This window comes from Chenopodium album, chromosome 13 (assembly GCF_948465745.1).
Source record: "Chenopodium album chromosome 13, dcCheAlbu1.1, whole genome shotgun sequence".
NCBI lineage: Eukaryota > Viridiplantae > Streptophyta > Magnoliopsida > Caryophyllales > Amaranthaceae > Chenopodium > Chenopodium album.
In genome coordinates this window covers 14,787,166-14,931,344 of record NC_137846.1, presented here as the reverse complement: position 1 = coordinate 14,931,344, position 144,179 = coordinate 14,787,166, and the positions used below count along the sequence as shown (strand labels likewise).

Sequence of the window (144,179 nt, the reverse complement as noted above, 5' to 3'; positions counted from 1 at the left end):
AATATTTACATATCATTTGTGTTGAGCCCAAAAACTAACAGCAAAAAACCATTAAAACATCATACTTATGTGAAAATTAAATTTTCATTTGCATCTACATGTATCATACTCATTGATTTTCAATGACCAACTCTAAAGTTTAAATCGAAGAGTAGTACTAGTTGAAATCTCTTTGCTAAAAAGTTAGGTAATATAGTAAAAATATGTTGTTGGAATTTGCAATTAGCAAAAATTCATGCAAAGTAAAGTAATTTTTTAACCTTACTTACACAAACTTCTATATGCATGTAATAGACATAACACCAACAAATCTTTCTTTGAAACTTGATGTACATAATTTTTAAGAACAACAAAATCCGAATTAATAAAATATATTCCAATAACATAAACCATGCACCCTTCTTCACAACCAAAATAATATATATTAACAATAATTATCATAAAATTCATAATAAAATACAACTAAATGAATACTTGAAAATATGGGCATTTCTCAAAGTTAATCAAAATAAAATAATATATAATAAGTCGTTGTTTAGTCATCAATAGAAGGCTTGGTTTTGAGGCGATAAAGAAGTCTTTTCTTCTTAGAGGAGGAATTATCAATGGTTAAAACAATTTTGCCAGGCTCACTAGTCTTGAAGCTGTTGCTAATTATGGTTTCTTCAGTGGGTCCCACTTTCCTCATCTTTTGAATAATTACAGTGTAATTATCTTTAGCATTGGGCACAAATTCAGCACCATAGCTTACTTCCCATCCAAGCACTCTCACTTCCCATGTTAGATGGCATGCCTGCATAATATATAGATCATATGAAAAATTAATATTAAACTCTACGATTTTATCGAAATGGAGGTTAAGTTTCTATCTCTAAATTAAAAGATCACGCGTTGAACACTATATCATCTTTAAGATTTGGTATATTTAATTTAACGTATAGGACTTTAACATGAGAAAATATAATGGTTCACTGAAAACACAATGAACTATGAAAATGGTTGTCCCAAAATAAGACTTTTCTCTCATTTTGAGTTCATTTCTCATAAGATGGTTGTCCCAAAATAAAACTTTTCTCTCATTTTCAGTTCATTTCAATAAATATTATGTTAATTAAACTAATAAAAATGTAATATACATGCTTTCTCTTACACTAGCTTCTACTATTCAAGCTTTCTTTTACACTAAAACTTTAATAAACTTGCTTTCTCTTACAGTATGTACTTTATTTCTTATCTTAAATTTAAGTGACATTCCTCATATATCTGATGAACATGAATTTTCACCTTTTTATGATTTTTAAGTTACACTTTTACTTTTATCTTTTTTTTTTTTTTTTTTTTTTTCAATCAAACGAAGGCCTAAGCCAGCAATAGTGGGGTCTTGTCCACCCACCAAAGGAAGAGCTTTGACCCACAAAGAGTACCCTAAACTAAAACATAATCAGTACGTACAAGAATCCAATGACATTTTACACCACTTACACTCAAAATTTTGTTCATGCTCACATCTTTGTTTTACACTATATCTCCACAGAATTAACTCGTGCCCTAAATCGATGTTTATTCTTTTGTTGTAGTTGATTATGGAGGCCATAACTTGACGGATGACGAGTAATTATTGACATAAAATTATTAAGCATAAGACTAACCTCAGTAACAGCAAATTCCACAGTTTCCTTGCATGTTGGCTTGACAATAATTTGTGTTGCACCATCTTTGCTTCCAAATTCTCCATCTTTACTAAATCCACCATATTGAACTGGTACTTGCTCCGGAGCAATGTAACTAAGATTATAATCAATTTATAACAAAAACAAATGATTAATTTAGTTGTAATATCTATAATATAAGCTAAATTAATCCTATATATAAACACTATTGACGTGCAATCTATAGAATCATTAAAACATTATGGTTATCATATTTCAAACGACTACTGTAAAATACGGAGTAATAGATCGATTATAAAATTTAAATGGTGATCTGATAAGTTTATTACAAAGTACAATGACTTAAACATTAATAGCCCAACACTTTCCTCTCTTATCATTTTGGATTATTTTATTTAATTTATCCGTTTAATTTATCTAATTTATTCATCAAATTACGCGCCAATAAGAATATAAATATATGATGCAATAAAAAACAGAGAAAGTTAGTCTTTTGAAATAAAGCAAATTAAAATAAGGCTAAACCTGAAAAGAGTTTCAGCAGATTTAGAAGGTCCAGCAACAACAAACTTGCTCTTTGTTCTCTGAGTCAAAAAGGGACTTATCATCTTGTTGACTGCCACATACCACCATGGCACATTGATAAACACCTATCATATAAACAATTACATAAATAAATCACCAAAAAAAAGTATTTCATTATTTTCATAAAGTAGCTAGCATAAATGAAAACAAGAAAAACTTTTTCTCTTAATTCAACACAAATGATATTATTAAGAAAAAAACAAATTAAATTAGCTAATATTTGCAACTAATATCATGTTTATCAGATTTTTCATCTTGATAGTATTTTTTAAAAGTTATAACAAGTAATGTGACAACTAAATTCGAACATAATCAAGGGATGTAAAATACTTAATTAGCATATAAAGAGTTGTTAACTGACCTGTTTGGCAACAAATTCGGGGTAATTATCCTGCAGCAATTGTAAAGCTTGTTTGGTAGCTTGCCTAAGCTCCCATTTACCAGGTCCAGGAGAATTCTTAAGATCATTGACTTGAACCATTGTTGAAATACCTCCATGACTAAAATCCAACTTTCTGATACTTTTCTCCAAGAATTGAATCCTCCATTTCAGAAATTTCTGTCTTTTTTCTTCATCAGAGAATGTTTTCTGATACAATTCCTTGTTTTGGAATGCACCATAAACATTGTAACATACAGGGTGACCTTCTTTGCTAAACCCGTGCATGAACACCGCCTTCTCTAGATCATTTCCCAAGTCTTCCTCGAGCAACTCATCGATTTTGAACTCTTTTCTCCACTTAATGGTGGATTTGATCATGGCGAAGGCTTCGACCACTTTGAAGTCCCTGGCACGTAGGAACTTCCAGAGGATGGTGTCTGTCCGGTCATCCTTGAGGAGGGGTATGCCCCATATGGATACCTCCTCCGGAGGCAATAAAGGAAGTTGCGCAACTTCCTTTATTGCCTCCGCTGGTGTCTTCACCTCTTGCTCAGCATCAACAAGAGGTGAAGACACCGCAGCAGATGACTCCTGAGTCGAGCCATCAGGAGTCGTCTGCTGCTCTTCAAAAGTCACTGTCTCCTCAATAGCCTCCACAGTCTTTGTCCCATCCTCGTTTACACTAACCTTAGCCAATGTCTCCTTGGTGGCCGCCGCCTCCTTAACCTCTTCTTCATCAACCGCCTTCTTCTCAACCTCTTCATCAACCACAATAGAACCCTCCTCTACATTCGATTGCGGTGGTGGTTGTGGTACAGTAGCATCACTAAATTCATGGTTATTTAGAGCGTTTTGGATAAGCTTCTTAAGCTCATCCAATGCCTTCTTCTCATTCTCGGGAAATAACCCAATATCATCCTTACTTATCTCATCATTAACATTACTATCAGCAATAACAACATCAGCAACCTTCACATCAGTAGTAGTTACCTCCTCCTTCTCCTTCTCATTCGAGGCGGTAACATCCTCAGCAACAGCCTTAGTTTCAGTACCTACCTCCTCCTTCTCCTTCTCCTTCTCATCCTTATCCTCGTACTTCGCTACGACATCGTTAATTGAATCCTCTGTTACTACAAAAACTTCTTGCTCATTTGGAGTTGGTGTAACGGTGGTTTGATTAGCTGTTTCTTCAGCCATGATTATTAGTTTAACTGGATTACAGAAACAAAAGAGAAAGAAAGACAAATGAATAAAGAATGTGAAAGAGAAGAGGGAAAGAAGGTGGTTTAAATAAAAAGAGGGATGAAAAGAAATGATGAAGAAGAATGTGGGAATGAAGAGTGGGAGAAAGTGGGTTTGAGGTGGATAAAAAATAACTACTCTAACATAGAATGATAGAAAACAGACTGTCTAATGTTTTAAAGGTTTCAGACAACCAAGATTATGTGTATTTTTGTAGGGTATGCTATCCTGCTATTTTGATTTCTTTCCGTTTACAATCTGTCATCCAAATTCATAAAGCAAATTCATTGTTGGATAAAAGAATTAACAGTATAAATTTAATACTTGAATAAAAAAATTAATTAACAATGTATTAGTGTACTGAATTTATTTTCATTGAGATGATATTTAGAGAATTTAATTAAGGTATGTTATTGTTAGGTCCCTCCATACTTAAATACTTGCTCCACTTTTTACTTTCGGCTATTTTTAAATACTTGTTCCATTTTCTTATTTGGAAAGTTTTTACAATATTTAATTCATACTCCGTATTACTCAACTAGTGGACCCAACATAACCATATTATATTAATTTCATATCCTCTCTCCTCCCATTCTCTCAACTACTTTGTCTTTTATATTTTTTTTATTCCTTCACTTACCCCACTACCTCCATATTTTACTATTTTCTCCAATTTCTCCTAAAACTCCGTACATAGAGAAATGGAGCGAGTATGTAAAAACAGAGGGAGTAATTTTACCTTTATTATTGTTATTAAAGAAACAACTCAACCAATTAACATAAATAAACATAAGTATATTATTCTACTAATAAGATCAATACGGAAGTTATATCACACATATATTTTCCGATATTGTATATCTCTAACAATTGATTTTCTTTTTCTAAATATTGAGTTTCCTTTAAATTAAGGATAAATAAAAGGTGTGTCTTGAAAACAAGATCTGCTTGATTATTTGACAATATGAGACTAATTAATCAAAATTGGATAAAAGCTTCTATATGTGATTAAAAAAAAATCCTCTACTATATAAAAATACTTAATGGCTCTTTATAGTTCATACTTAGGGCATGTTTTCTTCAACTTAATTTCAATTCAGTTTAGTTTAGTTTAGTTCAGTTCAGCTCCAATCAGTTCAGTTCAGCTCATTAAATCAGAACATGCCCTTATTATGCATAAATTATATTTCTATCGAACTAATAACTAAAACTCTAAATGTTTGATATAAGATGTCAAAGATTCATGGGAAATATTAATAGAACTTGATTTCAAAACCAAAGAATTGAAAGGAAGACAACGAGAAGCTAATCACAGGGCTAATTTCGCTATCATTCAAACTTAGGGATCGATTTCCGACCTTTGCTCAACCTACTAAATCAACTAATAACGTTCATACTATAAAAACTTGTTTAGCTTGGTGATCGATATGAAGGGAACAAATATAAAAGTAAAATGACTTACATGTAAAATATAGTTATCCAGAAATCCATTCTTTTGAGAGGTAAAAGTGCAAAGAATGTACAAAATCTTGATGACATACCCGTTAAAATCGGTAAGAGTGGCAATAGCTTTAGAAGGATACATGATTAAAATGAGAGACCCCACGACCAAGTTTAAGTTATGAGTGTGCATGTTCTAAGACTTGTAACATCTTTATATTGCTAAAAAGTAAGGGAAAGAGTTGGACCAACGCAACAACTATACAAGATACAACTGGCTTAATTCATTACCTTAACTAAAGAAGAAGGATATTGCACTTAACTCATTGATTTGCTTTCTCTGCCTTCCCGACCGTTGCGGAGTGATTTCTGTTATGCCTGTCAATCTTCCATGCTTTTTCTCTTCTATTCTTTCATATTTTCATGTTGGACAATACTAGTTGAAATGAGTATCGATCTATTATTCAAAAAAATATATATATGCATATCGATTTAAAGGCACTAGTAAAGATTGGGTATAAGTTTAAATTCGGACTGGATAGGATTGAAATCGGTTGGACTAGAAGACTGGAATTTCTCATTTTTCATGGTCCTCGCTTACCACGGCCAACATGTGCTTCAATTATACTATATTTATGTTAGCCTATAAAACTAAATATATAAAGGTTGGATGACTTTTGAGTCGTTACAATAAAATTGTAGTTATTGTATTAAATCAAATCACAATTGTTTATTTTTTATTGACTAACATGAACCGTTGATATTGTTGGGTATGACCCAAATTTTATAAACCCGTTATTTTGGAGTATTGTGCATATTCTAGAGACTTCCGGAATAATCAAGCAAGTTCATTACTTGCTCTTGATTTCTCTAGAACAATATCCTACTTGAATATTCTATAGCATTATTGACATTGGAAGCTATTAGAATATAATACATGATTCGTGAATATTATGGATACAAGAATGATGGAGGAATTTCTTAGAATATTCCGGCCATTTCTTCCAAGCTCCATTTACACCTATAAATACAGGTTATGGGCATTCATCAATCATTGAATACAACACAAGAAGAAGCCAAATACACAAAGAGCCACACACAAATACATAAACCCTACTTGTAATTCTCTGCCAAATTTATATTCCCTAATCCACTATTCTTACTTTGTAATACTCTTTAGCGAGTAATATAGAGAGAGTCATATTGTAATATAAACCTTAAAGCATACTTGTACTTTCCTATTTTCAAATAGTGGAATAAATAGCTCGTCGTTAAATAGTGTACTGTGTGTCTAATTTTACTATTTAATTATCTTGCCTTTACCTATCTCCTACTTATCTCTTCAATCAATACATCTTTAATTTGCTTTTGTTGCGCACTCACCAACCCTAACAGATATGGGTTACCTTTTATTTTATTTTTGAAGATTTTAACAAAAAAAAAAAAAAAAAGAATTACTAATACTCCAGATTCTGCATCATACTATACAATCAACGAAATCATAGATCATTCAAAAATCAATTGCATTGAAAATACTCCAGATTCTTCATCATACAATACAATCGGGTTCAAATTGACCAGAATAAGAAATAAGCATCTCTATTATCCAAAGAGGAAATTCAAGTTGATCAGCCTGATTTACATGGGAAGTAAATCAGGGGGTCTTTTCGTCTTTTCCTTGTTATAGTCAAGGGTAGATATGTAACTTTATCGTCATGTTGCTGAAACAGTAAATTGTCATGGTTATAGTTGACTTATGTAGATGTTAGTCAGAGTCGTTACCCTTTCCTGGGTTTCATTCGTTTTCCCAATTGTAAATCACTTTCCCAAACTAGCTTAAATTGCTTCAACCCAGCCGAATAACTTTGCTTCGGTTTCAGACGCCGGTTGCACCAAAGCTGCTACCGAATTGCTTGGAGAAATAATTCATGAATTGATGATTTCGCAATGTAGTTTGAATTAGGGTTTACAGTTTGGAAAGGGAACAAATAATTCATCCAAAGCGGAGTGTTTCTTCAAATTAGTTTTCTACAGAATTGGTCGGAGAAGATCCATAATTGCCCCAGAATTGATCGGAGGAGATGTTCCAGCATTAAATTACCTGGAAATACGAGAAAAACAGTGATGTCGAAGTTTTCTTACTCGATCATCTTCGTCTATGTCATCTTCCGAAATGAGTAGGATCGAAAAGGAGTTCTAGAAGAAGATTGAGATGAAGATGGCTATCCAGAAGAAGGGGCAGGTGTAAAGGCTTGTTGTTGTTGTTTTTTTTTTTTCAAATGTTCGATTAGATTAAATTTGAGGAAACGTCGTTACTTACCATCGTCACTAACGGCCATTTTCTTTCCGTCAGTTTGTTAAACAACAGCCCGTACAAAGCAATATAATACTACTATCAAGGACACACCATGGCCCACAAAAGGGGCTGATTGACAAAAATTCGTCAATCAGGCTGATTGCCTGGGGCTCCCTCATGATCCAAACCAATTTGCCACCATTGATTCCTTTGGATTAGACTAGCAATAAATCGAATTCGGCCAAATCTTCGAAACAATCAGATTTTTCCAATTCTCCAACAATTTTCTTAAGTGTGGAGTAATATTAATCAACCTCTCACAACCCAAAAATAATTAATAAACACAGTCACAAATGAATGCAAGAAAGCTCAAAATCATAAAATTATTCACATATTTCAATAAAAATAACCCAAGAAACGGGTGAAAAAAGATCGAAGAAGTGAAGGGAAAAAAATATTGAGTAAACAATGAAAAAACGAAAGAGAAACCGATAAGAACGTGGATTTTTCTGTCATTTTTTTTTAAATAAAATGAAATAAATCAACGGCTTACATTAGTCAATAAAAATATAGGGACATGATTAGATTTTATACAATGGCCACAATTTTATTGTGGCCATTTGAAAAATATCCTATAAAGGTATAGTCGATTTATAAAAAAAAAAGAAAAAAGAATAAAAAAAATAAAAATGAAAAAAATTTCTATGTAAATTGGGCTATGATAATAGTAAATGAATTTGTTTTAAAAATATAAAATTAAATGAATTATAAGGAATGTTTATTACTTCCTCCATTTTAAATTCGATGACACGTTTTAACTCTTCACACTTTTCATTAACTTTGCTTTGACTAACATTTGTGTCTTGTAAGTATAAAAAAAGTAGTAATTTGGGATCTTGTTAGATTCATTTAATGTGTACTTGATTTAAATTCAATTTTTAGTATTTTTTTTTTTTACAATAATATAATTAAAAATATATTCAATTAAACTTTTGCATTGGCAAACATGATTGTAAAAACCTAAAAATGTCTCCCAAAAAACCAAATCCGATGATGAATAACCTTTAACCGCCATTATTAGTCGGTTTAAGTATTTAATCTCGGGAGAGCATACAATCCTTGTTCGGTCAAACATGTTCCGTCCACAAGTCTGTCCAAATGTTTATTCAAGCATAGTCCAACCCATATTTCAACCCAAACCATTTTAATCCATTTCATTTTATTTATTAATTAAGCCCGATTAATAGATAATAAAACCCTAATCCTGAAATTAAATATGTCCGGAATAACTGAAACGACGCCTAATTATCACATGCTTAATGCTTAAGAAAAAGATAAAATAAATTTACACCAAATTCCGGAAAACTTATTTGCCGTGCCGCACTGCGTCACGACAAGCTGTACCGTGCCACGACAATTTGCGTTGTGACACGGCAATTTTAGGTTTAATTTCTTCGCGGTGCTCCAATTCTAGGGTTTCATGCTTCACCCCTCATATTTTCTCTATAAACATGAAGCTGTTTTCACCAGTTTTGGGACACCAAATAATTCTCTCTTTCTTTCTTATTCACCAACACACATTTTAATTTGTATCTCTCATATTCTAAGCCTTAAACCTATTACACCATTCCTTCCCTAAGCACTCTCCGGAGTCCATGCAACACTCGAAATTCTATAATTAAACCAATGCGTGAAAGATAGAACCGATTGAGGGTTTGGACCAAATCAAATCTACTTTTATTTAATTTAATTTCAATTTGATTTATATATTTATTGAAGTTACTAACAATCTATTCATGATGTAGCAATTTAAAGAAGCGCAGAACGTTAGTGATTTATTACTTAATTACTCTTATTTTTATCCTTATTGCTAGTATCATAATTGAAGTTATTGTTATGATTTGATTTGACTAACGTTGTTATGGCTAAATTGCTTCCAATGTTATTGTTTATTCTATTGTTATTGTTGATCACCATATTGCATGTTAAAGGGAATATGTAATTGAATATAATGCTTAATAAGATAAATTGAATGACTGATGCAGGTTCTTTTTAATCTTATTGTGCTAATCAAGTGATCACGATATTTAGAATTATATGTTGCATTTACATTCAACCAATTTAGCTTAATAATAGTTTGGAGCAAATTGAATCTTTGTTTGTATGCCTTTGAGATCGTAGGAATACTTTTCGTTATAAGAATTGAGTAGAGCCCAATACGGGCAAATGTGACTCCATGATTCACTTTGTACCATCATGCCCGATCCTCCTTTCGTTGTTCTGAACCATATGGACTTAGTAATCTCATGGGGTATGAATGGGGTGTAACCTTCACGGGTCAATCGTTGTTGCCTATCGTTGTCCCTGATCCTCTTAAGCTTGATATAAGTAAAGCGTACGATAGGGTAGAGTGGAGTTTTTTTAAGATGGTGATGGGAAAGATGGGTTTTTTTGAGAGTTGGATTCGAAGGGTGATGGAATGTATTTCTAGCGTCTCATTTTCCTTTAAGGTGAACAATGAGATTTTTGGGGCAGTTTCCCCATACGCGGGGGCTCAGACAGGGTGATCTTATATCTCCGCATCTGTTTTAACTCTGCGCGGATGCGTTCTCCTGTTTACTGTCTAAGGCGGCTAGTGAAAAAAGATTGAGTGGCGCTAGAATTTGTAACTCTGCTCCTAGGATGTCTCACTTGTTTTTTTGGTGATGATATATAGTATACTATTTGCTAAAGCTACTCTGAAGGAATGTTAAAAAATAGCTAAAATTATCAGTTCATACGAAAGAGCATCTGGTCAGAAAGTCAACTTAGATAAGACAGAGGTTGCTTTTAATTAGTAAATGTGTGCCGATGGACAGACGACAAGCTATTGTTGACACTCTAGGGGTTCGGGAGGTGGACAAACATGAGAAGTATTTGGGTTTACCAATGATAATTGGTAAATCGAAGAAAGCCATCTTTGCGTTTTTAAAGAAGAGAATGTGGAAAAAATTGAATGGGTGGAAGGAGTAATTGCTTTCTAAGCCGGGTAAAGAGACTTTAATTAAATTGGTAGCACAAGCTATTCCTACATACATGATGAGCATATTTAAAATTCCGGAGGGCCTCATTGATGAGATTCATATTTTGTTATGCCGATTTTGGTGGGGCTCATCGGTTGATCAAAGGAAAATGCATTGGCAAAGTTGGGAAAAGCTGTCTTCCGAAGGCTAAAGGGGGAATGGGGTTTCATGACCTTAAGTGTTTTAACCAAGCACTTCTCGTGAAACAAGTATGGCGCTTGCAACAAAATCCGAATGAACACCCTATTGTTTAAAATTCTCAAGGCCCGATACTTTAAAAATTCAAACGTGATGGAAGCATTGCGTGGGTATGATCGAAGTTTTACTTGGAGAAGTGTTTGGGGAGAAAAGGGGCTTCTTCGGGATGGTCTTGTGTGGAGGGTTGGGGATGGCCGTGATATTAAGGCGTGGAAGAGTGCTTGGTTGGTGAAGGATGGCAAGCAGCTTACCACAGCACTATTGTAAGGATAGCTTGTATTGGTGTAGGGCGAAGAACGGTATCTTCACTGTTAAGTCTTGCTATTGGTTGGCAAGGGATGTTAATGATAATACAACAGTTGGGGTAATGTCTGAGGAGATTTGGAGGTCGGTTTGGGGTCTGTGTGGTCCTCCGAAGCTCAAACATTTTATTTGGGGGGCGGTTAAAGGCAACCTAGCTGTGAAGGCTCGTCTAATGCAGCGTCACATAACTGCGGATGCTACGTGCCAAGTTTGTGGGGCACAAAGTGAGACCATCATACATTCTCTTTTTGAATGTACTCCAGTAAGGGAGATATGGTGCCATAATGATCTCAAGGATTATTTATTTGATGCTCCAACTGACTCTTTTGTAGAAAGATGGGAGTGGCTGCTTCGTAAGGTTGATCGAGGGAGTTTAAGACGTATGGCGGCTTTAATGTGGGATGCTTGGCGTTGATGTAATTTGTTTATACATGAGAATGAATGGCCTGACGTAGTGATGTTAGCGGCTACCTATAGCAGACTGGTGAATAAGTATGATGATTATGCGATAAAAGTCTTCACTACCCCATTTCAGCAACCTCAAAGCAGCAACATTAGGTGGTTATCCCCACCTGCAGGATGTATCAAGGCCAATGTGGATGCTGGCCACGCTGGGCTAGGTGTGGTATTCAGAAATGAGCATGGTGGTCTGATACTTACAGCCATGAAGAAGACCGAGATTTCTACCCCTGAAATAATTGAAGCTCAAGCTGTCAGGTATGCTATTACTCTTGCGCGGCGGTTTGGGTATGCCAATATTTGGATTGAATCAGATGGCATAAATATGATCAAGGCCATTTCCTCGACTGATGTTGGCTTCTCTCCCATCCATGTCATTTATGATGATATTAGATTAGATAGAGCTTGGTTTAATGTATGCTTATTTTCACATGCTAAGAGGAATTGTAATACCCTGGCTCACCTTGTTGCAAGGGGTGATACAAACAGTAATGTGGAGTATGTTAGGTTTGATAGTTTTTCACAAGCTATTGTAACTCTTGCAGGGATGGATCTTTCCTCTTAATACATATGCTCTATCTTTTCTTCAAAAAAAAAAAAAAAATACTTACACACCTTTTTGATATATTGTTGAAGTAATTAAAAAGATAAGCATGCAGACGAATTCTGGTCTTCACAAGAATTGAAAATAAGTTTACTTATGTTTCATTAAACAAACCCTTTTGCATGCACCCGGTGTACAGTATTTTTATTGTACATCGGGCTGTTTGCACGTGCCAACCATTTACTAGTTTTTTTTTTTTTTTTTTAAAAAAAAAAAATTCAAAATCGCGGAATTTCATACCTCAAAATCAAAAAAACGCAGAACAACAATGGAGGAGAGAGAAAGTGAGAAAACGTAGCTCTCGATCATCAATTGAGGAGGAAAAAAGGTGAGAAAACGCAAAAATTGCAGAAATCGATCATCAATTGAGGAGAAAAAAGGTGAGAAAACGCACAAATTAAAGAATTCGATCATCAATTAAGGACAGAGAAAGTGAGAAAAGTTACAAATTGCAAAATTCGATCATCAATTGAGGAGAGAGAAAGTGAGAAAACGCACAAATTGGAGAATTCGATCATCAATGGAAAATTCGACTTTCGATACCACAAATTGTAGCAATCTCATCCACGAATTGCTACAAAAACAGAGGCAAATTGAAACTGAATTTGAAATCGATTTAAATCGATCGATTATAGAAGAAGAAGAAACTAAGAGTTTTGGAGATGAATTCGTACCAATATTCAACAATCCAAACAATGGAGATGATGCAGAAGAAGCAATTGAAAATGCAGAAGAAGCAATTGACAATGCAGAAAATCAAGTGGTTCCCGGCAAATCAATTGATTCAAATTCAGAACAAACAACCAAATCAAATGCAACTGAAGGTAATTTTTATAAACTTTTCAGATTGTATGCAAAAAGTAACCCTTTGAATGCTTAAATGTTACCCTTTTCATACATAAAAGTGACCCTATTTATGCACAAATGTTACCCTCATATTGTATGCAGAAAATTTAGATTGTATGCAAAAAGTAACCCTTTGAATGCCAAATGTTACCATTTTAATGCATAAATGTGGCCCTATTTATGCACAAAAGTTACCCTCAGATTGTATGCAGAAAATTCAGATTGTATGCAAACAGTAACCCTTTGAAAGCCTAAATGTTACCTTTTTCATGCATAAAAGTGACCCTATTTTCACACGAATGTTACCCTTTATTTGCCTCCAATTTTAATGATATGTTGCCTCTAGTTATTATCTGATATGTCTGTATTAAATTACAGATACAAATCCAATTGATGCTTCTGGTTTAGATCTTAGAGGATCATTTCTTGGTGTGGTAAGAGAAACTTTTGAAGAAATTTTGGAATTGTATGTAAAACATGCTGCTATACTGGGGTTTTCAATAAGAAAACATACAACTAGATTCAAACAACAAACAAAAATAGTAACTGAGAAAAATTATGTTTGTTCTGCTGAAGGAAAGAGAAATTCAGGTCAAAAGAAAACAAAGTTAGTTGAAATGGTTGATGAAGATGATGTAAATGTAAAAACAAGAAAGCCAAGACAAGTAGCCATTACAAGATCGAATTGCAAGGCATGCATAAGAGCAAAAGTGAATAAAGAAGGACAGTTTGAGGTAGTGGCTCATGTTATTGAGCATAACCACGAGCTAACAAGGTCACAATGGCATTATTTGCATCGTTCTAAATGAAAAATGACCGAGGAAAAAGCTGAAGCAATCAAAACAATGAAATCTTCAGGTCTAACTACAATGGACACTTACAATTACATGGCTACAGAGGCTGCAGGAGAACAGAATGTAGGTCATAGTGTTGTAGATCACCTGAATTTCTGCTCAAGGATAAGAATGGAACAAATTGAGGCTGGAGATGCTCAAACTTTAGTGAACATTTTAAATCAGGAACAATCAGAAGATCCAAACTTCTTTTTAGAGTGAAGTTTGACAATGAAGGGAGAATTTCCAATATCTTTTGGAGAGATTCAATGATGTTAGAAGACTATAGAATATATGGAGATGTTCTTGTCTTTGATACAACATACAGAACCAACAGATACAATCTTATATGTGCTTCATTTGTTGGCATAAATAATCACTGGCATAATTGTATGTTTGCATGTGCTTTTATTGGGGATGAAAAAACAGATTCATTTGTGTGGCTACTAGAAACCTTCTTGAAAGCTATGGAGAATAGAAGACCAACTTCAATATTCACTAACCATGGCCAAGCAATGACAAATGCAATTGAGCAGGTAAAAGATTTATATTGACATTTTACAGATTTTAAGCTCTGAAAATAATGTTTTTCTTTTTCCCATAACCCTTTTAACTGCATAAAGTGACCCTTTTAATAGCATAAAGTGACCCCTTTATTTTCAATGTAGGTGCTTCCTAATACAAGGCATAGACTTTATATCTGGCATTTGGAACAAAATGCCATAACCAGATTTGGGGATCTCAAAAAAGACAAAGAATTCAAGTATGCATTCAACCAGTGCTTAAAGATGTGTGACAGAACAAGAATTTGAAGCAAAGTGGCAGGCAATGATGCAAAAATATGACTTGACAGCACACTCTTGGTACCAAAGAGTGTTTGAGTTGAAAGAAAAATGGTGTCCTGCCCTTAGTAGATATTTCTTTTTAGCAGGAATCCTATCGTCACAAAGGAGTGAAAGCACTAATCATGCTATAGGATTCAAAGCAAGTAAAGCAACTACATTGACATAATTTTATACCATATTTAAGAAGACAACCAATCGTTGGAGAAGCACAGAGAAATATGATGAGTTTACCTGTAGCAAGTCAATAGCATTCACTTCATTGCCACTGTCCGGAATGCTAAAGCATGCTGCACAGGTAAAAAGTTTACTGAAAAGTACTTAAATTACACATAATATATAAAAATTTAAATGTAGATACATGATTTTGGTGAACAGGTTTTCACTTTATCACTCTTTAGAGATTTTGAAGAGGAGTTTGGATACTCTATGGAAACAACTGTTCAGATGATAGGGAGAAATAAAGAATGCCTAGTTTATGAAGTAACCCTAGAAGACAAGTCATGGTCTGCACATCAAGTAAACTATATACATGAGACCCAGAGTGTATGGTGTACTTGCAAAAATTTTGAAGCATCTGCATGGTTATGTTATCATTGCATTAGAATTCTACATTTGCATTCAGTAACAAGAATACCAGACAAGTATGTTTCAAAAAGATGGACTAAGTTTGCAAAAACAGAGGCATGGGATAGGTTGAAGAATCAGGATCCTACACAGCCATATATTCCTTGGAGGCAAACAATGATGAGGAAATACTACAATTTAATCTTAAAAAGTCAAGAAACTGAAGAGACAAGAGCATTTATGGAAGAAATCTTCAAAAACAGTCTTAAAATGGTGGAAAACTTACTTGCTAGTGCTGCTCAGAGAGAAAGTGCAGAAGCTGCTTCTAACATTCCTGATGTGGCAAACAACACTCAAAGCAATAATGATGTTTCTTCGACATCGAGTACAAGCAAAAGTGTACCAACAATACTTGATCCTAAAAGAGCTGTAACAAAAGGAAGAAGCAAGAGAGCAAAAGGAGGACTTGAAAAAAACAAGAGAAAAAGAAAACCAGCACTGCCACCTCCACATTCAGAATTTGGATCAAAGACACCTAACTTACGACTCTTTTAGGAACTTTGTTTGAACATTTTTTTTTCAAAATTAATATACATTGTATTGTAAGACTATTTTTTCTTTTTTTACTCTATTGTTAAACTATTTTGATGAAAATATCATTTACACTATTATTAGCAAATGTTTAATTATTGGAAACATAAACTTATTTTTTGACAGGACAGGAAAAACATGAACTTATGTTACCCTTTTCCTGAATAAAAGTGACCCTTTTCATGCATAAAAGTGACCCTTTTCATGCGTAAAAGTTACCCTTTTATGCTACAAAGTTACCCTTTTCATGAATAAAAGCGACCCTTTTCATGCATAAAAATTACCCTTTTCATGCATAAAAGTTACCCTATCTACCCACAAAACTATCCCTTATCATGTATAAACTAATTCTTTCTACCCAAAAAAGTAACCCTTTTTATGCTACAAAATTCACCATTTTATGCATAAAAGTGACCCATAAAAAACATACAAAAGAACCTTTCAAATTACTTAATGTATGCACATACATCAGTATTCCAAATGAACAACCAAAAACTATACAATAAGTTTAATTACATCATTGAACTTGATGTATATGCAAATACATGAAGTTTTTTCATTGTTAAAAAAATACTACTAGACCTAAGTTTTTTCATTGTGCAAACAGTCATTTCACTGTTTAGAAGGAGTGTACTTTTTTGTCTGCTTTTTGGTCCTTTTTCCTTTGGGCTGTTCTTCATCTGCCTCTGCCTTTGCTGCTGCTTCTGCTGCCATTTTTCTATCTTCATTTTCTTTCTTCTTCTTCTCAGCAATTGCAGCCTTTCTTCTTGCTTCAATTCCCTGGACATAAGCAGGATCTTTCTTCTTCTCGTTGAACTTGGCTAATTCTAACAACACATCATTCCTAGATTCATTCATATCACACAGCACCAGTGTGGTACAGATCTCTCCTCGCAGAAATTTTCTTCCAACAATCTCACAACAGGAAAAAAAAATTATCAATATGTATTTAATAAAAGCATTAGAAAGGAAAAAACTATAGACAAAATATATGAATAATTACTATTTTGAGTTCATTTAATTTGAACGATTCGCCAACAAAATGGAGCATGTGATACATGACAAAGATCCCACAATCCAAATTGTCAACTTTATCTTTTCTCCATTCGAGATCAACAATTTGAAACCCATAAGAAGGTAGCTGAGAACTCTTTGGATGATTTCTTTTGGCAAGAAAAGCACCCATTTGATCACACTGAGATAAAATATAAAAGTTTAGCATACATTAAAAAAAAAAAGTTTAAATGGAAACAATGAATCAACATAAACATAACAATAAATCAACAGAAACATACCAATTGTTTAGACAAATCTTTACAATATTCCACAGTAGAATCACGCCAGATATTGTTGTCAAGATAATATACAACCTCTTTTGTATGATCAATAACAAACAAAATGTAGTGATTATCATAAAGAACAGGATAATAGATCTGAAATAGCAAAATTAAAAGTGATTTAGACAGAGCATATCGTAAACAGAACTCTTTTAAAGTTATGATAGTGATACCAGTTCAGCATCCATTATATCACATTCAGGATTCTCATAGCACAACCAACCTTCCCATAGATCGTGAAAGTCCTTCACAGCACTAGAAATATCACCTTGGCCAATGTGATCACAAACATGCAAGAATGCAAACTATTAAAGTATAAGAACTCATTAATATATATATATATATATATATATATATATATATATATATAAAGTAAATGTGTTTAAATATATAAAAAAAAAAATCAAACTACTTACACTTTGCCTCACACCAAAGAAGAATTTTCGAGGACCAGAACCCTCAAAACATGCTTTCTCATTCAGATACAGACAGTAGCAATCAATAATGCACCATCGAATCCTAAGTAGAGCAGCAAGGGACACCATGTCTTCTCTTGGAATTAAAAAATTCATACAAAAAGTAAAAAGGTTCTCACTGGAACAATAAAAAATAAGATCAACATTAAAAAAATAGAGGAAAAAAAACAGATAAAAAATAATTATCATAACAAATGACACTTAACTTCCTCTGCAATGAATCATCTTTCAACAAACAATAATCGAGAATTTCCAAATGTAACTGAGGCATACTCTTGTAAATCTGAGCATTAGCCTTCAAAAACAGAGTCACAAAAAACACATCCACACCTACTGGCCCACAGTCCAGAGAGCATTGAGATTTGTTGGATCTGATGATATGTCCAGGAACAACTTCTGTAGAAGGTCCAGCACCATTACCACCATTACCACTATTACCACCTTCATTAACAACTTCTTTAGCAGGCCCAGTAGGAACAACTTCATTGTCATAATTTAAACCTTGTGCATGTTCATCTTCAGGAACATCTCTTTATGACCTTCTGCAGGTTCATCTTCAGGAACATCTTCTGTACGACCTTGTTCAGGTTCATAAAAACCACGAAATATCTCATGTACAAACTTCATCTTATTACACTCATCAATTAAACCATCTAAAAGCTTCAGATAATGAGGATCAGAGAATAGCTGTTGAGTTTGAGAAACTGCAACAGCATTATCAGAAGATAATGAAACAGTACTGAGAGAAGCAATCATCTCACTCAAGGTTTCAAAACCCTGTGTTTAAACCAACAATAAAAACATCCATATTTCTTTTTACCAAAAGAAATGTCTCATGAACAGCCTACAAACATATGAACAAAGAAGAAAATAAACAAATGTGACAAATAAAAAAGTAAAAATTCAGGATATATGCATAAAGTGACCCTTTTAAATGCATAAAGTGACCCTTTTATATGCATATAGTCACCCTTTTAAATGCACAAAGTAACCCTTGTAACTGAATATTTAGGGTAACTTTAGTGCACATAAAGAGATAATAACTAAATATAAAAAAAAATAAAACAGAACACTTACATCAGTTGAAATTTCTTTAATTTCATCATCAGTCATCACACCTTCCGGAAGATCAAATGCAAGAATGCGGCCAGTTCTACCACTTGTAGAAGCACCATAATCATATCCCAAAGTGCGAGGTTGCTCAACAACAGTTTGCTTAATCACAGGCTGTGACACAGGATATGTTAGGGTATCCAATGGTCCCTGTCCAAAACCTCCAGCATTGATCTCTAAATTAATCCGCTTCTTAATCTTAGCATCTGTCCAATGCTGAATCAAAGGAACAGTGCTACTTTCCTTTTCTCCTTGAAAATTTAAATGATGAAAATACATAATTTGCAAAGCCAGCAAACAACCACTAACATTTTGAGCTTTTTCATCATTCTTATACTTCTCAACAGCCTTCTTTAACTTTTTCAAAACATATGAACACCAATCAAAATTTTTGATTTCATCAACTTCTTCAACAGCCTTCAGCAACTTCAATGAAACAGTCCTATTAGTAGTAGGAGCTAAAAAGCTAGACATAACATGAAGAACAAAACACCTCTTAAACTCTTCCCCTCCATCAACCAAATCAACCATCCGAGACTCCAACTTTGACAAATGAAGAGCTTACTTATCAGAAAGACCATAATCAGATCTCCATGCCTGATGATACATTTATCTACACTTTCATCTTCAGCATTTTTCTTAAGTTCAGGAACAGAAATATCACTCATGGACAAGCAAACACACATCGCATATATCGTTTCTAGTAACTACGAATTCTTTACCAGTAGCAATGGTAAACATGCAGCTACCACCATTAAAGTGTTCAACAAGCCAAGGTAGCATTTGACGATTTAGTGTTTTCAATTTCAAATGTAATAAACCACCAAAACCAATTTCTTCAACAGCTTGATTTTGGTTAGAACAAAAGGTCTGCATCATAAATTCCAAAGTATGTGGTCTACACCTTGCAATCAAGCGTCTTTGTTCCCTAAAAAATAATAATAAAAAAAAATAACTTAAACAATATAAACTAAAAACAACATATAATTAAAAAAATGCAGATCAAATAACATGTATACTTACACAACAGTCTGAGAATCAGAATCGGAAACCATTTCGAATTCAGAAACAGAATTAGGCACTGTTTTAGCCTTCTTAGGTACAATTTTGGCCTTCTTAGGAATTGGTTTAGCCTGCTTAGGAACTGTCTTGTCCTTCTTAGGAGATGTTTTAGCCTTCTCAGACTCTGGTTTGGCCTTCTCAGAAACTGCCTTAGTCTTTTTAGGAACTGTTTTAGCCTTCTCAGACTCTGGTTTAGCCTTCTCAGCAACTGTCTTGGTCTTTTTAGGTACTGTTTTGCCCTTAGCAGGCTCTTTAGGCATTGTTTTTGCCTTTGAAGGCAATTTATAACGATATCCACCTATTGAAGCACCTGTATCTAATTAATACAGAGAAATAGCCATAAATTACAAATTCACAAAGTACTCATGGAAAAATTCAGAATATATGCATAATGACCCTTTTAAATGCATAAAGTGACCCATTTAAATGCATAAAGTGACCCTTTTAACAGCATAAAGTGACCCTTTTAACCACAACAAGTAACCCTTTTAACAGCATAAAGTGGCCCTTTTAACATCATAAAGTGACCCATTTAATAGCATAAAGTGACCCTTTTAACCACAGCAAGTAACCCTTTAAATACCATAAAGTAACCCTTTAAATACCATAAAGTGACCCTTTTAACAGCATAAAGTGACCCTTTTAACAGCATTTAAATGACACAAATGTCTATTACTCAAACACAATGCACATATTCCTGTTACTCATACACAGATGCACAAACACAATGCAGATATGCCTACTATACTCATAATTTAACTAAAACATAAAATCTAAACCTAAAATCAGTTTAATTAGCATTCTCCACCTAAAACCTAACATACAAAATTTGAAGAATAATAAGCAATGAATAAAAATTCTGAAAACAAACATGCACTATTAAAAAAACAAACAAACATTATAACAAATTTTGAACCAATTATAAACAATGAACAATAAAATAAAGCAAAATTAAACATAATAACTTCAAAATTCAAATTCAATTATCATAATATGCATAAAAAAAATCAACTGAAAACTATAAAAAATAACATGCACTACTAATTCGACATAAATAAGCAAAAAATAAATTGAAAAATCTGAAAAAATGATGAAAAATTAAAGTAAGCACACCTTCTTCAGCATCTACAGATGTATAACAACACCACAACACACGTACAAAAAATTTTGAACCAATTATATACAATGAACAATTAAATAAAGCAAAATTAAACATAATAACTTCAAAATTCAAATTCAATTATCATAATCTGCATAAAAAATCAAGTGAAAACAATAAAAAATAACATGCACTACTAATTCGACATATATAAGCGAAAATTCAATTGAAAAATTTGAAAAAATAATGAAAAAATTAAGTAAACACACCTTCTTCAGCATTTACAGACTTCTTTGTACTCTTCTTCTTCACCATTGCAAAATCAAAGACTACGAAAATCGAAAACAAAATCAAAATAAAAAAACCTAAAAATCGAAGAATCAAAACAACTTAAACTAACAAAAATCGCAAAAAAAAAAAAAGTAAACGAACCTGAATTGAGCAAATAACAACTTCACAAGTGAAAGGAGCCAATGATGTTCGTTTCAAACTATATTTAACTATTGTATGCATCATTTAAGTATGAAGGGAATACCTTAATAAATTAATATTAATACCTTTTTTCTTTTTTTTTTTCCTTAACTAAAGATGCACCATATTTTTGTCACCAAAGCCATTGAAAAAGAGTACCTTGAACATTATTTATTTTTAGAAGACTTTCTACATATGATGATACCAGTTAGGAATTTAGGATATTCGATATCCGAAATAAGAAAATTACTTTGAACAAACTACTATTCTACAATTACTATAAAGTGGAGTTTGTAACACTTCAATGTGACAGTATCCACAAGACCAAATGAAACAGAGAGTACACTTCAAATATTCAACAGAAATAACAGGGTAAAAAAATAGTGCCAGTTTTTAGTGCTCCTATACTTATACAAACTAACAGTACCAAGTTACAGGCTTACAACCATAACCATTATCTTAAATCTTTTCAAATTTTGGAGCACTAGCTTATGCCGCCTATGCACACTTCGATAAACATAAACTTTATAAAACATATAGACTACAATGGCAATGCTGCCAACTTAACTGATGATGAACTCTCCGCTTGCATGAACCTGTTTCACTGTCTTATCGTACTCGTCCTCTTCATCTTCTTCTTCTACTTCCTCTGCATCTTCATCGTTATCGTCTTCATTCTCATCCTCCCATCCTGGGACAGGCCTTGATACAGGAGCAGGGTTCCTGGCCTCCCCCACAATCTTCATGATCTCTTCCACGCTTTGCAGAGATGCGAAGCTTGGGTTATCTCTTTGGTAGTAGGCGGCTTGAGCTTGTTCGGTTAGTTCTTTTGGGAGATTCTTTAAGAACCATGGATGGCTTCTGATTTCCTTGAGGGTAATTCTCTGCAAGAAAAAAGAAATGATGACTAAAACAAATCAACACAAGTTTGGTCTATAAAACCAAATATTTGCAATTATGCAGTGAATTGGACAGACAATCATCTACTTATAATTACATTATTACATGTACATAGCTTTAATCAATGTAAATGCATTTCAAGTATACAATTCATTTTCTTATTTACTCAAGATACACCAATATTTTACAGCCATTGAAAAAGAGTTTGATTATTCAACGCCATTGATATAGGAGATAAATTTAGTCTTATTCTAACTTTTGCGTATTACGTAGAGAATCCTCTTGTATAATGCTCAACACAAAACACATTAAGAAGCAGTTGATACTACATATTAATGTGTTTACAACAGAAAGTAGTTAGCGTAATTCGGACATCAAGTATCATTAAATATTCCGGCAAGTCAAATGCTCTCTTGAACTTGTAGAATCTAAACAGTCTCAAAGGAAGAGTCTTAACAAATGGTAAATTCAGCATGCTGTCAGCAGAAAATTGGCCATTAATTTATTACACACATTGAAAGAGTTTTAGATGGTTGTAGACACGTGGAGTGGGTTGGGGGTGGGGGGTGGGGGGCGGGGGGGGGAGGGGTGATAGGGCTAGTGTTAGTGTTCTAATTGTGGGAAGATGTATTGAATCGATGCTTATGCTGAGAAGACGACCAGAAAAATGAAGATGAGCAGGCAGCAGTTATTGTGCATACTGATCTCCCAATCTCCATCCGGAATGGCTGATGAGATTTCTTTGGCTATTTTTTCAAACTGAAAACCCTTATGTAGTACCACCTCTGTTTTTTTTTTCAGTTGACACGTTTTGACTTTAGCACTATTCACACACTCCCCTTTGACCATGTTTTGTGCTTTATGTGTAATGAAAAATATAGTCATGTGCGATCTTGTTAAATTCCTTACGATATGTATTTTCAAAATATCAACTTTTTATAATTTTTGTTTCTCGGTAATTAAAGATATTAATGGTTGAATTAGTGCATTGACAAATGTGACTAAAGAAACTTGTCAACTAAAAAGAAACGGATAAAGTATTATTTTATGCAGTGATTTGAACCTGACAAGATAAGAAGTTGAACTTGGCAGACCTTATCTAGAACTTGTTGGCACTAGTCTTTACTTATTTTTGGTGGAAATTTGAGGATGGTGGCAAAGTTCTTTTTTAATATATTAAAACCCATATTTTTAAAACTTATCATTATAAAAACAATTTTTTAAGACGAATAAAATCCCTTAGTATATGTAGATGAGCATATTATTGCTTCAGCGCTACATTACTGCTATATGCCAATGTTATAGTATTTCATATTATATAAAAGTGTGACAACAAAAGAAGAGTAATGGATATGATCAAAGAAAAATCAGGTAATTCATAGAAACATGTAGATTCACAAGACAAACATGAAACATATTACATTAGCAGCCAAACATTAGGGATCCACCATGCAACATGCAACAACATTCAGACTATTACAATTGTATTGGGAGCCAGAAAAGGAGCATTGTCAACCAAAGACAGACAATGAGACAAATATAGGAAACTTCAGCAACAAACATACCCTTGTTGGATTGGTAGTGAAAATACGAGAAAGCAAATGCTTGCAATCTTGTGATATATGAACATATTCGGGAATTTTGTACTGGACAGCCATAATCCTCTGCAAAAGAAAACATTAATGAAACATTTAATTAATTAGTATACTGAAACAAAATAATACAATAAGAACCTCTACAAACTAATTATGAGAAGTTAAAAAGAGAGATTACTGTAATGGTCTTTCTGAAATTTTTTGGATCCTGCGGGTCTTCAAAGGGATATGCTCCGACCAGCATAACATATAGAGTTACTCCACAGGACCACACATCTGCCAACTGAACATGAACAAGAACTTAAGAAAAATTGAAATATACATAATAGGATTTATGAGGCTGATCAATTACAAAGTCACAATATTCAACCATTATATTTAAATTTTCAGAGGATTTTATCACCAAAATCATGTTGGTGGAGGCTAACAAGAAAATTACAAAACAATCAACTACATATAACACAGAAATTTCGACCATAATCAAGCAGAAGATTATCGTCTGTTGATGTGACTATTGAGAAAAGGACAAGATAAGTAAACTTCCTGAATCTTGAGATTCTTGACTAGAACTATCTTTGATCGGCACCATTATAATTTCAGGTCTTTGCAGTCCAATCTGTGAACCATAGACAATTACACAGCTCCGGCAAAAGAACTAATTTCATGTGACTTATGTAGTCAAAGCTTGCTAACTCCTAGTCGGTGTGAAAAGTTATTCTTATTAATAAAACTCAATATGTAATAATTATTGCATGTTAAATTAATAAACATTTAATTTATCTAAATTGGCAAATTATAGAGTGAAATGTTAAATGTGGGATTTTACTTGAAATTTTGTTCTAAGCTTCTTGAAAACATTGTGTTCACAATGTTGAATAGAGGAATAAAATAACCAAATAATAGGGGAAAAAAAATTGTTGTAAAGACAGACAATTATTTGCAATAGCAGAGCCATGAATGTAAACTATACAAAAACTTACTTAAGTTCAAATAATAAAATAAGTAAATAAACAATTACCTAAGAAGCTTAACAAGTAGGGGTTTATAATTAAAATTCAAATACAGACCCGTTTTATTTTTTATTCAAGAAAAATTTATCAAGTTACTCGATCACATATGCGATCAACAAAATCCCATAAAGCAGTAGATGAAAAGCAAATCGGATAAGTTGGCCTTTCCTTTAGCAACATCAATATATAATACTAGCAGAATCGTTATCAATATAAGCCAATAAAAAAAAGCTAAAGCTAATACCATCTTCTTATTTTAGAAGGAAGGATAAATATAAAAAAAATGTGGTACCAAGCTAAGGTTGCTTTATATGTTTTTTAAAGCTTCCCCACAATATACACAGGTGCCAGGTAGCGCAATCTTGACAATGACCAAAGATATTATCTAGATGCATAACTAATCTCCACTAAGGTACTTTAATAATGTTTCACAATTAACATAGCAATCTTTTGGTTCAGATAAACTTTATTACTATTATGCCTTAGTTAGGGAGTTTCGAGTTATGACTTCTATACCCATACGCAGCCATACATCCTGCATCGTTCAGTCAGACTCAAGATTTCAGATAATCAGAGCATAGATAGAGATATGAGAGTCATTGTCTTTAGCCCATTAACATAACAATTCAATCTTAACAACTGATGAGGAGTTAATCAGAGGCCCCAAAGTTTGACCTTTCAATGGATAGACATAAATAATTGATGTAATAAATGTAACATGGACCAATCAACTTAGAAATGAAACCATCTTGCATCAAGTCTGCAGTAACACTAAACTTTGAAACATGTGGTCACATGGGTGCTAAAGACAAGGTAAGGCATCCATTCAGCAAAGCGAGTGCATTTATTTTCTCTCGCGACTCATTATATGCAATTTTATGTACACATGTCCCAAATCCTTCAAAAGAAATAAATGATGACCCTTTCCTCACAAAAAGGGAATAAGAAAATGAAAGCAATGTATCACTTCGGAATAACTTCGAGTACGGTTTAACTTTGTATACATCTGCGCTCTAACCTTGGCATGATAATATTTTTTTTTTCAAACATGCAAAAGAATATACTACTATTTGGAAAAACAGTTGGTTTTATTGGAAAAGGTTCGCCTTGACAGTTAATTTCTCAAAGTGTACGTTGAGTCAACACATTTCAGAAGTATGATATTACCGTGTGATTAATTTATCATGATATAAGATCTAACCATAAGGTCAAATGTGATCTATTATTTTAGATTAGAAGAAATACAAATCATCAGGTCATTGATCTTAAATTCGGGTCCACCAGTTATGTTAATCAATTCTGACATCACACACACACACACTTGTATACTATAATTTGCACAATGCAAGCCTGTAATTACCAGGCATATTTTCGCCCCTTCAATTACGGAGCACTCTCCAAAGACTCACCTTGCCATCATATTCTCGCCTCGAAAGTACTTCAGGTGCTATGTATGCTGGAGTTCCTACCGTGGATTTCGGCCTTGAATGCAAAAGAGATGACTACAAGTTGCAGTTTTAACAATAAACAAATTAGTGAATAAACTAATCATGGTACTTGATTATAAACAACTTAGCAAGTCAAGCAAACACATGATACAGAATAAATTATACTATGCTGAGCTTCATGGAAAACATAAATACGGTAAGATTCATCCGAACCTTGGAATAACCAAAGTCACATATCTTCAGGCGGGGAGCTGCATTTCCATCTAACAATGTGTTCTCCAATTTCAAATCTCTATGACAAATTTGCTGCAACCCAAACAATAATAAAATAAATTGACATATTAGCTTAAGCTTTAACATAATATTAATACAAATACACAATGAAGAACTAAACTAAGATAGCAAGAATTGGTATTTTACCATAGAATGGCAAAAGCTAACACCTGAGATCAACTGCTGGAAGAAATATCTTGCCTGGAAAATTATTCAAACATAAATTTTATTAACTATTGGAAAATGTTTAACACAGCCCTTAGGCCATTAACGAGTACGACTACATATAAGAAGCTAAAAGTAGAAATAATCTAACACTAATAGGGGAAAAAGACGTGATTTAGTCATAAATTTAACTTAAAATGGAAATGATTATTAAAAAAAATGATAAAGATTATCATGAGATTATACAACATGTCATTGATTGCTACTTTCAAAGTTTCAATCCTAAGTGGACCCCACATTCAACCCCAAAAAACGATGCAAAACGAGTAGCTAGCCATGCAAATTAGTACAAGTAATTTAAAACTCCTAGTAATTAATTAATACGGAGTATTATTTGTAACTGTAACATAAACCACTACAAATCAAATGAATACACAATAATTCAGCTCAAAAATCAATGAAAAAAATAAATAGAAAAAAGCATGAACCCAAAAAAAAAAAGGTGAGGATATACCTCATCCTCGCTAAAACGACCAGCAGTGCAAATTCGGTCAAAGAGTTCACCACCGGCCGCGTATTCCATCACAATTCCAAGATGGGTTGGTGTCAATACCACCTATAATTATCCACAGGACCTCGGATCAAATCCCGTCTATACGACTTTTTGTCGATTATAAAAATAAAAAAAATAAAAAAAAAATTGATAAGAAAAACAAAAGACCCAAATTACCTCCTTAAATCGAATAATGTTAGGGTGACGAAGCGACCTGTGATTGACGATTTCTCTTGCTACATTCTCATCAATCTGAAAATAAATAAATAAATAAAATTCACAAAATTAGCATTTGGGTATTTTATGAAACCTTATTTCAAATAAAACCCAGAAATTAAAATTAAAAAATTCAAGGAAAAAAAAAAAAAAAACCTTTTGACCACGTTCGATGTATTTCATGGCAACAAGTTCTTTGGTTTCTTTATGACGCATTAATCTGGCAACTCCGAAATTCCCAGCTCCCAATTGCTTCATTACCTCGTACTTTTCCATTTTTGTTCAAATTATTTTTTGTCCAATTTAATTGGGAATGATTTTGTTTTTATGAATTTTTGTGAATTGTAAAGGAAGGAGAAATTAGGAAGAAAAAGGGGAGAGAGAAGAAAGCATGATAAATAAGCTAAATAGAGGAGAGGAGGAGGAGAGAGTGAAGGTACTATAAATAGAAAGAGGGAAAAAGTGGTGTGGTGAGTAGTGGAGTACTCCTGGTAATTAAGAGAGGAGAGAGAAAATAAGAGAATGAGGAAGTGAAGGAGAAAGCACGTGGGGTGAAAACTAGAGAAGAGTAGTTTATGGGATTACATGCTAACTCCACTTTTCCCATCACCGCCCATATTCCTTAACTCCAATTATAATCAATCTAGTCACACGGGGTAACACTATCGTCAATTCGGGTTCAGGGTTCGGTTTCGGTTCGGGTTGAATCGAGATTATTTGGTTGTTGGATTGGGTTGAGTTGGATTGTTCTAATAATTAATGGGTTAAATCGGTTATGATAATAAGTGAGTTAATTTAGTTTAGTTCGATTCAGTTTGATAATTTGGTATGGTTCTTATCAAGATTCCAATTATAATTGGTTTTGATCATATAGTAGGCTGGTTTAAAAGGGTTTAGGCTGTAAGTGGGTTTACTCGGTTTAATGCGGTTTGGGTTCATATTAGTCCGAGTTATTAGGTCGGGGATTAGACGGGTAAGGGTATTTGAGTATCAGATCAAATTGGGTCGAGTTGAAATGAGTTCATTTGGTTGGCAGACATTTTTTTTAGGAGAAATTGTCAAAAATAATACAAAATTTGCGCTGTCCGCTAAAAACAAGTCAATCTTTTGATTATTTCTGAATAATACAAACTTTTAGGGGCATCCGCTTTAAACAAGTTATGACTTATTGTTGACTTGATTAATAGGTATATGGACACGTGTCAATGTTTGATTGGGTAAAAAAATTAATTTGTTTTTTTATTTAATACGGAGTATTTTAATTTTTAATAGGTAATAATATTAATTATTATTATTATTTTTGTAAAAAATAAAAAATAATAATAACCCCCTCCCCCACCAGCCACCCCTTCCCCTCCGTGCTAAGATTGCCAGCACCTCATCCCAGCCCTCTAGCGACCACCTGCCCGGCGCCACAGTCTCCTCCTCGCGCCGAAAAAGCCGACCCCATCATCCCGCCCTTTCCATTACCCACCCGACTCCCGCAACCCCTTGAAAACCGCTATATACACCCTCTCCTACCATCAAACCCCAATTAATCGCCCTCTTCTTACCCCTAAAAACTTAGCGGGTAGGGTATTCGAGGGTGGAGGGAAGGGCGGTTGGGTTTTCGGAGGTGAGGGAGGGAGTTTCGTGGGAAGAGAAGGGTTTTGGAAAAGTTGTTTTGGGGAGGAAAGGGAGGAGCGACGACCGACAACAGGGGTAGGGGGAAGGGCGTCAGTCCAGCGAGAGAGGGGATGGGCGCCGTTAGGAGTAGGGTTGGGAGGGAGTTCGGTGGTTTCGCGGGGAAGAAGGAGTTCGATGGTTTGCGGAGAAGAGGGAGTTTGGTGGTTTGCAAGGAAAGGGAATTCGGTGATTCAGCCAATGCCGGGAAGAGGGATGGGGTGACGTGTGGGGGAAGGGAGGTCGGCGCCGGCACCGGGGAGTGGGATGACTGGGATCTGGGCGCAGCCGGCGCCGAGGGTTGGGAGGGAGTTTGCACCGATGGTGGAGTGGTGGGGATGATTTTTTTTTTAATATTTTATTTTTAAAGAAAATTTTTATAAATATTTTAATTATTTTTTTCTTTTGAAAGATAAAAATATTTTAATTGTTAATTAACAATCATTAAAGTTATTATTAAGAGTTAATTACATTATCAAAGGAAGTTATTTTAAAAAGAAAATTAAACCGGTCATTCAAGTTGCAGGTTAAACAACTTGTTTAAAGCGAACACCCACAAAGTTTATATTATTTAGAAATAATAAAAAGTTTGACTTATTTTTAGTGGACCACTCAAATTTTGTATTATTTTTGACAAATTTTCCTTTTTATATAAGGTCAAAATTTAAGCAAATCAGAAAATTAGATCAAATATGAAAATATATATGTTTAAATCAGATTTTAAAAAATAAGTTTAACAATTCGGATAAGCAAAACTAAGGCGAAATAAACGTAGCCTCCGTTCAACTTTTTAATTCAACTTGGTATAAGCTTATTACAAATATAAGCAGATTAGATTAAATTAGATAAGATCATATCAAATCTTGTAATATTCCATTTGATATGTTTTTGTTTTATGAATTAGGATACAAATAATGTCAATTTGAAAATCAGATTTGGTAAAAAAAAAAATAAAAAAATAAAAAAAATAAAAAAAAAAATAAAAAAAGATCAGACTAGATTAAATAATGTGAACGGGACCAAATAATTATGTATAATTCGTAAATTGCATGCTTCAAATTATTTGTTCAATTAGCATGTAATCTTAATTAGTTAGTTCACATATATGTTATTTAAGGCCCTGCTCTTAGGGATGTAAACAAATCGAGCTATCAATAAACTACTTGAGTTCAAGCTCGATTGAAGCTCATTCATGTTTGTAAATGAGCTTGTACACGAACATAGATAAGTTGTTTCAAATAAGTTCATGAACAACTCGTTTATATATATTCATCAGCTACTCGTTTATTATTGCTCATGAATTTCTCATTTATTTATGTTCATGAGAGTTGATAGGATGTGATATCTCGAAGACGCAAAGTGCTTTTATGTGAAATATAACTTTGATATAAATTGTTCTTTAACTTTATATAAATTATTGACTTATATACCATTGAGTAATTATTATGCTATTTTGAGATATTCAAATGTCAAAAGTGCAAAACTCATTTATTAGAGAAGCTCATTTATAATTAAACTCGTTCATAAAAAACTCTCGCTTATCAACTCGTTTAATAAAATCAACCGTTCACAAACTGATTGAGAATACTATAGTGTACTAAATGAACTGAGCTTGAACAAATTTTTGAGCTCGCATGAAAGCTCGAGATCATGCTCAGACTTGATTAAGTTAAATGGACTTAAACATGAACAAAGTGGTACTTTGCTCGGCATATTATTGTTGAATTGAAATTATTTTGTTGAGCTATTATTATTTTATTGAATATAAACTAATTTTAAAGAGCTGAAAAATTCTATATTATTTTTCTTTTTTTTCATGATATTTTTTTTACTAATTAATTTTTTTTTTTACTAAACTTATTTTTACTTAATTTAAATTTTAATTGGATATTATTTTTAAAGGTAAGAGAACAAAGTATAATTCTAGACCTTTTCAAAGGTTTTCAATAAGAGAAATATACAAGTACTGAATAAATAGCATTCCCTCTATTTCTTCTTGTTCTTTGCTTTCATAACCACTATACTAAGCAAGATAGACAGTCCATTCACAATAATATACCAAAAAAACCCATAGTATAACTAATTTACTACAAACTGTAGTTTGTAACACTTCAATTTGACAGTGTCAACATGACCACATCAAGCATATGATACACTTCATACTTCAAGTATCCATCAATCATAATAAGGGGTAAAAAAAAAAACAGGTGACATTTTCTAGTGCTCCTACCTTTATACAAACTAACAGTACCAAGTCACAGGCTTACAGCCTCAAACATCTTAAATTTTTTCAAATTTTGGGAGCACTAATTATGCCACACGCCCACACCTATGCACACTTTGATAACCATAAAATTTATGCAACATATTGACTACAATGGCAACAACACCAACTTAACTAAGAGCAAACTCTCCACTTGCATGTACTTGTTTCACGGTTTTATCATACTCGTCCTCTTCATCCTCTTCTTCTACTTCTTCTGCATCTTCATCATTATCGTCTTCATTCTCATCCTCCCATCCTGGGACAGGCCTTGCTGCAGGAGCAGGTTTCCTTGCCTCCCCCACAATTTTCATGATCTCTTCCACGCTTTGCAGTGTAGCAAAGCTTGGGTTATCTTTTTGGTAGTAGACGGCTTGAGCTTGTGGAGTTAGTTCCTTAGGAAGATTCTTTAGGAACCATGGATGGCTTCTGATTTCCTTAAGGGTAATTCTCTGCAGAAACATGGGAATGTTAATAACACAGAATAATTTTAGTCTATATAACCCCATATTTGCAATAATTTGGACAAATAACCATCTATAATATTGGATTCATGTACATAGATTAGATCAATATAAATGCAGTTCAAATTCGCAAATTTTCTTATCTACTCAAGGTACACCAATCTTTTGTCTTCAAAGACATTTAAAATGGGAATATTTAGCCATCAAAATAGTATATAAATTCAGCGTCTTAATCTAACATTTGCAGGACGATATATGTAGAAAAAAACCATGTATAAAGCTCAATGCAAAACACTTTAGGAAGCAATTAGTTCTATACACTATTCCATAAACACCAGAAAAGATCCTGAAAAACTAGGATACCAAGTACCATAACATATACCAGCAAGTCAACAACTCCTCATAACAATGGGTAAAATTGTGTTGTTTGCAGAGAATAGACCATTAACTAATTTGACACGTTACATAGACAATGGCTGAGAGAGAGAGGGGGGGGGGGGGGGGGGGGGGCGAGGGAAGCTTATGGCTGAGAAGAAGTTGAGAAAAAATAAAGATGAGCAGGCAAAGGTTACACTGTATGCTGATCAACTCACTCCATGCAGAATGGATGAGAATTCCAAGGCTTTATTTTCAAAACCAAATAATCCTCATCTGAATTTATATTTAGTAATGATTTGAAACTTTTTTTAAAGCGAAGAGATACAGTTGTGAGTTGAACTTGGTACCTTGTAGACCTAGTCAAAGCAATTTGACCTTATTTTTAGTGTGAATTGAGCTTGATAACCCGAAACCTTTTTTATGATACCATTCGTCATTGAGAATGACCTCAACCCCACCAATTTTTTTGATTTTTTCTAAAGTTTGTATCTTTATTTTGGAATTTAAGGTGAAAAAAGGGTGGCAATAAAAGGCTATAGTATTTATAAAAAAGATACAGCACAACATGCCATTTGCCAAAGTCAACTTATGAGCCAAAAAAAGAGGTAATGGAGAATGGAGTCTTGGAGACTGGTAAAGAACAAATCAGGTAATTCTTAGACAATGTAGATTAACATTAGGGTTCTACCAACCATGATTTATAACATAAAAGATAAAAATTAAATGCAACAATATTTAGACCACTTTATATATTTCAGCAGCTAATGGCAGCCAGAAAAGAAACATTGTCAACCAAAGAACAGACACATAGAGGAAACTTCAGCAACATACATACCCTGGTTGGATTGGTAGTAAAAATTCGAGAAAGCAAATGCTTGCAGTCTTGTGATATGTGAACATATTCTGGAATTTTGTATTGAACAGCCATAATCCTCTGCAGAACATATCATCAATAAAACAGTTAAAAACTGAATTAAAAAATACAATTAAAACCTCTACAAACTCATTATGAGAAGTGAAAAAGAGAGATTACTGTAATTGTCTTCCTGAAGTTCTTTGGATCCTGAGGGTCTTCAAAGGGATATGCTCCAACCAGCATTACATATAGGGTCACTCCACACGACCACACATCAGCTAACTGAACATGAACACTAGCGTCAGAAAGTTTGAAATATAGGCTGATCAAGTACAGAGTTACATTTAAATTTTCAGCAAAGATAATGTTAATTAAAAAGAATGGGTACAGACTACAGAGAGTTTTTTTTTTAATCATTACCCACCAGAAAAACATGTCGGTTGAGGCTACAACAACAATAACGACAAAGACTTAGTCCTAAAATGATTTGGGGTCAGCTAACATGAATTGTCATGAGAAACTGCCCAAAATTTTTGAAAAAGTGATGCAATGATAGTGGATGAAAAATGAGAAAGAACATAATGAGCAAAAAATATAGGGGCAGTGTAATGTGAAAAGCTGAAAACCCAAAAGGAGGATATAAAAATAAGATTTGGGAGTTTAATAAAGGGGGGCTAAGGGGAGATTACAAGGGAGCAAAAGCGGCGAGTAAAAACCCCAAAAAAAGGTTTTTAAAAAAACCTTAAAAAATGAAGTAAATAGAGTTTGCAAAACACAATGAGTTTAGGCACACACACACACACAACAACAAAAAAAAAAAAAAAAAAAAAAAAAAAAAAAAAAAGGAGAAGAAGAAGTTATATATACTTAAATTCATGCAGGTCCTCATGTAGGTATTTTCCCTCCACCCTGCCCTATCCAACAACATATTTTCCTCTATCCCCAAAACACTCATATCACTCTCTACCACCCTCCTCCAAGTTTTCTTAGGTCATTCCCAACCCCTCGCAATCCCATCCATTTGCCACTTTTCAGGCCTCCTAACCAAAGAGCCTCACTCAATCTCCATCTTACATGGCCAAATCACCTTAGGTGGTTCTCCCTCATCTTATTCTCAATATATGTAACCCCTATCCTCTTCCAAATTATCTCATCCCTCAATTGATCTTTTCTTGTATAACTATACATCCAATGCAGTGTACACATCTCCGCCACATCTCTACCATATCATCTTATGAGCATGACAATGCTTCATACCCAACATTTTGTACCATATAATAAAGCAGGCCTAACAAAAAAAATTACAAAACTATACAAGTAATACAGAGATCTCGACCATTATCAAGCGTAAAATAAATCACTTCTTGATGATGAGACTACTGAGAAAAGACATGAAAATTGCCTGAATCTTGCCTAGAGTTTTATTTGAAGAGCACCCTGTTACTTCTGCACAGTCCAATATGTGAACCATAGACAGCCCCAGAAAAAAGGACTAAATTCATCTCAAATAATAAATTACATTTGACTTGGGTAGTCAAAGCTTGCTAACTATGGCTATAATTTCTTAGTTGGAGTGAAAAAGTACCTTTGTAGGCTTTTTTATATTACTTGGTGTCTTATAATTATTACATGTTTTATTGATAGACATTTTTTTTTAAATATCTAAATGGCAAATTCTAGTGTGAAATGTCAAATTGAGGCTGTTGTTTTAAGCTTCCTGAAAACATTGTGTTTCCGATGGTTTTATCGAGGAATAAAATGACCATATAAAAAAAAAAAATGTTGCTACAACTGACAGTTATTTGCAATAATGGCCATGAACGTAAATAGTCAAAAACTCTATAATAACATGTACAGAGGTTCAAATAATAAAATGAATAAACAATTAATACCTCCATTCCTATCCATTCTTGACATTCACTATTCTCACGGATTTTTAGGCAATAAGCGAGGGTGTTGATGTGATGAGTGGGTATAAGAAATAAAATGGATGAAGTAAGAGAGGGAGTGTATAAAGGTAGGTAGGTACATTATAAGACAAAGGTAGAAAAGCGTAAATAATGTTGGATAAAGTAGTAAATGAAGTTTGCAAATAAAAAGGTAAAAAGATTTAAGGAACGAACACATTGGTAAAGTGCTAAGAATGTTTAGGATGCAATCAACATAATGTTTTTAAGCAACAAATCTAACCAAAAAGTCAAATGTGACCTATTATACAGAATTGGAGGAAACACAAATTATCACATCTTTTATCTTAATCATGGGTCAACCAGTTAAGCTGACCAAGAGATCTGACACCAAAAACACACTACATTTCTATATCATATGAAATTATCAGACACAGTATTTCCCAACCAGGCAACCACGGAGACTCACCTTGCCATCATATTCTTGCCTCGAAAGTACTTCAGGTGCTATGTATGCTGGAGTACCTACAGTGGATTTAGGCCTTGAATGCAGAAGAGATGACTGCAAGTTGCATTTACAACAATAAACACATCAGTAAACTGACTAATTATTAAAGTACTTAAATTATAAACTTAAAAAGTCAAATAAACATGCGAAGCCATCAAAAATACACATGTCATGACTTCACGGAAAATATAAATATGGTAAAATTCATTCGAACCTTGGAATAACCAAAGTCACATATCTTTAGGCGGGGAGCTGGATTTCCATCTAATAAAGTGTTCTCCAGTTTCAAATCTCGATGACAAATTTGCTGCAACAAAAAAAAAATAAAAAATAAAAAAGCATGTCAGCTAAGCTCTGACATAAAATTAATAATAAAAATACATCAAAAACTAAGATAGCAAGGATATGGTACTGTACCATGGAATGGCAGAAGCTAACACCTGAGATCAGTTGCTGGAAGAAATATCTTGCCTGGAAAGAAATTCAAACACAAATCTCATTAACTATAAGAGAATGCTAAACGTAGCCTAACGACAACAAGTACATAATATGATGTAGAATCAAAGGCACACTTTGAAGAAGCTATCACTTTTCGTAGACACCCTTCGCTTAAATTTGTATGCATCTAAGCAAGAATTACACAATTTTGCTTTTTTCGTTATCAATTTTAACTTGTTGTATCAGTTAATAAACTCGTAGTTTTACCATTACCCTTAAAGTGGGAGTTTTACATTGTGTAGGGTGTAAATAGGGCTTGTTATAAGTCCAAAAGAGATTATCAGATATTCCTATTCATAACAAGTTTATCATTAACTATTTGTATAAATAAAATATTTCTATCCACAATTTAGGATTAGAGAGTTGATATAAAAAATATAAAAAAATTTATTTAAAAACATCTTAGTGAATTTTAATCGAGGGTTAGAAGTAACATTGAAGCCTCTAATTTTAATTCAGGATTGAATTAGGATTATAGCCTGATTGCTTAGATTACGAGTATGGAGTCAAAACCCTAATGGAATATTTAGAACTGAAGTTTGACCTAAACATACTTAATAAGAGGAAATCGTAATTATCAAGATGATTTGATAAAATAGTCAAATAACTTTATAACCTTTAATCGAAAAATAGCGGTTTTAAACTAAACTAACGGTACTAGCCAAAATTTGTCGTTAATGGTGATAGTTATTCTAACATTTATCTTGAATGAGTTAGTGGAATGAAAAGGGTATTAAATAACAAAGAATTTGATGAGCAAAATAAATACAAGATTGCTATTCTAAAAATGACTAGATATGCTTCTATATGGTTAGATAACATGAAACCTCAAAGAAGTGGGAAAGAGAAGATCTATACATGGGAAAAATTCAAAGAAAAAACAATCCCAAGAATATGAGCAGGAACTATACATTAAACTAACCCTCTTATGCAGGAAGATGAATACACAAAATAATTTATATAGTGTGATATTCAAGAAAGTGGGACTTTAAGATTGTGGGCTAATTAAAAGGGTTGTAGAAAAAGATCTCCGTCAAAGTTGATCTCAAGAACACCCTCTAGTAGTTATAAAAGTAATGCAACCAACTACAAAAGTGGATCTCACGATTGTCAAATCTAGTCCAGCGTCAAGTAACCACAAGTCTTTTACAAGTGGATACAACAATGATCCTAAGAAGACTATAAAAACAAGAAGGTGATCATTAGAGAAAAGTAGCAGCAAAAACAGATATGCTTTGAGAGTCACGACATAAAACAAGGGAGTGTCCTAATGCTAAAGCTCGTGGAGTTCTTACAATTATTTACCTTCAGTTTTAGATATAAGGAATGGAAGAGGAATGTTGGTTTTGATGCTCCTTCACGAATGATTCATTTACTTTGAAGTCACAATATACAATTGATCCTGAATTCGCATTAACTTGAAAACCCTACTCAATCATATATTGTGCAAGATGGTTTTTTGTTTAAGGGTAATAGGTTGTGCATTCCTCATTATAGGGTACAAGAATTACTTCTTTAAGAGGTGCATGGTAGTGTATTGGCGAGTAATTTTGGAGCGAAGAGTACTTCTAAGGGCCCTTACACTCCACTTCTAGTTCCTAGGAAAGTGTGAGTATGGATTTTAAAATTAGACTTCCTAGGAACTCAATGTGGTAAGGGTATCCTTATGGTTGTTGTTAATTCTTTAAGATGGCACATTTTATTTGCCATAAAACAGATATGCTTCTTATGTTATTGATCTCTACTGCAATTAGATAGTGAAGTTACATGTCATTCATAGAAGTACTCTCTCTGATTGTAACAATAAGTTTCTTAGTCACATTTTTATGGAAGTTTGTAGGTACTAAATTGTTTAGAACTTCCCACCATCTAGGTCCAAGGTCACTAATCAGCAAAAAGATGAGTTTGCTTACAAGAGATTTCACTCTACTATTACATATCATTCTTCATTTTGAGGTGGTGTATGGCATTAATCCATTTCTTCCAGTGAAATCGACTCCTTTTAAAAAGTGAGATTGAACATATAGCATCAAAGAAGAAACTTGAATCTTCTAAAAAAACTTGTGCGAAAGTGAAAGCTCGGAAGATAATAAGCAATATCAAACTTCAAACTTGAGCTATTAAGAGACATTCTCTCAAGCTAGAGATTTGGTTTCAATACATTTGAGGAAGGAACATTTCCCCTGGTAGAGAAAGAACTTAACGTCAAGCTGATAGTCATTGGAGATATGGAGATAGTGCATACAAGATTGAGCTACCTAGTGATGTTGAAGGCATGAGCGTTAACTTTAATGTCAAGAACTTACCTTTAATGTAATGTTCGACAAATTATTTTGAAGAGGGAGGAGATGATGTAGAATCAAAGACACCCAATGAAGAAGCTATCACTTTAAAATTTGACACACTTGGGTCTTGGATTTAATTTATTTGCACATAGGCAAGAGTTTTTATGTTGTATTACTTGGCATATTGAATACTTACGTGTTAGCCTTCTATCGATTCCCAAAATGCAAGTTGTAAGTTGGGCATGTTCGATATTATGCTTTCATATTAATTGCAGGTGTTGTCATTTACTACATAAATAAATGATGTATAACCTTTTGATTAAAAAAAATATACTATGTATATATTCTTTGTGAATTTTATAGTGTTAGAAGCAATAGGATTAAATTGGAATTATTGTTTGATTACTTAGATTAGGAGAATTTAAGGTGTCAAAGCCCTACTCAAGGTAGATGTAAAAGTCCTAGGAGACCGAAACACTAAGAGCGAACAAAGCGTAACTTTTTCATGGATTAAACTTAGGGTGGGAATGATTACTAAAAATACAGTGATTTTTTTATTTTTTATTTTATTTTTTTTATTAGACAACATGCTATTGAATATCAGTTGTTACAATAATCCCAAACAAGAACGCAAATGCAAATAAGTACATTAAAACCCCTAGTAATTAGTTAATTGTAACATAAACTACTCACTACAAATCAACTTAATATACAATTTAAACAAACCCAAAAATTTTAAAAATTAAAAATAGAAAAGGCATGAACCTAAATCAAAAAGTAAATGAAAAAAACATTTGATATATACCTCATCCTCGCTAAAACGACCGGCAGTGCAAATCCGATCAAAAAGCTCACCGCCAGCGGCATATTCCATCACAATTCCCAGATGAGTTGGTGTCAAAACAACCTAAAAATTATTAAAATTTACATTCAAATTACTAACTTTTATCCTCTATATCATCATCACTACTCCATACTAGTTAGTAGTTACAATAATTTGATAAATAAGATCTCGGATCAAATCCCGTCTACACCACTGCCTCTTTATAACAATAATATAGAACAATTAAACCCCAAAATTACCTCCTTAAATTGAATAATGTTAGGGTGACGAAGCGACCTGTGGTTGATGATTTCTCTTGCCACACTCTCATCAATCTGCAAAAAAATAATCAAAAATGCAAAATTTTAATAAATTACCAACTGGGTACTTTCATGATTTCTTTTCTGAATTAAACCCAGAATTAAAATTCAAAAAATTCACCAAAAAAAAAAAAAAAAGTAAAAAAAAAACCTTTTGTCCACGCTCGATGAATTTCATGGCAACAAGTTCTTTAGTTTCTTTATGACGCATTAATCTAGCAACTCCAAAATTCCCAGCACCCAATTGCTGCATTACCTCGTACTTTTCCATTTTTTTTGGTTTAATTAAATTTAAATTCAATTGGGTTTTTTTTGTTTATTAAATTTATGATTTTTTGTGATATGGGGAAAATAGGAGAATCAAGTGTAGAAAGAAGAAAAAAGGGGAGAGAATAAAAAGCAAAGTTTGTAATTAAGAAAAGGAATTGAGTGATTAAAGAGAGGAGAGAGAAAGAGAGTAAAGTGAAGAGGAAAAGCAGGTGGGGTGGAATGTTCAATGTTGATTGCTGAAATGAAAGAAAGACTCAGAACAAAAGAGAATTAGAGAAGGTGCGTGTAATGTGTTAATGTTTGTTATGAGAATATTTGCTAATGTCCGACTTTACCCAATTAGCCCGTACCGCCCACATTCCTTAACTCCGATAAGATATGAATAGCCGGATAAGGATACCATTAACCGAATAACCGCTTTTGGTTATTAACCATTAATAATTTTGTATCCTTTGACATTAGAAAGATAATAAGTTACGGATTATTATTTTCTTTATTTTTCACTTTATTCTAATTAATTATTTACATTTAATTAAGGAAAAATTAGAAAATAACTCTACAAATTTCACAAAAAATAAATTATAACACCAAAAATTCTCAAAATTTTATCATAACATCACAAAAAACCAAAAAAAAATTGATTTCACCACCATCACAAGAATCCGTTAGTGGGACCCATCAAGAACACGTGTCACTCATCGATTGGTTTAAAAAAAATTAAAAAAAAAAACCTAAACCCTTACCTAGCCCCATCGTCGACACCCTCAGCCACCGAAAAAAACCTACCGGAGCCAAATTGAAACACCCTAGCCACCGAAAACCCACCTAACCCAACCACCGAAAATCGGCGTTTGAACCCCAACGATCGGAATTCCAACCGGCCAAAAACGACCTCTCCTTTACCCTTTCACCCTCAAAATGGCCGGAATAAGAATTGATTAATAAAAGACGGATAATTAATTAAAGGAAAAATTAGAAAATAAGATACTGCCATTTTGAGGGTCAAAGGGTAAAGGAGAGGTCATTTTTGGTCGGTTGGAATTCCGACCGTTGGAGTTTAAACGCCGATTGGAAAAAATAGATTACACCGTGTTCACATTCAACAAGATAAGAATTGATTATTTTTTAATTTTTCAAGCTAATCTAGTCTAATTCTAGTAAAATTAAGTAATAAGTTACTCCCTATGTCCCTATTTGTTTGCTTCATTACTAATATAGTAATATTGGAGTCAAACTTTGATAACTTTGACCATTAATTCTCGTTAATTTATAAGAGATTATATAGTCAAATGGGGTCTTATTGGATTCATCTCGTTGTATATTTATTAATATCTAGTTTTTATAATTTTCACGCTTATTAAAATAAAGATACATTCGGTTTAAAGACGCTTCTTGGAGACCGTGATAAGTGTAACACCCTAGAAATTCCTTTCTTTTAAAATACCTGTTTTGCCCTGTTTAAAACTTTAAATAGGAATATCTAAGACATTACCGCCACCGTGAAAACGGCTAAGGCAACTATCAAAGACACACAGCGGAAGACTAATTTCAAAACCATTCAAAACAAGTCAACTTGAAATGTCAATCAACGAAAGTAAAGTCAAACCAAAGTCAAACGAAGTAAAATAAAATCAACCTACAACTTGGAACCATTATAGGCCCTTATTAAAACTAAAACTGAACTCAAAACTCTTTTCGTTAGTCACACATAATAATCAAGTCATAAATAATTAAAACAATAAACACATCATATACTTATAGAAACTAGCATGATTAGCTCTTCACTCATGCTCATTCATGAAAATGCTTCATCACCTAAAAAGCTTATCTCTACCTATTTTCCACTACTCTCCATTAAAAATGGGTCATCATAGGGCCAAGATAACGACAAAGCCAACAAACACACAAAACACACAATCAGCAAAGCTAAGTACATAAGCGTAATTAACACACTAGCATACAATTACCTATCAACACACAACTTACCTTATTGCACCTGTTTTTCAAGCATACAACATTCAATAAAATTTCTCACTAGACACTACATAATTTATTTAATGCTGACTACACATCGAACGGGTTTCCCACTAGCCTCCTCCAATAAAATTGAGGTTACTGACATGGGAGCTAACCGTGCTAGCATCAAAAACCACTCGTAAGTGGCGGAATTCCTGCGCATAATAATAATAAAAGGAATGTACAGCGTCCTGTACTCCAGTAGAAGTTATGGTTAAATATAAAACCCCATATGTTCATACTCAAGGTATATACGTTCCAAGAGTTCTGGTGCGTAATCTCTTTCACTTTACGTTATTTACAGATTATTAAACTCGGTGATGACTCTCAAACCATAATCATTCAATCAACAATAATTAATCAAACAATCAAATATACCAATTTAATTCTTGAATAATTAGTGACCATATAACATTTAATGTTGAACCCTTTTTAATTCTACCTCGGTGCCATTGACACCTTAAACGCATAAAGCGCCACAAATCGTATCCCTCGGTGTTAAAAACACCTTAAGTGCACTAAGGCACCAACATACAATTTATTTCTCATGTACATAGACACTTATATAGCTCCTTCCTCATGCTTAAAGCATTAATAAAAATTATATGAACCATAATAAAATTCCTTTTTAATATCTTAAACCAAATTAAACATTTAGTTTAATTAAACATGCTCTCTAACATGCCACAAATAAATATGTGGTTCATAAACAATATTCCAGACTATAATTTTCCATCCAATAATCCATCACAATCAAATCATGCTTCATAATCCCATCACCAATAACATCCAATTCATAATTTCCATTCCAAATCTAGCATGATTCTACTTGTAATCAATTAAACACATTTAGCATGCTACTACATCAATAAAAATTTATGCTAAGTACGCGAACGTACCTTGAATACGATCTTAATATCGCCACAATTAATATAAATCACTCACTTCAAAGTCTCCTACAATTTAAAATCATAGAAGAGTATTAAAATCCTCTCTACACAAATTTCCAGCAATATATACTATTATAAAACCCCTCATAATTTGTTTAAAATAAGCTGAAATTATATTTAAAACATCATACTTTAATCCCAATTAATGGGTAATTAAAATTCCTTACAGAAACTTGATTTTTAATGCTTTACCAAAAATTCCAGCACTATATTTTAATTAAAACTTGCTGTAATTTAGCCTTAAAACACTTTAATCAAAAGTCTAAACCATTATACATCATAACCCTTCAATAATTTACAAATCAAGAACCTAGGGTTTCAAAAATTGGGGCTTTTTAATTAAAAACATAATCTGAAAATTAATTAACATAATACTCATAATCAAACATCAAAAATTAAATCACAAAACCCATAATTAATATTTAGATCTAGGATTAAATTGATTTTTGAAATAAAGTTTTAAAATTTTTGTTTGTTCGAAAACAATGGCTGGCCGGCCACCACTGCCGGCCGCCGCCGGCTGCTGCTGCTGGTGGCTGGTGTCGGCGGCCCACCGGTGGTGGTGATGGCCGGCAGTAAGGGGGAGCCCGAAAAGGGGAAGGGGAAAAGAGAAAGAAAAAGAAAAGAAAAATAGAGAGAAAAGGGAAGAAGTTTACCTTGGGTTTTCTCCACTCTGGGCAAAGTTGATTTGCCTCATATGTGGGATATTTATACCCCTTCTCTAGAAACCCTTCTCCCAAAATTTTCCTCTTTTAATTTTCCTAATCCCTTCCCTAATAAAACTTTACTTAAAATAAAACTTTCCTAAATTAAACCCCAACTTCATTAAAATAATTAATTAAATAAACTTTCCTTTTATAAATATTTCCAAACTTATTAAAATAAATAATTAAAATACTTTAAATAAAACATTTCAATTTAATTAAATACTCCTCAAAATACTTATTTTAATTAAAATACGTATAAAAAATACGAGGTATTACAATAAGTCAAATGGAACAAAAAATAAGGGACAAAGGGAGTATGTAATAAGGTAAACATGGTTTTATGAGATATAACTACGTAGTATTTTGAATCTTAACTAGATTAATCGATAGAAAAACACAATAAGTTTCATTCTTCTTTTTAATAAGTCATTGGATTCAAGTTTGGGTTGTAATATACTAATAGTCAAAACAAGTCAAGTGAAGTTGAAGCTCATTTACAATTAGCTTATTATGTAAAATATACATGCAAATATTTATTTTAGACATATTTGTTTTAAGTCGGTTTGGCTAATTTAAATTTCTTCAATTCAAACATGGAACACATAATTCAATACTACGTATTTTCATACGTATTATGAAGCACTTGTAAAGTCCTGCAAATTTGGTTGGTAATTAAGACTTGACATCAAATCTCGTTCATCTGTCAAACCTTTGTAGCCCCTTATACACCAATTACTATTAAGTATAATTCATAATTACTATTATAAATCCTCTATTATATAAGTGAAGGGAAGGTGGTATTAACTTCCTAAAATGTTCAAATTGCAAATACTTTTATTTAGTTTTATAATAATTAAAAATATTCCACCAAAAAAAAAAAATAATTAAAACTATAAAACCCTAATATATATGGTTTCAATTAAAAGGTTAAAAGGTTGAATTTTCAAGTATACTTAATTATGGAGCCAATAAGGAACATAAATGAGGCAAAACTAGCAACAAATTTTTTTTACCCCTTGGTGAGAATAATTGTCTAAGTACCTAAAAAGGCTAAAATAACCTGTTCAATGAAATAATTTTCATTTCTACTAAAGTAATTTAGGAAAATGATTTGATTTAAGAAAATAAGATAAGCATAATTAACAATGAAGATTGGAAAAACAATCTCTTTGTTTAATTGTTTCATTTTCCTATATTGTTCATTTTTTTATTATTTTTTTTTTTTCAAAATGCTCTGTAAATGTCAAATTATCTTTAGGTGATAATTAAAATTTGATTCCTTTGCTTTTATATGTTTGATAGTTAACGAGATTATTTATTTTAAATTAACCTTAATATTTTTAGATGTACTACGTTAACTTTCTAAATTAAATATGAGTTTATTGTATATTCATGATCATAAGTGGTGAAATTTTGAAATTTGAGCATGCAACACGCGCATAGAGAGCTAGTAGTTATATTATCTGAGTAATCCATTCTTTGTATACTTATATAGTCCGCCAAATTTAAATAAGGACTAGCCAAACGTTATATGTATAACCCATACATTATTGTAATATTGTATGGCTCAATTCATTTGATTTAATAAGTGCATACTCTTTTGTCTCTTTGCTATTTTCTTATCAGCAATCAAAGTTCATCAACTTTGACCATGAATCACTACAAAAAAAAACAGACATTTAGCAACAGACCAGATCCGTTGCTAGATTGTACTTTTCCGTCGCTAAATATAGGTAGCGACAGATTTTGAAACAGAATTACTCCATTGGCAAAACTGTTGTCGCTAAATGAGACTAGCGACGTTGTATTTGTTTTCCGTTACTGAACTTAGCAACGAATTTTTATTTCGGTCGCTAGTTTTAGCAACGGATTATTTTTATTTGTCGCTGGTATTAGCAACGGAAAATATATATATATATATATATATATGTCTCTAAATTTAGCAACGGGAAAAATTATTTTGTGTCTAAAAGTAGATGCTATTCGGTTCGACCTCACTCGTGTCAACCCGACTCGGCTTTGCATGTAAGGTTCCTTGAATCCCGTGAACTCAAAGTCACATACTGAAACTCGTACCAACTTTACCAAATATTATTTATTTACTTCTACGCACATGAAAGAAATATTAGAGACGGTTTAGAAACGGATTTTCAAATTCGTCTCTAGTTTAGAAACGGGTTTGAAAATCGACTCTAGTTTAGAGACGAATTTTAGTTTACATAATTCGTCTCTAAAGTAACATTTTACATAATTCGTTTCGAAAATAGTTTAGAGACGGAATTAAAAATCCGTCGCTCATATCAACAACGAAAATAAAAATTTAGCAACTGGAAAAAAAAATCTGTCTCTAAATTTAGCAACGAAAAATTCCGTTTCTAATTTAGAGACGGATTTTCAATTCCGTTTAAAATTTAGAGATGAGGTTTTGAATTCCGTCTCTAATTTAGAAACGGATTTTTTTAATTCCGGTTCTAAATTAATTTCGAGACAGATTTCTTTAATTCCGATTCTAAATTAATTTAGAGATGGATTTCTTTAACTCCGTCTCTAATTTAGAAATGGATTGAATTGTGGACATCTTTTTGTAGTGAATTCCCTTTGATATATATTAAGGACCTGTTTTCATTGACTGAACTGAACTGAACTTATTAGAGCTGAACTGAATTGAACTGAACTTATTAGAGCTGAACTGAACTGAACTGAACTGAAAATAATCGTATGAGAACAGGCCCTAAGGAAAAAAATAAAATTTATGAGAGATCTTGTTAGATTTGGTCAAATATTTACTTTTAAAATATTAACTTTTTATTCTTTATACAAATACACAATTAAAGACGTCAATAGTTAAACATGTTATTTTGGAAATTGCGAAAAAAATTAATGGAGCAAACAATTGGAAACATGGAGACTAATAGTAGATATTTTAAATTTGAATCTTTTCAATAGGAAAAATATACATAGTAATATCATGTTGTTATGATGCAACTATGAAAGGAAAAGATTTCACTATTTTTTTTTTAAAGGTAAGATTGTTGTTAGAGGATTGAACACGCAATCTTCCTTATTAAGTGTAGTCCCAATCATCATTACACCAACGATCAATTGACACTTCTAAGCAAATTTAGTTGGTAGGGTTCAAACTTATGATTCTAAAGTCAAAAGATGAGTTATCACCGGCTTCGTAAAAAAAATTCTATAATATTAACTACAAATCATTATAGAAAATGAGTATTATTACCCCATGTCTCTATAATCCTTTAACTATTTTTTTTCACTAATTAAACCATTCTAAAAAAAACCCCACTTGTCATAACCTCTTTCCAATTAGACTTTTCTTCATGATTGATAGGATTCTTCAGTCTACAAGAATATTATTACCTCATTTCTCTATAATCTTTTAGCTATTTCTTTCACTTATATAATTGAAAATTTTCCACCTTTGCTTCAAAACCACTACAACACTGTGCTCTTGCTAGGCTGCAGTTCTAAGCAAGACAGAGATTCCATCATTAACGCGGCATTGCTCTTTAATTAGGGCTGAGCAAAACTATCTGAAAATCCGAAAATCCGAAAATCCGATCCGCATCCGAACCGAAAATTTAGGATAACCGATCCGAAAACATTTTCGGATCGGATATCCGATCCGGAAATTTCGGATATCGGATACCAAAATTTTGAATTTCGGATATCCGATATCCGAAAAAAGTCGGATATCGGATCGGATATCCGATTTGATATCCGAAAAATACTCAAAACAACAAACCTTAAAAAGGCCCATACCCCAAAGGCCCAAACCTACCAACCCTCAAAACCCTTGAATCCCCCCGTCCCTCTCTCTCTCTCCTCTCCTCTCATTCTGTACTTCATCCTCACCACCACTCTCTTCTTTTTCATCATCCTCTTAGATCTCACTCATCTCAACAAGGAATCAAGAACTACAACCCCACCACTCCTCTCTATCTCTTCTGATCTTCTCTTTCATCTTCTCCTCCTCCTTCGATCTTAGCAACCACCAGCTTCCCATTTCTCCTTCAATCTGATCCTCACGGCTGCTTTACTGCCGACCCACGCAACACCCTCCTTCAACCATCTTCAACAATCGCAATAACAGCCGCGACCGTTCGGGTCATTGCTCCCTCGAGCTTCCAACCCACAACGACGACGCCTCTTCTCAAATTAATTTCAATGTAATTCTTTGTTTTGTATTTAGATTTGTGTAAAAAAAAAATTGTTTTGTGATTTGTTTGTGTTTAATTTCTTTGTTTTGTAATTTGTAAAAATTATTTGTTTTATTTTTAGAATTTCTAGTTTATTTGATTTTTTCTTCTTGTTCTAGTTGCAGTGAATTTTTTTTTTAAGAAAAGTTGCAATGAATTTTTTTTAGAGAATTGATGCAGAATCAATTTAATTCACCTTTTTAAAAAAAATACCATTAAATTTTTATTTATATAATGCGAGTATAATATTGTTAAATGGGTCGGATTCACGCTAACGGCCTAGCGTTTACCTCAACAAAATAAATAAATAAATAAATGGGTCGGATATAGGATATCCGAGCTATTCGATCCGAAATTTTCAGATATCCGGATATCGGATATCCGAAAATTTTCGGATCGGATACGGATATCAAATATGGCAATTTTCGGATACGGATATCCGATCCGAAATCTAGATTCGGATCGGATATCCGATCCGTGCTCACCCCTGCTTTAATCCAATCATCGGTTCGATGCAGTTTACATGACATGTGGTGCTAGGTGCACGTGATGATACGAGTCCATACGACACTTTTGTAAATGCAATTGTATAACCGAGTGTAAAGTGCACCACACTAGGAGTTCCAAATGAACGAAAAAATAGCTTTGGTTGTACCATTCAACCGGCTGTAATGAGTGTTTTGGTCTAGGAAAGTGAGAAGCTTGGATGGGTGGTAACTCAAAGAACCATCTTCATCTTTTAGGTGGCTGGTTGTTAAGGAAATGAGAACTAGGGTATTGGATAGATATAGCGTACCAACAATGTTAAGGATGTAAAATTTATGAGAGATCGCAATGAGTTTGTAGGGAGCAATTTTGGTGTTTAATTCGGGGAATTTTATGATTAGGAGATGTAGGACAATGATGAAAATGTGAGGAAATTGAGGAGACTTAGTATTTTTTAGTCTCGAGACATAAACTAAGCTAGTTGGCTTCCACAAAATTATAATCGTGTATTTTTTCACAAAAAAAAATCTTGATAGTAATCTTTGACATTTACACAAAAATACCACAACCCTGATTACAAGTTAAGATGTTCTCTGTTGCTCAGCAACAGAAGAAACTTGAACACCTAGTGTGGGTGCCATAAAACATATACAAGTAATCTAGTATGCTTATAAATAAATTAATGATTGCTACATCCATTCAGGTATAGATATACATATGCTCATAAGTCGAATAAGGATAAACGACTCACTTACAAACTCATTTTAAAAAACCTTTGCTACAGAAAACCTGATACCTATAGACCAATAAGACCATTCCCAATAACTCGTTACACAAACATACGGACACCGACACAAGCATGTATACAGAAATTGTCGCCACCAGCAGGCTGAAGTGAGTAACCAGGCATATTCATGTCTGTCCACATCTTCAGACGCTCTCACACAAACCCAGAACTACAACAATGAAAGACCTCTTTGCTTCCACAGCAGATTAATATCAATACTCACATTAAAAGCCGCATAATAAATCATAAATATACTCAGTCGGCTACTATATCATTCACAAGAACCTATGCTCCCATTATACGAGCTATTACTAGCATTGCGACTGTGTAATGAAAGACCTCTCATGTGGCCTGACAAAGAAGCGCCATCCCCCTTCTTCTCCTGGAAGAATTTTTCCCTCTCAACATGTTTTGCAGGTGGGGGTGGGATCAAAGTAGCTGAAGGTGGCGCCTGCATTTCACGAGATGGTGACTCAAGAGTTAGAGGTCGTATAAGAGGCCGATACAAAGTTTCTGTTGGCATGGAAGCACCCTGCATTCCAAATGGCCTCTCTTCTGCACTTACTTCATCTTCAGGCCTCACAAGTGCTTTTCCTTTCCGAATCCTGAGTAAAGTCCAAGGTCAACAACACAGATCTCAAGACCTAGGAGAATAGAAAATTAAGATAAATTGCAAAGGCACACACCTACGAGAAAGCTGCGCTGCCTCCTCTTCTTCATCTGTATCTTCATGGTCCGTACGATTGATATGATTTGGTGGTGATGTGGGTTGACCAACATGACCTTTATGGTTTGATGCCCAAGTGCCCCTAGCCTCATTAGTATTATTATTTTTATGGTTTGCTACCCATGTGGCAGTATCCATGTGATTATTATCGCTCAATGGTGGAGTGGGCTGCTTGGGAGGCGCAGGAACATTAGCTGTTGGTACAGGGCCATCTGAAAGTAGAGCTGCATGCTTTGCTAAAATCCTGCCGAGCTGCTCGTTCAACTCTATAGCCCTAGAGACCAATTTCTCATCTCTGTTTATAAAAAGATGGACATAGTTAAACTCATGATATGATCTTTGATGTAATAGCATATAGCAATACCCCAATTATAACAGTTTATTCATAGTCCAAAATTTGTCTTTAGACTCTTTACCCTCCGCCCCAAAATAAATTCTGCACTTTAATTTTGGATGATCCGAAAAAAAAATTCTACTCTTTTAAACATACTATTTAAATTATAAATATTTAAAAAATAATATATAAATAATTTCCACCAATAATTTCATATTGAAAATGAACACGAAATTCATTTTGGAACATAGGGAATGCAACACTATTCTTCTTTTACCCTCTTTTGGAAAAGTAGACCTGAAGAAGACTACTATTGGTCAATTAAAGTGTAAATTGAATTATTTTATTGCTACCAAATATAAAAAGCAAAAACTTAAAGCTACCAATGAGAATTTCCCTTGATTTCTTAGAATTTATTATATACACCCGGGTGTACCGTACACCTGGGGTCATTTGCTCATTCAATCAACAAATGAGGAAATAATTTTACTCATTTGTTGATTAAATGAGCAAATGACACCGGGTGTACATAATAGGCTCTCTGATTTCTACATCTAATTATTGGCAGTTTACAAGTTCGGGTTCACCACATGATGGATTCCAACGTGAGGGTTACCTAACAAAAATACCTAAAACACATAATTATATGGTATAATAATACCCTTTTTATAACAGACTGACAGGTTCAAGAGCAGCACAGGGCACCAACTTAGTGTGAACAACCTAATAAATTAGCAGTGAAGGTCTGCCATCTTGTAACGAAACATCATTGTCCACAAAAGAGTACATATAAAAGATATATACTCCCTCCGTTCCCAAAGAGTTCGACTCACTTTTGCTTTTGGATGTTTCAAAACGTTCAACTCACACTATTTACAGTATTTACACCTTTCCACTCACTCCCTTACTCTCTACTTAATTCTTACATTCATCCACCTTTTGCTCCATCTCTCATACCTTAACCACCATTTTCCTAAACCCGATCACTTTCTACAATTTAGACTAGTAAAACATTCAAGGTAGTAGATCAATTGTGACTATAATATTAAATTTGGAATGCATACGGAAAACAAAAGATGACGTCTAAAGTCTTCCAGTAATCCCACTTATAATTGATTTTGTTTGGATGAGAGGATGACATAGTATTATAGTAATGAGCATATACAACAACAGAACCAAAATTAAAAAACTGGAAACCAGAAACACTACTTTAAAATATATACCTGGATGTCATCACAAGGTGCATTACTCTGTCTTTTTGAAATGAACACTGCTCCACAAGATCAAGAGTGAACTCATCCTTTGCTGCCTAAAAGAGAAACACAAGGAGAGCTACAGTCAAACTAGGTTTAAGTAGCATTAATTCCATTTATAGCTAATATCTCTTACTACCTTACCCCTATAACTCTGCACTATATACAGTCAAACCAAGGTGATGAAGTCATGAATGACATAAGAAGCATGCCAAAACATGTAGACATTAAATAATTAATTCCCATAGCTTCTTGTTCAATTTTTGAGGATATATGGTACAATAAATTTTCCAGATGATAACAGGAGAAAACTTATCTTTTTTTTTTTTTTTTTTGAGAAAAGGAGAAAACTTATCTAGTTCAAGACAAAGAGACCAATACAAAAAGTAGATTGGAACGGATGATAGCCTAAAATATAAACACAAAGAACACAGAAACTCGTCTCTTTTACCTTCTTCATAAGATTAAAATGTAAAAGAACATGCAAACATGTCTTACAAACTAAACAGATACAACATTTTGTAAAAACCTATTTAGTCTAGGCCAGTGATACAGGAACATGACGAAATAACAAGTCAGAGTAACATTTTATAGAACAAGAGTACAGCTCAGAGTTGAAGGAACAGGCAGGAACAGCCAAAAGAACAATGCTCAAACATGTCAACACTTAACTTAGTGACAACTGATTCATGACTAATTTTGCCACCACAGGCAACATTTAGCAGCTCCAAAACCTAGTTTGCATATCATCTATGTTACTCAGACACATTATGACTACTGTTAATGTGTCAGAAATGAGTGTATATCCATGTGTTAGGTGTGTCAAGACTCATATTTTGGACATTGGTAATTGATAAAAATTTCCATAAATTAGACACAGGTGTAGGAGCAGAGCATATACATATTCTTGATTTTAAATGGAGTTCTGCACGTCTTTATCATGTTGCAATTACATACCAAATTTCAGATTGTATTGTTTGCTAAATCATACTATATTTATGATCTCAAATCCCATTTGTGAGTATATATCTCACATAATTTTCTCTTCTTTCCCTGTCTCTTTAATTCATTCTTTAAAAAGAGGTTGTTCACACCTTCAAGACAATTAGAGTGTCTAACTGATATATAATGTTCCTGAAAAGTATTCCATACCATTATATGAGTTGATTAAGGAACTCAGATGACATAGTGTAGCATGCAGTGCTTGATATCCATGGAAATTAGACTTTTGCAAGGTAAGGAAGTTTGCCTAGACTTTCCCAATATTGTTAAGTGCGGTAATGCTCAGACTTGGGCCATTACCCTACTGTTGACACGACAAGACCCGGGTGTAGATATGAAATCCAGGTCTGACCCTTAGGAGAGAAAGTAAACTCGTGAGTCAGATCTAAAATAGGTCAGATCCACCAAAACAAGAGCAGTCAGCACTTGTCCCTGTGTGCAATCTCTCTCTCTTTCTCCCCCTTTTATTTACCTTTTATTAGAGTAACTGATGTGGTAAGCTTAATTACTTAACAAGTTAGTGATAATCTTTTTTCAAGAAAACTATCTTAAAATCTGAAGTTCTTTTGATATCTTAAGTGGTAGGCCGGTAGCTCTACTAGTCCCCTCCATCCAAAACCCCATGCCCACCTCCCTTAGAATTACCTCCACAATACATAACCACAAACCTTTGCAGCCATATCCATCAACCAACATAAAATCTTCAAAATGTTTCAGTATTAGCTACATGATACGCTCTCAATTCATGTCACACCTAGTTTACCTGGTAAAAGTCAAAAAGTACATCTCAATCAAGGTCAACCAAATCATGACAAGCTTCATTCTGGTTTTGACTAGAGCTTCACTAATCATTAAAAAAAAAAAAAAAAAAATAATAATAATAATAATAATAATAATAATAATAATATTGAGGTCAACTAGTATCCTACCAGCAATTTACACTCTGCTTCTTTAGCACAAGTATTTAAAGGTCTTGTCTTAGAGGCTTAGACACTGAAGATGTTTCACTTGTTTTAGATTATAGCATGAAAACTAGAAATGGATAAGAAAAACGCTACGCAACCAAAAACATGTTAATCTAATACACGTGAGGAATATTTCATAAGTGATTGATTTCAAGAACTGCAGAAAGATAACACTCAGCAGCCCAGCCCTTTCAGTGCAACTTAGGTGATAAATTTTAAAAAATAAAAAATAAAAAAAATAAAAAAATAAAAAAATAAAAAAAAAGATTCAAGATATAGATAAGAACCTTTACAAATACATTTCAATTTCAGTGGAAGTAATTTAAAGAAATTACCCAAAAAAAAATAAAAATAAAAAATTGAGGGAAGAGAGAATAAAGGTGACAGGCAGCAAGCAGAGCTTGTACAGTCTATAACATTGCTCTATACAGAATTAAACAGGGTAAAAAGGATCATACAGCTAACTTGGAGACACTAACTTCAACGGTTGTCCTGATGCCTAATAATACAATATTATTGAAGACTGTTGTACTAGTAGGAAAAAAACACAAGATTTCCATATCCTTCAAATCCCAAATTGCCAGATTCTGGTTCAGCTTGTATGAGTTTTGGCTCAGCGCGGAGCTCAGGTAGCCTTGAGTTTGAGCTACGCTTGGCCAGTTGATTAAAGCTACACTCTGAGATCAGCTTAATTCCTATTTTTTCTCCTCAACTTATTAATTTCTTTATGTTACATCCTCTAATATATTTTTTACCAACATTTTCAATAATTTATGGATAAGAAAACAAAATCATAGTAATAAAGTAAGGGGGAAAAAATAAGAAAATAAATATTAATATATGCAAAGCCACGTGAGTTGAACCTCACAATGTTCATATTGAGGCCCAATTTGGCTTAGGCTTGGTCAAACTTGACAGAGAGAGATAAAATTTTGCTTGAATGATAGTATTCAAAATGCACATAAAGCTACTGAAGAATTTGCATGAAAATTTAGCATCCACCGAAAAAAAATGAGTTCAAAAATACCTCAGGGTTTTGAGCATTGACTGCATCCAGAACTTCTCTTAAAACTTCCAATGCAGCATTAGCTTTTTCAATTATACTGCATGGGCACAAATTACGAAAGCAATAAGCTTCATATTATACTAACAATTCACCACGGCAAAGTTACTATTTGGAACACTGACGTATTCATGACTTAGATTATTATTAGATATTTGACAACTATATCAGGAAAACCAAAAGAATGTCAAGCATAATTATGAAGAAAGTGATTAGTAAATCAATCTACCTGGACCCAGGTGCAGGCTGGGTTTCTTGACGTTCTTCCCTTTTTGGGGCCCTTTCACTGGCTGAGGCGGCAATGCTTCCAACAGTTAAATTACTTTGGCTTGCACCAGAGGAGTTATGGTTAGATGAGACTGCATTAGGCCTTCCAGGAAAATTTACTCCTGCACTCTGAATAAACAGAACTGATCAGCACAATTTAAATTTAGAAACCGTTATTAGACTACCCAAATACAATACAATAAATCATAATCCAGAAAAGGAAACAAAAGAAAACGTACAAAAATACCGACTATTACACAAAAAATTTCAAGATGTGAAAGTTCAGCCACTAACTCTACAATTCCTTTCCATCTTTTTTTGGATTAACAAAAGAAAACATATAAAAATACCTACTACTACGTAAACAATTTCAAGATCTGAAGGTTCAGTCACCAACTCTACAATTCTTTCCATCATTTTTTTTTTTTTTTTTTTTTTGAAGAGGGAAGCATAATTCTCACATTTTCTTCCCTGAAGTGTGGTGAACAACATTTTTGCATCTCTTGTACCCTTGTTTTTACAAAGAGGAAAATATAAGAAAAAGGAAAGATAACCTAATTAGAATAAAATTCAAGCTCAAAGGACTTCCACGTTTTAATATATCATCCCAGTAACTCTTCAAGCTACCCCCATCTAAACTCTTAGAACATGAAAAGATGCTTTTGCTCCTTAGTAATTTCATGTTCACTTTCATCTAGGTTCCTTTAAGTCTTATTTTTTTTTCTTCTCCATCTGTGTTAGGCTCTCAACCCTCCAAAAAGGGTGCATTTTTTTTTACCAGAAACTTCATTATCTTGGACCACATAATCGAAGAAGATAATGCTATAAGGAAAAGAAGAATACGTGTGATATGTTGCTCACAAAGTTTCTGATAAACATTTCAACAATAATGAACATTCAAGTCAGCCTAAAATGTGAGTAAACTTGTGCAAAAAGTCTTCTGAAACATTAATATGTCCCACTAATGCCATGTCCCTACACCCCCGTGTCCAATTTTAGGATAGTGTCCCCATGTCTGAAATTTTCAAACTTGACATGGCAGGATACTTGGATAGCCCCCAATAGTCACACACTCGTAACAGTGTCTAAGTAACATAGTGTTAGAATTCAACCTCCTTTCTGTGTCTTACATACCTTTCTAATGCTTTTCTAGGCTTTTAGTTCAAGTTTTCTAGGCTTTTAGTTTAAGTTTTCTAGGCCTTAGACACAATTATTGCATTATTGTCAATCGAGAATCTTGTAAATGAAAATTTAAGCTCTTTAAAGGGCAAGAGATTAATAAAATCCAAAGGCCTTCACCCGGTGTTGCTTTGCTTTTATGCATGTGTTATTGTTAGACCTTTATAGATATTGTGTCTTGCTTGCATAACAACCCCCCTCTACTCACTAGACTCTATTAGAAGCTCATGATCGGACCCGCTGGTGCCCGCTTTGACTTGTACGCCCATCACAAGCCCAGATCACCCGCACATCGTCACCAAATAGACATAAGCACCCTTGAGATCCAAACGCTTGCTTGTGTTGCTGTGTGTTCATAAGTCCCTTTCCACACAAGGCTTGTGTCCTTGTTGAGCGCGCCGCACAATCTGATGCCAAAACACTCAGTTGTGACACATAAACTTTCATCAAAATATGACAAGAGGACAATGAAAAGCATCTTCAACAATTATAACCTTAAATTTTCTTGCAAAAATTTCTTGGAAATTTAACCCTCTCCATTCCTCATCCCCCTCCCCATCTCAAATATGCCAACTTTGTCCTACTGTTCCAACCTTTCAAGTTAGTTTTTACCCTAATACATGCTGATGTATCCCAAAACTTAGGAAATTATTAACTTCACATTAAATTCTCTCAACCTCCACATAAAGACTTTACTATGATTCATGCCAAGTGACAAAAGTAGGGCTATAATCTATCAAGGATTGAGTATAATAAAGAATCTATGTGAGTCAATAGAAAAAAAAAAGATTTAGAATCTACATGAATTAATAGAAAAGAAAGAATTATACACAGAGAAGCCACAAGAAAAGAAAAGGACATGATGTGTGACATAAGGCTACAATCAGTGGCAGGCCAGGATTTCAAGCTTGGTACAGCACTATCTAATACAATAATTCATACTTCAATTAGACAATTCTAACTGTGGCATTAATAAACTAACTTATGGGTTCAAAAACAATTAGACTGATTGAATCTAATACAATGCAACACCTTAGTCCAACTCCAAAGTCCAAACCACAAGACACAAGGTGTTAGGGGTCATGCACCTTTTGTGGTCTAGGCAAGGCAATTTCGATGAGGCGCAGCGTAAGACGCACTAAGCCACATAGATTTTTTTTCTCAGAATTTTTTACATTGTTTATTATATGCGCCTCACTTCAATGAGGCACGCCTTAGGCGCAAGGAACTCTGAAACGCCTTGGTGCGCCTCCAGTCTTTTTATACATTGAAATGACTAGGAGATGTGATTACTTAATTACTTTATAGCAAGAAACGAATTTAACCTTGAAGCATCGCTTAAGTTTCCTATCTTCCCAATTGTTGTGAACAAAGCATCTAAAATAATCTTAAACAATCCTCCAAGGACAAGGGGGGAGTATGAAGATGAGAGGCTTGAAACTGATTCAATATTATTGCAAAAAGCAGTAGGTAATCTAAAGCAATAATACTTCAAAAACCAAAAAGTTCACACACCTCGCACATTAATACAATATTAATTGACATGTTTCACAACCATTTCTCTTAGGGCTTAGAAGAAACCTGAGGAGAAAAAAAAAGGACAAAAAAAAAAAGAAAAAGAAAAAGAACCACCATATACCAGCTAAAAGCCATACAGCTCAGTTCAACTCTTATAATTGCTTTGAATAATATAAGACTTGACAGGTTACAAGCTAGAAATGCATGCATGTATACCTACCACCAACTCATAGTAAGCATTGTAGTATTGAGGAAACTTCCCAGTCGCTCCACCAACTGATGTTTGTGTTGCATCCAGAAGAAGGAATATTCTTTCTCGCACTGGTAAATCAGACTGTAACAGGAGACAAGAAAGTGAGATCATGCACAAACAGACTATCAAAATTGTTGCTTTCCATTAGCTTTTCTGGGTGAGAAAAATATACAAGAAGCGGTAAATACCTTTTTCTTCACGATTTTAACTAGAATAGGGAGAAGACCTGCTTCGATCACCAGCTTATGAACAGCCTCACCAATATTGTTCATCAACATCTCTAACAGCTGGAAAGTTCCAAAAACAAACCAATGACCAAACCATTTTTAAAGATGTTCTCTTTTCATAACAACTATTGAAAGGGCATGCATCATTATTCTTACATGACACACACACAAAAGACCAACAATAAAGTGTCCAAATATGTAAGGAAATGCAATAATGAATCCTGAAAGAACTGTTTAGCTCTACCTACCATAACAGCATACAGCTGAGCATTTGAACTCTTACTACCCAAGCGCTTTTTGATCACTTTCATCACATCCTTTGCTTGCCTATACAGAATAATTGCCAAGACATAACAACACTTTTAGCTGATGAAGAAAAGAAATCACCAGAGAAGAGAGGTGCACTAAAGACCTCAAAATTTTGTAAAAAACAGGTACATTATATTCAGCCAGCATATTTGCTTTCATCAAGCAAAAGAATCCTAGGCACAAATTGTGCAGGTAATTAGTAAGTCCTGCCTAAACTACAGTTTATCAGCCATATGCTTGCAAAATTTAATCCCACCTCATCGTAGACAGTTTCCTCGTGAAAAGACTATATTAAAACCATACAAGAATATAAATAATAGATTATTCAATAGAGATGTTACTTAACTTAGCAACTGGCTTCTAACATCACCTACTACCACTAAAAGCTAATATCCTACATATTAACACATAGAATACAACTCAATACATACCCAATGGTCACCAAGAGAAACACCAAAATCCGGTCTAAACATTCAGATGATGACACAATGAAGAACTTAGAGTGAAAGTACTATCGTTTTTTTTCCATTTACACCCTCAACCTAGATCTTCTTATCAAGACAAAAGAGTTTACATACAAAATCAGAAAATAGATACATGACCCCTCTGATGATGGCAAGAATGTTTCCATCTTGAATTTTTAAAAGAAATCAATCTTCACTTTAAGATAAAAACTGTCTCCAACGCTGAGAAAGACATTAATTGTTATCTAGGCTATCAAGTCATAGGCCAATGACTCACTTACCTTCCCCTACACCCACCCCCACCTCCCAAAAAAAAAAAAAAAAACACATTATTGTGGTCTCACTATTTCATAACTATTAGCATTCCCCCCCCCCCCCCAACCAAAAAAAAAAAGGAAAAATTGTCCGAAATAATCCCACCTTTGGGCGTCCGCTAAAAATAATCCCACCTTTGGGTTATTATTAAATAATCCAACCTTCACACCTAATCTGCTCAAAATGGTCCCAACCGATCATGTAACATAACAAGTTACTAGACACATGGGCTGTAATTGGTCAAAAAAATAAAATAAAATAAAATTTTAAAAATGGTTAAATTATTTTAAAGAAAAAATAAAAATTTAGAAACCGCCCATGCCTAAGTCCAATCCCATGCCCTGCGGCTCCAGCTACCCAGCCCTAACCACGACACCGACAACAACGCCGGACCCCCCCGAACTATCAACCCCTTCCCTCACGAGAACCCAAGCACTGTTTTGCAAAGCTCGGGCAAGCTATAAAATCATCCCCACCCTCAAAAACCCCTTTCCCGTCCCAATCCAGCCCCTTCCCCATCCCCCATCCCCAATTCGGCCGCGTCGACCTTGGTCTGGTTTGGTGGGTTTTCGATTATTCGAAGGGGGTTTTAGGGTTGGGTTGGGATCCCGATCGACAGGTCAATTTCGGGGGGGGGGGGGGGTTGGCTCTGGGGTGGTGGTTCAGGGGTCTAGGTTTCGGTGGTGGTGACTGAAGTGGTGTGGCTTAGGTGGTGGTGGTTTTTTTTATTTGATTTTACTTTTTTTTTTATTAATATTTTTTTAAAATTTTGGACAAATCAAGTTGTGACACGTGTAAATTAAATTTACTAAAAAAAATTACCTTTTTAACCGGTTTTTGGTTATGCGAGACCATTATGAGCGGATTGAGTATAAAGGTCGGATTATTTAAAAATAGGAAAAATTGACACCTTTGGCTGGTTTGCTGCTAATAATCCCATCTTCTGATTATTATCTAATAATCCCACCTTTAGGGGGCAATGGTCTCTGACTTGTTAGTAACCTGTGTAATGGGTTAGCATGCCACGTGTCACTTTGTGATTCATCGAATTTTTTTAAAAATTTTCTTTTAATAAAAGATTGTAAAAAATTAATTTTTTTTTTCTCCTTCCCTCCTTCCTTATCATTTTCCCCTCCTTCCTCCATTTTTCCCGGCTAGGCAGCCCACCCCTCCCCCTCAACCAGCCACCCCCACCCACGACCCCAAAACACCAAAGCCACCCATGCCCATCCCTGAAACAACCCACCCCAACCACCCCTACCCTCGAAACACAAAACCCCAGCCATGCCCACCCCTAAAACAGTCCATCCCAGCCACCCGCGCCCTCGAAACACCCCACCCCAACCTATCCTCACCTCAAATTGATTCATTTCAGCCTTCCCACATCCCAAAACGCCCAGCCCTAACCTTCCCTAACCCATGAAAAACGCCACCCCAGCCCTCCCCACCACGAAAATCCCCGCCCCAACAAAGGTGCATCTTGGGTCTTCAAATTGGAGCATCAATTGAAGTTGTTGGTGTTAAATTGCTCAAATGGAGGCCACAATCATGATTGTAGGCGGCCGAATTGCTGATTGCAATGATTCGGAGGTTGAATTACTGTTGATTGGTGGCGGATTGGAGTGCAGGGATTGCGAGATAGTTGAATTGCGCAGGTGCTGGCTTGTTGGTGAAAAGGAGGTGTAGATGCTGGTGGCGTAATTGTTGGTGAGTCAGTAAGGAGCAGCGAGGGCAAAGGGATTGCGTGGTATGAGGAGCTAAATTGGGTTAATTGTTGTTGTTGGTGCCCGGTGGACTGGTGGTGGTTGGGGAAGGGGGGTGATGCACAGTGATGCGTGGCTGAGGAATTTAAAAAAAAAAAAAAAAAAGACTTACCCAAACAACGGGTTACCCGTAATAAGGGACCATTAGAAGATAATAGCCCCCAAAGGTGGGATTATTAGATAATAATCAAAAGGTAGAATTATTAGCAGCGAACCGGCCAAAGGTAGGATTATTAAAATCAAATTTTCCTTAAAAATAACCTAAAACTGAGATTATTTTGGGCGGACGCCCCCAAAGGTGGGATTATTCCGGGCAATTTTTTTTTTTTTAAAAAAAAAAAAAAAAACATTCATATGGTTTCACCATCTCATAACTATTAGCTAATTCTTGTACCATGTTATTAATACGCTTTGGAGCAACTTTCTGCTTGTAAAGTCGTAAAGAACTCAGCTTCTCCAAACATGTATAGTTCAAGAAAAAGCAAAAAATCCCAATGTAAATGAAGGATAGCTCAGATTGAGATCTTAATTGTAAACAAAGCCAAAGCAAGCAGAACAAAGCCTAAGCATAAAGCCATAAACAGATGGGATCGACCAAGGAGACACTTTCTCAACTATATGCTAAAGTTTAGTCTTTATAACGGATGCTGGCTACCTGATCCGGGACTCGGTAATTATTAAATATACAAGTCTACAATTTCCTCTTACAGAATTACAGCTCCATAGCAATAGTACCTTGATCTAGCTAAACATCACCTCTGTTAACATGAGCAGAGAATATAAAGATTAAGACTAAGGATCTATAGACCGCTGAAGCATATGGACAAAAAGATCTGTCTACTGCTTCCTGTAGACATGCATATAACCTCAAACTCTCGTAGTGTCATTGTTACCAACTTTTTTATATCAATAGATACACAGACCTTCAAAGAAACATGCTCCAGCAGAAGAATGAGAGTGTTTACAAGTAATACATACTACCTCTGTTTCATAAAATCTACAACAATTTCCCAAAACGGAAACTACACATTATAGTAAATTTTTACCAACATACCCTTACTTAACTTCAATAAACCATCTATTAACTTAGGACATGTTTGGCATCATTATTTGTTTTTGTTTTCTATTTTTCTCAAAATAAAAAACCAAAAACAGGAAATAAGAAAAAGGTGTTTTCACTTTTCTGTTGTCAGTTTTCAAAATTATCATGATTTTAATAAGTTTGACTATTTTTTGATTCATTATATGACATGCACCATATGATTTTGAAAAACAAAGAACCAAAAAACAGAAAACCACAATGATGCCAAACGAACCCTTATTAACCTCAATTAATTTATCCATAATTAAAACCCTAACCCATATTCTCTCTCCTCCCTCACAGCCCACATCCACTACCAACATCACCAACTTTTCTCTCTCCTCCCTCTCAACCACCAGCAACAACACTTTTCTCTCTCTTCTCTCACAACCACCACTCCACCACCACCAATCAGATGCAGTCGCCGCCACTTTCTCCTCACCCTTGTTTGTTCGCCACCGAGTTCTCCTTTCCCTTATCAAGGAGTGAGGTGTTCGTGGTGGCGCATTTCAGATCGTGGTGGTGAGATAGGGGTTCGACTCTTGATGGTGGTGAGGTGGGGGTTTCAATTCCTTGGTGGTGGTGAGGTAGGCCGGGTTTCAAATCCCCTCGATTGCAGCGCGCCCCTTTTACTCGCGTCGTGACAGTCGTCGGCGCTTCCTCCTCTCCTGGTGAAACCCGCCGTCTCCTTTCTTCGTGGTGGGTAAGTTTTGGTGGTTGCGAGTTAGGTGGGGTGGGGTTATTGGTGGTTATGGTGCGTGGGGGTTTCGGATCTTGGTGGTGGTGCGTGAGAAGGTGGTTACACGATGGGTTTTTGGTGGTTGTGAGTTGAGTAGGGTGGGTTTTGGGCATGTTTCGGATCTTGCGGTGGTGAGAGGGTAGGTATACGGTGGTTAGGGTTTTTGGTGGTTGTGAGTCAGTGGGTTTTTGGTGTTGTGAGTCGGTGGGTGGCTTGGTGTTGGTGGTGGTGCGAGTTGGCTAGGTGGGTTTTGGGTGGTTGTGGTGGGGTTTTGGACCTTAGTGGTGGTTACAAGGTGGGGTAGGTGCTGGTGGTGTTACTTTCTCTCTCATCCAATTAATCACATGGCCCTTTGTTTACTAATCTTTGCTTAAGAAATTTTGTCTTAGGGATTGTGCAAGCCACTTTGTTGCAGATTTTGTGAAACAAAGGTAGTATTAAAAGTCAAATCAAAACTTTGAGTACCGATGTCGATAAGGGAACCCTTAGATGTATTTTTCTTGCTACAGTCTCTTGGCAGTTATAATCTTAATGCCCCAAACTTGTAAGTTGTAACAATAAAGCTCCATAAAAGATTTCATAATTGATTGTATGCCAAAATAGAACATAGAGTTTAATTTCACAGGGTATACCTCTGATCATGAGCAACTATTTCACAGATCTCAATGTTTTTGGCCCAGTCAACCTCAGTTAGTTTGTCACTTGTAGCAATATTTACAAGCTCGGAAGCCATTGTCATCTCCAAGAAGTTTTGAGTCTGCCAAAAAATAGGGTAAAAACTTTCAGAAGTCGTTTTTCATCTAACAAAGTTAAGAGTGACACTTCATAATATGAGATCAGCATGTAAATCAATCCTTGGTAGCACAAGTTAACAGAACATTTCAACTTTGAAATAAAAAATAAAAAAAAAAAAAAAAAAAAAAAAAACAACAACTCATGCAATTCCAATAAATGGACCAAACTCCAGAAGTGAGTCATGTTACTGGATCACATAGACTTGGCCATGGTGAATTTTGAGTCATTAGATAAAACATGTAGCTTTGTTTTCCATCTAATTCAATTTCATGCAAATTTCTTATATAACAAGGGAAAGTCAGAAGTCAGACTAACAAAACCATTCATAAAGCCTAACAAAAAAGCATGATTAATGATAGACTGATAATTTCAGATGGCAAATACAAACAACAAAGCGGGTTTTACGTTCGTAACTTAACCCAGCTCACCTAACCTAAATCTAGTACTTGTAACTAACAACTACATGCATATGATAACAACAGACAATGATATGTGAGAAGTGTTACTCGTCAACAAACGTGCACTGCATACATTGCTATCAACAAAAAAAATCAATGATTCTTAACAAGATCCAACGAACACGTAGAAATTTAGAGGCACAATACCAATTTATGGATGATAGCAATAATAGCGAAGTGATTTACCTATCAACAGTCTGTGCAGCCTCAAGAGCACTTAGAAACATACGCCTATACCAGGTACACTGTAAAGATAAAAAATACTTAATATGATGTCCAACAATACCTCGCCAATCCAAAAGTCATTTTCTTTGAAAAGTTAACAATTCATACACACAAAATATTACTTCCTCCGTTCTCTTAATTGCAACGATGTGGGAATGCCAAAAAAAAAAAAAAAAAAAAAAAAAACAAAAACAAAAAAAACAAAAACAAAACAAAAAAAATCATCAACCAATTAAAGCAATGCTACAATTATTTTACAATTTCCGAAAAAAAAAAATATTGCGATAATAAGAAAACGGAGGAAGTATTTACATTAGCTTCGTATTATTATTAACAAAACACATACTTATATAGAGCATTAAATTCCACTTGATCACCCAAATACCCACTTCCATTAACCCCTAAAAAAACCAAAAACAACATCAACAAAGTATACTTACTACTTACATTTCAATCATTCAATATACCACACTCCTCCAAATATACCCATTGCCGAAATTACAAGCAAAGTTAATAAAATCACTTTATTCCATTTCCTAAAAAATTATGAAACACAGAAGCTTAACATAGAAACATTAAGAAATAATTCAACTTAATAACACCGATCAAACGCGTGATTTTATCATTCATTTATAACTTAAATTTATACTAAATACTCCGTATATATACTCCGAACAAATATATAATACGGAGTATTTATAGTTAGCCCTTAAGAATGCATATATCAAATCCGTAAACTAGAATACAAATACAAATGATGAATTAATCCGGAAACTAAAATTGATAAAATTATGAAAACTTACAAGAGAAATAAAGAATGGCGGAGATGAGAAGGAAATGAAGCATTAATTAATGAAGAAAATTTCAGGTGATGAAAGAAGAGAATCTTGAGAATGAGAAGGGTTTAAGATTACAGAAAGTGAAAGGGAAGGAGTTAGGAGAGAGAATTATTGCTATTTTTTACAGGAAATGTCCAGCACCGCCACGAGGACGACAGCGCCTTTAACTTATTCTTTTTTTTTGTGCTGTATTTTGGTAGGCATTACAAATCCGAATACACATACGACATACTCTCTTCTTCCTCCCTCAGTACCTTTATTTTTGCTCCATTACCATTTTTTGGATTAAATTTTATAAACTTTGACCCTTAATTATTTGTTATATATATCCGGGTGTATCGTATACCTGGGGTTATTTGCTCATTTAATCAACAATCGTACAAATAATATTTTTACGCATTTGTTGATTGAATGAGCAAATAACCCGGATGTATGGTACACCCGGGTGTACATAATAGGCTCTCCCGTTAATCTATAAAGATAATATACTAAATATAGTCATGTGAGATTTTACTAGATTCGTCTCATTGCATATTTGATTAATATCACGTTTTTATACTTTTTATGTGTATTTGGAGACCGTAAAAAGTCAAATGGGGCAAAAAAATGGGGACAGAGGGAGTACTTTTCTTTTTCGACTTTTCAAGGTCTTTAAAAGACGTGTTAAAACGTACGGAGTATATATCTTTATTTCCATACACAAACAAACTATAAAAATGTACAGTATTATCTTTTATGCATAAATTTAACGGTAATTTATGGTTAAAATTTTCAAAGTTTGATCTCAAAACATGGCAATGGGGCAAAAATAAAGGGATGGAGGGAGTACTTTTCTTTTTTTTTTTTTTTTTTTGCAGAGAGAAAGTGTGGGATTTTATTAAATTAGATCAAGTTCCGCCAAAGTTTTGAGGCTTTAGGGGAAATCATACATACAAATACGCTCAACCTTATCATCGGTTTCCCATATAGGCGATCTAGCTACTAAATGGGCAACCGGCGATCTAGCTACTAAATGGACAACCGTGTTTCCCACTCTTCTCACATGATTACACCTAAAAGATGAAAAAGAACTACAAACACTACAAATCTCATTAAAGAGAAGAAAGATTGGTGCAGCTCCCTCTGGTATTGTTTGGATGGATCTAGCCACTGTCCAAGAGTCACATTCCAACACAACTTTATCATACCCCAATCTTCTCGCCACATTCAAGGGGGCACCATTCTTAATCAAGCAAGATTGGTGAAGATGGTGAATCTTTTATCACAAGTTCGAAACCCACCAACTACATTTGCTTAAGAATAAGGATTTAGAATAACTAAAAAAAATTGACTAGGCACATACTCCCTCCGTCCCATATTTATATGCTTGTATTCCATTTTAGGTGTCCAAATTGTTATACCTACTAGAGATTCTTTCTATATTTGGACTACTACCATGTCAGACTCCATTTCCTACAACCCCAGTGCCGACCCCAAAAACCCTTACTTTCAAATTTTATTTATCTGACAAAAAAGAAAATAAAAATGTCCGGAACATTTAGAGTTTCGCCATTGTTGGTTAGAGAGGAAAAGCTTGAGAAATTTAAAGAAAGAAAATGAGGGGAGAGGTTGATTTTGTGGGTTTTACCATCCATCAATCAATCAATCAATATTATATACTAAAAGACACACCAGCAATGACATGTGTCATTTTCTGGTATGTCTCTTATATTTTAATTTTTTTTAAAAAAAAATTCCATATAAAAAACAAATTTTATACATAAATAAAAGATTTGGTATATCCTTCCACAATAAACTTAAGTATAAAACAAAATTCTAATTAACATAAATAAAACATTTGATATATCCTTCCACAATACATACAGTATATAGTCAAATGCATATTTTAAAATATTTGTTTGGTAAATAAGCTATTTTATAATCCATTATAATATCTACGTATGTAAATATACTTATACAATTTTAATTTAAAATTAATTATTAAAAATTTTCGTGCGAGGTCTAACCTAGTTATATTATTAGCCTGTGTTTTCAATTGCAAGGGGGAGGAGAGAAAAATAAATACAAACGGATTATTATTATTTTATTTTATTTTTGCAATAAAATTGTACCCAAAAGGACTATTGTACTTTTTAGGGGTGTAAATGAGCCAAACCGATCAATAAACTACTCGGGTTTGAGCTCGATTGAAGCTCGTTCATGTTCATTTATTTGATAAATGAGCCAAACTTGAACAAATTTTGATGCTCGTTTAATAAATGAGCTTGAACGCGAACATGATATGGATGTGCTCATTTAGATAAGTTCATGAACAACTCGTTTATTTATGTTTGTGAACTACTCGTTTATTTATATTTAGGAATTAAGATTCATTTCTTAGGTTTATAATTAGGATTTGATTATTATACTAATTTTGAGATTTTCAAATGTCAAAAGTACAAAGCTCGTTTATTGAAGAAGCTTGTTTATTACTAAGCTCGTTCATGAAATGCTCGTTTATCAATTCGTTTGATATGAGCCGTTCATGAACCGTTTGCGAACATATAATTTACTAAATGATCTAGGCTTGAACAGATTTTTGAGCTTTTTTTAAAGTGGATCGTGCTTGAACTCGCCTAATTAAATGAAGTTGAACATGAACAAAGTAGTACTTGGCTCGGCTCGGCTCCGATCCTTTACACCCCTAGTACTTTCCAATTATTATGCTACCTCCCATTTTCCTGAATAACCGTGAAAGTTGAGATATAGACATGTAAATATAGGATGGAGGGAGTAACATTTTTGAGTTAGTAAAACAACAAAATGTCAAGCGCTCAAGCCTATTGTTGCGATTAATTAGAAATTGAGGGAGTGTTCGTTTAGGAGGTTCACCAGAGTTTTTTAAGAAAAAGTATATACTATATACTAAAGTAATCACCAGAGCTATCCATAAAGTACAAGTGTTGCATTCACAACAAAAATATTCCCGCCAAATTTTTTTATTTTTTCTAATAAAATAACATGATAAAAATTTAAGGAATAAAAACTTACAATAATTTACAAAAATATTTTAAATAATCTAATATATATATATATATATATATATATATATATATATATATATATATATATATATATATATATATATATATATATATATAAAGGGGAGTTTTTTCCTGAGTTTTTAGAGAGCCACGTAGGATTTAATTTTCTCAGCGCGCCATGTAGGATAATAAATTTTAGTAGTAGCCAATTAAATACGAGATTATTAATTTCTTTTAGAATAAAATAATTTAAATGACACGTAAGAAAAATTGGCAAATGAGATTTTTCAGTTTATATTAATTAAATATTAAGTATTATCTTTTGATATCAAGGATTTTATCTAAATATATAACAAATTTTAGCACATAAATATATATATATATATATATATATATATATGTAGGATAATAAATTTTAGTGGTAGCCAATTAAATACAAGATTATTAATTTCTTTTAGAATTGAATAATTTAAATGACACGTAAGAAAAATTGGCGAATGAGATTTCCCAGTTTAAATTAATTAAATATAAAATATTATCTTTTGATATCAGGAATTTAATCTAAATATATAACAAATTTTAGCACATAAATATATATATATATATAATATTTTTAAAAATTCAAACAAACCGTGCATCGCACGGGCTTCATCTAGTATACCTTACAAGAGAGTTTTAAGGAGATATTACATTAATTTAAATTAAAAAAAAATGTTATATAAGTTAGTTCATTTAAACTAACTTTATTTTAATTGAATTTTATTATATTCAAGTCTTATTACTATGAATCTGTGCATTGCACGGGTAATAAACTAGTGTATTAATATATAGTGGGGATAAAAATATGAATATGAAAAAATTGAAGGTGATAAGAGTGGGGACCATGAGAAAAAAGAGATACTTGTAGCAAAAAAAATAAAAATAAAAACATTCACTCCGTTACATATAGGGCCATTCACCAAACCAAAATCCAAAAATTTGTACTTCAAAACCAAAAAAACTAGTTTGGATCGATTTTAGAATATTTTTAGAACAAATTTCAAAGTTTTAAATAATAATATTATACAAAAAAAAATACTCTAAAAAAATAAAGGAAAAACAATTTGTAAATGTCTTTTTTTTTTGTAGTCTAATATGGAATACAAAAAACTCATAAAATTAAAGTTTTCTTAACTTATTTACGATAATCTTTATCATTTTTAAAGATTTTATGCATATTTTCAAGCGAAAAAAACTCAATCCATTTAAAAAAAGGTTTTGGACCAGACTGAAGACCAAAAAAAGTAATTTCTCAACTTAGAGATTGGACTGGATAGTTCGATCTAGTCCATTTTTCGGTCCAAGCCGTTTTGTGAACACTCTATTCGTATGTAGTACGAAGTACCATTTTACTTGTTTGATAAAACACTAGAACGAAAAACACATATATAATCCCTTAGTTTTCATTTAAACTACTCCATTTAATACATGGTTATTATATATTCTCTCGGTTTCATTTTAAACTACTCATAGTTAAAATTAATAGTAATTAGTGGTTCCTACACCTGGGTATACTATTCATATGGTACACATGTTCCAAAACAACACCCCCCCCCTCGAACATAAAATGCAACAAATTTTGGAATCTTTAAAAAAAAGGTAAAATTGGCCACAACACCCTGATGTATGGCTTAGGTGTACTGAGTACTCTGAACTTTGCGTAGTAGCCAAAACACCACTAACTATGGTGTAATGTGTAACGTGTACCTTAAATGAAAATTTGCAGCCACTTATTTCACCGAGAGGAGGTGAATCTTTACTCTCCAGAATAGTTATATGCAATCTTCCATCCACTTGGCACGCATGAATTCACCTCCTCCGATGAAATAAGTGGCCAAAAATTTTCATTTAAAGCACGCATCATACCTGACATCATATTTGGTGGTGTTTTGGCTACTACGCATAGTTCAGGGTGTTCAGTACACCTAAGCCATACTTCAAGTTGCTGCGGCCAATTTTGCCAAAAAAAACTGGAAAGAACATATTATTGAAATAATGTAAAGAACATGAAAAGTGAAGAAAAAAAAACATATCGTTGAAATGTAAAAAACTCGACAATGTTTGTGCATTTGTTTGAAATAAGCAAAAGATAAAAACTATATCCCATTAAAAAAAAAAATACTATATCTTTTTACCCCACATTTAATGACAAATCTTTTTTTAAAAAAACTTTAGTTTTCTAGAATTTTTCTCCTTAAAATTATTCAGATTAGACACTTAAAGATACCATCTAGATAATTAATCATATCATCAGGACAATTAACCATGTCATCTAGCCAACTAATCTTATTTTTCAGCCTAACACTTAAGTATATAATCTAGACTAGGGGTGAGCACGGATCGGATATCCGATCCGAAGTTGGATTTCGTATCGGATATCCGTATCCGAAAATTCCGATATTTGATATCCGTATCCGATCCGAAATTTTCGGATATCCGAATATTCGGGTATCCGAAATTTTCGGATCGGATAGTTCGGATATCCAATATCCGGCCCTTATTATAATGTTTTTTTTTTACAGGAATAATGATATAAAATACTAGTTTGATATCACAATTTTTTTTTTTTTTTAAAGGCAAGTTAATAAATATTAAATTTCAAACAATCAATTAGGCCTAATCTGAATTCTAATTGAAAGACAAAAAAAAAAAAAAAACCAAAATGAAATTCTAATTGCATTACTGACTGCATCTGATATAAGATAAATCAAAGAACAAGACAATTTGCCTTCCATATCTTACAAATTACGTCAAAATTCAAAGATAAAGCTGATATATACAACCCAAAAAAACTCAAACGAACTTACTTTTTGTGGACGTTAAATCGGAAATAAAAAATCAAAGTACCCAGAAAATTGTAAAACTTATATACAGATTACAGAACATATCATTTAAAGCAAAATTAAATGAAAAAAATAATCAGAAAAAGTGTAGATCTTAAGTGAGGCAAAGTCGAGAGTTTCGATTGTGAGGACGAACGCCGCAAAGGTTGAGTGAAACTTCTGGAGTTCTGGTAGTAGATCTGGGTTGGGGGTCTTAGTTATTAGGAGATTTAAATTGAGAGAAAGATTGGAGTTCTGGTACTAGATCTGTGATTTTGGGGAAATATTAAAGAATGAGATTTTGAAGAGGAAGGAGGAGATCTGATAGAATGGGTATGGGGTTTTGAGTCTTTGAAATCTCAGAGGATAGAGGAGAGAGGAGAGAGAGGCGGTGGGGGTGTGTTTTAAGGAAAAAGAAATTAGGTTATTGGGCCTTTGGTGGGAATATAACACCCCGCACGAAATAAAATAAGTGATTTTTACCGGATAATTTCGGATATCGGATATCCGAAATCCATAATTTGGATATCCGATATCCGATCCGATATCCGAATTTTTCGGATCGGGTATCCGATCCGAAATTGATTTCGGATCGGATATCCATAATTTTCGGATCGGATGCGGATCGGATCATCGGATTTTCAGATACTTTTGCTCAGCCCTAATCTAGACAATTAATCATAGCATCTAGGCAATGATTGATATCCAACAAGATTTTTTTTTTTATATAATTAATATCATCAAGACAATGAATAATATCATCCATCCATGACTACTAATATTATATCATCTAAACAATTAATTATGTCATCCAGCCAATACATACACACTTGTAGACATCATCCAAACAATTAATCATATCATATCATATCATAAGACAATGAATAACATTATACAACACATTAACACAAAATAGTTGCCAATACTAAATTTGGAAAGCCCAAGTGCCCAACAATATTGCTATTGATGAGGAGTTAGATGAGACTATGCTTTTAAGCTGAACTGATAATAACAAAGAAGGTTCAACCAACGAGGATGAGAGTGAAGTTCTTGCAAGTGACTTTCCTACCATTGATTTAGTAGAAGTGGAATATGTAGGTTCTAATGAAGGACCTCATGTCTCTTGTATCCAACCACATGCCTTCTACTTCTACACCCTCTACTCAAGCTCTCCTCTAAGATAAGGAAACCATGGAAGGCCACACATGTCAAAGTTGAAGAGTAAGAAAGGTAAAAAAATACCCCAAACATTGTTTTTGCAGGTCCAAGAAGCGTAAAGGAGCAAACTCTAATCATTTAATGACAAACATCCATGAAAGAAATCGACAAACCCCTAATTTGTTCTCCTTAACTGGATATGAATGTTGTACCCCCACCCCCTGTTTATTTTTTTCGTGTTAGGATGATTATGAGAGTCAAACTATGCAGTTGCTTTATTTAAGAGGTGATCATCAATGATCTGTCCATTAGCTTGGCCTGAAAAAAGTGCAGGTTTGGACAAGGCTAAAAATGCATTTTTAGTTTAAAATCCGAGCTCAGCCTGAAAAAACCCATTTAAGCCCAGTAAGGCCAACACAATTTTACCAAATTGTGCACAAAGATTATATGTATGGGCTCGACCCGGCCCAATCCGAATTTTGATCACCTCTACTCTATATGTAATCTCGAGTTGGCTGGGAGCTACCGAGCTATAGCCTCCTTTTCCCACCTTGTCCAAAAAAAAAAAAAAAAAGGTCTAAATCATAGCACAATCATCAATTCAATCCTAATCCTAAACTTTAAATTAAATATACATATAAATATAATTTCAAAATTATATAATTCTCCGTACTGCATATCACTCTGCTTTCTTCATTTTTTTTTTTTATATCAACTTTCTTATTACCAACTCTCTTTCTCTCTCTTACCACCATTATCATTCATCAAAAACCTTCAAATTAATCCCAATTCAATCAAACCCTAGCTCAACCGATATCTCCAATTCCCAATTCCAATGGCGTTAATTACCCGAAAATCAATTATCAAAAGAATAATCTCAAACCCATTTTTAATCTCAAGGTCAATTTTCACTAATTCTTCCATTAATCATCATCATTCTTCAAGCTCTTGTTCTTCGTCGCAGATGATTTCTCCTCCTTCATCTGCTTCGTATTCTTCGTCGTCGTATAATGTGAGTGGTGCTGGAGCTTCGTTCATGAGAGGTGTGATGTTTACGAAACCAGATCAACCTCTTGTTATTGAAGATTTTCAAATGCCTCGTCCTAAAGCTAATGAAATTCTAGTTAAAACTAAGGGTATTTAGTTTTCTATACTTCCTTTGCTTTAATTTTGTTGGGTTTTTGTCATTTCATCTAAATTTTATTTTTTTTTAGATTATTGTAGTTGTATGAATTTCAGCATAAATGGATTATGAATATTACATGCAATGGGAATTTATTCATTTATTTATTTGTTTTTTTTCAATCTTACTTTGTTGGTGTTTGTGATTTGATGATTGTTTGATTTTAGCTTTTTTCTATGAATTTTCCAAAAAAAAAAAAAAAAAAAAAAAAAAAGAGTGAAGTATACAGAAGTGATGCATATATCAAGAATGTATGATTTTGTTTGAGAAAACTGAGCTAAGGCGTCTGAATTGTGTTAGTAATGAGCCAGTTCTTCGAAATAGGTGTAGTAGCATTTTTATTTTGTAACTGTTTATTATTGCTTAATATTCGTCTCAAACTCAACTTTAATGTAAAGCAAGTACATTTTAATTTGACCCCAGTTTGATTTTATGGGTCAAATCGAGCTTTGCGAAGTTATTTGTATTATCTGTAATCATCTACAACGAGAAAAAGTTATGGTCAAAGATAGAAAATACATATCAAAGACTGTAAAATTTAATCAGGATTATTACGATATTTGATATTATTATGTGTCCTGCTATGCTTGTATGTGATAGGATGAAGGGGGTATGTAATTCGTATTTTTAAAGGCTTGGTAAGGTTGAGTGAAGAGAAATTGTTGGACTTGTTCTGACATTTGCAATATACTGTGTGCAGCATGTGGAGTATGCCACTCTGATCTTCATGTGATAAAAGGTGAACTTCCATTTGCCAGCCCTTGCATCCTTGGCCATGAGATCACGGGTGAAATCGTAGAACATGGTCCTCTTACCGATAGCAGAATTATGGAAAGGTTGATTATCCATGTTCTTAACTTCTTACTGAGAAGTTATTTTAATTTTCAAATTATGAGTATTTTCAACATGCTATATGATAGAATCCATGGTGCAATGCATAATGTGTGATTTCTTATGTATAGACTTGACAATAGCTGCGAGCAATACTTAATTTCGCAGATGTCCTATTGGATCACATGTTGTTGGAGCTTTTATCATGCCTTGTGGTAACTGTAACTTTTGTTCAAAGGTAGATAAAATGGGTGTTTTTTTTAAACTTCCTTTTAATTGTATATTTTGCTACTTACATAGTTTTATGCAAAATAGGGGCAAGATGATCTCTGTGAGGATTTTTTTGCATATAATCGAGCAAAAGGAACTCTTTATGATGGTGAAACAAGGCTATTTCTTAGAAGCAACGGTGAGTAGTGTCATCGTTACCAAACATTACAGTATCATTTTACTTCAAACTTCTATACTTTGGCAAGAGTTTAGTGTTTACCGCCTACTTCCATGTTTTATTATAAAAAAAACCTCAATGTTGTTTATATGTGGTATCTGTAGTAGTTTTTTTTGTTTTGCTTAAATAGTTACTCCCTCCATTTCGTAATGATTGCAACACTAGACATTGCACAAATTTTTAGGATAATTAAGGGGTAGGTACTATAAAAAAAATTTAGAGTAATAGTTCGTAGGATAGAGAAGTAATAATAATAATTAAAAAAAAAAAAGTAGAGTGGGTGGGGTTGGTAGGAGAGAGAAATAATAAAATATTTGTGCAAGTGCGGTTAGTGGGAGAGAAAATTAATAAAATAGTAGTAGGTATAGTTCCTTACCGAATACGTAAGTGTTGCAATTATTATGAAAAGGATGTAGAAGGAAAGTGTTGCAATTATTACGAAATGTTGGGAGTAATTAAGAGGGACATCTATGAGTCATGACTAGGAGTCTAGGAGTTAAGACTTAGGAGAGCTTACTACGGAGTATTTGTGAAGCATTGAATCTGTTTATTTTCAGATTAAGATGGATGATAGGATAGTGTGGCTAGCTTCCTTGGGGTCTTTTGCTTGTCTTAACTTTTAAGTGCTAACCACATTGAAACAACTCCAACTTTAGAATCTCTCGTTCTACCTATATTTGAAAGACTAAGGTTCTGAAGCGGGTGAAAGTATTTTCTGGGTTGTTAGCTTAAGAAAATTTACTAATAATGGGAATTTGAGAGTTTGGAGGCCAAACAGGGCAATATCTTCTCACATGTGCAGTTTATATCATTCTATTGAGGAGACAGAATCATTTTTTTTTCCTCTTTTTTTTTTTTTTTTTTTTTTTTTTTTGGTTATGTGCATTGTAGGCAGCAACTTTTCTTTACAGAGACTTTTAATTTTGGTAAGGCATTGTGCTTCTCATTTATTATTTTGGGTTATCTACTGATACAAAACATTGAGGTTTGGAAGGTAATTTGTGTGAGTGCTTAGTTGGAGAGCAATGGTAGAATATTCTTGGTCCAGAACTTTTTCTAGCCTCTTTATGGGATAAAGTAATGCACTCCTCATGGGGTGCTCTTTGGTGTGTGTTGAATTTATTTTTGGTTCACACATACTTGATTTTTGGTATGCCCCATTCTATGCATTTTTTATTTTCTTTATGTTGGCATGCATATATTTTATAAAAAGAGACATTCTCTGTATTTTTCTGCCAAATTGCCATATCGATAACTTGGAAAACAATTGCCATAAAGTCTTCCCCTTTGAGAATTAGTACCCATGATGTCAAACACTGTTTGATCTCACAGCTTATGAGATATGCAACATGCAATACCTCCTTTACTCTCCGATAAGTCGATAACCTTTAGCTCACCTGAAATGTTAGAAGCTTGAAACCCATTATTAATTCCTTGTCATGAGGTTAGCAATTGGATTCAGCATCCATGGGAGCTCAATGAGTTAGGTATCTCTAATATACCTAAGTCAACTCTTGCGTGAATTGGTATCCTAAACAACTAAAATACCTTACTTCTATTTACGTAGTAATTAAAAACGGAGTGCTCCTTATTATGAGTATGAACTTGTTAAGTCTCTTAGCAAGTTTCATCTCCCACTGCAGATTCAGAACTTAAGTTTCTATTCAACAATCTGCATGTGACTGATTATTTAAGGTGTCAACCTTTGCAGGGAAACCAGTGTACATGTACAGCATGGGAGGCCTTTCAGAATACTGTGTAATTCCAGCTCATGGCGTAACTGTTCTGCCAGACACATTGCCATATACCGAGTCAGCAATTTTAGGCTGTGCAGTATTCACTGCTTATGGTGCTATGGTTCATGCTGCTGAAATGCGTGGTGGGGATTCTGTTGCTGTGATTGGTATTGGAGGCGTTGGCTCCAGGTATGTGTCAGAATTTTCGTTTAGTGCAGTTTGTCGCTAAGGAGTAGTTATTTTTTGTATGCTGGATTTTTTAGTTTCATACTATTAGGTTCATCTCTAAGATCTTCATCTTCAATAGTGTCTCTCTTGTTCTTGAACTGGCCTGGCCGACTTGATTCTAAAAAACTAAAATCTTGGTTGCTTGCATGGTTACTGTAACTCTGAGTGGGTAATTAGTAATAAAGCTGCTATTTATCTGGTTTATTTGTAGGAGAGCAATTGTGCAGGACAATTCAATCCACTAAACTATTCACGTATGGGGTATCATCTTGGTGTGTCTTAGAGCTAAGTTGACATACAACTTTTCGTTAGTAATTTTTCTCAATACCTTTTTTCACAAAAGTGGGGCCCACACTTACCCACCTTGTTTTCTGACGCTTTCTTCCCTCATAGTCTCTATGCCCTAAAGCAATATTAACTCAGCTATGAACAGAAGTACAGAAGGATCATTTCTTTTAAATAAATTTTTTATTTTAAATGGGGAAAGGGTGAAATTTACAACTCCTAGAATATTTAGTTGCTGGGAATGAAATAAAAGTGCAATTCCCTTACTCCTATGTAGAACTTAGCTGATTTGTGCGTAAAGATGAAAAAAAAACCACTCACTTAGTTACTTCCACACATCAATAGTGTAGTTGTAGACATCAAAAGACTGCATTTATCCAGGGATTGTTCTTCTAAGTCCTATGAGTTACATGCTTCACTTGAAAATGCTCCTCCACTGTAGCAGGGCAGATCCACCTTGTTGTGGTAGATTTAAATATGCTTGCACTAGAACATATATATGATTAAGAAGCTCTTGAAAGTTGTTAGACTTCTCATTCTTGAGGATGAAAGTCATTGTATATGCATAGTGTAAGTTACTTGTAAGGTAACCAACTTTGTTATATTTTAATTATTGACTAATCTTTTTGCTGTTCAACTTTGGATGATGGGAGTATATGACAATAGATGCATGTCTCAGCTGTTTGCAGATAGCCCGTGCTTTTGGTGCTTCTGCCACCATTGCTGTGGACATTAGTGATGAAAAGCTCATGAAAGCTAAGGATGTTGGTGCCACCCACACAGTTAATGCTCTGAAAGAAGATGCAGTTGAAAAAATTAAAGTGATGTACTTAACCCTTCTGTTAGCTTATAAATTTATATGCCTTTGAGACTACTTGTTTACATGTGCACGTAAGTCTTCATATTTGAGACTGGGTTTTATGTTATGGATTCAGATCTGCTTGAGACTACGGCAAAAATAGAAATACCGAAGTATATTTCTTCATTATACATTGTTGACCTGCAAATTCTCTTTGAGATGGGTTTTTGATTATGGCTGTGAGCTATGCTCAGTTTATATTCTGGTTGTACATTCATCGTACTCTTAAAGTATGATGACCTTAATCCTACTTCCTCCTGTTTATGCCAAAAATTTTATCATCCGATTAAGAAATTTCATGATGGTTGCTCCAATGGATATCTTGTGATCAAATGCTTCTGGTTTGTTTTTTGGCATTTTTTTTATTCATAAATATGAAGCATCTGATTTTCTGTGATTTTGGACATTCTTACTGGGACCCTTCACAACTACTCAAAGCTTTGAATGTTCTGCTGGCATTTCTCAGCTAATTTCCGGACATTTTATTCTTGTCCACATGTTATTTTGTTCTATTTGCATTATTTTTAAGTGTTAGTATATCCTCTTGTTTTCTCACTTCGGCCTTAAGATGCTGTTAAATTAAATTTAATGTAACGCTTTTCATTACATTATCAATGTGCTAATGTTTTCATGCATTTCACGATAAGGTTATTTGATTATTAAGCTGAACCTGCTTTCCAATTGTCTGTGCAGGAAATAACTGGGGGAGCTGGTGTTGACATTGCCATTGAAGCTCTGGGAAAACCACAAACTTTCCAACAGTGCACACAAAGTGTTCGTGATGGAGGAAAAGCTGTCATGATTGGTCTTGCAGATTCCAGGGCTAGAGGAGAGATTGATATAAATCGTCTTGTTCGTAGACAGGTGTGTTGCACATTTAATCTGGTAGTTTAACAAATTGTTTCGTATAACATGCTAGTTTGGCTAAGTTATTGTTATCTATCGATTTATAGAATAAGAAAATTGGCTAAAAGCATAAATAAATTGAAATTCTGAAGTGAGGAGATCGAGCACCACAGTACTTATACAAATGTATATGTGCTTCATCTACTGTAGGCATATAGTTGGCCAAAGGTGATTTATCTTGGGTATATTTTATCGATCAGCCAATAGAAATAATTATATTGAAAAGAAAATAAAAAAATATAACCATCCCAATGCCCGGCCTAGTCCCCTGCCACCCCATCTCTACGACAACTCCAAATTATATTGCCTTCTTCAGTTCTTCCTATCATATTCATACTTTAAGGGATTTGGGGTTAATTTTGGGGATTGAGATGAGTATTAAAAACCCATTACAGCCCCTTTGAAAGCCGGTATTGAATCTAAATGTAATTTTGCAAACAAAGTAACAACCTGATGTCCATAGTCGCAATCCATGACCACATCACTGAACTGTGACCACATTGCAATTTTTTTTTTCTTCTAAATATATCATGTTTAAGTAGGTGCAAAGTTGCAAACTACATGCATCGCATGCAAATGTGGTTTCGCGGATGTTACTGTGATCATGACTGCATTTGTGATTTAAAACCATGGCGCAATACCCCCCCATGAGAAGTTGTAGAAAAGTAAGAGATGATTTGGGATGAGTTACCATTTACTTTGGGAATGGGCATTAACTTTTGTTACAGCTTCCATTCCCATTACCACTATTTATCACCACTTATCAAACATGCTATTAATCCCACCAAAGTGATACCTAGAGGGTATTTGTAGGACTTCTCTTCCCAATAATTGTTAACTTATTTTCATTAACATCTATTACAAACTTACAACTTCCATTCCAATTGCCTCCATTTTTTACCACTTATTAAACATGCTATTATTTGTAGGATTTCCTCAAATGCATTCACCATTGTTAATGTTACTTGAGTAAAAAAGGTGTATTTTGTTTATTTTTTTTGCAAAAATAGAATTAATGAATGGTTACATTGAAAATATACTACAATCCGTATAATGGATAGTTGAGATTAAAAGGTTATTATGGTTGTCAGAAAACCATTATGAAATCTTCACCTAACACACCCCACTTTGAACACCTTGATCAATATTCAATACCCCTATTGCAAATTTGCAATACTATAGTGGCCAGACAAAGTATTTCAAACCTAAACTCAAGCCCGAGAGGGTTAAACCATCAACCCTTGTAGTATTGCACACAACTTAAATATGAAAGTTTTTCTATTCATCTAGTTTTACCTCGAATTTTGTAGCTGATGCATCTTGATTTCTATATATTGAGCTACAGGTGAAAATTATTGGTTCATACGGAGCAAGAGCTAGACAGGACCTACCCAAGATTGTTAAATTGGCAGAAACAGGCGCCTTTAATCTCAGCTCAGCTGTTTCAAAAATATACAACTTTGAGGAGGCAGACAAGGCATACAAAGATCTCAGTCAGGGCAGCATCATTGGTCGTGCTGTCATCAGTATTGCTTGAAGCTCAGGGTGGATGTCAAACTAATAAAGAATAAAATTAAGATGTTTGTGAAGCTAATTTTTTGTATATGCTGAGTATGTCAAAGAGATGATTGTGAATTTCTTAGAATCTTAACAAGCGCATGTAGCAACTGCTTGCTTGCTGGAAGAGTAGGGTCACTGTAGACCTTCATCTGTTTTCTTTCTTTTAGCTTTAGTGTTGCTGATACCAAAAGAAAGATAAAACTAAAATTAACCTTATGTGCTTGATACTCTTAATTTTATGAAGTATTAGCTTGCTATGGCTCTTGAATTGGCTTCAGGGTATCTCAAATGTTGTGCTGTTTGGCTATTGGCTATGTATGTACGAAGTATAAAATTGTTTGGTGAATGGCGTGGTTCTATTTTCATGTATGTTCCATTTGAAATTCAATTGATGGGATAAATTAATCGCAAAGCAACATCTGCATCATAACTTCTATATATTGTAAATTGGGTGGTTTACAAGTGATGTGTTCCTAAAGCCTTTTTAGCTATAAGATCTTTTCAGGAAATTGTTTTCCCTAAAATGGTTTCAGGCTTGAAGTTGATGATTATTTGATCAGTCGCTAAAATTCCCTGACCATGGTCACTTAATTAGGCTGAGATATACAAATGGGCAAAAAGATGCACACAACTTTACACAAGTGACACAACTTGAAGGAGTTCCTCAAATACCTTTGACAGAGAATTGGATTGACGAACAACCCATCCTCGATGGGCACCGAAGAATTTGATGCTCTTCAAACCCATCAGAATTATGGGCACCGAAGAATTTGATGCTCTTCAAACCCATCAGAATTTTGCGCCCCTTCCAGCTACAACCAAATCTAGAGCATCAACAATAGCAACTTAACTTTACCATCAACAAGAAGATTCTCGCCTTTAACAATGCTATATTGCAAGTCCTTTCTTGCCCAAAAGATACGTGTACAATTAAGTTGTGATTATTATGGGACAGTTAAAAAGCCAGACTATTGTCAAGCTATCAAAATTTACAAATTTATACTCGTGATTCAATCATCTTTTAGCAACATCTCCCCATGAGAAAATGAAATCTTAAATTTCTTCTGTTTTGTCCTGAATTTTGTTTATTTATTAGTCAAGTGCCTTTTATATCAATACCAAGTACAAAAGATTGCGCACCAAATAAAATTACAGCTATGAACATTTGACATGCACTATAATTGTCAATTCTAATTAAGAATCATGGGCGTAGTCAATTACAAAAATTGATGCTCTCATGGTAGGAAGTCTACTACTATACCCACGGAACCTACCCTTGCGGGTCTTTCAAAAATAGGGAGGTCTCTAAGTCCTAAGCTCTAACTTGATTATATTTCCTCCAATGAAATTAACTACGAAGCACCGTAATCCGAATCAACAAATTTTACATATCCGTAACAGTGCAAAATTAGAAGCAGCACTGGGTGATCTATTGAATTAGGTAGGAGGGTTTAGCTTAAACGTATACATAGTACACGCCCTAACTCTATCCCATCAAAACTTTCCACTTATTGGAATACTGAAGGAATGCCAAAGAAGGATTATCCTTGGGAGGAGCTCTCACCCTAGTGGACCTTCTAAGAATTGCATCTTCAATTGCAGTTCTCCGGGCAATGTCTTTGGATCTCTTCTGCAATTCCTTACTGCAAGAAAATTTGTTAGATAAAAGTATAGAAATTTGGACAAGAACCAGACCAAGGACACAACAGTGACTTAAATATAGCTAGCATGTGATGTGACTACATAAACGAAGCAGGTTTACCATCTGCTTGGGGACAGCACATGAAAAGGTCGATCAATTACGATTGTATGGATATCACTTATCACTCACCTTATTCTAGAATAATACTTGTCAAGCTGCTTTTTGAGAGCCCTTTCTCTCTCCCCCTTTGGATTCAAGGAACCCATCAATGCATCAAGCTGTGGATTAACATAAAAACATATCAGTAGAACATAGACTAACAGCAAACTCCTCAAACTTTGCAACACATTCCTCTTAGATAAATGCATACTTGGAAATTTAATACATTGATTAAGTTTGATGTTCCAAAATAATATCCATAGATAACGCTGAGAAGGTAAGCCATGCTTGCTCTCTCTTATACCCACTAAACAGAAACTCCTCCATTTCATAATTTCATGGCACCCCTGTTTTTCAAGATCAATTTTGACTCTTAATTTCTCTCGAAAGATAATAACATGGAAGTGTATTCATTGCAAAAAATTCAAGGATACAGTTTTTATAACTTTTACCAACATATATTTGAGAGTTATTATTAGTCAAAGTTCAACCTTAAAAAAGCATGTCTTGTACTCCAATTATGAAAAGGAGATAGTATTTCAAACATATGAATAACACAAACTGTGTCTCCAAGTTATAGGAACAGAGAAAAAGTCAACAAATTCATTAGGAGTTTCACAGTAATGTTTGATTGGGACATTTAAACTCTTGGATGCAGTAAGAAACTGAAATTACCTCTTCTTTACTGCAATAGTAGCCCCACTGCTTTGAGTCAGAACTCTCAACAAATACTCGCCCATCACGCCGGAAAAACCAATATCTGTTATAATCTCTATCTTTGCCCAAGGAGTTGGTCCGAATAACTCGTTTCTCCATTTCCTTTTCAAGAAAATCTTTCTGATGTAAAAGCATAAAAACATTATCAGTTAAGTGTAACAACCCCCCCCCCCCCCCCTCTCTCCCCGGGAAAAAAAATAAAATAAAAAATAAAAAAAATAACTCTAGCACATATAATCCGGTTTTCCATGTATTCATATTAAACATACAGTGACAACCACAAACACCACACAGATACAGAACAAAGCACACAGATCGCAATTTAGACTATTATCACTGGTCCCAGTAGTGGGAGTTCAATTTTCATATGGAACATGTGATAGGGGAGAGCCGATAGAGCAGGCCCATCTCAGCCCACTACAAACTTTTAAAGAAAAAGAAACATAGAAAAACACAAACCCTTTCGTCTTTGCTCTTCTCCAGATCTTCCAATAGCTTCTTTGTTTTTTCCCTCAGTCCGCCGTTTTTATGGTCGCTCTCACTACAATAAACCCAGAAGATGTCAAAGCACATATATCCAGTTTTAAATGAATGTTTCATTGACAAGAGAGAAGGGACATACCCATTCTGAGATACATCTTTCTGCTCAGAAGACAATTCAGCGATATGTCCATTTTCTAAACCAGCACCATTACTCCCTGCTACACATGAAACTTCTTCAACAGTACCTGAATTTTGCTCCAGCACAATGCCATTGGCTTCAGAAACAGCCTTTAGACGTTCTTTTGCCTCCCTCTTCTTCTTACCTTCCTCTAATGCTTCCCCTCTTTTCGAAGCAGCAAGTGTCTGTCGTTCTTCGAGCCGCTCATCTATCTTTGCCCTCACTAGATCAGTGGCAATGGCTTGGTCAACCAATTCCTTCAAGATTCTCAATTTGATAGGAGGCTCTAGCAGCCCATAATGGCCACGCTTTATGGTTGGTATATGAGTGGTTAATTCAGAAATGTCAATCATTTCAAGAAAATCACACAAATATTCTGTCCATGTAATTAGAGTAATCTGAAAAAAATTAAAATAAAAAAATGATGAGTAACAAAACTTGATAACCCTGAAATGCAAATTACACGATATGGATAAAAAGGCAATATGCCAATTATAGAGGAAAGAAGATTTTAAGAGGAGCAGGATTAATGTTTGACCTTTGGTTTACGCTTCTTACGCTGGGTCACTATATAATATAGTCCTTCGTCATTCATGAGCAAGCGAAGAAGACTTGCATGGGTTTCCACAATAAGAGTAAGATTGCTGTCTTTGTGGCATATTGCCTTTTCAAAATCTTCAAAAGAGAATGGCCACAAGTAGAGCAGCCTACTAAAAGCGGAGCAAAAATCCCAAACTAATAAAAGGTCTCCAACAGAATCCATTTGTATGCTGAAGTCTCTCGATGGGGTAGGACGATCAGTGAAAATTGGATCATCAGCACCAGGCTGCACAAGCTGGTCATCAATTGGATATTTGATGGATTCATCCCCTGTATATTCAGTGATGACAATTGATATAGTTAACAACTTCTAAACAATGATATATTCAGCACGAATAGTGAAAAACATAAGTGAAGCACGAAGTGTCTTTATTAGATGTATCCATCTACCTAAAATTTATAACAGCACCAAACCACAAAATAAATGAAAAATCCTAATGGAGCAACCAAGTACCACAAGAATAATATGGCTATATATCCACTGTTACCCACCATTCTCCAGATCATTGTCACCGAGTGATCCATTCTCTGTTTGTACCTTGCTCCTTTTATGTTTCCCAGCGTTTCCTTCTTGGGGTTCCTAATCATTTTCAAAGAAAACAAAAGTTCATTTACAACTCAAAATCAAACAAAAGACATCCAAGGAAAAGGGAGGATGGGTGTGTGGGGAGGGTTGCCTGTTGTTACTCTCTCTTACCTTACTTGTCTTTCTCTTCTTGTTCTTGATCACACACCCATTCAAAAAAGAAATTTTGCCTTTTAATTCTTCAGGTGTATCAGTAGGAATTCCATAATTTGATGCCAAATTATTGTGAATTACCCAAGGAAGACTCCGATATGTAGACTCCCTAATATAAGATTTTAGAACCTCTCGCCCAAATGGAAGTTTTTTACGAACAAAGTCTTCTTCACCTACCACAGCAGTTCCACTTATTTTGTCATCGTTATCAAGCCATGCCACCTCATAACAATGACCTTTGCCTGCTTCCTCATCTAAAACTTTGATTATCTTGCATGAATGTACACAACCATCCTTCTTCCCTTGCAACTTTGCACCCTCAACCAGGCTTTCTTGCAGCTCTGCTTTGATTTTACGGACCAAATCGCTTAGCGGAAGCATACCTGCGATGAAGAAGAATAACTACTTGAGCATGTATAACAGCAGAGTTTCAAGAACTTGTAGCTGGGAAGAGCAAATAAACTATGCTGTAAAAAACAACTCAACAGCAATATCATGCCTCAAGACCTTATTCCTTTCCAATCTAGGGAAGACACCACACACTCACTGCTTTGTATTGTTCTACAATGCATATTCATCTCAGGGTATTGATTAATACAATGTCCCCAACCAAAAGGAAAGACAACAGACAATTTCAGGCTCATGGTAAATTGCAATTGGAGAGATGAAACTCATAAGTCATAACAGGCTATATTCAACCCATTTCAAATTTCATTATTACTAGTATCTTTGGGAAAAAAATAATTCAAGTAGCATAACACTCTGTAAATAGAACAGTAGAACACCATCAAGTAATTTGAGTTTTTCAAGAATGTCAGTCATGAAAAAAGAGAAAAAAAAAAAAAAAAAAAAAAGAGGGGGGTGGGGGGAAGCCCCAGGGGATATCAATGATTCAATGCAATGACCTCATTGCAGTAAGCACACATATTAGCATCCAAGATTCCAAGCAGCTGCTGAGTGAAATCTTTTCAGCTATTACGCAAAAGTACATGAATGATTCTTAAGCTTTCTCCCCCTGACTTGGTTTTTTCCGGAGTATAGCAGGACAAAATCACAAGGACTTAATGTTATTATGACAAGAAAAAGAAGCACATCTAATAAACAAAGTGGCTTTATCAGGAAAACACAAGTAACCCAACATGATACAACTCAGAAGCATGAAAGAATTGAAGTAGGGAGAGGTAAGAATCAATCAATCAATCAAAGCCTAATCCCATAAATGGGGTCGGCTACATGAACCAAAAGTGATTCCGTGTAGTCATCGACAAAAATCTCCCTCCTTCACCCCTTACGAATAATAAAAAAAATATGCCCTTAAAGACCCTGCGTCCATAGCTAACTACGTGTATCAACAAAAAGGTTGCATATTGAAAATGAAAAGAAAATATTACAGAAAATTGACATAACAACAGATGCCCAGACATTCTACATAGGCCAAGACACCTGAATAATGTTCAATATAGAGGTGTTACAATCAATCTCTTCCTTTAGGAGAGACTCTTTAGTTCAACAAAAGATGATAATATAAAGAAACACATCCACAACTAGTACCTTGCGCATGAAGCACTTCAGAAAGTCACCAACAACAAGATGCTCCTATAGAAGCTGAAGCTAACAAATTTGCAAGCAAACCAGCACTAGCATGACCTCACAAATTCTCTATAGATCACACCTTCAGGTGAGCTAGAACAAGAACTGTAGGAGAGACCCTCTGTATATGTTGTAGCCTGTCAAATAAACAAACTTTCCAGGCCATTGTATCTATCTTTCCACAAATTTTCTACATGAATTCTAAGTTGTCACTAAATGTGATATCCCCTTAGCCTCTACCCTAAGGGATAGTCGGAAAACAATACATGTCTCTGTTCATCCAATATCTGTAAACTTAATCTAATGACACTCCAGATCATATTGGAGTAACTATAATAAAGTCTATTTTTCCAGCCAACATCCTAGCCACTGAACTAAAAAACCTGATAAGATTTTGTTCCATTGATGACTTAAACCCAATTCGATTTTCTTCTTCATAACTTAAATCAATAAAGTTCCATTGCAGATCTTTCCTATGGAAGGCTATGATTTCTCTATTTCACTATATGAACCAAGTCTTGCTTAGGCAATGGAGAAGAGATATCATATATGAAATGGGAGTTAGTAAAAAAATTCTTATTGATGTCTATGAAAGAAAGTGTCAGAAAGAAAATGTTAATTGCATGAATATCAGCAATCATGATACAAGTCTAATCGATAAATGACTAAGAGAGACTATGTTCTCCTCAATTTTATAGAGTAAAATCAGCAAAAATAAGTTAAGTTCAACAATATTAAGTAGAACTCAGCAAAATAAAGTCGAGAAGAACATAGCAGCGTGAATTGCCTCTGATTTCTCATTGATGATCAGATCGTCATGTTACTATTCAAATATATCCTCCCCATAGGAATTGAATGCAGCTAGTCATACATGTGCTTGACCCAAGCCATCCTATATAATATGAGAAAAGAAGAAAGAACTTGGGAGGGTCACTGAAACAGTTCATCTGGAGTTAGTTTCCACAGTTTGTGACTCATATACCCACAACAAAATCAAAGCCAAGCTGCTTGAGAGAAATGAACACATATATATATCCCAGATCTCAAAATAGTCACCACTCCATTATCTGATTTATCTCCTCATCTTAGACAAAGTCTTAACAAGCATAACTCAGAAAGTCAAGAGGTCAATGCTTGTACTGAGCTTACTTTAACAGCTCCAGCAGCAAGGAAAAAGAGAGCCTTTTGAGCACATTGAATCACTTAACTAGATTCAAAGATTGTCCAGAACCTATTCTCCAGGACAGTGATTATATAGGATGAGTACAGTAGTAAATCCTCTTTAAAACCTGTTCAAGACCTCATCCTTTGGGTATATGGAGTAATACATCCTTCTAAAGTACTACTGTAGTATACGCTAATTTAAATATCTAGGTAGGTAAGACTAGCCCAGCCAACCCAAGCCACAAACAAGGGTTGCAATTTCAGCTAGGCCTTAGCCAAGTACTTGGTCCAGGATTGGAAGACAATATCATTAATATATATTAGGGGGGGGGGGGGATCAATCTGCACCCTGCCATTTAAACATTGCAAGAAACAATTTCATAAAGAAAGAACAAGTAAACTGAAGGATAGGTTGAAAAAGACAGAAATTACAGGGCAGAACAAGCAGAGGCAAGTCAGGCAACTCCATAAACAATTAGTTCAAGGATATGCCTGCAGTTTCTGATTCCTTCGCCAAATCTTAGGCACTACAAAAACAATGGCTTATGATATTTGCATATGCAAATATATCAGCAGAAATCAATTTAGCACAGCTAAAGGAAGTAACTAATAAAATAACGTAAGTAGCAGCTCTTACTATATTGAATAGTTTGCAGTGTAATAAACAAATGTAAGTAGCAGCTCTTACTATATTGAATAGTTCGCAGTGTAGGAACAATAAACTCTTCAGGAAACTGCTGAACCTTCTCTGATGCACGCTGCTCTGAGACCAAAGCCTCCTCAAATGTAAAATTAGACTTTCCAGTTACTTTACATGTCCATATTCTTTGGCGATACAGATTTATCCGCTTCAAGTATTCTCTATTTAGAATCAAGGAATCCAAAGAGAGAAGGGGGGATCAAATACATAAAAAAAAGCAATACATAAACCATTTACTCAATTTAAAGTCATATGTGAGGATACTGATAATCTCGAAAGATCTCTTTGGTAAATCGAATTTGAAAGACAAGCTCTCGAGGCTGTAAATCACTGGGGGGTTCTAACAATGAGAATGGCTTCCTCTTGAGCAGCGGCATTGTCCAACTCAATCAAAAAGTCAGCAATTGATGCCCAGCACTTTGACACACCCACCCGCGAGCAATGTGTCAATGGAGGCGAAACGCAAACCCTAGCATGCCTTCAGAACAACCAAAAAAATTGATAAATTTACAACTATCCCACTGACAATCAATGGTCAGCTCAATATTTCTAAGTTACACCGCAAAAACAGTCAAAACCCAGAATCAAAACGAACCCGAATAAGCAATGTATCATTACATGCAAAACAAAAAGTCAAAAACCCTAAGCGTACCTCACAAAATCAACAAGAACCCAGCAAAATTAACCACAAACGGTACAAATCATGCAATACCCATTAACATATTCAGCAATCAGAGGCAGAAATTGGGCATTATGCAACAGCAATGCAACACAAACAAGCAGCGATCATCTATTCAAAACCCTAAAACATGAACTAACCCAAACAAAATCACAAACAATTGAAACAAAAAAACGAAACAAAACTCCAATACTTTCATGCATACAACACATAAATTGTACAAACAAATTCAAAATCACAATACAACATTAACCCAATATGTAATCTATAACATAATAACACAAAAAAAATAAAAACATTGTGAACAAATTGTTCCCGCCACAAAAAGAAGTAAACAAGAAGCAGTAAAGTAGGAGAAAAACCCAGAAAAAATATGCAAAAAAAAGAGGAGAAAAACTTACAGGATTTTGGGAATTGGGTATAAATTGCAGGGGGAAATGTAGAAGAAAAAAAAAAGAGAAAGGAAGAAGAAAGAGGAGAGAGAAAGGAGAGAAGAAGGAGAGCGATTCTTGTGGGGGTGAAGTATAGAAAGAGAAGTGTAGAGAGAATAGTGAGTTTATATTTTTGAGTTTTGGTGGAGGTGTCTCGCGCTACTCTGTTTTTTCTTTCCTTCATTTTAGGAACCAAATTTTTTCTATTATTATAAAATATAAATATAAATATATATGAGGGATCTTAGTTTAACACGATAAAAAAAAATTAATGACATTTTTGTAAATAAAATAATAAAATATCTAAGTTAATATGATATTTTCGTAAATAAAATCAACATTAATGGTATCCGCATTTAATTAAAATTTTGGGTGTTTTTACTTTTCTGTTGTTAATTTTCAAAATTACCATGAGTTTAATAAATTTGAATAATTTTTTATTCATTTTATGACATATATCATATGGTTATGAAAACTAAAAAACAAAAAATCACACTAATGTCAAATGAACCTTAAGTGTTTATCGACGATAAACTTGTATTTTCTCAATATGATCTTGTTTTTTATAATTTTATTTTTTCTTGTTTTTGGTATAAAGGCACTTTCGTTTTACAATAGATGCATTGCTTTCAATTTTTTCAATGTGTATTAGTATGTATACTTCATTAAGATAATGACATATTTTTGTAAACATTATTTGTAGGATCTTGGTAACGAATGCTCCCGGGGTGTTGGATAAACATTTAAAATATTACCTAAAGTGGTATTAATTTAGAAAAACATGACAAAATCACCGCATCGATCGGTGTAATTAATATTAATTTTTAATTTAATTCTTCTACTTTTAACTAGCTTATCCAACGCTCTCGAGGCGTTCGTTAGCTTTTGCCTTATTGGTATTCAATAGTTTAATACATGTGGTCAAAGTTATAAATAAATGATGTAAAAGTCATAATTAAATGCGGTCAAAGTTTGAATATTAAATGTACAAAAAAAAAAAAAAAAAAAAAAGGTAATGTGTATATTAGGAAAGATAAGTTGGATTTTATGTTGTTACTACATATATAATAGTTAAAAAGGAGTCTAAGAGACACAATGGATATAAGCTCACTCAAAAGCCTTAAGAAATGTTTTATCTTCAAACCAATTGGATATAAGAACTCGAACTTGGCTTATAAAATGAAAGTTTCTTACTTTATCTTTCACTGTAGGACACGGATTTATCTAGGTTCACTACGATGAGTTAGCTACATCGTCAAACACTCAAACAGGATGATAGGAGAGTTTATTAATTACAGGCATGGCATATAGCAGGCAACTTCCAAACTCTAAAGGGACTCATTCTATCTAATTATTTATTTCTTTCGTTTTTCGTATTGTATCTTTTGGATTTTCTTGCTTGTTAGCGCAAAACTTTAAATATTAATATGCATTAGTTTGGTTTTAAGGAACGAACCTAACAAGACTCAATACAACTATATTTTTTCTTATAAATTCTGTATAATATACAAGAGATGTGGGAATAGTTATATAGTCCAAATGTTTACTAAAAGCACAGAGATGTAGCCGTGCAGTAGTTACAAATACGAAGTATGTTGTAATATTTAAGTAAATCTAAAATATTGGCTTATTGATAATTACATGTGACAATTACTTGAAAGTCTAAGGTTCGAAACCCATTAGCAAATATCTTATTACTTTTATCATCCATATGATACTAAGGGGAAATTTCTAAAATACGAAGGATAATAGATCTATACATAATTGTATGCACCAATGGCATACTTGTAGATGAGGTTGAGGTGATGGAGTAGTGGCATCGTTCCTACCTCCTATCCCTGAGGTCTAGGGATCAAGTCTCATGGAACTTATTTAAGGGATTTTCCTTATCTCCCCCCCTAAATGAGCCCCCTTCTTAAAAAAAATGGCATACTCGTAGATAAGTGTCATAATTGTCCATTCAATTTCATGCTTGGACTTTTTCTTTTCCCTTAACGCAAACTATTGGGTGTGTCCACCCACACCCAATTGTTCGTGCGTCCCGTACTATATTGTCTTCTCTTTCTCTATCCTTTTTTTCCTGCCTTCTCTTTCTCTTTCCTCAGCTTCTGTACTTTCCAGCCTTTCCCCTGTCTTGGGACAGAGTAAATGCCCTAAATTCAACCATTTTTTAATTGATGCTCGATCATATGGATATATTAACAGGATCCATCATTAATTCCAATGAAATTCGGCATCGAATATCTTCGAGATTCAAGCAATTAAGCATTTCTCTTAGTGATTTCACTTCAATTTCGACAATCCAAAGTTGGTGCTTCTGGTTTGCTTTGTTGGGCTGGACTCCGGCGTGGCTGCGGCAAGATGAACAAAGAGTGGTGGTGCCGCTGGTGCTTGGTTGTGTTGGTGGTGGGTAGGGGCTGCGGTAGGATGGATAAAGAGTGCGGTGGTGGGTGGGGGCTACGGCAGGAAGGAGAGAGAGTGTGGTGGTGCCATGGTGGTTGTGTTGGTGGTGAAAGGATTATTAGAAGAGAGAGAAAGAAATCTTGGGCTCTTGAAGTCTTGGCTGATATGTTTTGTGAATCTCCTAATGATGAGTCTATTCTATATATATTTTTATTCCCCGTCCCACGGTCATATTTGTGCTTATTTGAGTTTTGCGGAGCTATTTTTATTACTAATATGCGTTTTCAGTGTTTTTGTAGAGTTGATATTATTTTGCAGGAATTTGTATGTTTATGATAATTCTCGAGCTTATTAACCACTATGAAGCATTAGAGTTAGATCGTATTTTGTGACCGTATATTTGAAGCTCAAGACCGAGTTAAAGCAATTTGGTTCGGTGAATAGATGCTCAATTTGTGAAGAGGCCCAAATTAATATTCCGGACCAAGTAATGAGCAAGCTAGTTAAGGATTTTGGACCCAAAGCAAAAGAAGCCCAATTCCAAAGAAAATTGGAGCTGTTGGGCCTATCTACTGACCGGGCCCGGTCGGGCGAGCTTGTTGTTGAGAGCTGTTTCGCTTCATCATTACAGCGGGCTCGTTTTTAGGCCCACTTGATTTGTTGTGTTGGTGAAGTGCTTATAAATAGGAGTAGTAGCACGTAGTATAGAGGAGGTCAACTTTTTAGATTATTTTTGTTTTCTTTTACAGAGCTTTTAGGATAGTTTTATGATAACAACTGTAATTGATTTTTTTAGAATTAGGCCCTGTTCTTTTAAGTTTTTAGGCATAGCGGAGCAAATTTCAGCAGAGCCGAGTCGAGCAAAGCAGAGCAGATTTCATTATTATTATTATTACTACTACTACTACTACTACTACTACTACTAATAATAATAATAATAATAATATAATAATAGTAATTATTATTATAAATATTATTATTATTATTATTAATATCATCGCATTATTATTACAATCATTAAATATTATTATTATAATTATTATTATTATTATTAAATATTATTTAATTATTATTTTTATTATTATAATTAAAAATTAATAATTAGCATTGTCTTTAAATATTAGTTATTATCTTTAAATATTAATTTTTATTATAATAATTAATATTATTAATAATAAGTATTATTATTACTATTATTATTATTATTAAATATTAAATATTATTATTAATATTATAATTATTAAATATTAATTATTATTATTATTATTAATATTATATTTATTAATTATTATTTATTTATTATTATTATTATTAAATATTAATTTTTAATAATATTATTATTATTACTAAATATTAATTATTTATTATTATTATTAAATATTAATTATTATCATTATTAATTTTAATTATTATCATTATTATAATAATTAAATATTAATTATTATTAAATATTAATTATTATTATTAATATTAATTATTATTATTATAATAATTCAATATTAAGTATTATTTTTAAGCATAGCAGAGCATGGCAGAGTAGAAAAGAGCAGATTGAAGTAGAGTAGAGTAGATTTCAGCAGAGCAGAGTAGATTTCAGCAGAGCAGATCTAAAGAATGGGGCCTTAGTTGACTTTAGGATTAGTTCACGCAGCTTTCTTTTTCTTTCTTATTTTAAGCTTTGATTATTAGCTTTTAAGTTTTGTGTTTAGAATTAAGATTATTTCGTTCTTAATGGTTTTGCGTTGAATGCTTCTATTTAAACTTAATTATTATTGCTTTTGTTTCTTTTATTACTAGCTTTATTATCTTGTTTTAGTTATGCTTTATTTAATTGCTTTGATTAGTTTAGATTTAATTATGTGCAAGTAGTTTAATTCTAGGGTTCTTGGGGATCCATGATTAATATAAAGGGATGATTTATTATTGTTGATTGTTAATGTTGTGGGTTAATTTCCTATTGATTGTTATAATGCTATGCAATTAGATTTGCGCAGGTTTAATTGTATGAGTTATGCAATATTGATTCGAGATTCGAGAGATGAGATTGATGTTTAGGCTTAGTTTCAATAGGCATGTTAATTTATAAATGGTTAAGTCAAGATTCGAGAAATGTGATTTAATACCGATAGATTAATTTTGTGATTGTAATACGTAGCGAAAGCCCTTTATAATATGTTTAATTTATGCATTGATAATTGATTGTTATGTTTTATCCCAAAGTATTAGTTATTGGTGAATCTATGACCCTATGTCTTTTAAAATTACTTATTCCCTTAGTTTGATTATTATTGTCATAGTATAATTCTCACAATTTTTCCTTGTTTCTTGATAATTTAGATTATAATAATTTATTAGGAATAAAAGAACATTGTTTCCTGAGGATTCGACTCTACTTCCCTATTTATTTTAGTTAGTGGTTTTAGGAATTATTTTTGATTAGGTGATACGACTTTAGCCTGTCACCTAACAGGAGAGAGAAAGAGTGGGAAAGATGAGAGAGAATGAAATAAATTTTTTTTATACTTGTATATATTTTGTACATTAGCTAATACAAATAATATATCAGCTAATTGATATTTCGTATCACTCAATAACTCAACATTAAAGACATTAATAAAAACGTATCAGCCAACAAAAGGAACCTATTAGCCAACAAAAGATACATATAAGCCAACAAGAGGAGTATATCAGCCAACAAATGGTACTTATCAGCCAACAGAAGGAACATATCAACTAACAAATGAAGTGTATCAGCCAACAAAAGCAACAGGTAAGCCAACAAAATAAACATATCAGCTAACAAAATAAAACATATAAGCCAACAATTAAAATATACATATCAGCTAACAAAATAAATATATCAGCCAACTAAAGAAATATATAAGCCAAATTATGTCTAATATCAGCCAACAAAAGGAAAAAAAAAATATCAGTCAACAATAGAAATATATTAGCCAACACAAAAACCATATCAGCCAACAAATGAAATATATCAGCCAGCGAGTAAAATATATCAGCTAAGCCTCCAACACCAAGCAGTTCGTACGTCCGTACGCATGCAATACCTTCTCTTTCCTTAATTGTTAATTAATGCACTAAAAAAGTGCTTAGAATCCAAGGGCGCAATTGTTCCTACTAGTACTATATGTGCGTAATTTTTAAAATATATACATGACAAGTTATTGTATCACATCATAATTCAAAAGATAAAAATAGTAAGAGTACAGCCAAAGAAAAGTTTGTGGGGGATTACAATAGTTTGATAATAATTCACAAAAGGTTAAAGAAAAATAATTCCTAAATAAAACAAAGGAAATTTTGGCTTTATATACTTCGTATTATTTTTGTTATGGAAATTTTTTCAAAAACCACCTCCAATTTTTGTACAAAAATCATCTTTTAAGAAAGATGTGTTAATTAATCTTTCTTTTAAAATTTTACTCTGATCTTTTTTTTTTTTTTTTTTTTTTTTATATATAAAAAAAAATGGTAGGTTAACACCTATTACCGTAAAAGAGAAATTTATTATTTATTCCGGCGGAAAAGAGAAGTTGACCATATATTCTTGCATTGGCCGGTCAGTCATGTCACGTGACCTTTGATGAACCCCCTTAAATTCCCCTTTGTGTTTTCCTTCTTTCCCTTTTCTTTATTCTCTCTTATTCGTTCATTAATGCTTTAGTGAGCAGCCCGGGCGTTGCCCCAGTTTGCTACTATTGTAAACGTGCAATCGATAAATTTTATTAAAGGCTTTCAAAACTAAAATTGTCGTTATCAAATCAAAATTGAGTTGTTCTTTTAAGTATCTTTTTTTTATTGAAGCTTGTGGTTTGCATTTATATAATTTTTTTACATATTAATAACATAGTTGATAATCGGCTTAGATGGTTATGTAGTCATCTTTATTATAAAAAATCAAGGGTTCAAATCTCCTTACCCAATATTGGTTTCTTGGGTGACATGGCATGATAGTTAAGATTGTTTGAGAGATGAAGTGACGTCATGGGATGTTGGAAATGTGACGTGACACAATAAAAAAGGGGCTACATGACACATCGACGTTCTTATAAACGCTTTTGAATAGATTAGTATAGATTTGGATTGAAGGAAATGAAGGGAAAGGAAAAGAAGAGAAATATAATGATTGGGAATTTTTTATTTGGATAACAAATGAGGAAGGAAGAGACTTGGAGGGGTGATAAATGAAGGGTTTAAATTGTAAGACATTAATCTCTCCAACAAATGAGAGATTTGGAAGCAAAACTCATTATTCTTCCCTCCCTTAAGTTTAGATAAAATCATGCGCTACATAACTAATTAAATTAGAATAAGTTATTAGATTTCATTAAAAGCATAAATTAATTTTTTTTTTTTTTTTTGGAAAATTTGTCAGAAAATACCTTTTAAAAATATCAAAAAACACTTTTTAATTTATTTTTTTTCGTAACGTAAAAGACCTAATTTATAATTTTTTTTTTTTAATTTTGTCAATGATTACCTTTAGCCTGATTGTGGACTTTGACTCACATTTCCATTTTTGACCTCATTTTAACTCTCACACTGTCTCTTTTCCATGCTTACATCACTGGCTTCTCTTCACTCTCCATCGCCGCTACTTTCCTTTTTTCCTCCGATTCCACCATTATTCTCATCGTATCCTTCTCCCCCTTTCTGTATTTATATTCCTCTATTTGAAGTGGCATGTTTTTTATGATATTAGGATTGTCCTTGAGAAAAATAGGGTAATTTTAGGGGTAGGTGGGTTGTTTTGGTAGTGGGTGAGTGATTTTCTCGATGGTGGAAGGGTGGTTATATAGTGGTTAGGTGTGTGGAGGGAGTGGTTTTCGATGGTGGAGAACAAATATGATAAAGAACGCTGCCATCATAGGTCATTAGTAATTTGACAGTGACAGAACCGATAAAATTAAGGTTAGGGTTTCATGGGTCCTTGCGCTTGAGGCTAGGCCTAACACCGCCGCCAGGAGTGGTTTGTGACGAAATTGGTAAAGTTAGGGCTAGGGTTTTGAGGTTCTTTGCTTTTGTGGTTTTGGATTTTAGGTCCGAAGGGTGCTCTTTGGTTTGTTCTTTTTACGTAATTATGTTTTTTCTTTGTGTTAATCAAGGTTTACTTTACTTTATTAATTTCTTTATGGTTTATATTAGCCTTTTTGTTGTATTTTTTTTCTAGTTGTATTAGCTATCGTCGTTTCTTAGAGGGTTGTGTGCAGAGGGAGTTTGAATCATTTGTTAAGGCTTTTGGTTTTGTTGTAGTGGTGAGAGAGTTAACAAGTGTTATTGTTGTTTGGGGGACGAACAAGAAGTTGACCATGGCTAGGGTGAACTTTGTGGTTTGTTGGAATGATCATTGTTGTCTTTATTTTCCCTTTGTAGTGATCATCGTGATCATTACTCTTGAAAATTGCTATCTGAAGCAGGCGACCAAACTTAGTGTAACACCCCGATCCCAAACAAATTAGCAACGGGCCTATTGTCACGAAATGCGCATCAAGGGCCAACAATCGTCCCCATAGACCAACACAAGTCCTTTTGATGCATTTTGTCCTCACTAATGCCCACCCCGAGAAAAATTCCCAGAGGTCACCCATCCTAAGACTACTCCCAGCCAAGCACGCTTAACTGAGAAGTAACTTAATATATGATCTCCCTAAAAGGAAGATGCATCTTGTTAATATGAGTAGTATAAATCCGTATAAAGCGATCATGAGGGGTATTACACTTAGTTTTAGGGTTTCTCGGGTCTCGATGTTGTCAAAGCTTTCTTGCCAACAAGAACAATTTATGTATGAAAGGTCACGTGTCCAAGTGACCTGTTTGAGTAAGGTAGATCAAACCGTGGTCGAACAGTTTCGATACTCTCAATCGCTCTCTTTGTGTTTCGAAATATGTATCTACTCCTTGGCCTATAAAGAGGTCCTCATCTGCAATGTGTCCGCCCAACCCCAATTATGTAATGTTGTTTTTAGTGTAAAGTTGTAAAGGTTTAAATATTAAAGAGAAGGTATTGTGTGCGGACTGCCATACACATAATTACGTGTGACATGCTTACAAACCAAAAAACCATATTAGTTGATACGTTTCTTTAGTTGGATGATATCTTTATTTTGCTGGCTTATATGTTTCATTTTGTTAGCTTATATGTTGCTTTTGTTTTTTTATTTTATCCTTTTGTTGGCTGATACCTGATATGTATCTTTTGTTTGCTAATATGTTCTTTTTGTTGGCTGATATGATTTTATTAATGTCTGATATTACCTAATGTTGGCCGATATAATACATTAGTTGGCTGATATATGTTCCTTTATTTTGTTAGTTGATATTTGTACTTTATTGGTTGATATACACTAGAAGAAGATTATAATTGGGCACCGAGTAAAGGCCACTGGTTTTTAAAAACCGTTGGGGAAAAAAATGGGCGGGATTTAGTATAATAGAAATGTCACTGGTTCAAACCAAACCGGTGCCAAATTAAGGAAATGCCACCGGTTTGAACCGATGGGAATTCTTAAAAAAAAACAAACCCCTTTAATTCTTCTTCATATATAAACCACCTTATATCTCCCAGCCTCTTCCTCTTCTCTCTCCTCTCTCCCCTCCCTCCTCTTCCTCTCTCTCTCTCCCTTCTCGTTCTCTGCTCTCTCGTTCTCCTTCTCGTTCTTCTTCTCTTTCATCTTCTCCTTCTATCCTCTTCTTTCCCCTCTTTCGACCACCACTACCACCGCCACTAACCATCTCCGCAACAACAACACCACCAAGACCGACATCAACAACAACACCTCTGTAATACCCCGTATTTTCATACGTATTTTCCTAATTATTAATTAGGAATTATTTTATAAAAAGGGTATTTTAGTAAATTTATTATTTGGAGCCAAAATAATATTTGAATTTTGGCGCCAAAAGTATTTTGAAAACTAATCATTATTTTGGATAAGATTTATTATCCATTTATCCTATTTTAAAAACCGGATTATTTATATATTTCGGATATTTTAATTAAGGCAAAAGCTATATTTTATTATTATTTTAATAATTCCGAAAATATAATTTATTTAGCTAATAATTTCAGATTTTCTTATGTATAAAATCTGATTTTATAAGTTAAATTATTTGGTAAATATTTGGTATTTTATTATTTAATTATTTATTACAATATATATTATATACACAATTATTTTTAATTCCTTAAAACGAGCAAAATATATTCCTAAATACTAAATAGGAAGGCTGAAAATATGAGCTTAGGAAAGCTCAATAATTTCGGCCATCCCATAAAGATTTTGGGAAAATATTTTGGTAAATTGTATTTTTAATTATCTCCCTAAAATCTCCTATTTTCCATAATTCTAATTCTCCATCTTTTTGATATCCAATTATTATATTTTGTTTCCATTCATTCTTCTTAATTATTCCCCAAGCAATTCCAACTTCCTTAATATTTTTCATGGCATACATACCTTCCATATTCAATTATACACAATCCCTTCAAATATCAAAACTTTCCTTAAATCTTTGCTTACTTCTCCAAGTAATCTCTTAAACCCTAATTACCATAATTATTCCTACATTTTCCTACCATAATTCATGCACATACTAGCCTATAAATACCCCTTCATACCTCTCACATTCTTCACACAAATTCTCTTCTTTTCTTCTCCTCAATTTTACACAAATCATCCCGTCCATCTTTGAAGCCAATTTTCGGGCACTTCTGGTCAGTTTTTGGGGTAGTGACATTTCACAGAAGGTTGTTCCTCTCGAAAAATCCTTGAGGTTAGGCTCAAGAATCACTCAATTCGGAGCTATATTGAAGGAGTTATAGCCTCTGAAAGTTCTGCCTATTATTTCCTGCGCAAATCCAATTCTTTTCTTCTCCTTTTCTTTTATTCAATTATTATTATTATTATTATTATTATGGGAGATTAATATGAAATTATTATGAGTAGTTTTAATTATATAAAATCATGTTTTAATAATATTCATGTTGAATTAATTTAAGAGGTTCATGTACATATAGTTGGGAGGGTTTAATTTAATTATTTGTGATTATTTGTTAACCTTATATTGATTAAGGTTATATTTATTTGTAGGGTGTTTTTGATCAAACTACTTGAGAGTTCTTTTGAAGTGTTGTTGGCTAAGTGGAGATCAAGGTACGTTAGGTGGCTAGATACCTTGAAAGTGATCGGTTTGAATGACATGTTTGAATGATGAATTGAATTAAATTGAATTGAATTATGGTTTATGAATTAAAAGTATGTTTAAAGGATTGGTTTTAATAATTAAATTGGAGTAGGAATTTTTATTACATGTTTTGATTAATTAATTTATTATTCATGTTTAAAAAGGATTGATTTTAAAAGCATGTTGAATTTATTAAAAGAAGTTTGAATTATTATTATTAAAGGTTGAATTATTGGATTTAAAAGAGGATTTATTGAATCATGGATTTATTATTATTTATGCTTTATAAGCATGTTAGTAATCCCACTATGCGGATTTGGTTTATTGATAAGACTATGGACTTTGTATGACCTAGTCTTTCCTCAAGAATAGCCTTGTAATATAAGGAGACTAGCTTGGGGGGTGTGCACACTTGGGAGAGGAATTGGTTTTAATATAAGGAATTGGTTTTAAATAATTGGAATTGGTTTTATTGATTATTGATATTGGAATTATTGAGAATTGGTTTTAAACCATGAGTTTGGAATTATTGGATCATTTATTGGAAATTGGTTTTAAAGCATGTTTGCGAATAAATTGAGTTTAATTATCTTGCACTTATCGTACTTAGCATATTTTGCTAACCCGTACTTCTTATTTGTTTTGGTTCGCCCTGTTTACCGTAATGGTGAGCAGTGTTGCTTATTTTCAGGTTGGAGTCAATAAATGATGCATTGGAGTCCCGGGATTGGTTTTCACTAAATTAGGAATTTGGTCTTGTATCTATTTTAAGTACTCATAACTTTGGTTACTATTTATGGTTATTATTAATAAAGAAGAGTATTGAAGTTTCCGCTGCAAAGTATTGTTATTTTTAGTAAGATGAGTAGCCTTGCGTAATCACGCGGCGGTAATACGCCTAAGTCTATCTCTACGGTATAATTATACGTATTATACTAGTATTTCCGTAGAGGGAGATTTGGGGGTGTTACAAAGTGGTATCAGTTTTCAAGGTCCTAAAAAGATTAAAATGGGAATAGTAATAAAAATTGTGGGTAGACTTAAGGGGCATATAGGATAGATAGAGTTTCGCATTTGTGCGTGAGTGAAAAGCTTTATTTTACTTAAAAACTATTTTCCTATTTGTGGAAAGATGAGGGAGAAAAGGATGCTCGAGTTCTCTACGGAGGCCTATAATGGGTACGTCTCTCTGTCTAGGAAAGGCTCTCCTCAACGTCGTAGGTAACTTTCCTGGGAGATGCGGGCTTGACCGTCCTTTAATCTTGATTCAAGTACATATTTATTATTTTCGAAAATAAAAAGAATTGAAATTATTTGAAACTTGAGTATGCGATTATGTGTGCATTAAAGTTGGTGTTAAAACACCCTAGGGTTTGGTCAAGAGGTCCGAAATTTTGAGTCATTACCCATGGTTGGGTAATCTTGAGTTATGCTTGGTTGAGTTGTGAATTGCTTATTGCAAATGGATTTTGAATTGGATTGTTTGTGTGATTTGACACTTAATTAATTGTTTTGCATGTGTGTGTGAAACAGATGGAAATGATTGATGGAATGAGACACAAATATTTTGATATTCATTACTTGAAAGATAGTGGAGTCACAGTTAGTGATTTCATAACTGGAATTTGTACTTTGGCTTTGACCCTTTATGAGGAGAATGGTGAGGAAGCCTTGACCCAACAACCTTGGATGGTTCTTCTAGCCTTGGCCCATTTGCCTAGAATTGAGAAATACCAACCTCTTTTTGACAAATATGGGGATGTGATCAAGGAAGATGGAACAATGTGGAATGAGAAACACCATCATGAAGGGAAGTGGTTAGCAACCATGTCTAGTTTTAAGAGGGACTTGCACTATGTGGAGCGCAAGTATGAACCTAAGAGGAAAGTTGTGAATATACCCACTATCCCAAAAGACCGCACCTTTAGACCTGATGACCAAATGTACTTCTTAAATGCCCAAGTACCTTTTTCATACCCAAAGAAGCGGCATGAGTATGTGGAATCTAGTGATGAGTCTGTACCACCTCTTGGTAGGAGCAAGCATTACCGTTCTCTTAGCCAATCTTCGAGCTCTGAATCTTCAAAACATTCTAGCCCAAAAGCCCAATTCCACATTGCTAAAAGGCCCAGAACCTGTACACAAGTTGCCAAGGAGAAAGCCTCATGCTCAAAAGCCCAAAAACACATTGCTTCTTCAAGCCAACTTCTTGTGAGCCCAACTAAAAGTCCAAGCTATAACCCTGGCCCGGACAACAACCAAAGTGAATCTGGGTCAAATTCATCAGGCCGTACCCCAAACTACAGTGATTACAACCCTACCTTTATAACTGAACCAAGTGATAGGCGAGAGGATCCTGATTATGATCCAGTTGAAGATGGCTATGCTGAAAGTGCTATTTGAATAATTAGATTATGACTATGTTATTGCTTTGAATAATTGCCTAGATGGAAAAAGATGTACTTCTCATTAATTATTAATGATATGAAAGTTATTTTATTAAATTTTTCTCTATGTTATTAAGTGAATTAAATGCTTGTATGAGTAGAATTTGTTTTGATTTCCAAGTGTAATAATCATACCCAGGAATTATGTCTCCAAGAATGAGGGAACATTTAAGGAGTAAGCGCACTGGTTCCAAAGTTGGAAAGGTCCTTAAGCAGTTGACCCAAATTACTGAGAACATCACGAAGGTGGTGAACAGGGAACACCGAAATCCTGAGCTTGATGCCTATAGTGAAGTCTTTAAGAGGGTAGCTGCAGCTAAACCACCTGTTTACTTGGGAAAAGAGGACCCAGCCAGCCTTGAAAATTGGATTAGGGAGTTTGACAAACTGTTTGATGCTATCAATTGCCCAAGCGAGCTGAGGGTGAACAATGGGGTTTACTACTTGAGGGAGGAAGCTGACTTATGGTGGGCCCAAAGAAAGGATGAGTTGATGAAAAGACCAAACTTTGGGTGGGATGAGTTCAAGGAAGCCTTGAGGGAGAAGTTTTACCCTTCCTACCTTAGAAAGCAGAAGTGTATGGAGTTTACCAACCTAAGAATGGGAAACATGTCAATTAGTGAATACTACAACAAGTTCATTGAGTTGATGAGGTTTGCCCCGGAAGTAGTCCCTACTGAAACCATTAAGGCTCAAAGATTTGAGCAAGGCCTAACCTTGACCCTCCAAGGGAAGCTAGGGGGAGTGACTTTTGAGACCCTAGATGAAGTCTATGGCCATGCAGCCCATCTGTACGGAATTAAGGGGAGGGAGATGGAGCAGGCGGGAGAGAAAAGGAAGAACCCAGACTCTTTTCACGGGGGTGAAAAGAGGCACAAGCCCAATGGGAATTACCAAGGGAATTCTGGAGATAGGAGGGACAACAAAGGGAACTTTGGGAAGGGGAATGGGGGACAGCCATCCAACCATAAAGGGAATGGGAACCAAAGGGGTGAGAAACCCAAGAGGAAGTATTTCTGCAAGAGGTGTGAGAAAGACCACCCAGGGAAGGACTGTGAGGGAAACCCGGTAACTTGTCGTTACTGTCAGAAGTTGGGACACCGTGAGTATGAGTGTTTCAAGAAGGAAGCTGATGTTAAGTCTGGGAAGGTGAAAGAGTCTAGTGCACCTAGTAAACCACCTCAGTCTAGTGGACCTACAACCAAGGCTGGAACCAGTAGCGGTGCGGGAGGTGCCCCAAAGGGTCGTGTGTTCGTGATGAATAGTCGGCAGGCTGAGTCTGCTAATGATGTGGTAATTGGTGTTTTCTTTATAAGTTCTTCTCCTGTGAAAGTCTTGTTTGATTCAGGGGCGTCGCATTCTTTTATTTCTAAGAAAGTAGTTGGGAGTCTCGGGTTAGAGAGTCCTGAGTCAGTTTCTCTAGATGTGTCTATTCCGTCTGGGGAAGTGAGGAGTTGTTCGAGATTATTTTTGAGTGTGCCTATTTCCATCTCTGGGGTAGAGTTTCTGGCTGATTTGATCGAGTTTGACCTAAATGACTTTGATGTGATTCTGGGTATGGATTGGTTGGGAAAGTATGAAGCAAAAATTGATTGTGCGGCTGAAAAGGTCACCTTGACTAGCCCAAGTAAGACCAAAGTGGTGTATAAAAAGGAAGGGAAAAGCTCAGGGTTGAGAATTGTGTCGGCAATGCAACTACAAAAGCTGGTTAAGAAGGGTTGTCCTTTGTTTTTGTGTAGTGTTCAAGAGGTTGAAAGTGAGGAAAAGAAAGGTGAAGAGGGTATTCCTGTTGTGGAAGAATTTCCAGATGTGTTTCCGGATGAGATTCCTGGTATGCCACCAGTGAGGGATGTTGAGTTCACTATCGATCTAGTGCCTGGAACTGGACCTATTTCTAAGGCTCCATATAGGATGGCTCCAGCTGAGTTGAGGGAGTTGAAGACCCAGTTGGATGATTTGTTGGAAAAAGGTTATATTAGGCCTAGTTCATCACCTTGGGGAGCCCCAGTATTGTTTGTGAAGAAGAAAGATGGAAGTATGAGGTTGTGTATTGATTACCGAGAGTTGAACAAGGTGACGGTGAAGAATAAGTATCCCTTACCAAGGATCGATGATTTGTTTGACCAGTTGAAAGGAGCAGGGGTGTTCTCAAAGATAGATTTGAGATCGGGTTATCACCAGTTGAGAATTGCAGAGCAAGATATTGCAAAAAGTGCTTTCAGGACCCGTTATGGTCATTATGAGTTCACAGTTATGCCATTTGGTTTGACCAATGTACCTGCAGTGTTCATGGACTTGATGCATAGGATTTTCAGGCCATACTTGGACAAGTTTGTAGTGGTGTTTATTGATGATATTTTGATATATTCAAAGGATGAAGAAGAGCATAAGGAGCATTTGAGACAAGTGTTGTCATGTTTAAGAGAACATCAGTTGTATGCCAAGTTATCTAAGTGTGAGTTTTGGTTGGAGAAAGTAGCATTTTTGGGCCATGTGATTTCCAAGGACGGAGTTTCGGTGGACCCAAGCAAGATTCGAGCTGTGAGTGATTGGCCAACCCCAAAGAATGTGTCGGATGTAAGGAGTTTCTTGGGTTTAGCAGGCTATTACAGAAGGTTTGTGAAGGATTTTTCAAGGATCGCGAAGCCCATGACAAGTTTGATGAAAAAGGACCATAAGTTCTCATGGACCCAAGAGTGTGAGGAGGCATTTAAGATCTTGAAAGAAAGGTTAACCACAGCACCTGTGCTGGCTTTGCCGGATGGGAGTGATCTATATGACGTGTATAGTGATGCATCGAGGTTGGGATTGGGATGTGTGTTGATGCAGAATCGAAGGGTGATTGCGTATGCCTCGAGACAGTTGAAGATTCACGAAGGGAATTACCCAACCCATGATTTGGAGTTAGCTGCAATAGTGTTTGCCTTGAAGATTTGGAGACATTACTTGTATGGGGTGACTTGTAGGATTTTCACGGATCATAAGAGTTTGAAGTACATTTTCACCCAGACGCACTTGAATGGGAGACAGAGACGGTGGTTGGAGTACATGAGTGATTATACATTGGATATTCAGTATCATGAGGGAAAGGCTAATGTGGTGGCAGATGCTTTGAGTAGAAAGTCAGAACATACGGTGAATGTGATGGTAGTTCCAGATCAGTTGTGTGTGGAATTTCAGAAGTTGAACTTGGAGGTGATGGAACATGGTGAAGTGGCTAGGATGTTGAATGCCTTGGTGGTTCAACCATCCATTTATGATGAGATAAGGGATAGTCAATTGGAAGATGAGAAATTAAAAGCAATTAAGAAGAAGATTGATGAAGGGCAAGTGTTGGATTTCACCATTGGTGATGAAGGAAGTATTCGTTTTAAGGGAAGATGGTGTGTGCCTCAGAATCGTAGTGATTTGAAGCAAAGATTGATGGAAGAAGCCCATAATTCTCCTTATTCAATGCATCCTGGAGGGGATAAGTTGTATAAGGACATGAAGAAGACTTTTTGGTGGCCCAATATGAAGAAAGAAGTGGCTGAATTTGTGGCTAAATGTTTGACATGTCAGAAGGTGAAGATAGAGCATCGTAGGCCTCAAGGAAAGGTCCAATCCTTGGAGGTGCCCAAGTGGAAATGAGATTCGATTTCTATGGATTTTGTGGGAGCTTTGCCAAAGACCAAGGCAGGGAATGACACTATTTGGGTAATAGTGGACAGGTTGACGAAGTCAGCAGCGTTCATACCCATGAGAAGTACTTGGACCATGGATCAGTTGGGAAGAGCTTATGTGAAGTTTGTGGTGAAGTACCATGGGGTACCCACGGATATCATTTCGGATAGAGATTCAAGGTTTTTGTCTAACTTTTGGCAAAGTTTACAAAAGGCGATGGGAACTAAGTTGTTAATGAGAACAGCATTTCATCCTGCGACAGATGGTCAGACAGAAAGAACGATTCAGACATTGGAGGACATGTTAAGAGCTTGTGTGATGGAGTATCAAGGGTCTTGGGAAGACCACTTGGATTTGATAGAGTTCTCATACAACAACAGTTACCATGCAAGCATTGGGATGGCACCGTTTGAAGCTTTGTATGGTCGAAAGTGTAGAAGCCCAGTATGTTGGAATGATATAAGTGAAACTATGGTACTTGGACAAGAAATGATTGAGGATATGGTGAAGCAGGTCAAGTTGATCCAAGAAAAGATTAAGGCAGCCCAAGATCGACAGAAAAGTTATGCTGATTTGAAAAGGAGGGAAGTGGAATATGAAGTAGGAGAGAAGGTTTTGTTAAAGATCTCACCCATGAAAGGTGTGATGAGGTTCGGGAAGAAAGGAAAATTAAGCCCAAAGTACATAGGGCCTTATGAGATCATTCAGAAAGTGGGGAAAGTGGCTTATAAGTTGGATTTGCCTAACGAGCTTGAAAGGGTTCACAATGTGTTCCATGTGAGCCAAATTCGAAAGTATATTCCTGATGTGACACATGTGTTACAACCAGAAACCATTGAGATGGATGAGAATTTGACTTATGAGGAAAGACCGGTAAAGATTCTTGACTCTAAGGTCAGGAGCACAAGGAACAAGGATGTGAGCATTGTGAAAGTATTGTGGTCAAATCAGAAAACTGAAGAGGCTACATGGGAAGCTGAGGCTGATATGAGGAAACGTTACCCAGAACTGTTTGCCTAAGGTTAGTGGTCGAGTTACGGGGACGTAACTCCTTTTAAGGGGGGTAGAGGGCGATAGAGTTTCGCGCGTCAACTTTTCGAGTCATTTTTGAGTTATTTCGAGTCTTATTTGAGTTGAGTTGGAGTCTTGAGTCAAGTTAGGATGTGCATGAACCAATAATTTCAAAATGATCTTCGTTTCTTTTGACCAAGTTTCGGGTCGAAACTTATTTTAAGGGGGGTAGACTGTAATACCCCGTATTTTCATACGTATTTTCCTAATTATTAATTAGGAATTATTTTATAAAAAGGGTATTTTAGTAAATTTATTATTTGGAGCCAAAATAATATTTGAATTTTGGCGCCAAAAGTATTTTGAAAACTAATCATTATTTTGGATAAGATTTATTATCCATTTATCCTATTTTAAAAACCGGATTATTTATATATTTCGGATATTTTAATTAAGGCAAAAGCTATATTTTATTATTATTTTAATAAGTCCGAAAATATAATTTATTTAGCTAATAATTTCAGATTTTCTTATGTATAAAATCTGATTTTATAAGTTAAATTATTTGGTAAATATTTGGTATTTTATTATTTAATTATTTATTACAATATATATTATATACACAATTATTTTTAATTCCTTAAAACGAGCAAAATATATTCCTAAATACTAAATAGGAAGGCTGAAAATATGAGCTTAGGAAAGCTCAATAATTTCGGCCATCCCATAAAGATTTTGGGAAAATATTTTGGTAAATTGTATTTTTAATTATCTCCCTAAAATCTCCTATTTTCCATAATTCTAATTCTCCATCTTTTTGATATCCAATTATTATATTTTGTTTCCATTCATTCTTCTTAATTATTCCCCAAGCAATTCCAACTTCCTTAATATTTTTCATGGCATACATACCTTCCATATTCAATTATACACAATCCCTTCAAATATCAAAACTTTCCTTAAATCTTTGCTTACTTCTCCAAGTAATCTCTTAAACCCTAATTACCATAATTATTCCTACATTTTCCTACCATAATTCATGCACATACTAGCCTATAAATACCCCTTCATACCTCTCACATTCTTCACACAAATTCTCTTCTTTTCTTCTCCTCAATTTTACACAAATCATCCCGTCCATCTTTGAAGCCAATTTTCGGGCACTTCTGGTCAGTTTTTGGGGTAGTGACATTTCACAGAAGGTTGTTCCTCTCGAAAAATCCTTGAGGTTAGGCTCAAGAATCACTCAATTCGGAGCTATATTGAAGGAGTTATAGCCTCTGAAAGTTCTGCCTATTATTTCCTGCGCAAATCCAATTCTTTTCTTCTCCTTTTCTTTTATTCAATTATTATTATTATTATTATTATTATGGGAGATTAATATGAAATTATTATGAGTAGTTTTAATTATATAAAATCATGTTTTAATAATATTCATGTTGAATTAATTTAAGAGGTTCATGTACATATAGTTGGGAGGGTTTAATTTAATTATTTGTGATTATTTGTTAACCTTATATTGATTAAGGTTATATTTATTTGTAGGGTGTTTTTGATCAAACTACTTGAGAGTTCTTTTGAAGTGTTGTTGGCTAAGTGGAGATCAAGGTACGTTAGGTGGCTAGATACCTTGAAAGTGATCGGTTTGAATGACATGTTTGAATGATGAATTGAATTAAATTGAATTGAATTATGGTTTATGAATTAAAAGTATGTTTAAAGGATTGGTTTTAATAATTAAATTGGAGTAGGAATTTTTATTACATGTTTTGATTAATTAATTTATTATTCATGTTTAAAAAGGATTGATTTTAAAAGCATGTTGAATTTATTAAAAGAAGTTTGAATTATTATTATTAAAGGTTGAATTATTGGATTTAAAAGAGGATTTATTGAATCATGGATTTATTATTATTTATGCTTTATAAGCATGTTAGTAATCCCACTATGCGGATTTGGTTTATTGATAAGACTATGGACTTTGTATGACCTAGTCTTTCCTCAAGAATAGCCTTGTAATATAAGGAGACTAGCTTGGGGGGTGTGCACACTTGGGAGAGGAATTGGTTTTAATATAAGGAATTGGTTTTAAATAATTGGAATTGGTTTTATTGATTATTGATATTGGAATTATTGAGAATTGGTTTTAAACCATGAGTTTGGAATTATTGGATCATTTATTGGAAATTGGTTTTAAAGCATGTTTGCGAATAAATTGAGTTTAATTATCTTGCACTTATCGTACTTAGCATATTTTGCTAACCCGTACTTCTTATTTGTTTTGGTTCGCCCTGTTTACCGTAATGGTGAGCAGTGTTGCTTATTTTCAGGTTGGAGTCAATAAATGATGCATTGGAGTCCCGGGATTGGTTTTCACTAAATTAGGAATTTGGTCTTGTATCTATTTTAAGTACTCATAACTTTGGTTACTATTTATGGTTATTATTAATAAAGAAGAGTATTGAAGTTTCCGCTGCAAAGTATTGTTATTTTTAGTAAGATGAGTAGCCTTGCGTAATCACGCGGCGGTAATACGCCTAAGTCTATCTCTACGGTATAATTATACGTATTATACTAGTATTTCCGTAGAGGGAGATTTGGGGGTGTTACAACCTCTTTCGCACTTGTTCTCTCCTAGTGATGAAACCAAAGGTTTTCAGGTCAAATTCGACCATGAAAACTCTATGGTCGAATTTGACCTTTAAAACCCAAATTCAAGCAAATTTCGGGGGTTTTGGTGGAATTCGTGGTAAGTTCTCTTTTTTCTTTCTTTTATTTTGTTTTCTGAGATTATATATTTTTTTTATATTTGATGGTGATGTATGGTTAAATTGTGGTGGTGGAGGGTGGTTTGTGTTTGGGGTAAGGGTTAGGGTTAGGGTGGTGTTCCGTCTTAGTTTTCGGAGGGTTGTGGTGGGTGGGTCTAGGTCGATGTTAGGTTTAGGTGGGTTGTAGTGGGTGCTTTGCTTTGGTTTGCGTTAATTTTTCTGTTTTTGTTAATTTTTGGGTTGTGATTTGCGGAGGCGATGGTTTTAGGTGGGTGGTGGGATGGTTTGCTTTGGTTTGACCGAATTTGTTAGGGTTGGGGTTGTAGATCTGAGCTCATTTGGGTTGTAGGTTAGGGTTAGGTGGGTAGGGGGTTTTGGTGGAGGTTGGTAGTGGGTGGTGGTACAGGGCTGGTGGTACAAGTTGGGTAGTGGGTTAGGTGGGTAGGGGTTCTGGTGGAGGTTGGGTAGTGGATGGTGGTACGGGGCTGGTGAAGGTTGGGTAGTGGGTGGTGGTACGGGGCTGGTGGTACAGTTTGTGGGCTGATGGTGGGGGGTGGTGGTGGTGTGGGCCGGTGGTATAGTTTGGAGATAAATTCAAGTGAAAAAAGCAATGAAATAAAAAAATAAATAAATAATAAAAATTTATAAAAATTTTTGGGACATTAAGGGCACCGGTTAACCGGTGCTAATAACCAAAGATGAGCACCGGTTAACCAGTGCTGTTGTGCACTTTTCCCACTGGTTTTGAACCGGTGGCAAAAATATTTGGTTTTGGCAACCCTCAAATAAGCACCGGTTCAAAACCGGTGGGATAAGCCGGTTTTGAACTGGTGCTAAAATGCTATTTTCTACTAGTGATACATGATATCACATCCGGCTATAGAGGATATCATCCGACTTATAGATGATATCAGCCAGGCAATGAATGATATCATCTATACAATTAATCATTTCATGTGGCTAATTAATCACAGTATCAATTGCAATTTTACCTCCATTATTATCCATCAAATTTAAAAATGGCTAGAAAAGATTTATTCATTTTTCTTTTCATACAAAATTGTCAATTTCTCATATTTTAAACAGTCCAGCCATTCAACAACTAACTCATTTAGAAAAAAAAATCGAAATTATCACACAGCTTGAAAATAATTATGAATTAAATCAATTATTAAAAAAAGTCACAATTTGTTGAGGTTGAATTCGTTCAAATAATGATGAATTTTCAAAGAAATTGGTGATGCTTTTGTGGCTGCTTCCGAACTCCGTCTTCGGCACCCGCACCGGACTACTTCTTCGGAACTAACGTTTGTTACCGGAGAAATCAAAATCGGAGCATTGTAGGAAGAGAGAGGAGAGAGAAAATGGAGGGTCTGGTAATGAAGTAGAGTAAAAAGGAGGATAGTAGAGGAGAGAGAAATTGAAGGGAAGAAAAGGAGTGAGGTGCATCGCAATTATATAACTTCATTGTTTCGATCGCCGCACAAACTTTCCGCACCCAATAGTTTGTGAATATTGAAAGCCATGTAGTGGTAAGCTTTATTTCATGTTTCATATTTTGTAAACTCTGATTTAAAATATATATTCAGTTGTTGTCAAAAATAAAATAAAAATCATATATGCTCTTTAAATTTACTTATATTAAACGGCCTTTTCACCATATACTCCTGATTCGGACTGGGCCGGGCCTTAATATCAAATGTCATGCCCAAACCCGCCCAAAAGTGACGGACTTGTCGGGCCAAAATGGGTTTTTGGGCCGGGTTCGGGCTTTTAACTAAAAAATTGTTTTTTGGCTTGCCAAACCCACCCTATTTTCTGGCCGGGTTAGCGGGCTGAGCCATTGTTGATCACCTCTACCATATACTTCTGAGTTTTAACAAAAATACACCATATACCCTATATGACTAATGATAGTAAACTTCGTCAGTAATTAGGGTTAATTATGACCCAAAACCATCCTAAATACATTCCTCTACCCCCTAAATCACCCACATTTCTTTTTCCCACCTCAAATTTCCTTTTCTCATCCTCAAAATCAATCATACAGATATAATTATGGAGATTTGGAGTGGTTTCAAGGGTTGGAGAAAAGGAGAGGAGTAATTCTGGGGATGGGGGAAGACCGGAAGAGATATAAAGTGGTTACGATGTATAATTAACCAAATTTCACTTATGTTGTTGTCATTAGGAGTATATGATGAATTTTTGTAACAAGTTAGGGGTATATGGTGAATTTGAAAAATTTCAGGGGGTATATGGTGAATAAACAAAAAACTCAGGGGTATATGGTGAAAAAACCATTATTAAAATTGACTTATTTTTACTAAATTGAAATTAATTTTAACGAGCTTATACTTTTTACTTACTCCGTAATATTATTTTGAATAAGATGAAATGAATAAGGCCTAATTCTTTATAAAATTTACTAAAATCAAGCATTGTAGGTGTAGGGAATATTTCAAGCATCCCACACTTGAGTCCCACTGTGATCATACACTTAAGCATGGTGGCGCCCAAAGGGAAGGAAGCTAGAGCAAAAGAATCGCCAACAAGTTTTAGGAACTTGTAAACCGTTCACAGGGTGAAGGTTACACCCCTTCACGATCCATGAGATCGCTAATTCCATAGTGGTCTAGAACCATGACTGGATATTCGGGGATGAAGGTACAAATCCAACCTAAAGAGATTGAACCTGCCTTAAAAATAGGCCTCTACTTTATTCTTCTTATTTTCATGTGCGCTTTCTGACTAACATACAATCAATATATTAACCTTAAACCTGTTTAGTCTATGTTGGTTGAATATTAATGCACAAATAAATCTATTATTGACGATCACTTGAATTAAAATCACATTAGCCTAAATAAAATTATTAATTATCTTATTAAGTGTGATTTCAAGTACAAATTCCCTTTAAACATGCAAGAGAGGGCGTGATCAAGCAATAACAATAATAATCAAGCAACATAATATTGACAACAAATCATCATCATAATAATATTCAATCTCAAAGCAAAATAATATTATTAGCAAGATCCTAGGCATGATACTAACAAGATTAATAACAAATCCTAGCAGGTCACTAAACATTAAAAATCAAAGCTTTAACCCTAACATAATACTAGCATGATAGAAGAAATAGGAAGCAACCTAATCATGATACTAGAAAGCAATAAATAACGTCCTAACATGACACTAGGAATTAAAATAATCTAAACATGCTTTCTACAAAATAAAACAATAAAATTACTTACTTTGTGCCTCGTATCTCTTTCTATCAAAACAATACACACGTTAGTAACTTCAATAAAAAATATTAAATCAAACAATTAATTTAAATAATTGAAATAGGGATTTGGGACCAAACCCTCAGAAATTATCAACCTTTCACGTCTAGGGCGAAGGCAACTTCGAGCTTGGCTATGTGTGTCTAAGTCTTGTGAATGCGGTATTGTATTTTGAAAAGGCTAGGCCTAGAAATCAAGAGAGAGAAGGAAAGAATAAGCTTCTAGCTTAAAAAGAGAAAGAATTAGATGATTGTTGGTGATTGAAACGGGGAAATACGACCCTATTTATAGAGAAAAACATCCGAAAACGATTAGGAAAGAGTAAGAATTCGTATCGGAATAAAATTCCTTTTGATGCGGCAAGATAAGGACTATCGTGGCGCAATATATCGCGGCGCGATAAAATTATCGGGTCGCAATAAAACAGTTTTTTGCGGATTTTTTTTATCATAACTTTTGATCGAGAAGTCAAAATAAGTCATATAATATGTCGTTGGAAAGCTCTTGAAGTCTACTTTCCACACAGTTGGAATCAAATTAGAATCTTTTGTAGATAAAAAGATATGGCGGAAATAGTGGAAGGGTGTCAGTTTTGGATAGAGTTTCGTATTTCTTTCATATCTTTTTCGTTATAGCTCGGAATAAATATTATAATATATCATTGGAAAGATAATTTCAAGATCTATCCAACCATATAAAATTTGGATAAAAATTATGAGGCAAAAAAATAATATCTGAACATATTCCATTTCGCACAAAACAAGGACTCTAAAAAAGAGGAGTTTTATTCAATTTCAAATTCTTTAATCTTATCTTTTCAAAAAAGGATAATTAAAATCTCTTAGAAACTAATAAAAGATTCTAATTAATCCTAATTAGTTTAAGAATAATATTAAAGCCTTTGAACCCTCCACATGATCATTGGGTCGTAGGTAAAATCCGGTTTGGGCTCAGTTTAGTATTTTGGCCATAACTTCCTCATTATTCATCGGAATTGGGCTTATAATATATTGTTGGAAAGGTATTTTCAAGCCTCATCCAGATACATAATTATTGGACCCATATTATGGACCAAACTAAACTGTACTGGATATGTTTCATAAATAGGGTACGAAAAGAAAGATTTTCAAAAACAGAAATAAGTATTTTTATTAAAAACAGAGAGATTCACGAGACTCTTTCACATTTTACTTTATTCGATAATCAATGATGTGAAAGGTATTCATTACTGGGTTTGGTTTTTGGGGAGACACAATTAGGTGTCTACAGCAGGGGAATTAAACTTGTTCTAAATTCATATTTTCTTTGTATTTTATTACTTGCTTATTTTTCCCTGCGCGAAATTTTTGAATGAATGGTAGAAAGTAATAAAATATGACGGAAGTGACACTGGTTGAATATAAAAAAAATTTTATAAGGCAAAAGTAAGTATAAAGGGGGGAGAAGATAGAATATGAAAATTAAATTTGTTAAAATTAATGAAGCAAGTAATATTGCGTCTGGAAAAGAAAAATGGAAAAAGAAAAATGGAGTATGAGTAAGGCCCTGTTCTTTTGAGATTCAGGGCAGAGCAGAGCAGGGGTCAGTAGAACAGAGCAGGGGTCGGCAGAGCAGAGCAGATTAGATTTCAGCAGAGCAGAGCAGAGTAGATTTAAGGATAGCAAAGTAGAGCAAATTTCGGCATTATTATTAATACTATTATTAATGTTATAATTATAATTATAATTATTACTATTATTATTAATGTTATTATTATTATTATTAATGTTATTATTATTATTATTATTATTATTATTAATTTTATAATAATAATTGTAGGAAATTTTAGGTACTATAAAGCGAAAAATCATGAATCATATTCAATCAAGCACCTAATCCCAAGATCGCATGCAGAACACACAAGACATATAATCATACCTTTGAAGCGTGAATTCCACGTAGCAATTGATTGACAAATCAGGGAGAGAATAGAGCCCCAAGTGTTGCTCTTCTACTTAGTCCACGAGCTTCGAACGAGTCGTCCACTAATACTAGATTGGTCGAGTGAAAGGGAAAACCACGATCACCTCCTTTAATGGACAAAGTCGACCACCACGAACCACCACCACCACGAACCACCTTGAGAGGCGCCGGGAAGGAGAGAGTGCCATGAGAGAGAGAGAGATTTGAGAGGGCTTGGTCTCGTGTTTGCTAATTAGGGTTTGATCAAATTGATCACCCAATCGCATAACTGAAAACCCTAGGCACTTAGTCTATTTATAATCTTATTATAATTAGACTAAGTCACGAAGCCCAATAACCTCCATACTACTCCATGTAGCCGACCATACTAGGGGATGAGGCCCATCATGGGCCTCGTCCTCTCGTGCTCGATCTAGGCCCTTTTTCTGACCTTATAGGATCCGTCCAAGTAGGTTTAGCCTATTTTACTAGCCCAAAGATCGTTAGTACCTCTAGCTATGATATAACGACAACCTAAATGCACGAACTTAATTATCTCCATAGTTTGATCCATTTATATATGTAGTAATTGTACACAACGAAGACATAATTCCTTCAATCTCCCACTTGTCTGAGACAAGTGTGCAATATTCAAATTCCTTAAGTCAATATGTGTCGATTTGATAATATTATTGCATCACATGTCGAGATCATATTAATCTACAAATCGTTTCTTGAAATCTGAGTTCGAATTACAAAACCAAATGATTACTAAGTAATACATTTGAACGCGGCTACGTATTTTCTGAATTCTCCCTTTTCAAGCAGCCATGACACATTCCCTAATTTAATAGGTAGACTCAATCCAATCTTGTGACAACAAGGCTCCCACTCAACTTTTGAAATAACCAGGAAACATCCTTTATAGCCTCCAGTTACGGGAAGCCGTTTGAATGCACCACAGTAAAAATATCCATTGAATGAAATCAATGTTCCACTCATGTCAAAGGAATCCATTAATATATCCGGAAGCTCTATATTTGAACTTCAAAGTAGGTCAATAGTTCGATCATGCATCATTCATGCACATCCAAGTGATTAACCGAGCATCACTATGCCCCTATAGCCCATGAAACTGCGCTATCCAATCAATCTTACATGCTAGTTTATTTATTGAAATCATATATGTCCACTTTAATGATTTCGAACTAGGAACTTAAATAATTTATGAATTTTGTTCACCTGTGGGGTTTCATTCACCAGGTCATCAACCTGATGAGCCTATCAATTCATAATTATTTTGGACATTTTATTTAACTTCCAAAACCATTATTTAATAAGAGAAATAATAATTTCTGTTTAAACATAATTCTGCAAATATATGCATTCCTTATGTAATATGCTTTCTCAAAACATACACAACTTGAATTATATAATTTGCTACAATCCAAGACTTTAATATGACTCTCATATCTTAGTCTATGGAAGAGGTTTAGTGATTTTTCACTCATAATAAAACTTTGCAGATCATGACATCCCGCTTGTCATTGATCTCACAAATGAGGTGATATCTCATATCTATTTGTTTGGATTTTGTGAAGTGACCCTGGCTCCTTTGTTTTGGCAAAGGTATCCTTTAAGTCACAGGACAATTTGGTCCAAATTTCCTCCTTAACTACTCTTACTATAGCTAAACACACATATTCTGACATTGAGTATGCAACAGTGTTGTGCTTTGAACTCTTCAAGCTTATTGTACTTCTCCATTCAGACATAAAATGTATCTAGATCAACATCTAAAGTCATCTTTCCTATTTAGAAAAATTGCAACCGTATAACCTTTTTGACAACTTGTTCACTTTTAACACCATAAACTAGAAACATTCCTTTAATGCTTCTGAAGTACTCAAGGATTTGTTCTTGGTAACTTTAGTATGCTTATTCTGAATTTACTTGAAACCTGTTACACATGCACAAGTCATATGTAACATCTTGCTTTGTACATATCATGGCACATATAATGGACCCTTTTGCAAAAGCATGAGGTACACTATCTATACAACTCAACTCTATTAGCTTTTGAAGGCACTGAGTTTTACTGAGTGTAATACCATGAAACATGGGAAAACATCCTCTCTTAGAGTCTTGCTTCATGAACTTGTCAAGAACCTTAACAATATAAGTCTCTCGATATTGTCCAATTATTCTTCAAGATTCACTTTGTGGATCTTGATTCCCAATATGCACTCAACATCTCCTAAGTCTCTCATATGGAAACAACTCCTTAACCATTGCTTGACTTATTCAAGCATTGATATGTCATTTCATATGAATTTTATGTCATCTACATACAAGACCAAGAAGACCAATTGCTCCCACTAAACTTCTTATCTCTATAATATATCTTTCTCGTTCTTTAAGGAAATCAAACTGTTTGATTGCCTAATCGAAATGAATGTTCCAACTCCCTTATGCTTACTTCAATCCATTAAATGAATTTCTAAAGTTTGCAAAACTTTCTAGGATTTCTGGATTTCAAAACTCTTAGGTTGTATCATATACATATCCTCTATCAAGAACATTTCAAGAAGGTGATTTTGATATCCAATGCTAAACTTCGTAATCGAAATCAGCAATCACTAGAAGAATCCAAATAGGCTTAAGCAACTAATAGGTTTGACCCTATTTGTAAGACTATCATGGACTAACACATCTTTACAGACATGGAGTCCATTCTGGATTTCATGGCCTTAAGCCACTTCCTGAGTTGGCACTTAACCAAAGCTTGCTTGTAGGGTATGGGTTCCAGCCATTCCATTAGGAAAATTTTAGAATCCATCTTTTTTCCGAATTTTAACAAACTGTTTGTTTTTATCCTAAGCGACCTACAATAGATATGAGCAACAATAGAATTATTCTCTTCACCTTTTGAAGCCTTTCATTCAAGTGGGACGATAGAAGCATCGCTAGTTGAATTAGCTTGCTTCGACATATGATTTATCAAATTAGTTGATTTCATACGCCCTCGTCTCTGATGTAGTGTTATCCACATCCATTTGTTGCTCGTCTCGAATCTCATCGAGATCTAATTTTACTCCCACTTGGCTTTGTAAGAAGAGATTTCTTTCTATAAAGACACTATCGCGAGCAACAAACGCTTTGTTATTTACGCGATAGTAGGAATAATACCTCTTACTTGAGTTAGGGTGCATTATGTCATCATTGCAAACATTTTACAACGATTCCATAACCCTTAATCTTGTTTTTGAAAAGACAACTTTTGGAACATTTCCAAATCATAACTTTTATGACGTCTTCTCAATTGCTTTGGTTGAGTATTTGTTTAGTATAATCGCAATTGTTCTAATATGTATCCTCAAAATGATATTCCTAAATCATTAAAGCTAATCTAGGATCGAACCATGGCAAGCAAAGTTTGATTCCTTCTTTTTAACATACAATTTAATTGTAGTGTTCCTGAAATGTGAATTAATTCAACAATTCCCTTAGATGATCATTGATTTTTGAGTTAAATATTTATCACAACAATCATATTGTGGTGTTAAATTGTTTATCTCAAACTGATTTTACATTTCATTTTGGAATTATTGAACTTTTCAATGATTCCAAGCTTTACTTCATTAAGTAATTATCGATATAGTTACTTAAATTGTTAGTAAAAGCAATGAAATAGTTAAATCTCTTGCTAATTTTTGAACTTATTGGTCCACACACATCATATGTATGAGTTCCAAAAGGTCATTAGCTCTTTCACCCTTTCAACTAAAAGGCGACTTGGTCATTTCACCTTATCAAGCATGACTTTAATTCTCAAGTGATTCATAATCAAATTAGAATAAGAGTCCATCTAATTGTAATTTTGGATGTGCAAATGGTTTATGTGATCTAACCTTACTTTATTTTAAGTAAGTTTATCTTTTAATCATCTAAATTGCTTTTGCGATTTACTTTTATCAATGTCATAAGCAAAATTAACTCGTATCTAGCATAAATGAAAACAATTTATTACCTTGGTCATGGATCAACACTTGTCCATGCCAAGTAAACCAAATCAGTATTCAAACAAGAAAACCGAAATATTGTCTCATCAAAGCTGGAAATTGTTCTAAAATCATCATAAAAATCATAAATTAAAACTATGAAGCTTTCTTGGTCACTCGAACACTTCTAGTGCACCTTCAAGTTTTACTTCCATGCTAGCGTCACTTCTTTGCAGCTTCTGCACAACATTGATAATGTTAAGCACTGCAACTTGGTATCACATACCTAAGTGAAAGTTAAAATGTTTATAACATAATACCTGAGGTGGATGTTCCATTTTTCTTGAGGAAATCAAGATACTTGTGGCAATTGCGCTTCCAATGCCCTTTCTTCTTGCAGTAAAAGCATTCACTTTCATCTGCAGCCTTGGCCTTTGGAGTTGCTTTAGGCTTTTCAGGAGCCTTGACAACTTTCTTTCCCTTGGCCTTAGCCTTTTGCCCCTTCTTCTTGAATCCCTTACCCTTTTGAACCATGAGAACCTCTTTCTTAGGTTCTTTAGGGATTTGCTTCTCAACACTAACCAACATAGCATGCAACTCATTCATGGTCTTTGTAGCATCAGACATGTTAAAGTTCATGATAAACTGATTGAAAGTTTCTGGAAGTGAGTGGAGAATGATGTATGTTGCCATCTCATCACTGTATGGGTGCCCCAGTTTTTCCATATTTTGAATAAGGCCGATCATTTTGAAAACATGATCATGAACTGTGGTACCCTTCTCCATCTTACAATCCAGAATCTCTCGATGGAGCTCGTACCTCTCAACTCTAGCTTGTTTCTTAAACAAAGCCTTGAGTTCTTGCATGATTGTATATGCATCCTGGTCCTCAAAACGCTTTTGAAGACTATGCTCCATAGTAACAATCATTAAGTAAGTGATAGGCACATCCCTATCTAGTGCTTCCTTGCGCTTACGGACTTTTGATGCAGTAGCATCCTCAGCCAAAGGTCTTGGCAATGGGGTGTCAATGACATCCTCTCTACCTTCAGATTTCAGAACAAGCCTTAGCATCTTTTCCCAAGTGGAAAAGTTTTCTCCTTTCAACCTATCCTTCTCAAGGAATAGTCGTAAATTGTAAATGTTGTTGTCATTGTTATTACGGCTACCCATCTATGTCAAAATAAGGCAAAGTTTAATAATTATGTTAATTAAAATAATTAAAGTACCATAAACGAATTAAATTGGTAACTTTAAAAGCACTTTATTCAATATTAATTGATCCCAATTGAATTTTAAGTGATTCTAAGACCCTTTATTCGTGCAATAATTGACCGGACTTTGGCCCTACCATCAACCATTACATTTTCAAGGTGAGTAAACTCTTTACTGATTACAACTCTTGTAACTCTTGGTTGAATAATTAATCATCACATGTTTAATTATTACCCTTTGCTTCAAGGTTCTAAACTCTTTAGGTAACCTTGTTGAGAACAACCAATCAAAATTGTAAAACTTGATTTACCCCAACTTTCCCAAGATATAAAATGACACGCAATTTTGGCATGACCTATCATAAATATCAAAGGTTTATTGGGTTTTTAATTGGAAAAGCAATCTCAATAATACTGGGACCTAGATTTATTATGTTGTGATTATTTAGTGAATTCTAGCGCATCATTAATCAACATAAATAAATCTAACATGCATAATCTACTAATACAATAAAACATGACATAGTACGGCCCTTAGTCCTAAGAAAACTAGAAATGAAAAGCTCCCACTTGAATCATCATGGATCTCCATCCACCTTGCTCCTTTGGGCCTTCACTTCATGGGCTTCTTTGGACTAACACTATTTAAATAACTAATCTATTTACTTTAAACAAAAGTTACAAAAATACTTAACGGTGCGCAAACCGTATTTTGATTACAAAAATACATCACCATGTGCAGATCGTATTTAGAATCTATGAGCCATACTATATAGCAACATAATATCATATATTATAAAAGTGCCTTATAATAAGTCACTCAACATGCTTGTCTAAACTACAACATCGAATGTTCATAATTAAGGCAACGCATTTCCTAAAATATCTTATATTTTAAATCATAATATGATAATATCGTATATTATTCATGACCAATTATAAAATATCATATATTTTAATTTAGGCATGAGACAGAATCAAATCTTATTTTAATCTAGAAAGATAAATCATATTTAATCTTCCATGATTATCCTAACAAACTTAGGAGATTCTATTTAATTATTAGCCAATTAAATAATTTTAAAATCAATTATATCCTAATCTAATTATGGGATAATCACATTATTTAAATCAATTATTATCCTTTTGGAATATGCTCAGAATATCGTAATCAATCTTATCCAAAATTAACCACTTAATTATGGATAATTACCAATTTAACAACTTTAAATATGGATAATATCAAATTTAACAACTTTTGAAAGATTTGATTTTATCCTAAACAAAAGATTTTTATCCAAAAAAAAAGATCATATTTTCAAAATATCTTATTTTATCCCAAAATAAATCATATTTATCTTGAAATATTTTTAAAATAAAATAATTAAATAATTTTTTTTTTGAAAAACCGCAAGCCATTTCCGCCAGCCACTGTGGTTGGCTAGCCGAAGCTAGCCACGGTGGCTGGCTGTCATAATAGCAGCCACTGCCGCAAAGGACAGCAGCAAGCAGTAGCAGTGGCAGCCACGGTAGCAGCGTGCAACGCTTGCACAGTTGCTGCCCAGCTACCCTGGATCGCCGCCCTCCCTTCCCCTCCCTCTTGGACTGCCGGCGGGTCGGCAGCCGCGGCTGCCGGCCTTAAATCATTTTTATTTGTTTTTATTTAATCAAAATAACATTTATCAAAATTAAATTAAATCAGTCTTTAAAATTAAAATTATATCATCATTCAACTTTAATATTAGGGTTCATCATAAAATTAATCCCAATTTAATTCTAACTCTTGAAATTAAATCGATGATCATACATAAAACATTTTTATGCATAAATCAATCCGATTAAAATTATGAAACATAAAACAATTCGAATTAAATCAAAAATCAAGCACAAAAATCATATTTTAGGGCTAGGATTTTCGAAAAATTCGAAATTAGGGTTAGGGCGTTCGAAAATTTCAAATGCTCTAGGGCTTAATTCGGTCCTCTTCATGGCTATTTGAGCATAATTAAATCATATTCAATCAATTCCAAAAGTTTAATCACATTAAAAATAATAATTGAACCATAATTAAATTAATTTCTCCCTCTTTATTGATTATAAAATTAACATGGACTTCAAATAATCGTATTATTATAACCTAGCGCGTTTATGCAAGAGCTAACTGATACCATTGTAGGAAATTATAGGTACTATAAAGCGGAAAAGATGAATCATATTCAATCAAGCACCTAATCCCAAGATCGCATGCATAACACACAAGACATATAATCATACCTTTGAAGCGTGAATTCCACGTAGCAATTGATTGACAAATCAGGGAGAGAATAGAGCCCCAAGCGTTGCTCCTTTACTTAGTCCACGAGCTTCGAACGAGCCGTCCACCAATACTAGATTGGTCGAGTGAAAGGGAAAACCACGATCACCTTCTTTAATGGACAAAGTCGACCACCACAAACCACCTTGAGAGGCGCCGGGAAGGAGAGAGTGCCGTGAGAGAGAGAGAGAGAGAGAGAGAGAGAGAGAGAGAGAGAGAGAGAGAGATTTGAGAAGGCTTGGTCTCGTGTTTGCTAATTAGGATTTGATCAAACTGATCACTCAATTGCATAACTGAAAACCCTAGGCACTTAGTCTATTTATAATCTTATTATAATTAGACTAAGTCGCGAAACCCAATAACCTCTATACTACTCCATGTAGCCGGCCATACTAGGGGATAAGGCCCATCATGGGCCTCGTCCTCTCGTGCTCGATCTAGGCCCTTTGTGTGACCTTATAGGATCCGTCCAAGTGGGCTTTGGCCTATTTTACTAGCCCAAAGATCGTTAGTACCTCTAGCTATGATATAACGACGACCCAAATGTACGAACTTAATTATCTCCATAATTTGATCCATTTATATATCTAGTAATTGCACACGACGAAGACATAATTCCTTCAATAATAATAATAAATATTATTATTATTATTATCATTATTATTTTTATAATTTGTTATTATTATCATTATTATCATTATTATTATTAATAAGTGCATATCATTGATTTAGGTGATTGAAAACATAAATGAAAGCAAACATCCTCAAGTGCCAAGAACGTATTGGCAACCCCCTCAATATGCCCTATAACAAAAATAAGTCAAATATCTTTTTTTTTATATAGAAAAAAGCTATGATAAAATTTGTATTTTAGTTTTTTAAGGATCCCCATTTAAATATTTTCTTATAAAAAAAATTCATTTATAAAGTGAGATATTGTAAATAATAAAATTATCAAATATTCCAAGTCTATTACCTGTCTGATAATTTTAATACTTATAGTTTCCTTAAAAAATTTGTAGGTATACAATATTTTGTAATAATAATAATAATAATAATAATAATAATAATAATAATAAACACATTAGTTATTATCACCAATATAATATTAATTATTATTATGACTAAATATTAATTATTATTATAGTTTTATTAATTATTATTTGAAAGAAGAGTAGATTTCTTTTGAGGAGAGCATAGCAAAGCAAATTTGATATGAATAAAGTAGGTCTCAGCAGAGCAGAGCAGGAACGGGGCCTAAGTAATAAAATACGTAAAGAGTAAATCTACTTAGATGAAAAATAACCTTATTTGGCCACTTGTGTCTTGCTCACTCCCCTATAAAAACATTTAAAAAAAAAAAAAAAAAAAATACAATATAGAAACTAGAAATCCAGTCTCATAGATCTTCAATTCAATTTTGTTTTAGTATCATTTCATTCCTCTAAAACTCTCAGCTTCTTTCCTTGCCTTCTCTCTTCTGCAAGCTTGTTGTGGGGCCCAGAACAATCCCGCAATCTCCGATGTCTCAGCCGTCGGTAGTCACGTCGCAGTCTCCGACCACCGAAGCTTCCGTCACTTCCCGGAATCCGCCAGCTCCGGCAACTCCCGCATCTTCTAAGGTTTTCTTCTCTTTCTCTCTCCTCAATTACAAACCCTATTTTCATTTATTTCATCATCTATTGCTGGGTTTTTAAGCTCCGATTTAGGGTTTTTTTTGTTGCATTTTTGTTTCAATTGTTGGCTCGGATTTCAATGTAAAGTTTTTTATCTGATTGTGCATGTTTGATCAAGGTAGGGAAATGCTTAAATCTCTTGAGATGATTATGTTTTTGTTGAAATTGGTTATGAATTAAGCGACACTTTTGCATGATTTTGTGTTCTATTGATTTCAATTTTGATTTGGGTGCTTGTAAAATTGTGAAAATTATTGAGGGTATTCTTTTTTTTTTTGGGGCTAAAAAAAGCGTCTCAATTGAATCTTGGTTACCCATTTTGAAGCTAATTGAGGATCTAAACAACTTTTGAAAAGCTATATAATTGTCGCGTCAAGAGTGGTATTAAAAGGGTTTTCGGAAGGATTTGAAGTAGTTTATAATGGCATTCTTTTCAGGCTTAATTGAATAGCTTGATATTATGGCTTTAACAAGGTTATTTTCATTATGTGAGCTGAATGTTTTCAAGTGTATGTTAAGAGTTATATTGGCGGGAGATGTTAATTGTGTAAATGAAAGTGATTGTTGTGGAATATGGAGTGACTATTATGGACCTTTATAGAGATTTGTAAATTTTATTAGTGGGGACTGGGCGACTCTTGTCACTGTAAGGTACATCTGTTTATTATAAGAATTTTCCTGTAAAATCACGAAATCGTATGGGACTGTTTGCTATTGAAGAATGATGTATCAATGTTACAATCCTTAAATTTCTTTACACATGCAGTGCTGCATAAGATGTGCAAAAGATGACTTACCTGGGTTTCATGTCACAGATTATCATCTTGTTGGTTCCTTGACTACAGCTATACCCATGTGCAATGTGTAGTGTTAGACCATTAGAAGCTGATGCAAGACTTATTTGGATCTATTCCTCGTGTTTCTTATGGGAATCTACAAATTCAACCTTGCTTGTGTCTGGTTTTACCACTTAGGCCTGGTTTCCATGTTAATAGTTAGAGGCATTATTTTAAGTTTAGGTGATTAGAACAGTCTTTTGTATTCTTGAATCTTATTCTCATGGAAAACTAAGTGCTATTTGCCTCTTATATTGGATTTACTTGATTGAGAATGAAGTAGTCTTGGGAAGCTTTTTGTGAAGCCAGGGAGGGAGGCAAATTTTATGAGTTTTTCTAATGGTGATTTTGTCAGTTTATGCTAGTAAAAGGTAGGATTACCTCTCCCTCAGAAGGAATATAAGTGTATTAATTTTGAACAGAAGTTTGAGCTAAGTTGCTACTGGAATGGTATTGCCTTTTTCACCTTTTAGTGATCTCAATATATAAATCAACACTTGTGGTATTTTATAACCTCTTCTGTTGTTTTCCCACTATTCCATATAAATCTCTTATCTTGATCTTTAGGCTTTTAAGGTAGTGGAGATACTCCATAGAATCTCAAGCTAGGGAGATCAACTCTTCTGTTTTGATGGGGCTTCTCTATGTTTGACCTCGTCTATTTTATGGAATTTGGAGCACTTACCTCCTTTACCTAAAGTAAAATAAATTAACAAACAAGAAAAATAGAGGGGGAATTATAATTCATATTTGTATCAAAGATACTTCATTATCTTAAGTCATACCAGATTGAGCTTTTGCAGTAGTCACATACTCTTCTTTGTCATCACTTTATGTTGGTGGAAACTTTGTAAAGGTAAGACATTTTTTTGGAGAAAGAACTCACTGTCATGTTGTAAAGCTAAGCTATGTATGTGACTCACAAAGGAAGTTGGGTAATAAGAAAATTAATGTACTTTCATTTATTGCTTTTAACAAAAACAAATAGTACAATATGCTATTTGTAGAGTTAACGAGACAAATTAAGCTAAAGCATGAGCAAAGCTCCCATGATCACAATCATAGCTAACTAAACATATATAACAATTGGATATATTAACTAAGTAAAGGTTTCCCAAGACTCACTAATACCCATTCAATAAAATTCAGAAACTAACCAGGTTTCTAAAACCCGGACCACTCATGTTGAACTTCAACAATTTATATGAGTAGAACTTAAACTTATGGGATCTTGTTAGATTCGTCTCATAATGTATTTTTAGAACATCAAATTTTAAATATTTACCAATAGATAATCAAAGATACTTATAAATTATCACATTTGATTGTTGGTGAACATGAAAGCCAATACGGTACAACAAAAAAACTGGAGGATCTATTACTAAAAGATCAAGCTTTCAACTTTGAGTGAAAAATGAACTTTTTCTTGCTTTTTATTTATTTATAGGTCCTCTAAGGTATGGATTGTTATGAGTGTAGAGCTGAGGTACGTCGCTAATATGATTGTAAATATCATTGCACAAACAAGGGGGCAAAGGTTTGACTTATATATTGTAGGGTGGTGGTTAGCATTTTATGAGAAAGAAAGAAGAGTTCAGAATCTTTCCTTGAGTTCATGTCTGTAATTTTAAACCAGTGTGTATAACTGTATAAGTGTTAGGTTCATAATTATTGTTAGTTGCTTGAGGTGGGTCCCCTTTTCCATCCATATACTCCTTTGAATGCATGTGTGCATGGCCCAAGCAGAAACTTTTCTTAGTTGGACAAAGGCCCCCGACTCCCCTCCTATTATAGCTTGAGCTAAGTAGTGGGGAGAAGGGTAAAGGGACAGGGCCCATGGCTTAAGCATCAGTACTCCCATGTGCATGTGGCCATACATATGGAATGCGAACCCCAAGCATCTTCAACATTGAAGTATTAATTGCCTTCCCATCCAGAGATACTTCAATTCAATTTAAGGATGTCTCGCCTCCAAGGTCGAGGTGAGGGGGCTACAGCAAGATGGACTTTGGCCTAACCCTTGCCACAACCCCGGGGGGGGGGGGGGGGGGGGGAGGGGGAAGGGAAAGAAAAGGGTTTGGGGAGGGGGGAAGTTCATATTTTTGGCTGGAGAACTCTAACCTCTTGAACTGATTTTACTATTAAATGAGGTTGGAGTGGGGTAGTAAGATATCCAAGAATACATTTTCATTCTCATATACTTGTATATACTTTGTTATGCTTAAGTATAATTTCAAGAAATCTCTCTCATGATGCTCTATTGCTCTATGTCATTTATGCTTTTTTTGTAAGATCACTGTCTCAACCGTTCACCGTCTTCAATAGACTCTCCAATTAATTAAGTAATTAATTATACATTGCAGAAACCCCAGACAGGGACGAATACCATTGGACTTTATGCTGTGCAATGCGGTGAATGCTTTAAATGGAGACTCATATCCAACGAAGAAGAGTATGAGGTGATCAGGAGTAAATTGTTGGAGGAACCTTTCACATGCAATAAGAAGCCTGACGTCTCATGCAGTGATCCAGCTGATATTGAAAAGGATGCTACCAGGACCTGGGTGATTGACAAGCCTAACATCCCAAGGACCCCAGTTGGTTTTAAGAGAAAGCTGGTTCTTAGAAGGGATTTTTCTAAATTGGACGCTCATTATGTGACCCCCACTGGGAAGAAAGTTAGGTCTAGTACTGAAGTGGCCAAGTACCTAGAAGAAAATCCCGAGATAAAAGGTGTATCTGTTACTGAATTCAGCTTTACGGTACCAAAGGTGGTGGAGGAGACCATACCAAAGGATATCGAGAGGAAACCTTCTGCCAAGAAAGCTAAAGATTCAAAGCCTGCTGATACTTGAAATACCTATCAACTTATTAAGTGTTTTCTAAATCCTGTCTGAAACCGTTTTCTTTGTAGCGTACTAGTGCCTTTAAGTCTTGCTACTGATGCTTCATGCTTGTATAAGTGCATGTAAGATTACTACTAGGTAATACACTATCTAATTGACCCTCTATTTGCAATGGGATGTTTGTATGTTTTCTATGTTTGGCTTTGGTCCTTCAATGCCTAAAACAAAGTGTAGAAAATAAGGATAGTCCATACCTTTTAAAAAGTAGGAGATAACCCTTATAAATAGCATTTGGACAATTACATCCTCTAAAATGTTTATTTACTTTTTTTTTTTTTTTTCACTCTTAGGAATAGTGTCCTGGCATTTATACCTCTAAATTTTTATTTATATAATTTCCTCTACTAATGTTGCCAACAAGTTAACAGCTAAAGTCGTGAAATAGTGCCAACCAAAAGAGCTAACTATGGTGCACACATCGTGCGCGTTAGCTGCTCTAATTTAGGTTAACATTTAACAATACTAAGTACATTTAAAAAGCCATACTTTCTTTATTTCATAAAATTGCTTTGCCTAAAAAGCTTTCACATTTATTTAGTCAAAGTGTTGCAACTTTTTAACGGAGGATGTATTATACAAGATTAAGTTATTTTACCTAAAAGATTTTTGTAGGCTATTATCAACAATTACATACTTGAAAAGTGAGTTACGCTAACAAATAGGGGCTAAACTTTTTTCACTTTTCACTTTTCACTTTTTGGAACCTGAACTTTTTTCTTTCACCATTTGGGACCTAAGTTGGGATATAAGAAAGAATTTCAGCTAAAAAAAATTAACTATAGTTAAGTGGTGGGGCCACTAATTATTTTAGGTTCTAATTTATTTGCAAAAAGATTTTTGTTGGAAGATTTTTGTTGGTTTTCTCTAGAAAAAAAAGTTAGTGTTTTCACCCCAAAAATAATAAAAATACGGTACCTTTTCAACTCCTACTCTTTAGTTTACATCATCAAACTCCTCTATTTGTTCTCAAAAAAAAAAAAGGTAAAGCTTTATTTGGGCAGATTATTAGCGGCTTTTCAAGCATCTTAACACAAGTTATCTATGAATCTTGTACAACTTATTTACTTCAAATTTTGTTTTTTCTCCTACTTTATTGCTGGGTTTGGTAAATTGGATATGATATGAAGAAGACTATGTTGCTATTTTTAGATGTTGGATATTGCTGTTTTTGGATGTCAGATGCTGATTTTCCTTTTTTTTTTTTTTTTTTTTTTTTTTTTTTGAATTTTTGTATTGTAGTTTGCTATTTTTGTTTTAGGAACATGATTGAATTGGAATATAGAAGGCTATTTATTAAGGTTGATTTTTTTGTTTTTAGTGTTTTGAAGTTGACGTTCACGATTTTATTTTGCTTTGGAATTACTGAGTTTTTTTTTTAAACTCCAATTAATGCATAGGTTGGTTAGTAAACTTTTTAGATGGGTTTAATTGCATGAGAATTAACCATAGGTCCTAACGGTTAAAAAAAAAAAAAAATCAAGTCCCCAAAGGTGAAAAGTCAAAAACAATTAGTCCCTAATTGTTATCTTAACTTCAAGTAAAACAAAATACCTTTTTTTTTGTTTTTGGTGTTTAGAGTCACAAGGGTAAGTGATGAAAATCGATCTTAGGATCCCCTAAAACTAAAGGGAAGTTTCAACCAACTAAGCAATATACTTTAATGAGCTAAACTAACTTTTAAACTATTGAAAATATTAAAGACACAAAGGTAATAGATGCTTTGTTTGCGGGAGTGATTTACATAAATGTGGTTCTTTTTTAACTTTTTTTTTTTTTTATAATTTTGCATTAAAAACAGAACTTATTTACAAACTAGGGCGGCTAACGCGAGTGATGCGTGCGCCATAGCTTGCCATGTCTTGGAAGTTTTTTCGATTTCACTTTATGTCACAACTTTAGTTGTTGGTAGCATTAATGAGGGAATATAAGTAAACAAATATTCTTAGGGGTATAAATATCTGCAAAAAAATTTAAAGCCATTATAGGTGTGTTAGTCTGGGTTTCTGATAACTTACAGCTTAAAGAGGCCATTTTACTTTACTAACCTAGTTTAATCCATGCCTTTTCTTTATATAATGTGTATATATGATACTTGATTTTCTATAGGGGTTAAACTTGAATTTTCCCCAATAAATTACCCTTATTACTACTGCAAGAGAAATTTGTAAACTATCCAAATTCCAATATAAGATTATATTGTTTAATATAAAGAAACATGAATTAATAATTAGTTCAAATAGAATTTCATAACTCAGTATTATGTAGTTGAAACCTTTTAATATAATAAGCCACTAAGTAACAAAAAATTTAAAGAAAACATAGTTTTAAAAAAAAAAAAAGGACATCAATTAACTTCAAATGCAAACTTTAATTCATTCTTGTAACTTCTCATGATGAGATGCTAGTCATATATGCAAGCCTCAGTTGCTTATATCATCGTTGCTATCGAAGCTTTTAACATCTACATGATTATTTGATGCCTTATCTGGAAGGCATTCTCTCAACAAACGCAACAATTAAGCATACATAAAGATAAGTGGATAAGAAAATATGTATAATCATTTAATTAACAATGATACAATTAAATTAATTACTGTGAAGGCTGATGAACTAACTTCAACATAAGGTTCAAGGTGCATCTTTAAAGCAACATGTCCTTTCTTAATCCTCATAAATGCACCAGATAACCTATGAATATAAAATGCATAGTAAAGAAATATAACCTTCTTTATTATTTTGATTAAAAAGTAGGATTCAATTAAATATAACCTATCATATCTTCTTACTTTGAAAATGTCAAACATCTCTCCAATAATTGCATTAAACTTTGCCCCTCCAATACTGAGTTTAAGAAAGTAATTTGTTTTATAATGATAATAAACAATGGAAGCAGAATTTTTTTAAGTCTTTACGTGTAGGTTATATGTAATTTAATAGAATTCATTTATAATAAGTTTTCATATAAATGATTTCGAAAATAACGTATTATTTTGCAAGCTTTTATAAGTCAAAATTTGTCATGTGAACAATTATTTAAGACATGAGATTATTAAAAGTTATTATTGCAATAAGACTACACTAATTAGTTTTTAATAACTTAATTAGTTGTCACTTGCGTAGCACTGCCTCCGATGCCTCCAGTTTTAGAATCATGCGTTCCACAATTAACGCCTCCCTTCACTATTTTTTTTCGGAAACTCCAAACCATTGGACAATATAAATGTGGAAAACATAATTGTAAAATTACAGGAAGGCAATGCTACGCAAGTAACAACTAATTAAGTTAAAAACTTGTGTAATCTTATTGCTATTATAACTTTTAGTTATCCCATTTCCTAAATAATTGGTCCCATGACGATTTTAAACTTTACAAACTTGCAAAATAATAAGTTATTTTCTAAATCATTTATAGGCAGATTTATTATAAATGAATTTTTTTTTTTTTTTTTTTTTTTGGAAGGATAAATGAAATTTATTTAATTACATGTAACATATATGTAAAGACTTAAGAAAACTGTGCTTCCATTGTTTGTTATCAATATAAAAATAAATAATTTTTTTAAACACATTATCGGAGTGACAAGGTTTAATGCAATTATTGGAGAGATGTTTAATATTTTCAAAGCAAGAAGATATGATATGTTATAATTTCCTTGAATCTTACTATTTAATCAAAATAATGAAGAAGGTTATATTTCTGTATCATATATTTTCTTTTAATAGGTTATCTGGTGCATTTATGAGGATTAAGAAAGGGCATGTTGCCTTAAAGGTGCACCTTGAACCTTATGTTGAAATTATTACATCGACCTTTAGAACATTTAATTTGATTGTATTATTTCTGAATAATTGATTATACATGATTTATTACCAACTTATCTTTATGTATGCTTAAATGTTGCATTTGTTGAGAGAATGTCTTCTAGATGAGGCATCAAATAATCATGTAGATGTCGAAAGCGTTGATAGTGACGATTATGTAAGCCAACGACGAAGGGACTGGGGGGGAGGGGGCTGGTGGAGGCCCGACCTCCCTAGCCCAGATTTGCGGCCCATGATTCATCTCTCTTGCCCCCCTTAAAATTATCATATATAGTATTAAAGACACATAGTACAATAAATAAAGCTTGTCATGCTGGTTAGTTAATGACACTTTTTCTTAAGGAGGCTGGTTCGAATCCCATCACTCACTTATTTTTTATAATAAAGCTTCTTATTCAATATAGGCTTTGATTTTGATAATAAAGCCCAAAGACGGAAGCTCAAAATACACTTAATGACGTGAAATCGGCAACCATATCAGAGATTCAACTCATCAATTACCATTGTTAAGAAGCAAACAACCAAAACAGGTATTTTTAAAAATTCTTCTTCTTGATTAATTTTTTTAAATTATGTAATTTTATTTAATTAATAAATTTCTTATTGTTATTTACATGATTGTGATTAGTTGTTTACTTAGTTTATATATTTATTTATTTAATAATTTTGGCTAATTTTTAATTTATTGAATAGACCATTAGATCAAATTTTAGGGTTATATGCCTACTTATTTTGATAATTGTTGTTTTATATTGATATAGGTTAGATCATGAAATAAAAAACACTAGATTTTCTTTTACAAAAAGTTAATAATCAACAACAAGAGGGTTCCACTTCATAGGCAAATTTGAATCCCGAAAGTAATTTGAGTGATGAAAATGAGCAAAATACTAGTACATTTTAATTTTTTCCATCAATATGTTGTTTAACAAGTCTGCCCCCTAGGACTTGAAAATCCTGGCTTTGCCCCTTGTGTATGTAACTGAAGCTTCCATATGTCACTAGCATCTCATCCCGATAAGTTCCAAGAATGAATTAAACTTTGCATTTGAAATTATTAGATGGTTATTTATTTATTTATTTTTTTTTTTTTTTTTTTTTGTGAAACTATGTTTTTTTGTAAGTTTTATTGTTTCTTAGTTGCTTATTATATTAAATGGTTTTAACTGCATAATATCAGTTATGAAAATCTATTATGATTTAATTTATTAACTCATGATTCTTTATATTAAATAGTATTACCTTATATTGGGTTGATGAATGGTATACAAATTTCTAATGCAGTAGTACTAATAAGGGTAAGTTATTGGGAAAAATTCATATATATCTATTATAGAATATTAAGTATCTTATACACATTAAATGAAAAAAATGCCTGCATTAAACTAGATTAGTAGAGTAATAAGACCTCTATTAAAGTATTAAGTTGTAAGTTAGCAAAAAACCTAGACTAACACACCTATCATGGCTGTACATTTTCTCTAAGAATCCTAGACCCATTAAAATTCATGACTACACAGAGAAATTTGGTAATATATATATGCACATAATATTGTTGTAAGTTCTACTCATTTTTAATTATTTTTGCAAATCAATTAAGAAAATCATGAATGTATAAGTATGATTTTTCTCAAATAAACTAAGTAGCTTGGGGAAAGTTTATTTGTAAACCATCTAGTTCATGCATCAACAAGTAAATTTTAGTCATGGTCATTACTATTTTTATATCTTTGAGGATCCAAATAATGAATAATTTATGCAAGTACACAAACAAAATCACATAACAAGATGATAATATAGAAACTTATGAGTAATGAATTGAGTAAAAAAGAATTGAAACTCTTTAATCAAAACTTGTATCTTCATCATTTTTTGTTGACGCAATTGTTCGTTATTCATCTTATAAATCGAATACAACGTCACGATTAAGGATGCAAGACTATATAAAAAAAAAGGAAACAAGAGAACTTGAAACCAAAGAGCACCTTTGAGGGGTTTTATATTGTTGCATTAAAAGATAGAGTTATGAATATGTACAAAAATCATTAATATGGTGGACTAGTTCAGATTGTGGTTGTCAAATTAATTTTTTTTCATGAATGTCATCAAGTAAAGTTTTAAAACAACGGTTTTCATTATATCAATTTATAGATGATATTAAATGATAATCTGAAGTGATCGATATCTAAGAATCATTAAAACAAAAGTATCAGCTTTCATTTGATTTTTCACCACTAAAAATTCAAGTTTTCATGTCGACGCAATCTCAGCTAAGTAAATAATCTCATTATGATTAAGTTTAGTCATTAGACGAAGCGAAACATGTAACTTAGAACTTTTAACCTGGAGAAAAGTTATACAGCTAGATTACGAAACTTTGAGATTTGATATATTAATTGATTGCTACATTAAAAGAGTAAAAAAATTTAGAAGTGTAGTAGTGTTTATAAGATTGGATTTGATATTATACTACTACTTAAGGATAAATGCATGAGGTACATTTTCAAAATAACCCTCTTTTTCTAAAATTTATGTAGAGATGATTGTTTTTACGCTTAGAACCATATTACTTCTTTCACTTTGATCTCAAATATTTGATAACCTAACAATTTAAAAAAGGTATTACCGTAGTTTCTTGATGGCCTTGAAATTTAAAAAAGGTTTAATATGAAGTACTAAAATTTTCATATTATTTTCTAGATGGCTTCTTTTTATACACATACATGATACCTGTAAACACACATAAATTACCTTGCTAAAATCCACTTATTAAGTTTTTGCATATTTAATCAAATGGAACTTTCATTATCATATATCTTTGTGAATAATGTAAACCATGCTTATTATATACTTCCTCCATTTTTTTTAGTTGCAACAGTTTGACTTTTACACTATTCATGTGTTTCATTTTGACTATCTTTGACGATTTATACATAAGTAAAAATATAGTCATGTGGGATCTTATTAGATTCGTCTTGATTTGTACAATCTTAATATCTAAAATTTATATTTTTACATATTGGTAATCAAAGATATTAACGATTCAAAACATGCATCGACAAGCGTGAGAAGAGAAGTGTTGCAACTGTAAAAAAAACAAAGGAAGTAGATTTTAATTATCTCAAACAAAAGAATATTTATAATTAAGCTTTATACTAGGCCATCTAGTCTATGCTCAGTTTATTTTTGATGATATGAAAACTTTTAGTCAAAAAGTTTGACAAAAAGAATTTGAACAAATAATCCATCATATTAATGATTTTGTTACATATTCGTAACTCAATATAAAACCCCCTCAAAGCTACTCTTTCATTCCAAGCTCACTTGTTCTCTTTTTTGTTTCAATTTTACATCCTTTAATCGTGACATTGAAGTCAATCGAGATGAATAGGGATTAATTGCGTCAACAACAAATGGAGATGACTGAGGTTATTTATTTTTTTTTTTTTTTTACTCATTTGATTCTACATTATGAGCTTGTTATGTAATTTTGTCTGTGTACTTGTATAAAAAAAAACTTAAGTTGAATCCTAAAGATAAAGCAATAACAATTACCTTGATAAATGTTTTATTTGTTGATGCATGGATTAGATGGTTTATAATTAAACTTTCACCAGCAAGTTGCTTAATTTATATAAGATAAACAACACAATTACATTTATGATTTACTTAATTAAAAAAAATATTGAAGGCACTAATTCATTACATATGCAAAGAATTAAATAATTGGAATGTAACTTGGGAGGATGTGTGCATGTAGCTAAAGATAATAGAATCACAAAAAACCTCAATTAATTGCTTAAGCATAAAACTAGTGTTAGTAATAAAACATTTAGAAGGAAATAAAAGGGATAAAATGAGAAAGACGAGATAGAGGAGAGCGAATACTTCTATTTTTATTTATTTTAATAAATGGAAGGGAAGGATGGATGACATGAATAATGTTTCTTCTTCTTCTTCTTCTTCTTCTTCTTCTTCTTCATTCAAACAATTTTTTATGGTTTCATAAACAAAAATAGACTTGCTTAAATTTAATACAGGTTTGTGTATTATCAAGAAATATTGAGTGTGTAGTTCTAACATGTGGGGCATTGTGGATGCGTACTTTTTACATACAATTGGAGATGCTAGAAGATACCCCGCCTAAATTTGGAAGAGATTATCATGATCTCATGCTTTCCTTCATCAATAGCCTACATGAATGTATTGAATCAGAGCAGTTCTTGTAATTATAATTTTTTATATATATAATTTAATTATGCTTTCTTGTCTTTTTGTTTTTTTTTTTTTTTTTTTTATTTATTTTGTGCAAATATTACCTATTCATATTAATCATATACTCATGTTCATATTAATTGTTGCTTTAATAGTTTAAGATAAACTATCAATCACATAACAATAAATACTAAGTAGAGTGCGTATATATTCATCAATTATTCATACTATATATATATATATATATATATATATATATATATATATATATATATATATATATATATATATATATATATATATATATATATATATAGAGTATGTGAGTGGTAAGGCTTAATGGAATAATAAGAATGATGTTTGAAATTTTCAAGACAAGAAGATATTGTAGCTTATTTAATCTAATCTTACGTTATTTATAAATAAAAAGAATGAAGAAGATTATTATTATATTTTAATGGGTCATATGTTGTATTTATGGGGATTAAGGAGGAGCATGTTATTCTAAAGATGCACTTTGATTTTTATGTAGAGGTTGCTTTCATCATCCTTCAAAAAATATATTTTATTTGTATTATTATTATTATTATTATTATTATTATTATTATTATTATTATTATTATTATTATTATTATTATTATTATTATTATTATTATTATTATTATTATTATTATTATTATTATTATTATTATTATTATTATTATTATTATTATTATTATTATTATTATTATTATTATTAATAGATTTTACATGACTTCTTATCTATTTATCTCTATGTATGCTTACTTGTTGCGTGAATTGGTTATATGTCCTATAGATGACACATCAGACAATTTGGTAGATGTCAAAAGTCTTGAGAGCAACTGTTGTGCCTAAATTTTTACTACATGTTCAGATGTTTGCAGGTTGCTAGATCGCAGGTCACATGTTGCTAGATTGCAGGTTACAGATTGCTACGTGATTAGCTACCGGGTTCCAGGTATTAAACGAAATCAAACAAAGATATTTCCAAGGAATATTCTAAGAGAATCCAAGTTTGAACAAAGTCAAAGTTGTTATAAGCTTTCCTACAATCGGAGGAGATATTTCCCACCATGAGTAAGTCAATTGGAAATGTTAATTGTATTTGTACCACAAATCAGTCCACATTCGTTGAAGACCAAGTCAAAGGTCCAAACTACCTCTCTTACTTTCATGGAGGACACTCCCACTGTTCTCCAACCTGACAGCTAACTTCTACTTTCAAGGAATCATCAAAGAAGCTGTTACAAGACTTCAAAAGACTCCCCTATTATAAATAGGATGGAAAAACATTGTAAAAACACAAGATACGAGCCGTAGGCATTATATTCTATAGCAGTTAGTAATTAGCACTAAATTACAGGTTCGTTCTCGATCAAAAAAGAACCTGCATTGTACCTGTACTTAATTCTCAAACTAGTAGATTAGTGGACTCAACGCCACCTGCAGTTTTTACCCTTATTCCTGGGGTTTTCTGCGTCATCATCTTGTGTCTCTTCTTCCCTTTCCCCTTTGTTCATCTTTCGTAGGTTATTCACCCTCATTCATTGAACCTACACTATCATTTGCATACTTATTAATCTAGCTGTTGTCCTATAGAACCTGGTTGAATCTAGCAGTCAGATTTTGGCCTAAACAGCAACGATGATATAAGCCATTCAAGCTCGCATATTTGATTAACATCTCATCTAGAGAGAAGTTAAAATTAATGAAATAATGTTTTAATTTGATGTTATTGTATGGCTTTATTAATTTAAAACTATGCTGTCTATAAGTTTTTTTGTTTCTTAGTGGCTTGTTGAATGGTTTTACCTACATGATAATTAGTTATAAAATTATTTTTTGAACTAAGTATATATTAAATTTATTTTTCTTCATATTAAATATTTACACCTTATTATAATGGTTTTTGGTTGGATTTTAATTGCATTTTGATACAAATTTCCTTGCAATAATTAGAGTAAGGTAGTCGCAAAGATTTCGTGTTAATTTCCATACTGTAAATTAAGAATTAAGTATACATTAAACGTAAAATCAAAATATACCGATAGTCTCTTCATTTTTTTTTCTTTTTGAAGATTACGAAAAAAATATGTTTAAAATAATTTAATGTACATTACTATTTATAAAATCAATAATTGATATATGATGAACATATATGTCGTCAAAATCTTGATATTATTTTTGATATTTATCAAAGACATTAAATGAGGTGCCTCGGATATTAAATGGTATCATATGCTTCTTATTATCTTTATTACTAATTGGTGCGGTTATGACCGTATATAAAGAAAAGGCTTTCATCAAGCTTAGTAGAAATAATATATATTCACACCATAATCTCTCCTCATCACTTCTCTCCTAAACCCTACCCTCCATTATCGAGTTTGAAGGGGCTTACATTAAATTTTACTAGTAAAAAGCCCTAACCTTTGTCTCTTTAGACATTATATTCTTATTGTACGTTTTTTTGGTTTTTATTTTCTTATTTTTTTTATTTTTAATTTTTAATATGTATATATACATCTTTATAATAACTCTTTTTTTTTTTTTTCAGGTCAAACTGGACAAGGTTCAATCTCCTTCTAAAGACAAGGTTTTATTTTATTTTATTTTTTATTTTTACCTTGTATGACGAAAGACAGGGGTTCCGATATTCAATATTGTAAGATCTACTCGATAATATTTGTTTTATTGAAGTAAATTTATTTGATTTAATATGTTATGTATTTGCTACATTGAATTTCTTTTGTGAATGTCATATAAATTTTTTTAATGAATTAATTTTATTATTTAAAAAAGAATAGATTAGAAGAGTAAGACCTATTTTAAGTTAAAAGTCAGCAAAAAAAATCTAGAATAATAAACCTATCATGGCTTAACATATTTTCCCAAGAGTCCTAAACCCATCAAAACTAAAGACTACATGTATAGAGAATTTGTTAATACAAATACATACTAGACATGATCGATTAGGGGAAATAATATTTGATACTGGTTTAATTTATTTTGTTTTCGTACCTTAATTAGTTTGTAGTCTACCAAGGTTGATGAAATTGTTGTGCTTGTGGTTGAGTTGGCAATAAGTCCCATGTCCAACTTTTTTTTGTTCTTCTATTTTTCTGATGAAGATGACAGGAGTAAAGGTTTCTAATGGTGTTAAGCCACTAAGGCACCACGAAGGTGGTTAGGTCTATCATAACTCGGTCTAGTAACAAAATACTAAAAGTTTCATTTAGTAACAAAATAGTTGGGTACCGAAGTATTGCGCCGCTTTTGCTATTGTAATTCTTTGCATTATTTGACCTCTTGTCGCCAGCTGTACCCCTCACTTTCCACATTTGATATGATATCCTTCTTTTAAGAAAAAAAAAAAAAAAAAAAAAGTAGCTGTGTTAAATCAAGAATAATAGGAAATAAATCAAGGATAATAGGAAATAAATCAAGAAAATATAATGACAAGATATTAAAACAACATTTAGTCAAATCAAGAATAATAGGGAAAAATCAAGTAATATAATGACAAGATATCAAAAAAAGATATAGTCAAATCAAGAAAATGTTATTAATGACAAGAAAATACAATTAATGACAAGATGTCAAAAAAGATTTAGTCAAATCAATAAAATATTAATTAATTAATGACAAGAAAATACAATTAATGATAAGATATCAATTAATGACAAGATATCAAAAAAATTATTTAGTCATTATATTTCTTAATTTTTTCCTATTATTCTTGATTTATTTCCTTTTATTCTTTTTGAGAGAATATTTCCTTTTATTCTTGATTTGATTAAATAATTTTTTTTAGTCAAATCCAGAATAATTAGAAGTAAATCAAGAATAATTAGAAGTAAATCAAGAATAATAGGAAAAAAATCAATTAATGTAATGACCAGATATCAAAAGAGAAAAATATGAGGATTTAATAATTGATGATTGTGTTCACACTGGTTTTTCTTGCGATGTTATTGGGTGAGATTAGTGGTCCGAGTCATATTTGAGTATGAGGTATTTGTTTTAATTTTGGTTTGGTTTAGGGTCATTATGAAAAAGAAATAAGGGTGTATTCTATAAACTTGATTTTCATTTATATGAATTTATACCTTTAATTTAATTTATTTTTTCTTAGACTATCTTTTTTGAACTTAGAAAACTTAAAATAAGTGAAAATAAAGTGAGCAGAATATGGCCTAAATTAAAAAGAAAATGAATAAAAAAAGAATTAATTGGTTTGATAATTAAATGGATGATGATGATGCATGTTTACACTAGTAATGCTAGAGAGCTGGATAAGATTGTAGGTTGAGTCATATTTTATTGACAATTTATGTCACATTGAAGTTATTTGTTTCGTAAACGACACTAGGACCATCAATTCAATATCAAACCCTCCCTATAATCGCCTTTTAAAAAAAATTAAAAACTAAAATAAAGTTAAGTACTCCACTTACCAAATAAACTCATAGTGTCTCAGGCTTTAGCATCATTTGAAGCTTCAAAATTTGAGCAACATCTATCTTACAATGAACAATATTATCCTTAATCCTAAATAAATTACATGGTCATAGACTATTGAATAACAAGGGTCATATGATTTCTATACCTTACATCAACTTTGTTACTGCCATCTACATTCATTGCTCTTTTATCATCATCATGCCTTCATTGCTCCTCTATCAACATCATAAAATTTAGACTAGCAACCATGTGCGAGTTATTGCAACCGACCCCCCAAAATTTCACCATAAAACCCTAATTCATGAAGTACACAAAAAATAAAGGAATAAGATTAATGGAATTAATTAGTGAAGTTTTATAAGTAGAGGGTAAAAGCTATAAGAAAAGATGAGAAGAATTAATTGGAAAACTTGATGTTTTTGGGAATAAATTTTTATGGTGGGTGAAATCTGGGTTGATATTTGGAGGAGAGGGAATAACAAAGGGCAAAGAGAAACAAATGGATGAGAGAAGAGTTGAGGGATGTAAGGAGTATGAAGGAAAATTATGAAATACCTTACTTTTAAAAAGTGCAACATTTGTCATTCTTAGGAAATCTATTTCCCACTTTAAAAAAAATTGTTTTCCACCCGGCCTTTACTAACCAAAAAAATGAAAAATGAGATTCATTTTCTTAAAAAATATTTTTGTCAAAACAAATGGAGTTTAAATAAGGTTATTCTACTTCATAAGAGGCATTACTGTTTTATAAAAAATTCTTTTAATGAATTGAAAAGTTTCATGAGAAATTACTTTGAGAAGCTACAAATTGTAGCTTTTGTTTCTAGGGATGGGATGTTGGGAGATGATTTGGGCTTCATTCTTGAGAAGTAGAATTTTTTTTTTAAAATACCCTTATTTGGCCCAATTTCAGCTTCTAGGGGGTGAAAAACACTTGTAGAGAATTGGCCAAATGGGCACCAAGGCTATCATTATTGACTCCCCACACTCGCTCTTCCCCATCAGCTCAACACTTGTGCCGTCCTTTGCTTCTAGGCTGAATTATCGTTGGGTTGTACTCTTGAACCAAGATGGGTATGCAAAATCTACCGTCCATAGCTACCTATATAGTTTTATATTATGCTTCTTAGATACCACGTTATTTTTGAAGGATTTATGTCTTCGTCACGTGCAATTACTAGATATATAAATGGATCAAATTATGGAGATAATTAAGTTTGTACATTTCGGTTTTTGTTATATCATAGCTAGAGGTACCACTAGTACATAATTGAGTATATGTAACACGTTTTGGTAACACTTTTTGAAATACAAAATTATTAGATTTATAAGTAACACTTTGGTAACATTTTTTTAAAAATGTAACACTCAATGTAACACTTTTAACATAAAAAACATTATAAAGGAACACTTTCTTAAATGGGTAACATTTTATGGTAACACTAATAAGAAGTGTTACCTCATTTGTATTTTATCCCTAAAAAAGTCTAATTATATTTTCTCCCTTGCTTTCGATGTATACATTTATGGGCTTTCTTGGTTCTCTTTCTCTATCTTCATTATTGATTCACCCCAATTCTCTCTACTCTTCTTTGTTCTCTTTTTTCGGTTGTTGGCCATTGCTCAGTTTAATGACTTCTTTGTCAACGGATTTGAAAAAATGGTTCTTTCAGCCTACTACAACGGTCGAAGGAGTTTCACTTACCATTGCTTCTCATCCCTTCTATCTCATTCTTTGTTTTCTATCAAGGTAATCCTTACCCCTCTCTCTCGTCTTGAATCCTTCAATTTCTACGGTTCTTCGATTTGAATCATTGCAAATCCGTTGACAAAGAAGCGTCTCAATTTCTAGGGTTCTTCAATTTAATTACAAAATATAAGAAAGCAATCAATAAATTTAATTCGGAATATTAAGTAAGCAATAATTTACCTTTTTATATACTATCTATAGTGTTTCAGATTTACGGCAGCGCTAAAGAATATTGCAGAAGAAGATGAACCGAATTAGAATACTGATTTGGTTGAAACAAATCTAAGCAGTTATTCTGTGTGGCATAAATATTCTTCTCATTTTTTTTTGTGAGTATGTTACAACTTACAAATGTTCTCCCTTTTTCTTATGGCTGGTTGAGAATTTAATGTGTTGATGTGAATTTTCTAATTTGATGAGAACTTAATTGGACTTTACTAGGATTTTTTTTTAATTCTTTATTGGGATTAAACTACCCTTTACCCGCTATGCTCTACTCTTCTTTCCTATATTGAAATATTTGAAGGATTCATGGTGGCAAAGATTTTATTTGGGGCATTCAGGAAGTCTGTAAAATTGAATTTGAGTACAATATATTACGTGAATTAGAAAACTCAAAAAAAAAAAAAAATGTAATTAAATATAAAGTAAGATTTGTCTAGAACTTTAGAACTTGATTTTATTAGTTTGCTATGTTGATAGCATAGGGTCTTAATCCCGGTAGCAACTAGCAACCACTTATTATGTTTCTTATATAGTTTGACTTATTTCCTCATACTTTTTGATATATAGAGTACATTGTAAAGGAAGATCTAGATTAGATGCGTATAAAATCCTTAAATATTAATTTCTACATAAAATTGAACAAGGAAAGCTTATGACATTACAAATGAATTATCAGACTTGGTAGCTTAATTTGATTACTAGATGTTCTTATATCTATTTGGCTTACCATTATGTTCAAATAGAATAAATGCATTTCGTTTTTCTACGTTACGCCAATTAGTCTATTTTCTATATGTACTGATGATGAAACCTTATAAAAACACCAGAATTATATGTTATGGTAGGTAAATGAGGTTAAATTTAGTGTTGTGCAACAAAACTTATTACTATGACCTCTATTTACAATTTGAATTTTATTTGAGGTTTGATATTATAGTGGAAGTGTTTACATTTGTGAAGTCTTGAGCTATGTGGTATCCAGGTACTCGGGCAGGAGGCGAGTTGTGGCAGCTTCACTGAGGTAAATTTTTACAATTGGCAGAATTTCATTGCACTTTTATCTTTGCACTGCGTGATTATAGCTAATCAGACTTGAGTATTTTTTTAAAGGAAGATCAGACTTAGTATTAAAGAGATTATTTAAAGACTTATGTATGGTAGGAGATGAGGGACAAAGAGTGTTGTGGAGTGGATATAAGGATGGAAGGATATGTGGTTGGAGAATAAATGATGGTAAGAAGAACAGGTTTAGGGAATGTTTGTCATGGCAAGCTCATAAAGGGCCTGTGATGGTTATGACATCATATGGTGAGTTGGGGTTTGATTCTTTGATATATTAACAAATATTCTTGTCAATTTTGCAATTTCAAAACAGGGATTTCAATTTTAAATTCATTAGTTGAGTCCTCAAGGATATGCTAGAGTAAATGTACAGGTCTCTACGGATGTTTAACTTCTTCTTTTTTTTTTTTTTTTTTTTTTTTTTTTTTTTTTTTTTTTTTTTTTTTTTGTTTTCTATGTTGCTGCTATTGTGGTTGATTTCCCAAGTTAAGGTACCGTAACTTGTAGAATCTTTCTCTATGGAGCTTTTATTTCTTATTTCATTTTTTAGGTACTATAGTCTTTATTTAATTACCAATGCATGCAATTTAGACATTCAGTTTCAAACAGGTGTAAAACAAAATGGCTAGTTCAGAACAAGTGTTGGGTTGAATCTGAACAAGCGTTGATTCAAAACAAGTATTGGTTTTTTTTTCTAAACAATTGTTAGGTTAGTTGTAAAGAAGTATTTAGGTTGATAAGAACACGTGTTGGGTTAGAACCCCCTTTTTTTTTGTTTAATATAAATAGAGTTAGGAAAGTTAAGGAATAGTAGAAGAAGTATGTAGCTAATATGTAATACAGCACATGCTACATCAATAGCATAGTTGCCCTTTCTCATTTACAATGTGCTCTTAATATTAACTATGTCTCCTTCCTGTTTTTTTTTTTTTTTTCCTTTTCTCATTTTCATTTACATGTTTTGTCATCATTTTGTT

The 144,179-nt window shown here is 33.6% G+C and overlaps 9 protein-coding genes and 1 long non-coding RNA gene across 15 annotated transcripts in view; 4 read left to right on the top strand and 6 right to left on the bottom strand.

Annotated features, from left to right (window-relative positions):
• Positions 1 to 337: 337 nt before the first annotated feature.
• Positions 338 to 4,006, bottom strand: LOC145576385 (patellin-3-like). Its single transcript, XM_081634156.1, has 4 exons — positions 2,617 to 4,006; positions 2,196 to 2,320; positions 1,650 to 1,785; positions 338 to 793 (listed from the first exon to the last, which is right to left on the bottom strand). Exons 1-4 carry the CDS (start codon positions 3,832 to 3,834, stop codon positions 536 to 538), a joined length of 1,737 nt encoding a protein of 578 aa, XP_081490282.1. The 5' UTR covers positions 3,835 to 4,006; the 3' UTR covers positions 338 to 535.
• A 7,629-nt stretch (positions 4,007 to 11,635) lies between these two features.
• LOC145575272 (uncharacterized) lies at positions 11,636 to 12,202 on the top strand. Its single transcript, XM_081633161.1, has one exon. It carries the CDS (start codon positions 11,636 to 11,638, stop codon positions 12,200 to 12,202), a length of 567 nt encoding a protein of 188 aa, XP_081489287.1.
• A 4,173-nt stretch (positions 12,203 to 16,375) lies between these two features.
• On the bottom strand, positions 16,376 to 21,674 carry LOC145574628 (uncharacterized). The gene is made up of 6 exons (XM_081632459.1): positions 21,277 to 21,674; positions 19,870 to 20,224; positions 18,811 to 19,774; positions 17,674 to 18,577; positions 16,924 to 17,562; positions 16,376 to 16,835 (listed from the first exon to the last, which is right to left on the bottom strand). The coding sequence occupies exons 1-3, from the start codon at positions 21,320 to 21,322 to the stop codon at positions 19,507 to 19,509; spliced, it is 669 nt and encodes a 222-aa protein (XP_081488585.1). The 5' UTR covers positions 21,323 to 21,674; the 3' UTR covers positions 16,376 to 16,835; positions 16,924 to 17,562; positions 17,674 to 18,577; positions 18,811 to 19,506.
• A 140-nt stretch (positions 21,675 to 21,814) lies between these two features.
• LOC145574627 (serine/threonine-protein kinase SAPK7-like) lies at positions 21,815 to 28,175 on the bottom strand. Its single transcript, XM_081632458.1, has 9 exons — positions 27,795 to 28,175; positions 27,600 to 27,674; positions 27,384 to 27,485; positions 26,852 to 26,905; positions 26,645 to 26,737; positions 26,393 to 26,485; positions 24,152 to 24,256; positions 23,944 to 24,042; positions 21,815 to 22,362 (listed from the first exon to the last, which is right to left on the bottom strand). Exons 1-9 carry the CDS (start codon positions 27,912 to 27,914, stop codon positions 22,042 to 22,044), a joined length of 1,062 nt encoding a protein of 353 aa, XP_081488584.1. The 5' UTR covers positions 27,915 to 28,175; the 3' UTR covers positions 21,815 to 22,041.
• A 3,181-nt stretch (positions 28,176 to 31,356) lies between these two features.
• On the bottom strand, positions 31,357 to 40,174 carry LOC145574626 (serine/threonine-protein kinase SAPK7-like). The gene is made up of 9 exons (XM_081632457.1): positions 39,754 to 40,174; positions 39,543 to 39,617; positions 39,265 to 39,366; positions 36,094 to 36,147; positions 35,891 to 35,983; positions 35,638 to 35,730; positions 33,439 to 33,543; positions 33,241 to 33,339; positions 31,357 to 32,015 (listed from the first exon to the last, which is right to left on the bottom strand). Exons 1-9 carry the CDS (start codon positions 39,871 to 39,873, stop codon positions 31,695 to 31,697), a joined length of 1,062 nt encoding a protein of 353 aa, XP_081488583.1. The 5' UTR covers positions 39,874 to 40,174; the 3' UTR covers positions 31,357 to 31,694.
• An 8,601-nt stretch (positions 40,175 to 48,775) lies between these two features.
• LOC145576384 (TOM1-like protein 5) lies at positions 48,776 to 64,978 on the bottom strand. The gene is made up of 11 exons (XM_081634155.1): positions 64,776 to 64,978; positions 63,934 to 63,992; positions 63,127 to 63,251; positions 58,072 to 58,150; positions 57,785 to 57,883; positions 57,564 to 57,677; positions 54,609 to 54,775; positions 54,344 to 54,419; positions 51,320 to 51,405; positions 49,722 to 50,057; positions 48,776 to 49,640 (listed from the first exon to the last, which is right to left on the bottom strand). The coding sequence occupies exons 3-11, from the start codon at positions 63,231 to 63,233 to the stop codon at positions 49,307 to 49,309; spliced, it is 1,398 nt and encodes a 465-aa protein (XP_081490281.1). The 5' UTR covers positions 63,234 to 63,251; positions 63,934 to 63,992; positions 64,776 to 64,978; the 3' UTR covers positions 48,776 to 49,306.
• A 7,557-nt stretch (positions 64,979 to 72,535) lies between these two features.
• Positions 72,536 to 80,171, top strand: LOC145574625 (uncharacterized). Its single transcript, XM_081632456.1, has 8 exons — positions 72,536 to 72,989; positions 73,737 to 73,872; positions 74,036 to 74,105; positions 74,183 to 74,276; positions 76,027 to 76,240; positions 77,244 to 77,385; positions 78,117 to 78,287; positions 79,675 to 80,171. Exons 1-8 carry the CDS (start codon positions 72,689 to 72,691, stop codon positions 79,864 to 79,866), a joined length of 1,320 nt encoding a protein of 439 aa, XP_081488582.1. The 5' UTR covers positions 72,536 to 72,688; the 3' UTR covers positions 79,867 to 80,171.
• An 846-nt stretch (positions 80,172 to 81,017) lies between these two features.
• Positions 81,018 to 89,091, bottom strand: LOC145576383 (uncharacterized). Of its 2 annotated transcripts, XM_081634153.1 has the most exons (11): positions 88,942 to 89,091; positions 88,126 to 88,339; positions 87,850 to 88,022; positions 84,366 to 84,790; positions 84,161 to 84,248; positions 83,607 to 83,938; positions 83,030 to 83,466; positions 82,867 to 82,948; positions 82,366 to 82,527; positions 81,721 to 81,809; positions 81,018 to 81,532 (listed from the first exon to the last, which is right to left on the bottom strand). In XM_081634153.1, exons 2-11 carry the CDS (start codon positions 88,236 to 88,238, stop codon positions 81,376 to 81,378), a joined length of 2,058 nt encoding a protein of 685 aa, XP_081490279.1. In that variant the 5' UTR covers positions 88,239 to 88,339; positions 88,942 to 89,091; the 3' UTR covers positions 81,018 to 81,375. The 2 variants fall into 2 exon arrangements, with proteins under 2 accessions (XP_081490279.1, XP_081490280.1); XM_081634154.1 differs by lacking the exons at positions 87,850 to 88,022; positions 88,126 to 88,339; positions 88,942 to 89,091 and adding an exon at positions 85,959 to 86,111.
• Positions 89,092 to 123,597: 34,506 nt separating this feature from the next.
• LOC145574624 (methyl-CpG-binding domain-containing protein 4-like) lies at positions 123,598 to 127,777 on the top strand. Its single transcript, XM_081632455.1, has 2 exons — positions 123,598 to 123,847; positions 127,101 to 127,777. The coding sequence occupies exons 1-2, from the start codon at positions 123,749 to 123,751 to the stop codon at positions 127,590 to 127,592; spliced, it is 591 nt and encodes a 196-aa protein (XP_081488581.1). The 5' UTR covers positions 123,598 to 123,748; the 3' UTR covers positions 127,593 to 127,777.
• A 13,921-nt stretch (positions 127,778 to 141,698) lies between these two features.
• LOC145576382 (uncharacterized) overlaps positions 141,699 to 144,179 on the top strand; it is a 2,863-nt gene continuing 382 nt past the window's right edge. Inside the window, exons 1-3 of one of the 5 annotated variants that reach the window (XR_014098375.1) lie at positions 141,699 to 142,244; positions 143,123 to 143,161; positions 143,812 to 144,112. This is a non-coding gene — a long non-coding RNA (uncharacterized LOC145576382). Of the gene's footprint in view, positions 144,113 to 144,179 lie in introns of those variants that run through there. The other 4 variants (XR_014098372.1, XR_014098376.1, XR_014098373.1 and 1 more) reach the window with 4 other exon arrangements.

What these genes read in the sequence shown, in the direction of transcription:
- LOC145576385 (XM_081634156.1), bottom strand. Translation starts at nt 3,834, where the DNA reads ATGGCTGAAGAAACAGCTAATCAAACCACCGTTACACCAACTCCAAAT. An exon ending in TCTGCTGAAACTCTTTTCAG is followed by an intron (nt 1,786 to 2,195) that starts GTTTAGCCTTAT and finishes TTATAATCTTAG; the next exon opens with TTACATTGCTCCGGAGCAAG. An exon ending in TGGAATTTGCTGTTACTGAG is followed by an intron (nt 794 to 1,649) that starts GTTAGTCTTATG and finishes TATATTATGCAG; the next exon opens with GCATGCCATCTAACATGGGA.
- LOC145575272 (XM_081633161.1), top strand. Translation starts at nt 11,636, where the DNA reads ATGTTAGCGGCTACCTATAGCAGACTGGTGAATAAGTATGATGATTAT.
- LOC145574628 (XM_081632459.1), bottom strand. Translation starts at nt 21,322, where the DNA reads ATGGTGAAGAAGAAGAGTACAAAGAAGTCTGTAAATGCTGAAGAAG. An exon ending in GTCTGTAAATGCTGAAGAAG is followed by an intron (nt 20,225 to 21,276) that starts GTGTGTTTACTT and finishes TGTATTAATTAG; the next exon opens with ATACAGGTGCTTCAATAGGT. An exon ending in TCTGATTCTCAGACTGTTGT is followed by an intron (nt 19,775 to 19,869) that starts GTAAGTATACAT and finishes ATTATTTTTTAG; the next exon opens with GGAACAAAGACGCTTGATTG.
- LOC145574627 (XM_081632458.1), bottom strand. Translation starts at nt 27,914, where the DNA reads ATGGAAAAGTACGAGGTAATGAAGCAATTGGGAGCTGGGAATTTCGGA. An exon ending in TTAGCTTTTGCCATTCTATG is followed by an intron (nt 26,738 to 26,851) that starts GTAAAATACCAA and finishes TTTGGGTTGCAG; the next exon opens with CAAATTTGTCATAGAGATTT. An exon ending in ATTTCAGAAAGACCATTACA is followed by an intron (nt 24,043 to 24,151) that starts GTAATCTCTCTT and finishes TTTCTTTTGCAG; the next exon opens with AGGATTATGGCTGTCCAGTA.
- LOC145574626 (XM_081632457.1), bottom strand. Translation starts at nt 39,873, where the DNA reads ATGGAAAAGTACGAGGTAATGCAGCAATTGGGTGCTGGGAATTTTGGA. An exon ending in ACATTATTCAATTTAAGGAG is followed by an intron (nt 39,367 to 39,542) that starts GTAATTTTGGGG and finishes AATAATTTTTAG; the next exon opens with GTTGTTTTGACACCAACTCA. An exon ending in TTAGCTTCTGCCATTCCATG is followed by an intron (nt 35,984 to 36,093) that starts GTACAGTACCAT and finishes TTTTTGTTGCAG; the next exon opens with CAAATTTGTCATCGAGATTT.
- LOC145576384 (XM_081634155.1), bottom strand. Translation starts at nt 63,233, where the DNA reads ATGACAATGGCTTCCGAGCTTGTAAATATTGCTACAAGTGACAAACTA. An exon ending in ATGCTTACTATGAGTTGGTG is followed by an intron (nt 54,776 to 57,563) that starts GTAGGTATACAT and finishes CTGTTTATTCAG; the next exon opens with AGTGCAGGAGTAAATTTTCC. An exon ending in TCAATGCTCAAAACCCTGAG is followed by an intron (nt 51,406 to 54,343) that starts GTATTTTTGAAC and finishes TTTCTCTTTTAG; the next exon opens with GCAGCAAAGGATGAGTTCAC.
- LOC145574625 (XM_081632456.1), top strand. Translation starts at nt 72,689, where the DNA reads ATGGCGTTAATTACCCGAAAATCAATTATCAAAAGAATAATCTCAAAC. An exon ending in GATAGCAGAATTATGGAAAG is followed by an intron (nt 73,873 to 74,035) that starts GTTGATTATCCA and finishes TTAATTTCGCAG; the next exon opens with ATGTCCTATTGGATCACATG. An exon ending in ATTGGAGGCGTTGGCTCCAG is followed by an intron (nt 76,241 to 77,243) that starts GTATGTGTCAGA and finishes TGCATGTCTCAG; the next exon opens with CTGTTTGCAGATAGCCCGTG.
- LOC145576383 (XM_081634153.1), bottom strand. Translation starts at nt 88,238, where the DNA reads ATGCCGCTGCTCAAGAGGAAGCCATTCTCATTGTTAGAACCCCCCAGT. An exon ending in AGAAGAGAAAGACAAGTAAG is followed by an intron (nt 84,249 to 84,365) that starts GTAAGAGAGAGT and finishes GAAAATGATTAG; the next exon opens with GAACCCCAAGAAGGAAACGC. An exon ending in GTAAGAAGCGTAAACCAAAG is followed by an intron (nt 83,467 to 83,606) that starts GTCAAACATTAA and finishes AATTTTTTTCAG; the next exon opens with ATTACTCTAATTACATGGAC.
- LOC145574624 (XM_081632455.1), top strand. Translation starts at nt 123,749, where the DNA reads ATGTCTCAGCCGTCGGTAGTCACGTCGCAGTCTCCGACCACCGAAGCT. An exon ending in CAACTCCCGCATCTTCTAAG is followed by an intron (nt 123,848 to 127,100) that starts GTTTTCTTCTCT and finishes TATACATTGCAG; the next exon opens with AAACCCCAGACAGGGACGAA.